General features: G+C 60.0%; 6 protein-coding genes across 17 annotated transcripts; 2 read left to right on the plus strand and 4 right to left on the minus strand.

Annotated features, from left to right (window-relative positions):
- Positions 1-1,173: 1,173 nt before the first annotated feature.
- Positions 1,174-27,340, minus strand: ACOX1 (acyl-CoA oxidase 1). 3 transcript variants are annotated; one of them, XM_055133800.1, is made up of 14 exons: positions 27,150-27,340; positions 26,848-27,007; positions 13,873-14,033; positions 12,083-12,190; positions 10,095-10,214; positions 9,842-9,957; positions 9,322-9,491; positions 8,254-8,416; positions 7,623-7,813; positions 7,281-7,460; positions 7,089-7,194; positions 6,802-6,945; positions 6,475-6,681; positions 1,174-4,139 (listed from the first exon to the last, which is right to left on the minus strand). In XM_055133800.1, the coding sequence occupies exons 1-14, from the start codon at positions 27,256-27,258 to the stop codon at positions 4,089-4,091; spliced, it is 1,986 nt and encodes a 661-aa protein (XP_054989775.1). In that variant the 5' UTR covers positions 27,259-27,340; the 3' UTR covers positions 1,174-4,088. The 3 variants fall into 3 exon arrangements, with proteins under 3 accessions (XP_054989775.1, XP_054989777.1, XP_004615716.1); XM_055133802.1 differs by lacking the exon at positions 13,873-14,033 and adding an exon at positions 19,689-19,849; XM_004615659.2 differs by lacking the exon at positions 27,150-27,340 and adding an exon at positions 19,689-19,849 and having other exon boundaries at positions 26,848-26,981.
- A 30-nt stretch (positions 27,341-27,370) lies between these two features.
- Positions 27,371-44,679, plus strand: LOC101555837 (cyclin-dependent kinase 3). 5 transcript variants are annotated; one of them, XM_055133805.1, is made up of 10 exons: positions 27,378-27,516; positions 34,703-34,837; positions 40,099-40,286; positions 40,946-41,069; positions 41,209-41,286; positions 41,384-41,504; positions 41,742-41,897; positions 41,985-42,086; positions 42,291-42,494; positions 44,081-44,679. In XM_055133805.1, exons 2-10 carry the CDS (start codon positions 34,749-34,751, stop codon positions 44,201-44,203), a joined length of 1,185 nt encoding a protein of 394 aa, XP_054989780.1. In that variant the 5' UTR covers positions 27,378-27,516; positions 34,703-34,748; the 3' UTR covers positions 44,204-44,679. The 5 variants fall into 5 exon arrangements, with proteins under 5 accessions (XP_054989781.1, XP_054989782.1, XP_054989780.1 ...); XM_055133803.1 differs by having other exon boundaries at positions 27,379-27,516; positions 41,727-41,897; XM_055133804.1 differs by having other exon boundaries at positions 27,399-27,543; positions 41,727-41,897.
- Positions 44,680-44,822: 143 nt separating this feature from the next.
- EVPL (envoplakin) lies at positions 44,823-68,129 on the minus strand. Its single transcript, XM_055132294.1, has 27 exons — positions 68,047-68,129; positions 67,708-67,828; positions 63,326-63,409; positions 62,858-62,986; positions 62,425-62,524; positions 62,049-62,289; positions 60,219-60,318; positions 59,589-59,743; positions 59,385-59,511; positions 58,637-58,762; positions 58,404-58,442; positions 58,095-58,256; positions 57,774-57,881; positions 57,564-57,659; positions 55,896-56,021; positions 55,375-55,521; positions 54,742-54,896; positions 54,563-54,660; positions 54,218-54,390; positions 51,928-52,106; positions 51,710-51,848; positions 51,440-51,633; positions 50,591-50,741; positions 49,573-49,656; positions 49,371-49,475; positions 49,190-49,282; positions 44,823-48,340 (listed from the first exon to the last, which is right to left on the minus strand). Exons 1-27 carry the CDS (start codon positions 68,127-68,129, stop codon positions 44,885-44,887), a joined length of 6,771 nt encoding a protein of 2,256 aa, XP_054988269.1. The 3' UTR covers positions 44,823-44,884.
- SRP68 (signal recognition particle 68) lies at positions 67,960-94,939 on the minus strand. Of its 2 annotated transcripts, none has more exons than XM_055129933.1 (16): positions 94,741-94,939; positions 93,098-93,164; positions 90,987-91,100; positions 88,203-88,398; positions 84,847-84,929; positions 84,505-84,614; positions 84,256-84,338; positions 82,435-82,575; positions 74,085-74,183; positions 73,697-73,758; positions 71,891-72,047; positions 71,493-71,587; positions 70,662-70,791; positions 69,263-69,338; positions 68,899-68,951; positions 67,960-68,685 (listed from the first exon to the last, which is right to left on the minus strand). In XM_055129933.1, exons 1-16 carry the CDS (start codon positions 94,922-94,924, stop codon positions 68,458-68,460), a joined length of 1,878 nt encoding a protein of 625 aa, XP_054985908.1. In that variant the 5' UTR covers positions 94,925-94,939; the 3' UTR covers positions 67,960-68,457. The 2 variants fall into 2 exon arrangements, with proteins under 2 accessions (XP_054985908.1, XP_054985907.1); XM_055129932.1 differs by having other exon boundaries at positions 73,697-73,761.
- Positions 94,940-95,226: 287 nt separating this feature from the next.
- Positions 95,227-99,618, plus strand: ZACN (zinc activated ion channel). The gene is made up of 8 exons (XM_055129934.1): positions 95,227-96,846; positions 96,930-96,974; positions 97,083-97,189; positions 97,324-97,493; positions 98,519-98,643; positions 98,723-98,933; positions 99,018-99,165; positions 99,267-99,618. Exons 1-8 carry the CDS (start codon positions 96,550-96,552, stop codon positions 99,481-99,483), a joined length of 1,320 nt encoding a protein of 439 aa, XP_054985909.1. The 5' UTR covers positions 95,227-96,549; the 3' UTR covers positions 99,484-99,618.
- Positions 99,619-99,971: 353 nt separating this feature from the next.
- EXOC7 (exocyst complex component 7) lies at positions 99,972-115,417 on the minus strand. Of its 5 annotated transcripts, none has more exons than XM_055129927.1 (20): positions 115,281-115,417; positions 115,045-115,110; positions 113,350-113,534; positions 112,060-112,165; positions 110,847-111,069; positions 107,738-107,905; positions 105,741-105,833; positions 104,447-104,592; positions 104,208-104,360; positions 103,954-104,052; positions 103,459-103,521; positions 103,259-103,325; positions 102,754-102,792; positions 102,172-102,237; positions 101,891-102,011; positions 101,222-101,317; positions 100,583-100,646; positions 100,451-100,492; positions 100,219-100,352; positions 99,972-100,129 (listed from the first exon to the last, which is right to left on the minus strand). In XM_055129927.1, exons 1-20 carry the CDS (start codon positions 115,338-115,340, stop codon positions 100,027-100,029), a joined length of 2,094 nt encoding a protein of 697 aa, XP_054985902.1. In that variant the 5' UTR covers positions 115,341-115,417; the 3' UTR covers positions 99,972-100,026. The 5 variants fall into 5 exon arrangements, with proteins under 5 accessions (XP_054985902.1, XP_054985906.1, XP_054985904.1 ...); XM_055129931.1 differs by lacking the exon at positions 102,754-102,792 and adding an exon at positions 105,115-105,291; XM_055129929.1 differs by lacking the exon at positions 105,741-105,833.
- Between the last annotated feature and the right edge of the window lie 1,462 nt (positions 115,418-116,879).

Raw genomic sequence — 116,879 nt, forward strand, 5'->3', positions numbered from 1 at the left:
GCTTTTTTCTAGGCGTTGACCAGGACCTTAGCGCCAGGGCGGGGTCCTTATTCCTGCGACCCTCTTCTACAGTGGCCGCCCAGCCGGGGTGCCGTGGGGCTCGGAGACGGCCGATGAAACTGTTGACCGTTAGCTCCGTACCCGGAGTTTAGGATGGTCGTGAACTTCCTGCTCCCGTGCTGTCCGGGGCGGTGGTGAAGAGGGTTACAGCTACCGCAGGCAGCGCTGCGGGGTCGGCTGGACAGTGAAGGGGCCCAACTGACGTGGCAGGAGGGATGCCCTCCGCTCTCTCCAGCCCTGTTCCGCAAAGCAACAGTGCCACCCAATAAAGACGCCTTTTTTTTTTTCGGTGTTAATCATAGATTTTATTAAGGATTTAATTTTACAAGGGTGTCGTGGTTTGGCTTTCCCGCACACATATTGGGTCACTGCTGTCCAACAGAGATGACTGGTCACCTCCTCCCGCCTTCTCAGCACTCCTGACACAAACTGTGCCCAGCCAGGGGTGGGGAATCATATGCTAAAAAGTACATCATAGGAAAGTGACCGAACTCCAGCTACCGCAGTAAAAGGGGACAAGGGAGCAAACCATCCCGAAGATACAAGTGACTTTCTTGAACCCATAGTACTTGGAAACAAACAGGGTTCACGGAGTATCAGTCGGCTGAGCAGGTTACAGAATATCAAGTACTTGTTACCTCATCTATGAAACAGTATTGTACCAAAATAGCTTATTTCGGGTCAGAAGTGAGGCTGGGGAGATAATACTTGTGCACGGAGCAGCTGACTTGTTCTCTCTCCGACATGCCCTATGGTTCCCCAAGCACTGCCAGGAGTGATTCCGGAGGGCAGAGACAGGAGCAGCCCTTGAGCATTGCCAGATGTGGCCCCTAAACAAAAACAAGTTTTCAAATCTTTCCCAATTTCCCAAGATCTTCCTGAGCAAAGGACCTTAGGGAGGGCATTTGCCTTGCATGAGATTTGATCCCCAGCATCCCCTAGAGTCCCCGAGACCCACCAGGAGTGATCCCTGAGCACAGAGCCAGGGTAAGTGCTGAGCACTACCAGCTGTAGCCCCCAAACCAAAACACCAAAAACCCACCAAAAGCCCTTGGGACCTAGGAACCTGTAGGTCTCCGACAGTGTCCGGTGACCAGCCTTCTCCTGTTTGTGTTTCTATCAGGTACCAAAGGGTTGGGTCTGAACAATTCCAGTCAAGGCCAGCAGTTCAGAAGTGGAACCTGATAGCCAGGATTTTAAAACAAAGCCATTTTCTTCGTCATGGTGGGACCCAGTCTGATACTCCAAGACCGGAGTAGTAAAATCCCAAGCTGCGGTGATCTCGACAGTATTTCAGGACAATGTTCAAACCCTGAGCTACACCTTAGCAGTTCCCTGCGAAGATTAGCAGGGTTCAGAGACCTCACTCTCTTCCTAAGAGGATGGACCAAGGAACAAAAACAAGTACTTGGAGTAATACCAAGCTAAGAATTCCCCAGAGCCCTAACTTCAGAAAATCCCAGCTAAGATAGTGATTAACTCCAGGAGGAGCCCTTGCCTTGCATGCAGCTGACCCGAGTTCGATCCCTGAGTGCAGAGCCAGGAGGAAGCCCCGAGCATCATCCAGTGTGTCCCCCACCTCCAAAAAGATAAAAATAAGAAAGAAACTCCAGGAATTAGAGACTGCCTCAGGCACACACATCTGCAAACACGAGCAGTGAGTTCTCAGGCAACGCTGCAGTGGAGCCACTGTTCTGAAGGGAAACGGGTACTTGGCTGTGAGGTGCTCTGAAGACAGGAACACTACCGGCCCGTCTGTGCCCTCAGGTCACCGACGTCCAAATACCCAAATACACTTGGCATAGATCCAGGACGCACCGACAGACCCCCAGACACTTGAGGAAGAAAAACCAACCTTCATCCATCACAAGTAGCAAGAGTATCTCACATTATTTTCAGTTTTAGACACTACTTGCTGGTTTGTAAAAAGAGGTTTCTCCAGCTCATCTAGTAAAAGAAACTCCATGTCTACTCAGTATTTAGCATCATTTTGAAATTTATATTTTAGTGAGGATGGTTCCCCTCAAAAGTGAGGTCTGCCTTCTCAGGGACCGGACACGAATACTGCTGCCATCTCAGGAGCCAGAGACACATTCCCACAGGCCGTGCCCAGTGCCTGCGACCACCTCAGAGGCTGCCAGACTCCCCTCCTGCCGCTGGGGAAGGCTAAGACACCTGCGCCCACAGTCCTTAAGCAGCAGGTGTGACCATGTGGCACTCCTCATTTTAACTGTGGAAATTAGTGAGGTTTTATTCTTGATCACACTGAATTAAGCTCAAGACAAAATGCTTTCCATGTTAATAAAAAATAGTAGCAAATGTCAGGTTTTAGTTTCTAAATAAAACTGCAGGCGCTAGATTTAAGGTGCTCGTCCTGCCTCCACCTGTTGGAAACCGCCAAGGTGAAGGCCGCATCTACGCAACCGAGTCAGGCGGGTCTTGAGCTCCAACACGGGCAGACACTCGTCTAGGAGTAAAGTCTCTGATCATTTTAAGATAAGTTTCTACTAAACAGGTTACTATGAAACACTTCATAGCTATTTCTCAGGTACTAAATTACTGTCAAGATATATATTCCAGAAGGATTAACACAGTACTTCGTACGTCAACTCAACACCATCATTAATCAGTTAAAAGGTTAAGGCTTGTCAGTATTTCTTTTCTTTCTTTCTTCTGTTGTCAGTACTCTGTCAGACCCAAAAGTCTTATAAGTTCCCCTGGGATAGATTTTATGTCAGGTCTCAAGATAAGAATTCTACTTTCACTGATCTGTACAACATTCTCAAGATTGATTCTAGAACTGGTTTTATGAGGCATGTCACAGTAATAGTAAACAGGTTAAAAAAAAAAATCAACTCATGTGTTGTATAACATTGATTTTAAGAAAAAACTTCATTAAGAGGTACAAGTGAAACTTAAGTATACCATGATTGTGCAAATTAGATTTCGACTGAAAGGACAATTTGCAATTCAGATAAAGCTCTTAGAAACATACTGAAAACAAAATCAAATCTGCATTAAGAAATAGATTCTACAGAACTTTCTGCTTTAGCTCTGGTTTGAATGACTGTGTTTTCTGGAGAAACATTCTGTGCCACTCCTGGCTTGTAAGAGGTGGCCCAGACAGAGCTTTAATTTTAAATCAAAGAACCACCAAGCTCCTTAGTGGTTTATGAAAGAGAATGGACTGTTTAAAAGCTAGATTATTCCAGAAAGTTAACAAATTCCAGACAGTTAAGACAGTGACCAAGATCAGAGTGGCCACAGAAGCCCTTACATTCTTCCCCAGCAAAGCAGCCGTGGCTGCTCTGTCCGTCGGCACCTCCTTTCGAGGGACGGCGGGAGGGAGACCAAATAGCCACTGACTGGAGGCCTAGCCTTTGCCAGAAGTCCGATGTAGACATGAACTGGCTGCCTAATTGGCCCCTAAGAAGTGGGGGACAAGGGAGTTTCTGTGTCACCGGAGAGACTCTGGAATGGAAGCCAATGGCCCTGCAGAGAAGCCTTGCAGGGCCCAATACCAAGACTGGGAAGACGAGCACAGAGCAGCAGGAACCGTGCCCAGCACCCGCTCACGCCGAGCTTCTGGACGAGGTTCTTGGCCTCGGGCCCTTCTCTTCAGCCCCGCTTTGCAGCCAGGCCGCCGTGCCGAGGGGCACACAGCAAGAAAGCGTAGGTCCCCCCCACCAAAAAAGTGCCTTTGCTGAAAAACGTGGGGACTCAGTGATTAGCAATCGAGATGGAAAAATAATTAACAACTTAGTAGTTAAATCCTGCTCATGATCAGAGTTCCGGCCAGCCCGCGGTCGGACACTTCCTGAACGCTTACTGGGCCGTCTCTTTCAGGTTAATTGCACTTAAAACACACCTGTTTTTTCATTTAATCTCTGCAAATTGTTCATTTTTTTTCTTCATTTGTTTAAAATAGGAAAGGGGTCCACTTCTCATTGGCTCAAGCGCTCTCCAAATTGGATCGAGATTGCAGACGCAGACCTGCCAGCAGGGGCGGGGAGGGGCGGGAAGGCGCTTCAGAGCTTGGACTGCATCGGCTTCAGGTACTTGTGGAAGGATTCGTGCACCTGGAGTAAGGAAGAGGCGTCACCCATAAAATACGCGTGCAGGACGACATTATTGTTTGTTTGTTTTGGGCACTGTCCTTGTCTCGGGCCCACGCTCAGGCTGTCGGGATGGACCGAGGCCTTGACCAGGGAGGCATGTGCCCCAGCGCTGGGTTTCAGACCAGGCCTGACACAGCGTACTTGTTTTTTGGATGCTGGAGACTGGAACTAGGGTTCACACATGCCAGGCGTGCACTCTACCTTTTTTGGGGGGTGGTTTGGGGGCAGGGGCCACACCCAGCGCCGCTCAGGGTTTACCCCTGACTCTGCCCTCAAGAATCGCTCCTGATGGTGCTCAGGAACCATGAGATGGCAGGTATCGAGCCAGGCCTGCTGCATGCAAGCAAGGTCAGCTCCTTGCCACTGTGCTCTCCCCTCAGGTCTGCCACGCGCAAGGCCAGCACCTACTAGACTCCCCCGCCGCCCCCCACCGGCCTGTCGAGTGAGGCCAACGCCTTACCCACTGTGCTAGCTCCCACAACACATTTTTTTTGTTTGTTTGTTTTGGGGCCATACCCAGCAGTGCCCAGTACAGAACATACTCCTGGCTCCATACTCAGGGATCATTCTTGGCAGCACTTGGGGGCCCACCTGGGATGCTGGGAATAGAACCGAAGGCAAGGGCCCTACCCAACTGGCCCTCTATTTCTGAGTCACATTCCCAACTCATAAAAATATTCTATTTCACAAAACGTGTGTGTTCAGTGGTGCTGGGGGTTATTCCTTGTGCGGTGCTCGAAGGTCACTCCCGCAGTGCTAGGGATCGAACCCACACTACCTCCTGCAGAGCCTGTGCTCCAACACCAAGTCACCTCCCGGCCCCTATACCCGCAGGCCCCCACCCTTTATTTTGGACCACATTCTACCACGCTCAGGGACAGTCCTGGCAGGGCTTGGGGACCATAGGTGGGATTGGCTGAGTGCAAGACAAGCGCCTTAAACCCCTGTATAATCGCTCCGCCTTAAAATAGCATGACCCCGCCCCCGCCCCGGGGCTGCAGCGATACAGCGAATAGGAGGGCGTTTGTCTTGGACGTGGCCTACCCAGGTTTGATTCCGCTGGGAATCCATGCGGAATTGGTCCCCAAGCACCGCCAGCAGTAATTCCTGAGTGCATAAGCCAGGAGTAACCCCTGTGCATTGCTGGGTGTGACCCAAAAAGAAAAAAAAAAGCATACCCCCCTGTTTTTTAGTTTTTGGGGCCACAACTGGAGTGTTCGGGGCTTACAATTGGCACTGGGCTCAGGGATCATTTCTGGTGGGGCGAGTGGACCCTACATGATGCTGGGATTCTAACCCAAGCCAGTCACATGACTGGCAAGCACCTTACCCATTATACTTTTCCTCTGGCCACAGCAGACCTTAAATTGAAAATTTATCTGGATCTCATTTTGGATCTGACTCAAATTGTTTTTTGAAAAAAATGGGGACAGGGACTAATCACAGTGCACAGTCAGCTCAAGGGGCTGACCACACTGTGCTGTGCGTGACAGAGGCCTCATGGCTGGTCTCCCAAGTACAGACCGGGACACGGCTCCTGACCTCTGACCTATGCGCCCCCCCCCCAAACCCCAGCAAAAACAAAACTGATAGCCCGCACATGGCTCCAGTGTTCCAGTGGAGAGCTTATGTGTTACACGAAGCCCCGGATGCTTCCATTCAAGTGCCCCCAGGCGCCACTGGGGCTCTTCCCTCCCCAAGCCCAGCACTGCGGGGAAGAAGAGGGAGAACAGGCAGGAGGCCAGGAGGCCACGCGTCACATCTGATCACCAGCCTTGCTTGAGACTGACTCCGGGCACTGTCGACCTTCGCCTTCCCTCCAGCCCCAGCACAGGGCCGAGTGCCACCAAGAGCGGCCCCTTCTTCTGAGCTAGGGAGCTTGCTCCAGGGGCTAGAGTGGATGCTCTGCACATGTGACCCCGAGTTTAATCCCAGCGTGGCAAAAACAAACCAAGCCACCAACAAACCCAGGCTCTCTGCCGCTCGGCCGCATCCCTGCCCGCCCCACTCTGTCAGGAAACGGGAAACACGGAAACACCCTATTTATCTACTCTCAGGAGCCAGGAGAGGGCTCAAAGGGCTGGGCCCACTGTGCATGTGACAAGCGTGGATTTGACCACATGAGCCACGAGCAACTCCAGGAGCGACTCCCGAGAACAGAGCTGGCTGTGCTCAAGAACCAAGAACCAAATTTCCCGTCATGAGTAAACAAGCACGGGAATGAGAACTCTGTCTCCAACGAATTGGCGTGGTGGCGAGGCGCTGACCTCCCTCGGAGAAGACCCGGGGGCGTTACCTCGGTTTTGTTCAACGGGGAGTTCTTGGCCCACTCGAACATGTTTTCGTACACGTTGCCATCATAGCGGCCAAGCACAGAGCCCAGAGTCTCATCCCTATAATCAAATGCATCCACCAAAGCGACGGCATCGGGACGGATCACGGTCAGCAGCTCCTTGATACGCTGGCGCACCTGGGTGATCTGCGAGCCCGTCAGGATGCCTCCCTGAAGGAGAGAAGGACAAATGCGTACTCGGACAGACGGACTCCCAGACGCACAGCTCTAAAGGGAACCACAGCTGTCGTTCACCGCAAAGAAGCAAGAACAAACACAGAACACCCTGACCTGGAGGAAGTCCCCGGCCTGCTGGCTGATTCCGTAGAGCGAGTAGAGGAGACACAGGTTCCTGAGGACCGCCTGGATGGGCTTCTCCTGGATCTGGGGAAGCTTCTCTGCGAAGAGCTTAACCACCACGAAGTGGCAGTGTGCCTGCACACGGAGGGGATGCCGGGGGTGAGGGAGGCAGAGGACAAGGCGCGGGGGACAGGAGGGCAGGCAGTGCGGGGGGCAAAGGAGGAAGGTAAGGGAGGGCACAGCGAAGGACGGACCAGGGAGGAAGAGCCATCACCAACCTCAGTGGCTCGAACCAGGTCGACGGAAGTCAGGTTCCACGCCACCTCCCTGCTTCTCCTGTGACTCACTTCAGCTTGAAGGTTTTTGGCAGCGATTTCCACTAAGCTGTGAGACAAGAAGAGGGGCGCTCAGGAAGTGCCGCCCCCCCCTCGGCCGCGCTCCTCCCGCCCATCAGAAAGCCCAGCACGCACCTGGCGGCCCGGAGCCTGTAGGCCTCCACGAGGCTGTCGGGGCTGCTGATGTCCACGGCCGTGGGCCTCCCGGCCACCTGCTGCGGCTGGATGCGCTGGCTGGGCAGGTCGTTCAGGTAGGACACCATGCCGCCCACCAGCTTGCCCGCGCGCACCTGCTCGTAGCTCTTCATCAGGTACCTGAAACCACCAGGGCCCAAGGGCTGACCGGCCGCGCCTCATGCCGGAGCCCAGCGAACCACGCCCCAAGTGACCCGAAGCCACGACGGCTGACCCCTCCCCGCCAGCACCGCCCAGTGTCCCCCAGACTGAGCCGACGAGCGACAGGCGGGCGGCGCCCACCTGGCCGTCTGCAGCATCATGACGGTGTTCTCGCCCTCAAAGGTGCAGGACGGGGTGAAGTTGACGTAGAGGTTGGGGAGGCCGCTGCAGTGCGAGTAGCCATGCCCGCCGCAGGCCATCCGGCACGCCTCAATGGCCGCGTTGGCCGTCCAGGTGGCGAAGGCTTTCAGGCCGGCGGTGAGGGCGTGGAGCTGAGGGCAGGGGCAAGAGCGCTCAGACCCTACGCGGCACGAAGGCGCGCCCCCCGGCCTCCCACCCGCCACATTCTCCCTGGGAGGCCCCGGGCTGCGCTCATCAGCCCCGCACGCTCGGCCCCGCTGAGGCTGAGCTCTGCTCCCTCCGCGGGGGGAGGGGGGAGGGGCGGGGGACACACGCACAGCAGCGCTCAGGACTCGCGCCTGGCTCCACTCAAGGGGCAGTGTGGGGGGCCCAGAGGGCTCAGGGGACCATACGGGGTGCCCGGGATCAAAGCCGGGTTGGCGCCCTCCCCGCTGTACTGTCTCTCTATCCCCCGCCCCGCTTCTAATCAGAAAAACTTTGGAGAACATATGGCTTCGCTTCCCGAAACCCCGATGTCTGGCTTTCTCGGGAACCGTATCCGGCGCAGAGGACAGACGCGAAGGGGACATGCCTCGGGCAGCTCGCTCAGGTCCCCCTGGCTGATGTCTTCGTTCACCCGCAGGTAGGTCGTCTTCATGTACGCACCCACAAACTGGAAGGCGTAGGCGGTGGCCAGGAGTGGGAAGAGTTTGTACTGCTGGGTTTGGAAGTCCAGAATCTGTGGCTCTGGCTCCCTGCGGCACCAGAGAGAGAAGCAGGTGAGCGAGCGCGAGAGGCGGCGCCGAGACCCACGGCCGCCGGCCAGCCTCACAGGGACCCCGGAGGCAGCCGACACCCCTTTCACGGAGGAGAGAAATAAAGGGCCCCGAGCCAGAGCACATGGCGACAGAGATCACCTGCTCGGCCACCTGCCGTACAGCCTTAGGTGCAGCCTAAGCCCAGCCGCCAAGTCCCTCACGCGCCTTCCCAGAACAAGGAGGACAGAGGCCAGAACACCCGCAACCCCTGACTCGCAGGCAGAAGGCAGGACAAACACGGTCTCGCGGGTGCCGAGCAGGCCGTGTGCAGGCTGCCCACCTCCCGGAACGCTTCCAGGCGAGTCCCCAAAACAAACAAACACTCAAAAACAAGGTGCCACTCAGTACTAGGGAAAGCAAACGTCCCGACTACACTTCTGGAGAAGAGCAGAGGTGGCGACTCCGTGTCTGAAGCCAAAGACGGTTGCTCCTGACAATTCCCCTCGGGTCCTGTCTTTGGTTTTGTGGTCACCCACGCTGTGCTCGGGGCCAAGTGTTGGCTCGGCGCTCAGGGGAACATACGTGGTACTGCGGACTGAACCAGGCTGGCCGTGGGCAAGGCGAGCGCCCTGCCCTCCGTACCACCTCTCCGAGCACTTGGTGAGGAAGAGCTGGAGAGAGTCACAGCCGGGGCAAGGGAATGGGAGCAAACTGGCCCAGGGCAAAGGGGGCTTCGACTCATGTCACGCTCACCAGATCCGGTTCACGGGGACTACAGGCAGTTAGAAATTCAAAATGCCTTAAGTGCTTTGAGCCTTCATTGACAGAGCTTAGGAACATCATTAACACTTTCCAGAGACTTAAAGAAAAGGAAGTGTCGGGTCCGAGGAGCAGGCCCTTACCCTGGCGTGATCTCCGACTGGTGCCTCACAGCACTGTACCGGATGGCGATGGTGCAGGCCTTGGACAGAGCCTGGGCAGCCGCGCTCACCAGGAAGGACCTGATGAACACCATGGTCCCGTAGGTCAGCTTGTTGCTCACGGGCTTCACGTAGGTGCCGTCGGGCTTCACCTGCAAGAAACCAGGGGCTGACGAGTCCGTTTTCAAACACGCGGTGGCTGGTGCCAGGGGTTCTGAAAGGGTGGCTGTCCGAAGGCAGACTCCCGTCACCTGCATGCCTGTTTGAAGTGAAAAGCTCAGTGCCCACGTGAGCCACAGCCGTTGGCTGCCCGAGGGTCTGGCGCAGGCAAGGTTTGAGGGCAGTTGGGCTGGCAGACCGCAGGTGCTCCTGCGCCTGCCAAATGCCTGATTTCACCGTCCAGGTAGCACGGGGAGTGGGAACGTGTCCTAACTCCCTTGGAAGACAGTCACAGGAACCCCCAATCAGGACAACCCCGTTGCTACTTTCTGTCTAGACATACCTGGGCGTACTTCATCAACATGTTTTCCCGGGGAATGCGATAATTGTCCATCTTCAGGTAGCCATTGTCCATCTCATCATAGCCAAATTTGGGGCCGATGTCTCCAATGGTAATCCCTACCACCGGTGAAAGGAAAGTCACAAGATGTTTATGCCAGTAAAGGTTTCTTCTTTAGTTATATAGTGAAACATTTTTTGCAGAGGAACAGTGATTGATTTAATTTTCACTGCAATCTCAGATGAATAATCCTAACCTGGCAAAGGCTTATGGGTCCCAATTTCACGAATAGGCACAATGAAGGCATGTAACCCATAGCGCTTCCCCTGGGTGATGAGCTGGGCGAGAACTATGGCATGATTTGAAGTCTTTCCAACTGCAGCAAAGGAAACAGAGAGAAGTGAGTAAACATTCTTACATTTCAATGGACAGAAACAAAGGAAAGAAAAGAACAGAAGCCCCTAAAAATGAAGCATGTCCCGGGCTGGAGAGAGCAGGGATGGATCCCTGAGCACTGCCGGGGTCACCGTAGGCAGAGCCAGAAATAGCCCCTGAACACTGCGAGGTGTGGCCCCAAAACCAAAAAAAGTTAACTTTAAAAAAATAAATGATGTCTAGAGAGTCTTAGCTTTTCTGAAATACTAATTAAGCTGATAGTTATTGAATTTATTTCTTCATTACGTGTACTTGAAGTTCGGATATAGAATACAGCCAATTTAAGATATGCAATGTACAGAGCTGAGAGCAATTCTTTCATTTTAAAGACAGGTTTCCTGGGTGAGGGAGATAGCTCAGCGGACGGAGCACGCGCTGTGCATGTAAAAGGCCCAGATCCAATCCACATGGTCCCGAGCACCAAAGGCAGCATTACTGATTTCTCACTAATTTACATAATTAATATTTCTCGCTAATCTACAGAAATAAAATTCATGGTAATCATCTGAATATTGATTCAATTTATTATCTTTGCTATCTCTGCTGCCACCGTATGGGCCAGTAGTGCCGGGAGTGGCAGCCAAATGGTGCCTGGAGTGGACCCTAGGACATGAACTTATTCCTCCCTTCAAGCAGATGCTATCCAGAATAGTAGCCACTATGGGCTGGAGCGAGAGCACAGTGGGGAGGGCGTTTGCCTTGCACGAGGCCGACCCGGGTTCGATTCCCAGCATCCCATAGGGTCCCGTGAGCACTGCCAGGGGTGATTCCTGAGTGCAGAGCCAGGAGTGACCCCTGTGCATCGCCAGGTGTGACCCCCCCCAAAAAAAAATAGTAGCCACTAGTCACAAGTCTGTTCTTATTTAATCATAATTAAAACTGTAAAAAAGACTCCTGGGGCTGGGGCATACACACTTCAGTGGGCAGGGCACTTGCTTTGCCCATGGGTGACCTGGGCTTGACCCCCAGCACCCCATATGATCCCAGAGCCTCAGCAGGGGTGATCCCTGAGCACAGACCACCTGGTCAACCTGCCACATTTAAAATGCCCAATAGTGACATGGCTGGCGTGCTGATAGCAAAGACAGAGACTTTTTACCACTACAAAGGCTTGTGTGGGAGTTAGAGCAATAGTACAGCAGGGAGGCACTGGCCTTGCATTCCACCAACCAAGTATGACCCCCGGCACCCCTTCTGGTCCCCCAAGGACCACCAGGAGCAACTCCTGAGTGTGGAGCCAGGAGTAACTCCTGAGTATAACGAGCTGTGGCCCTCCTCCCAAGGCATAATAAAATTAAATAAAATTATAAAAAATAAAAAGATTAATGTAATTTAAATATGTAACACAAAGAAAAATATCCTCCAACTGCTAATCTGAATATAATCCTGAGACAAAAAAACCCTTCAAGCACTAATCTGAAATATAAATTCTAAGACAATCACTTAAAATGGAAGAAGATCTTAAATAGGTTTCATGCTTAAAGTATTTACAATAAAGATTTTACTTAAAACAACTGATATGCTTGACAATACTAAAAGAAGTGACGAACAGGAAATCTTATTTACTTAAATGACAGCAGAAACTATGCTGATAAATGCAAATGTTTGTTGAAAAACCAAAATGCAGAGTAAGCAAGTCACCCTTTCTGCACTTGGCAAGTAATGTGTACAAGAGATGGTGAAATCAACAGTTTTAAAATTTTTTTCCTGGATTTCAGAATATTCTCAGAGAATAAGGTCTACCTCTTAAACACAACCTTTCAATCAATGTTCCAAATATCTAATGTGTTAAAAAGAAACTTCACATACGCCCCCCGGGCCACCACTTGATGGAGGTCACTGTAGGGCTGTTGATAATGAACTCTTGGGTCTCAGGGTCGTACGTGGCTGTTGTTTCCAAACCTCGAAGATGGGTTCCTGAAGAAATAAATAACATCGGTGTCAGAGGGAATACATGAAAAGAGGGTTTGGTTCAGGATACACAAACACATGCCCATTTCTTCAAGCTTTAAAGAAGAGGGAAAAAAATCTAGGCTTGGAAAGGGAGCTGACCAAAGTCCTGAAGCATGGGCTCAATCTGAAACACCACCAGAAACAGCCCCCAAACAAAACAGAACAGAAAATCAAGAATAAAATGTAGATGAGCTTCAAAGCAGGGCCAGAGCGATAGTATAGCGGCAAGGGCGCTTGCCTTGCACGCAGCCAATTTGCGTTCAATGCTCCGGCATCCCAGCTGGTACCCCCAGCACCACCAGGAGTGACCTCTGAGCACCCCCAGGTGTGACCCAATCCCTCCCCCCCAAAAAAAACTGATAGAGACATACAACGACTAGACAAGGTGATCGAAGAGACTGCAGCTAACACTCCTGTAAGCTGTCTATTCCAGAAACAATTGCTACAATGGAAAACCAGGACTTAGGCATAACCTGTAGGAAGGAAGCCCTGGAGCAGAGCTGCGGTGGCTTTCTGAGAAAGGACAGTCACAGGGTCGGCCTCCCTTGCTCATTTCCATCGAGCCCCAGGCAGGAGGAGTTCTGGTTCACCTGTGCAAGTAGGACAGCCAGCTCCAGCCCAACCTGGAAATGGACTGATACTTGTTTCAAGTCCTACTCATATCAATCAAATACTTAAAAACCGTTAAGGTGACATTCCCACCTGCTAAGCCTCCACTGAAATGCTGTGGACTTTTTACCAAATCGCTTTGATAATGCCAGATCTTCTTAATAAACGTTCAAATTGGGAAACATTTAGGAACTTCCAAGGTGAAAATCAGAATGAGCAGCTTCTCTGATCCACAACCTACCCCGGAGCATGGATCGGGCTGCAGACAACTTTAACAGACCAACTGTTTCTAAACGCCCGGGCAGCACGGACGCTGAGCGCCAGATCACTGGTCAAGTGAAGACACAGTTGTCAGGCTGTAAGCAGCGAGTGGCCAATCTTCACTCGGTCAGTCCTTCGGAAACGGCTCAGTACACAGAGAAGCCAGACACACACAAACAGCAAACATACCAACTCAGAAGTGATGGCAACAGAAACCTCTTGCAGCCCCAGCAGTCTAAAAGGGGCAGGTGGGAACCCGGGAGGGCTAAACGCCAGAGCGGAGAGCCCACCTCTGGGAAGTGTGCTTAATCTGACTTTTTGCTGCTCCTTGGTAAAATCACTTCCAGCACTTGCCTGAACTTACAGAAACGCTGACCTACGGTCAAACTCTCAGGTCTAAGACGCTTCCCGCTGTGGTCACTGAAGACACAATCCCTCAGAAGCACACATGCTCTTCCCGTGAGGGAAACACAGGCCCTGCGCCTGGGTACTACCACACAGTCTACTCAGCTTCCGTGAGCCTGCACCAACAGCAAGGCACGGCTCGCATCTCAACCTTCGCACGAGGAACCAGACCAGTCAATCCGTGTTATCTCTGCGACAACATGACATTTCCTCTCCACTGACCCAAGCAGTGTTTCTGCCAGGGCAGGGCTGTGCGGGAGCCCTGGCCTCAGCGCCAGAGCATGCCCAACGAGCAGCGGGCTGGCACACCACACCCCCAGCAGGCAGTGCCCACCCAACAGCCCCGAGCGTAGACTGAATGCACGCCCTACCATGGCCCATCTCGGTCTGGGCATAAGTGCCAATGATCTCCAAGTTCCAGGCGGGCACGAAGAAGCGCTCCTGCTGCTCCGCGGTTGCCTGGTGAAGCAAGGTGGGCAGGAACATGCCCAAGTGGAGATCCAGGGGCTCAGGCTGCCCTCGGTGCACAAAACTTCAAGGCCAACACCGAGGGCGGGCATTTGAGAGAAGCATCATCGGGTGACAGAGAATCAGCAGTGAGTGAGAGGAGGAGAGAAAAAACCATCTGTAAGTTCCAATTTCATCAGGTGGCTGCGCCACGGGAGAGCACGGCCCCTTTCTGTATCACGTCAGTAAACGTACTAGTGGGTGCCCGTTTTCTGACGCCTTCAAGCCGCCATTTTCTTTGAACCCTCCTCTGCCAAGACCGGGATCTGTGGCACGGGCTACTGATTCCAATTCCTGGGCAGCGCAAAAGGCCCGTGAGCAGAGGCCTGCGGGCCTGCAATGGACTCCAGGGGAACGACAGACTCTGACGGGGCCATTCCGAACGGGGAATTTAGCTGCGCATGAGGTACTCTGGGGAGGTGAGGCTGGGCAAACCACTTCATACAGAAAATGACTGTGCTCTCGTCATTCCAGTAATTTTATAATTAAAAAGACATGATTTCTAGTAAAGACCATAGGAATTGTAATTAATAGATTCATGCATAACAAGTTTTTCATTACAATCAAATTGGTTTATTATAAGTTGATAAACATCTTGGTTAAGATCAAAAATAATCCTTTTATTTATTTATTTTTGCTTTTTTTGGGTCACACCTGGCGATACACAGGGGTTACTCCTGGCTCTGCACTCAGAAATAACTCCTGGTGGTGCTCGGGAGACCCTATGGGATGCTGGGAATCGAACCCAGGTTGGCTGAGTGCAAGGCAAATGCCCTACCTGCTGTGCTATTGCTCCAGCCCCTAAAATAATCCATTTGCTAAAGTCACTCTTTGTTAGTTAAAGTTGGGCGCTTTGGGGCCAGTGAGCTAGTCCAGCGGGGAGGGCACTTGCCTTGCACAGCCGACCTGGTTCTACCTCCGGCAACCCACACCGTCCACGGTCCTGAATCTGCCTAGAGCTTAGAGCCAGAAGTAGCCCTGAGCACCACCAGACAGATGTGGCCCCAAAACAAACTTTAGACTTCTGTGTGAATTATTCTGAAAACAGTTATGTATGCCTCTGAATTTTTCCATGTTGCCGACACTGCATTTAACTCATGTCTAAATATACAACTCTTTTTTTCTTTGGCTTTTTGGACCACACCCAACACCCAGCAATGCCCAGAGGTGACTCCTGGCTCTGCATTCAGACTCCTGGTGGTGTTCTGGGGGCCATAGGGGGTGCTGGGGATTAAATCCCGGTCGGCCACATATCATTCTGGCTCTGACAACTCATATTCTCAATTCTTAGAAATGAGGCAGAACATTCAAGGTTATCCAAAAAGGGGGCTTGAAAGGGAAAGGAGTTTATTGGTGGGGGGGCGTTATTGGAGGTGGTGAAGGAATACCGGCAGGGGTGGTAACATACATTTCGGAGGAGTATGAGACTGTACTTCTAAAGTGTGCAGTCTTGGGTTCGAGAAAGAGTTCAGTGGGGCTTACCACATGTTTTGCGTGCAGGAGGCCCGGGCTCCGTCAGCAGCACCCGAGGTCCCCCTGAGTACCATGGGAGTGAGCCCCAAGCACGGGGCTGGGGACAGCCTCCAAGCATCACTGGGTGTATGGCCAAATGGCCAAAGAATCATTGCTGGACGATTGGATTCGACTTGAGGCCAACACAGAGCAGTGTAAGCAAAGCCCACTGAACTCTCTCTGGTCCCGCACGCCAGACACAGAACCACAGGGAGGCGCTTGCCTTGCACGCAGCCGACCCGGGTTCAGTGGCCAGCACGCTATATGGTCCTGAGCCTGCTCGGAGAGACCCCTGAGTGCAGAGCCAGGGAGAAGCCCGAGTATAGCCAGGTGTGGCTTGACACCCCCCCCAGTACAAAAAAGAAACTCCCTCAGCTATCTGCAATTTTCAGGGAATCTACAGCTCTTGGAAAATAGCTCAGGGAATTCCTGGAAACAAACAAACATCCTATTTGGTGAGCACTCTAATGGGAATTCCTTTCTTGAAAACAATAGGGCTGAGGAACAAAAAGATAATGTGTGCCTGGAAGGAGCAAAGAAACTCGGGGTGGAAAACTGGCCCAGCCTCTGCCAGTTCGGTGAGGCGATCTGGCATCACCAGGCCCGGAGCAGTGCCAGGGAGAGAGGGTCTGAGCGGCCCAGCAGACACCTGCAAGGGCCAGTGGCTGCCGGCTGGGGGCGGGTGTGGGTTTCCCTGTGCAGGGAGGGCAGGGCGGATACACCTCGGTCAGAAATATTGGGAAAGTGCAGAATGTCCTAAGCGCAAACTCTCTTTAGCCTCAGGTAAAGATCACCCAGGAATGGAAGCAGTTTAGAGTGGTACAAAAAAGAAAATATCCTGGAGTTTTCTCTGATGCAACCAGAAGTTGGTTATGCATTATCTTGAAGTAATTTTAAAACTTCCTGGGGGCTGGAGAGATAGTAGGGCCCCTAGGGCACTGGCCTTGCACAAGGCAGATGGGACTCAATCCTGGGCGTCCCATATTGTCCCTGAGCACTGCTTGGAGTGATTCCACTCCTTGAGTGCAGAGCCAGGATTAAGCCTTGAGCACAGCTGAGTGTGACCCCCAAAACCAACCAAACAAAAAGGAAGCACTAAAAAGTACCCCCCCTGTGACCTAGAGAGGGGTCAGCTAGTTACTTCACACCACACCACCAGGATGCCTTCCCTGACTCTCCCCTTCCGCAGGACGCAGGCTGCCACGTCTGGAGCCGAGACTGAGGACAGAGGATTTAATTAATAATATGTGAGGAAGAAAGAAATCAAAATAGCAACTCCATGGGCAGCATAATTATAGCCCTCGGAAATCAATGCAAAATACAATTATGAATAAATTAAGGAAATTATAGGTTACAAAGTGGGAAAAAAATCACTGCATTTTTATTCATGAGAACTATACAAACAGAAACCCATGAGACATTTACAAAATATTTTAAACTTGTTAGTAACTTAGTCCAAAATCATCATTTAGAAAAACTATACTTAACAGGAGGAACAACTATGAAAAGGGAAGAAACGGCTCATTCCTGGTTGAGAAGACTAAATATAGTATTACTCCCCAAAATACAAAGATTTAACATAAGAACGTATTTTAGAACTTGACAAATCAGAGACCTAAATTTGTCTAAGAGATATGCAAACACACCAAATATCTTGAATAGGATCAGGTCGATCTTGTCAGATTTTAAATATATTTTAACGTAGAAAACAACAACAGGGCTCGTCCTCACTCCACGTCACACACAAGTCCAAGTATTCAACATAAAAAAGGGAAGGGGGCAGAGATGGCACAGAGGGTAGCGTGCTTGCCTCGCATGTGGCTGACCCAAGTTTGATCCCAACATCCCACAGGGTCCCCCAAGCCTGCCAGGAGGGATCCGAGGGAAAAACCAGCGGTAAGCCCTGAGCAACACCCCTCATTCCACACCGGAAAACGAGCCAGGAGGGCAAGAGTGACCGCTCACCGCGCTGGCAGGCCTTGCAAGCGGGAGGCTGGTCTGGTCCCCAGCAGTGCGTGATCCCCCAGTACTACCTGGAATAGCCCTGAGCACTGCTGGGCACGACCCAAAAAGACAAATCAAAAAAGAGTCTGGGAGAGCGCACGTTTCAAAGGAAGAAAGAAAGGGGTCTCATTTATAGGAGCAGAAATATTGCTTCATCTAAAGGATGGAAACGACACACAGGAAACAAACTGCCCTAGTAACGATAACAAATATGCACGAAAAACATCTGCTGTGGCCGGACTCTTAAACAGCCAAGTACCTAGGAATACTCAACAACCTGCTTTGTGACCTGAAGGTCAAAGACAATGCTGGGATCAATTTCCCACTGTCCCACAAGGCTACACATCCTCTGCTTCTGAGGCTCCAAGACCCACCGAGGGGGCGCAGAGGTTCATGTTCCCAGAGGGGGGGGAGACACACTCTAGGAGAGCAAACCAGAGGCAGGCTACTTGTGGGGACTGAACTCAGATGGCCTGAGTCTCTTCATGTCTCAGCAACTGTCCAGATGCTAGAATCCCACGCTCAAGAGTTACGGCCATGGGGCTGGAGCAATAGCACAGCGGGGAGGGTGTTTGCCTCGCATGCAGTCGACCCAGGTTCGATTTCCAGCATCCCATATGGTTCCCCCCAAGCACTGCCAGGAGTAATTCCTGAGTGCAGAGCCAGGAGTAACCCAAGCAGTGCCAGGTGTGACCCAAAAAGCCAAAAAAAAAACCCACAGAAAGAGAGAGAGACATACACATCCAGATCCATTTAATCTAGAACAGTTTATACCCTACAACTTCTATGAATACAAAATTATGTCAAACTCAATGAATACTGGAAAAAAAAAGAAAAGCTTGTAGGGCCTGGACAAGTCCCATGGGCGGGGAATGTGCTTTACAGGCAGGAGCCCGGTCTGGCACCCTCCGATCCCTGAACAATCACTAGCTGTAGGCCCAGCTCCAGCTTCGGTAACATAAAGCTGCTGGGGTCTTAGCAGCTAGCCTGAGACCCTGGCCAAATCCCCTGCCCCCAGAGGCCGAAACAGGCTCTCTTCAAACAGGGCCCTACGGCCCTGAGCCAGCACTCCACCGAGAAGGGCTCCCTGGTCGAGGCGATAGTGGAACGAAACTGAAAGTGACCACTTGTCTGGGCTAAGCATACCCGGCCTTGAAAGGAGGGAATATAAATCATTAATTAACATCTGTAAAGGGTCTAGCAAAATATTTACTTCAGAGCTGATAACCAGGTGTCCATCCCGTCCACTCCTCCCTAAAATTTCTTCTTTAAATATTGATATGTGAGCTCAATAAAATCGAGAGTTGCGTTGACCTCCAACTCTCCCCTCTCTGCGTGGTTCTTTCTCGGTGTTGGCGGTGCGGGTGACCGCGGTGCGGGTGACCGCGGTGCGCTGAGGGGCAGGGCAGAGGCTTCTCCCTCTCCCGCTCCCTCTCCTATAGGGAGTAAGTCCGGTGGCTGGGGGATCTTACCCCAGTTTGTCAGGGTTGACTGGCCAGGACCCTGACATAAAGCTAACTGGGTCAAAAACCACTTTTCTTCCCTGCCTTCCTCTCTTACTCTGTATTTCTCCTTAGCGAGCCACCTACCCGCCCTTCCCGCAGACCGTCCATCGGCTCCAAATTCCCGTCCAGAAAGAGCTTCATGCCAAAGCAGTCCTGGATGAGCCACACAATGTTCACGCCCCGTCTGGACCGAAGGATTATGGGAAGGAACATTCACCAATTCTCAAAGAAATCAATAAATCGAACACCAAAGGGACACTTTGAAAATTCACTCCTAAATTCACTAGAGCAGAGACGCTTCTTCCAGAAGTTACCCAGGCTTTACTTACTGCCTGCAAGAATTCCAACAAACTATTTAACAGACACCAATACTAGGGGGTACCTGGTTAGATTCCCAAACCCATCTTTCCAAATGGTTCAAATCCTATTCAAACAGTGTGAAGAGAACAGGGGTAAAACATCTCAAGAAACAACGGCGAAGAATGCTCCAGGGCCAGCTGATGGGGGAAATGACCTATGAGAAAGGGAATTTTGTTAACGATTTACCACCTTCGGAACAAAATCTCAGAAGTCTAAGTAGCAGCAGAGGGGGGGAGGGAATCAAATGCCAAAAGAAGTCCTGAGGCGGGGAACCCACTGACCCTCAGCTGAGGACTAACCGTGGCCCAATTCGGTCTGGGCGTAGGTGCCAATTATCTGGAGTTCCTGGGACGGAAGCAGCCATTTCTCCTGCTGAGCAGGGGTGCCCAGATTCACCAAGGTTGGAATAAACATGGAGAAATTGAGGCCCGCGGGTTCCACAAAACTGCTCAATTGTAGTCTACAGGAGAGAAAAGAAAAGGATCTCAGCCTTACTCTCTAGCACGTCCTACCACCCCATCCGTGCCGCGTGGCCTGGCGCAGGATGAAGGGAGGGAAATGCAAAGCCCCTTCTCACACTGAAATGTGCCATGTCGCTGCCTGAAGGGCAGTGATACACGCAGGCATCTCTTTCTCCTTTAGCCGTTTCAAAATCCACATTTTGAAATTTTCCTTTAAATCTACATCAGTTTTAGGAAGCAAATGCCATCCATTAGTTTTAAGTCCTCAACCCCCTTTTTTTGGTCAATATTATTTGCTGTTGGAGTTATTTAAAAACATTTTTATTTCCAAAAAATTGTTATGATTATAACCTCACATGTGAGAGGTACGTGCTGTCACTGAGCCACATCCAACTCTGGACTGCACGGACTTTACACTGTATGTTTGCTTTACTACCAGGTTTTACTTGATTCCTTTAAAAATCAGAGGGGGGGGCTGGGGTGATAGCATAGCGGGTAGGGCGTTTGCCTTGCACGCGGCCGACCCGGGTTCAAATCCCAGCATCCCATATGGTCCCCTGAGCACCGCCAGGAGTAATTCCTGAGTGCAGAGCCAGGAGTAACCCCTGTGCATTGCCAGGTGTGACCCCAAAACAAAACAAAAAAAAAAAAACAAAAACAAAAATCAGAGGGGGGCTGGAGCAATAGCAAAGCGGGCAGGGCGTTTGCCTTGCACGCGGCTGACCTGGGCTCAATTCCCAGCATCCCATTCTGAGCACTGCCAGGGGTAATTCCTGAGTGCAGAGCCAGGAGTAACCCCTGTGCATCGCTGGGCGTGACCAAAACAGAAAAAAAAAAAATCAAAAGAAGCCCCAGTGCTTATTGGAAGACCCGTTACTAAAAGCTCTCGAAGAATAAACTTTCAGCAGGCTGGCCATTTGCCTTGCGCATCCTTGGCATCCCACCAGCCCCCCGAGCCCCACCAGCAGCGACCCCAAGCACGGAGTAGCAGTGACCCAAGCATTTCCAGGATGCCCCTTCCCTTCCCTGCCTCCCCCGCACCTCCAAAATAAAAATACCAAGAAAATTCTCTTTTGGGCTGGAGAGATAGTACAGCGGGTAGGGCGTTGCTCTGCGTGCAGCCTGCCTGGGTTCGATCCTAGATATCACACATGGTCCCCAGGCTCCTGCCAGGAACGATCCCTAAGCACAGAGCCAAGAGTAAGCGCCGAGCACGGCTGGGTCTAGTCCCAAACAAACAAAAACTCTCTTTCTAAAGTAAAGTGAAGCTATGATGGCATCTGTGCCAGGGTCAAGAATCGCTAAGGATCGGGGCTGGAGCAATAGCACAGCGGGGAGGGCGTTTGCCTTGCACGCGGCCGACCCGGGTTCGATTCCCAGCATTCCATAGGGTCCCCTGAGCACCGCCAGGAGTGACTCCTGAGTGCAAAGCCAGGAGGTAACCCCTGTGCATTGCCGGGTGTGACCCAAAAAGAAAAAAAAAAAAGGATAGCTCTGCAGCACTGTCTTCCCGTTGTTCATCGATTTGCTCAAGCGGGCACCAGTAACGTCTCCACTGTGAGACTTGTGACTGTTTTTGGCATATCGAATATGCCACGGGGAGCTTGCCAGGCTCTGCCGTGCGGGGGATGCTCTCGGTAGCTTGCCGAGAGTATTACAAAACAATACTGAATATTTAACCAACATGGCCTTTGGACATTACTCCAAACTAAGAGAACTCTAACCATAATTTAACTATTAGTCCTTCAACAATTATTTTAGGAAAACGATTATTTTATTAAAAACATAATAGTGGAAATAGCAAGGCATGAACTGTAAGCAAGACGGGGAATGCTTCCACTTTACTGGGGAAGGCCCGCATCACACCACCCTGAAAGAACAGGGGCTGGAGAGACAGCAGTGGGCAAGGCGCTGGCCTTATATGTGGCTGACCCAAGTTCAATCTCCAGAACCCCACATGGTCCCCCAGCCACAGCAGAAGTGATCTCTGAGCACAGAGCCAGGAGTAAGCCCTGAGCATGGGTGGTTTGGGGCTGGTTTGGGGCTGGGTGTGGCCCAAAACCAAAAACAAAAAAAGGGAAAGTAAATACAACACAACATGTTTTATTGTCCTACATCCAGGATAGTACATAAATTAGTTTTCTCATACAAATCATTATCCACTTAGAAACATTAATAACTCGGGGCTGGAGCGATAGTACAGTGGGGAGGGTGTTTGCCTTGCACGCAGACGACCGGGTTCGATTCCCAGCATCCCATAGGGTCCCCTGAGCACCGCCAGGAGTAATTCCTGAGTCCATGAGCCAGGAGTAACCCCTGCACACTGCCAGGTGTGACCCCCCCCCAAAAAAAAAAAAAACCACATTAATAACTCTAGCTGAAAGGAACTGGTTACATAGAGATATCTCTTTTTTCCCCCTCCTTTTACAGGGTCAGGGAATGAGATCCTGCAATGCAAATTGAGTGCTCGCTAAGCGACATTCCTTTTATTTTGTTTTATTTTTCTACCACACCCAACACTTAAGGGCTTGCTCCTGGCTCCAAGCTCCGGGATCATTCCTAATAGGCCAGGGACCTACTGGGTACTAGGGATCCAGCCCAGGTTGGCCACAGGCAGGCAAACACCATACCGGCTGTCCTCTCTGGCCCTGAGCAAACACCCTACCGGCTGTCCTCTCTCTGGCCCTGAGCGGAGCTAGGTTCTTGACCCTGAGGTCATCAGTATATATCTGGTGTCTCTGTCAGGGAGAATAACTATGCTCTAAGTCACACGTGAAAATCAATAGAAGCCACTCATCAGCATCAGTGGAAAAAATCTTTTCTTTGCTGATTCAGGCATAAATTTAGAGGATAAGATTAGAAGCCAACGTGATAGAACAGGGGATGGTAATGCGCTTCCCTTGCATGTGGTTGACCCCCGTTTGATCCCTAGCACCAGGTATGGCCCCCAGCACCACCAGGAGAGACCCCTGAGCCTGGACCAGGAATAAGCACTAAGCACCACCTAGTGTGGCCCCAAAACCAAATCCACCCACCCAAAAAATAGGAAAGGAAGAAATAGAGCACAAGATCACCTTCCAGGGAGGTGGGAGACGAACTCAAATATCCAAGGCATCACTGGACATGAAACAGTCACTGTAGGGAAAGCTCTCTAACCCTGAGAGTCTTGTTTTTTATACCAACATCGAATGTTAAACTAAGGGAAGGGAAGAAAGATGATGAAAGCGGAGGAGTGAGTCAAGTAAGCAGCTTCCTGCTCCTACAAGGTGCAGGCCACACCCTCACATACACACCCTGCCTCACTGAAAGGGAGCAATTCACCAGATAAATACAAGGATCTTTCTCTCAAAAGGGCAAGGCAGCCCCACTTTTTTTTTTTTTTTTGGCCTTTTGGGACACACTCGATTATGCTCAGGGGTTACTTCTGGTTCTGCACTCAGGAATTACTCCTGGCAGTGCTCGGGGGACCATATGGAATGCTGGGGATTGAGCCCAGGTCATCGGCAAGCGAGGCAAACACCTTACCTACCGTACTATTGCTCCGGTCCCCCATCACAATTTATTGGAAGAAAATGATTACACAAGTAATCCTGAGAAGCAGAAGCAACGATGGCACTACATAAGTCAGGAGAGATGAAGGGGCCAAGAACAACTCAGTAAAGTTATTCTGGGCTTATAAAATGATGCTATTGACATAAAATAAATAAAAACCATCAAATGTTTACAGTATTAACAAATTGAGAAATTTTTAGAGACCATTTGGAAGTTAATATGAATAAAATCGGGGGAGGGCGCAGAGTGATAGTACAGCGGGTACAGCATTAGGTTTGCACACAGCCAGCATGAGTTTGATCTCAGACACCCGGAATACAGTTCCCTAAACCCTGAGCACAGAGCCAGGAGTAATCCCTAAGCATCACCAGGTGTGCCCCCCCAAAAAAAGAATAACATCTGGGGGGGGGTCGAGAAATAATTCGGAGAATAAGGAACTTGCTTTGCACGTTGCAAACCCCAGCACTGCGACCGGTTCCCCAGTAGCACAGGAGTGAGCCCCGAGCACCCCAGGAGTAAGCCTTTCTTAAGCACCACCAGGTATGGTCCCGAAGCCGAAACACATTCTGAAAATCTCTCCTGTGAGTAGGGAATCTGCCTTGCATTCAGCCAACCAGGTTTGATCCCGGCACCCCACAGGTTCCCAAGCCTGTCAGGAGTGATGCCTGGGAACAAAGCTCGGAGTAGAAGTGGAGCACTACTGGGTGTGGATCAAAAAGGAAGAGACCTCTTATCCAAGAACCTAAAAACGGGGGCTGGAGCAGTAGCACAGCAGGCAAGGCATTTGCCTTGCATGCGGCCGACCCGGGTTCGATTCCCAGCATCCCATATGGTCCCCTGAGCACTGCCAGGGGTAATTCCTGACTGCAAAGCCAGGAGTAAGCCCTGTGCATCGCCAGGTGTGACCCAAAAAGAAAAAAAAAAAAAAACCCTAAAAATGCTTTTCAAAGAACAATCTTTTATTTATTTTTGCTTTTTAGCCACATCTGGTGGTTCTCAGGGGTTACTCCTGGCAGGCTCAGCGGACCACACGGAATCCCAGGGATCAAATACCGGTCAGCGGCATGCAAGACAAGTGCCTTACCTGCTGTACTACTGTTCTGGCCACAATAAGAAGCTTTTAAAACCGCAGAAGAGAAAGGAAAATCTGGACTGATTCTCATTAGAATTTTAAATTACATTTTTGTTTGTCCGTTAGGCCACACCCAGCAGTGCTGGCCGAACCATGATGTCTCTGGGACCAAACCAAAGTCCTCCTGCAAAGTAACTGTGCTTACTGGTTGAGCTTTCTCAACAACATTTTAGTCAGTTTTCTTCTCATAGAAAATTTTTTAAAATTTCAGAAGAAAGGTGATTAAGCAAACAACTTATGCAAGTACCAAACTATGAACCCTATTTCCCCAAGGACTGAGGAGAAATAGGGTTCTTCTACTTTTTTTCTTTTTGGGGTCACACCTGGCAATGCACTCCCAGCTCTGCACTCAGAAATTACTCCTGGTGGTGCTGGGGGACCGTAAGGGATATGCCAGGAATTGAACACGGGTTGGCTGCGTGCAAGGCTAATGCTCTACCCGCTGTGCTATCGCTCAGCCCTGGGGTTCTTCTACCAAGCAAGCTGAGAAACCTCAGTATTTCACTATGGGGTTGGAGAGACAGTATAGTGGGTAGGGTGCTAGCCTTGCCAGTGGCCGACCTGGGCTCGATCTCTGGCACCCCATATGGTTCCCTGAGCCACAGGAGTGATGCCTGTGCAGAGCCAGGAGTAAGCCTTGAGCACTGCTGGGTATGGCTTCAAAACAATAAATAAATCTTGCTTTCATCAGGGTTTTTTTTTTTTTTTGCTTTTTTTGGGTCACACCTGGTGATGCACAAGGGTTACTCCTGGCAGTACACGGGGGACCATATGGGATGCTGGAAATTGAACCCGAGTCAGCAGGGTGCAAGGCAAATGCCCTACCTGCTGTGCTATCGCTCCAGCGCCGCTTTGATCAACTTTAGCCTTCGATCCTTACACCCACAACCTGGCAAACTTAGCATTTAAGAAATCCAGTGCATTTCACAATGGTGTGTCAAAGAGGGAACTGGCAGGATTTTGTTTGTGACACAAAAAGACTGGCTTAAGCTACAGGGCACAGCAGTCAGAGGCAATGACATTCAATAAACAGCAAGACATTTCCAATCCCCTTTTCTAGTCTGAAGTATCTCTTCCTGTTACGCTGCAGGACAGGAACCTGTGAAGCACGTCAAAGGGAGTGTTCATTTGTACTTTATAGTTAGGTGTTCAAGTGTGTACTTTCTATCTTCCAACAGCAAGGTGTGTATCACGAAAGGTGATACTACAGAAGTGACCGGTGCCGGCTGACCTCTGCGCCACATGGAGGACGCGGCTCTGTTCCACTGAGTTCACTCCAGCTTTGTCCCACATTAGGAAGCTGGTGACATGAGAAAATGAACCAACTCCCAAACACAACGCATCAACCACTGCCTTAGCTTTGGGGGTATCCGTAGGGAACCATGCAGAGGTGACAATCAAACCCTGGGCCTCACACATACAAGGCAAGTGTTTTTGTTTGTTTCTGGTGTTTTGGGCCACACCCGGCAGTGCTCAGGGATCACTCCTGCTGGGATCTGGAGACATAAGGTGTCGGGGATTGAGCCCAGGTTGACGGTGTGCAAGGCAAGAGCCTTACCCACTGTACTATCCCTCTAGCCCCGGTTCTATGTTCCCATATTCAACACTCAGATGGGCTGGAGTGATGGCACAGTGGGGAGGGAGTTTGCCTCGCACCTGGCCAACCCAGGTTTAATCCCCAGCACCCCATACGGTCCCCTGTGCCCGCCAGGAGTGATACCTGAGTGCAGAGCCAGGAGTAAGCCCTGAGCACTGCCAGGTTGCGGCCAATAAATAAATAAAATTCTACACCCAGAGCCAGAAAGATAGCTCGGCTGATAAGGTACTTGCCTTGCACACTGCCTGGCACACAGACAACCCCCCCGTGCATTGCCGGGAGAGCTCCCTGAGCACAGAGCCAGAAGTGAGCCCTGAGCACTGCGGGGTGTGGACCCAAACCAAACTAATAACTTCAACACCTGCACTAAGATAGGAAATTAGGAACGCTAGTTCATATTTCCAAATATTCTACATGCTGGGTCTTGCCACTGGAAAATTCTAAAGAACAATGAGAACAGCGGCAATTTTTTTCCCCTCCTGAACTCGGACTTGATTTTTGGACAAAGAGCAAGGTCAGCCTGCCCTGGAATCACTCATGATTTCAGCGCCGGCGCTGCCAGAACGTGGCGGATTCCTGAGCAAGAATGTGGCCGCGTCCCAGGCCCGGCACGCTGAGGCCGTGGGCTCCGGACACAAAGGTCACCGTTATGTTCCGCGACCCGCGGAGCTCCCGGGCCGCTGGGGCGGGGCGTGGGGGCGCGGCCGCCGACCCACCTCTTGAACCAGAGGATCTCGTCGGGGTCGGAGATGCTGAAGTCGCGCAGCTTCTGGACCATGTAGGCGCTCTTCTTCACGGCCGCGTCGTAGCGCTCGCCGCGGCTCAGGAAGTTCACGTTCGGCTGCTGGAAGCCGGGGTCGCTGAGGATCTGGTTCTCTGCGGGGGGAGGGGGAGGGCGAGCGTGAGGGCGGGCGGCGGGGCGCCCTCCGAGCGGCCCCGGCCCGGGCCCCGGCCCGACCCCCGGCCCGACCCCCGGCCCGACCCCCGGCCCGGCCGGGCCCGGCCCCGCCGCCCTCACCGATCTCCCGGCGCCGCCGGGTGTTGCTGATGCCGCCATCGAGGACGTAGGTGAGCAGCTCCGGGTTGAAGCTGGCGGCGTCCCGCTCGCGGCGGAGGTCCGGGTTCATGGTGACGGCGACAGCGACAGCGACGGCGACGGCGACAGCCGCGGCCCTAAGTGCAGCCCCGGCCCCGCGCGAGGCCCCGCCCCGGCCCGCCCCTTCGGCCCCGCCCCCGGCCCGCCCCTTCGGCCCCGCCGCCGCCGCCGCCGCCCGTGGACGCCGGGCCCCGATGCGGGCGAGTCCGCGGCCCTCGGCCAGGCGGGGGTCCCACGGCGCGCCCCGCCGAGCAGACGCGGGAAGACGTTCGGGAAAACTCTCCCTCAGGTGAAAGGCGGCAGTGGGGAGGGGAAGGTGAGAACGCGGCGACCTCGCGCGGCCGCGCCGCCTCCGGCACGTGACCGACCGCGCCGGGCGGAGGGCGGGAAGTTCCGGCCCGACGACCCCGCAGGGAGGCGGGGCGGGAGGCGGGGCCACGCGCACGACGGCCACTGCGCCTGCGCCTCGCGCCGCCCCGCCCCGCCCCTTCCGGGATCCGCGCGCCAGGGCGTCCCCGGAAGGGAGAGGAAGGGTGGGACTCCGGACTCTGCTCCGTGGTGGGAAAGGCAGCGGGGTTGGAGAGGGACGGGGCTGGCGCCTCACGGGGCGGGGGCTCCAGTTACGTTTTTCTCCGGATATGGACCAGCTGCCGTAGGGCTGTGGAATGGTCGCCCTTTCCTGGGCGTTTCTTTTTCGGAGACCTGCAGGCGGTGGGCTCCTGGAATCCAGGGTCTTTCGTTTCCACGGTTGCTCTCGCCCAAGCCTTAAATGCCCTCGTGGGGGGCTGGAGGGAGTACCAGGCTTCAGGCGCTTCCGTGGCATGCAGCTGCGCTCAGTGCAGGCACCGCGTACTCTGAGACTCTCAGAGCGCCCCAGTGCCCCGGCGCCCCCGAAGTTGGTTGAGCTGGAGAGATGTATCTCTAAGGGGGTTCGGGAGCATGCCTTTCCTGCGGCTGCCCGTGAATTGCAGAGAAGGGCCGCGTCGGGATTGAGGGGGACAATGCTTTGCATGCAGGAGGCCCACATTTCATTCCAGGATCAACTCCTGAGCACCCCTAGGTGCTCCCCCGAAAACCTAAACTGAATGCACTAGAGGGTCTGTAGGAAAGCAAAAGTGGCCAGTGACAGTACAGTGCAAAGTCGTTATGCCTTGCACGAGGCCCGTCAGGTCTGATCCCCCTGGACCACATAGAGTCCCAGGAGTGATTCCTGAGCACCACCATGTGTGGATCCAAAACCAAAAAAGCAAACCAGATGTTTCCCCGTGTTTTGTTTGATAGGTTTATAGTTTGCGTTTGGCCACTGAGCCGCATCCCCTCACCAAGCCTACTTTTTGTGGGGCCACACCCGGCAGTGTTCAGGACTTGCTCTTTGTTCTATGCTCAGGGTCACTGGCAGAGCTCGGTGACCAGATGGGTTGCCAGAGACGGAACCTGGGCTGACCAAATGCCTTACCCGCAGTCTTGTATCTCCAGCCCCTGTGTTTTCATTTGGTTTCTTTGTTTCAGGACGTTACTGGGGTGCTCAAGGAGTCGTGGTATACCAGGGATCGAGCCCGGGCCTGTGCTTGGGGCGTTGAGTTATCTTTTTAGTTCCCCTTTCTACTTTTTGGGGCGCCTGGGGTGATTGAGCTTTGAGGCCACACCTGGAAGTGCTCAGGGGCTATTCCTGGATCTTGCTCAGAGCCACATTTGGGGACCATAGGTGGTGCTGGAAATTGAATCTGGGTCAGTCACGGCGAGGCAGGTGCCTTCCCCACTGTCCTGTGTCTCCAGCTTGACATTTGGAATGAAGACAAGATCATCACAATCAATCATTCCTGAGCTGACCCCACACTCCCATAGCCCAGAGCTGACCCTACAGGGCGGGTATGTTTCATAAGCTACCCTCTCGTCAGGCTGTTGTGTTGGGAGACCAGTGTGACTATGACAGTTGGAAATGATCACTCTGGACAAGAACTGAGTGTTCAAAGTAGGTAAAGGCATATACATGAGAAACTCCAGTACAGAGAGGAAAACGCCCTGCTATAGAGGTGGGGCACACCAGTAATGAGAAGTGTTCACTGGTGAAGGGACAGGTGTTGGGTGGGGGGAGAATCTGTTAAGGATCTCCAGTGGTGAGGCGGGAGGGGTAGTATGGCATTAGTAGGGGGGAGGGCTGTAACTGCAGAGTTACAAGGTGGCCGCCTCTGCTCCCGTCCAGTCCAAGCAAAGACACCAGGGTGGAGCCACCGGGAAGATGGCCTGTCAGCACCTCAGGCAGCCGTCTCATCCACAGTCACGGGAGGGCAGTGTAGGGGGAAAGGACAGAGGAGAAAGGGTGCGGTGCGGGCCAGTGGGCGCCAGGGCCAACAGTGAGCGGGTCTCCAAGGCTGTCCCCTCAGCTCGCTCCTCTTGGCCGCTGGCCTGAACAGGTAAGGGTTAAGCTTTAAGAACAAAAAGAACAAAATGAGAAAGAGGAGAGCCTTTTTTTCCCCGTGCCTCTTCAGAGCGCAAAAGAAGAAGCCAGAATTTATGGAGAATCGGGTGTATTTAAAAAGAAGGGGGAGGGGGGGCTGGAGCAATAGCACAGCGGGGAAGGCGTTTGCCTTGCACGCAGGCGACCCGGGTTCGATTCCCAGCATCCCATATGGTCCCTCGACACCGCCAGGAGTAATTCCTGAGTGCAGAGGCAGGAGTCACCCCTGAGCATTGCCGGGTGTGACCCAAAAAGAAAAAAAAGAGGGGGAGGGGCTGGAGCAATAGCACAGCAGGGAGGGCGTTTGCCTTGCACGCGGCCGACCCGGGTTCGATTCCCAGCATCCCATATGGTCCCCTGAGCACCGCCAGGGGTGATTCCTGAGTGCAGAGCTAGGAGTAACCCCTGTGCATTGCCGGGTGTGACCCAAAAAGAAAAAAAAAAAAAAGAAGAGGGAGATAAAGGCCTGGAGCAATAGTATAGCAGGGAGGGCGCTTATCCTATAGTCAGCTTGGGCTTGGTCCCCTGTACCCCAGACGGCCCCCCTCTGGACCCTCCAGCAGAGACGCCCCAGCACAGAGCCAGGAATAATCCCTGAGCACAGCTGGGTGCGGCCAAGAAACTAAAGGGTGGCAGATAAAAGGACACGCCATCCCAAATGGAATCCCCCTGGGGAGCCCCACCCACTCCTGGCACCTAATCTGACTCCCATTCCTACCTCTCCCAAGACTGTAATCTTAAACCTATCGATCTGGACTTTCCTGATCCACCTCCGGCCACAGCCGGAGAAGAGTTGCCTTCCCGTGACGGAGGTGAGCTTTGATGTAAATAACTTGTTTTCAGAGGTGCTGAGCTCACACCTGGGAGCGCTGAACTTCATGCCTGCTTGCAGAGTCCTGAGTGCTTGCCAGAATTCTTTTTCCGCTCACAGCCCATCTCTGCCCTCTTCTCTGGTCCAGCTGACACTTCCTCGCAGGCCCTTCCCCTCCCGAGGCTGGCCACTACCAGATCCCAGAAGCAGTCCAAAAAGCCAGCTAGAGGGGCTGCAGAGATAGCACAGCGGGTAGGGCGTTTGCCTTGCACGCGGCCGACCCGGGTTCAAATCCCGGCATCCCATATGGTCCCCTGAGCACGGCCAGGGGTAATTCCTGAGTGCAGAGCCAGGAGTAACCCCTGTGCATCGCTGCCAGGTGTGACCCAAAAACCAAAAAAAAAAAAAAAAAAAAAAAAGCCAGCTAGAGCTCTAAGGGGTATGTGGGTTTCAGTTTTTAGCAGAAGTTTGCTTTCAGCAGGGCCTCTGAGGTCAGGAAGATCTTGATGAGGGCCGGGTAATAATTGGATCACCAGGGGCTGGAGCAATATCACAGTCAGTAGGGCATTTGCCTTGTACGCAGCCAACCTGGGTTCGATTCCCAGTATCCCATAGGGTCCCCGAGCACTGCCAGAAGTAATTCCTGAGTGCAGAGCCAGTAGTAACCCCTGCGCATTGCCGGGTGTGACCCAAAAAGAAAAAAAAATCAGATAACCATACACAGAGCATAAACAGCCATTTCAGCGGCCCAAGCAGTTTGAGGTGTTGAAACCCTCCGCCCGGTAGGCCAACAGGAAATAGAAAAATGCCAGAGAAATAGTCCAGTGTGTCGATACTTGCCTTGCACATGGCCAACCCGGTTTGATCCCCGACACCCCATACGGTCCCCAGATCCCCCACCAGGAGTGATTCCTGAGAGCAGAGCCAGGAGTGAGCCCTGAGCACCACTAGATGTGCCCCAAAAACAAAGTAAAGCGACAAATGCCAGTGAGGACTGGCGAGATAGCACAGGGGTGAGGGCTAGCCTCGCCGGCCCCCTAGCATCACCCCCTGGCCTGGCCGGAAGTGGGTGATTCCAGGATTGTAAGCCCTGAGCCTAGCTGAGTATGGCTCTAACACAAACAGATATCCGAGAGGCCGGAGAGTTTGGCTTAACGGGGCTTGGCATGCAGGACTCCCGGATTCAACTCTGGCACCACTTGGTCCCCGGAGCAGCCCGAGCTGGAGTGGCTCCAGAGCACCCGACTCGGGCCCCAAGAGAGATAAGAGGCCTGTGAGGCCGACCACAAGGTGACATTGGTGGGGACTGGGAGGTGGCGGGGCGCTCTGGCTGGCCGCGTGCAGGGAGAGAGGCTCTTGGTTCCGCTCTCTTCTTTTTTTTCTTTTTGGGTCACACCCGGCGATGCACAGGGGTTCCTCCTGGCTCTGCACTCAGGAATCACTCCTGGCGGTGCTCAGGGGACCCTATGGGATGGCGGGATCAAACCCAAGTCGGTCGCGTGCAAGGCAAGCGCCCTCCCCGCTGTGCTATCGCTCCAGCCCTCCGCTCTCTTCTTAAGCTCATTCGTGCCTCCCTGTCATCAGCACGTCTCGGGGACCAGACGCGATGCCAAGCGGGCATGCAAGAACACGGCAGCACCCCCAGCCTACAGAGTCCCTAGTCCAGTGGGAGGTGCAGCATACCCCAAGTAAACGGTCATGCTCTGACATGCATTTAGCAGAGTGCTCGGAGAGCACTAAAGCAGGGGGCGGCGAGGGGCCAAAGGGACATTACAGCAGGGAGGGCATTTGCCTCACCAACCCGAGTTCGACCCCCGGCTTCCCATAGGGTCCCCCAGCATCACCAGGAGTGAGTCCTGAGCATCACCGGGTGTGACCCGAGAAACAAAAACAAAAACAAACAAAAAAAAAAACCAGGGCGCAGGTGGGTGGGCGGGGACTGCCTCTGTGAGTGGGAGACGGGTGGGCCCGAGAGAAGAGCCAACCCGGCCAGGGCGAGCAAGTGGGCCTTCCTGCTGGGAGGCCTGGCCAGAAAGGCGTGGCCAGGGCAGACAGGTCGGGGCCTGACCAGGGGACCCGGCCGGGGAGAGGGTGTGAAGGGCCGAGCCAGGCTGCACGGACACACGCTCCGGGTTCAGTCCCCACTTACTAGGATGTGGCGGTGACCCTGGAGACCACTGGACAGATGTGTGAGCTAGAGCGGTAGTGTGGGGAAAGGGCAGGCCGGCTCCCACCTCCAGCATCCCCTGGGGAGGCCCTGAGCCCTGCTACGTGTGCTCCCCCCACTGCATCTGACCCCCAGCATCTCCCACAGCCCCCCCTCAGCACCCCCGGGCCCGCGCAGGATCCCGGATCGCAGTGAGTTTGTGTGTATGAGCTCGGCCCCAGACCCCCGGCTGAGCGGGCACCCCAGAGGCGAGCGCCCCCGATTCCGGAAGTCGCGGGTGCAAGGTGGAGCCACGGCCAGGCTGGGCTGCCTCTGAGGGTGAGGTGCGCGCGGAGGTGTCTCTGGGTGTGAGAGCGGCCCTATCTCGGCCTCCATCTCCGCTCGCCTCCGCCCTGCCTGCCTGTCAGTCTGTCCAAAGTTCACGCTGCAGCCCGTGGCCCCGGGTGCCGCGGTGAAAACCTCCCGCTCCCCGCGTGCTCCACACGTGTGGCCGGGGCGCCAGGAAAGCTCCGGGAGAGGGAGGACACGATCCAGCCAGTGCCTTCAGGCGCACAACAGACCCGGGTTCGGGTCCCCAGAACCCCGCATGGTCCTCGGAGCTCTGCCAGGAGCAGCCCCCAGAGCAGAGCCAGGAAGAAACCCAGAGCACAGCCGGGGTCCCCCAATAGCAAGCCAAAGCCAGTTATCTGGGGTGTGTCCCTCAGCTCTCCACGAAAGACAGTCGCCGCAGGAGCCCTGGGGACTCTCTCCGGTCTCGTGTCGGGCGCCCCAGGGCGGGAGCACCAGCCAGGTCTCCTCACCTGTGACGTGCCCCTTTTCTCCAGCTCATTAAGAAGTGAGGCTGAGGGGCTGGAGTGATAGCACAGCGGGTAGGGCGTTTGCCTTGCACGCAGCCGACCCGGGTTCAAATCCCAGCATCCCATATGGTCCCCTGAGCACCGCCAGGGGTGATTCCTGAGTGCATGAGCCAGGAGTGACCCCTGTGCATCGCCAGGTGTGACCCAAAAAGCAAAAAAAAAAAAAAAAAAAAAAAGAAGTGAGGCTGGGGGCTGGAGCAATAGCACAGCGGGGAGGGCATTTGCCTTGCACATGGTCAACTCGGGTTCGATCCCCGGCATCCCAGATGGTCTCCCGAGCACCGCCAGGAGTAATTCCTGAGTGAAAAGCCAGGAGTGAGCCCTAAGCATCGCCAGGTGTGACCCAAAAAGACAAAAAAAAAAAAAGAAGAAGAAGAAGTGAGGCAGGGGACTGGAGTGACAGTACAGCGGGGAGGGCATTTGCTTTGCACACAGCCAACCCGGGTTCGATTCCCAGCATCCCATATGGTCCCTCGAGCACCGCCAGGAGTGATTCCTGAGTGCAGAGCCAGGAGTAACCCCTGAGCATCACCGGGTGGGACCCAAAAAGAAAAAAGAAAAAAAAAAAAAAAAAAAAAAAAGGGGCCGGAGCGATAGCACAGCGGGTAGGGCGTTTGCCTTGCACGCGGCCGACCCGGGTTCAATCCCCGGCATCCCATATGGTCCCCCAAGCACTGCCAGGAGTAATTTCTGAGTGCAAAGCCAGGAGTAACCCCTGAGCATCGCTGGGTGTGACCCAAAAAGAAAAAAAAAAAAAAAAAAGTGAGGCTGGGGTGACGGCTCACAGGGCTGAAGCTGAGCTTGGCCAACAGGGGGCCCAGGTCACGTCCAGTCACTGGTACCCCCGTGCCCCCCCCCAACACTGAGCACAGTGGCAGCCCGCCTCAAAATGGAAACAGAAAACAAACCTGCGGGGAGACACGTGTGTGTGTGTGTGTGTCTGTGTGTCTGTGTGTCTGTGTGTGTGTGTGTCTGTGTCTGTGTGTGTCTGTGTGTCTGTGTGTGTCTGTGTGTGTGTGTCTGACTCGGGGTCGATCCCTGGCGCCCCACACAGCCCTGTGATCCCGAGCACAGCCCTGCACTCGGCCGCTGTGCTCCGCCTGTAGCTCTGTGTGACTCTGCACCTGCGGGCGTGGCTCCTCCCGGGCGCCCGCTCACTCCACGCTCCACTTGGCTCCTCAGGAATCTTCAAAGCTTCACCTCAGCAATTTGACGGCTGGAGCCGAAAATGCTGCCCGAAGCTGGCGTCTATTACTTCCCCTGGGAGGTCACTGCGGGTCACGTTCCCGACGGGGGCACCCTGAGAACATTTGGCAGGTGAGACGGGCAGTTCTGTTTCAGAGTGCATGGGCGTGCGGTGGGGGGATAGGACCTTTTCAGTTTCCTTAATTAATGATTTATTTATTTTTACTCTTTGAGTCGTACCTGATGATGCTCAGGGCTTCCTCCTGGCGGTGCTCAGGGGCCCATAGGGGATGCTGGGGATCCATGCCAGGTCGGCCGTGTGCAAGGCTAACGCCCTCCCCGCTGTGCTCTCAATCCAGTCCATTCTCGTATTTTTTGATGGCACCAGAAGACAGCAAGGCTGCAGCCAGACAGAGTAGCTGCCAGAATTGTGCATTTGGGCTAGCAGGGATTTGAACTCAGGACCACATGCTTTAGGGTTGCCAGGCAGGGTACTGCATGGTTACTCAGGGGAAAAGCTTATTTTGAATTGATTTTCCTTTTGGGGGGCCAGAGCTAGGAAGTACAGCGGGTAGGGCATTTGCCTTGCACGTGGCCAACCTGGGTTCGATCCCTGGTATCTGTATGGTCCCTTGAGCAACGCCAGGAGTAATTCCTGAGCGCAGGGCCAGGATTAGTAACCCCTGAACGTTGCCAGGTGTCAGCCAAGAAAAGCCCAATCAATAAATAAATACTTTTCCCCTTTGTTTTTGTTTTTTTGGTGGTGCTGGGGATCCAGCCCAGGCCTCACACTTGCGAGCCAGTGGGCTACTTCTGCGCTCTCTCTCTGGCCCCCCTGTGTGGGGTGTTTAAACGACTTCTCCCCCCAGAGGAAAGTGATCAGTGATAACATCCTTTTTTTCAATCACCCTGCATAAATCTCCTAAGATGCTCAGCAGATGAATGGATGTTGACTCAAGGGGCAGAGGACTTGTCAGGCTCCTGGTCACCCCTGGGTATAGCCCTCGTGCCACACCTCCAGGAGTGCTCCCCCGGCCCCTCCAAAAAACCTAAACTCATTCTCGGTACTGACTGTAAAACTGGGCCGGAGAGAGCGTGCCGCAGGGAAGGTGCTGGCCTGGCATGTGGCCAGGCTTCGGGCAGAACCTCCCGCTGCCCCGAGCACTGTCACGAATGATCCCCCCCACCCCCCCCCGGACAGAGCCAGGCGTCAGCCCTGAGCACCGGAGCGACAGGACAGCCGGGAGGGTGCCGTCTCCCCATACGGTGCTTTCCGAGTTGTGGCTGCTGTTCTCAGTTCCCGGGTCCGAGCGGAGCGGAACAGTTCCCTGGGGTTCCTTGGAGCCTCGCAGCGGCGTGAAAGCGCCGACGCTGTCTCTCCCCACCCCAGGCTGAGCCTCTACGACGCGAGCCGGTCCCAGGCGACCCTGCTGGCCCAGCACGGCCCCGAGCAGCACCAGGTCCTCGTCTCCACCGCGCTGGTGGAGCCGTTCCCGGCCCAGCTGGGCTCCCTCTACATTGTCTTGGGGGAGCTGGAGCACCAGCAGGGTAAGCCGACCCGGACCCTGCGCTCGGGTGCTGGCCTGGGCTCAAGTCCTGAGCCCACGAGAGGGGGGAAGTTTCCTTCCCCAGCTGCCCCCGGGTTTATGGGCGCGTGAGGTTCCGAGTTGGTTTGGCTCAGAATGGGCCTGCAGAGGGAAGCGGGGCAGGGGGGGCGGAGGGCGGGGCGGGGGGCGCCCTTTCCTTTCTAAAGCCCAGTAGATGGCACAGAGGGGACCCTGCTTGCGGGAGCCCTGGGCTTGGTCCCCGGCACCTCCCACCCCCTTAGCACCAGGCCACAGACCACCCCCAGACCAATAGGCTTCCAAAGGCCGCTACTGAGTGTTTTGCTTAAATCATTGCAAACGTGGCTGCAAGTCGGCCGTCTGAGTCTGACCATTGGGTCAAAGCCCTCGGCCTGCAGACGGGGATGGGGCCGACACTGCCTGGCCAGGAAGTCAGGGGAAGTGACCAGAACGCAAGGGAGGAACATGACCAAGCTGGGCCGGAGAGCCAGTGACATGTTGAGCGTCACTGTTGGGTGTCACTCATGCCATCTGGGGGGATTTATATATATGCATGTATTCTTTTTTTTGTTGGGGGGTCCATACCTGCAGTGCTGAGGGATCATCCTGGCAGTGCTTGGGGGACCACGCAGGGTGCCGGGGATCAAATTCAAGTTAGTCACATGCAAGGCAAGAGTCTTTGCTATTGTGGGGCTGGAGCGATAGCACAGCGGGGAGGGTGTTTGCCTTGCATGTGACCGACCCGGGTTCGATTCCCAGCATCCTATATGGTATCCTGAGCACCGCCAGGGGTAATTCCTGAGTGCAGAGCCAGGAGTGACCCCTGTGCATTGCCAGGTGTGACCCAAAAAGGAAAAAAAAAGTCTTTGTTATAGTACTATCACCCTGGGCCCCGGGAATATTTATATTGCTGGGTTTTTTTTTAATGTTTTTGTTGGGGGCCACACCCAGTGTACTCAGGGCTGATTCCTGGTTCTGCACTTCTTAGGGATCACTCCTGGCAGGGCTCAGGGACTTCATGTGGTGCTGGGGATGCACTGCCCGCAGCCCACCCACTGTATTCCCCCTCCAGCCCCTATATTGCTGTCATTTTTTGCTCTTCTAAATATACAGCACTTGGGCAGAGCGATAACACAGCGGGTAGGGCATTTGCCTTGCATGCCTCTTACCCGGGTTTGATCCCCGGTATCCCGTATGGTCCTCCGAGCACCCCTAGGAGTAATCCCTGAGCATCGCCAGATGTGACTCAAAAGACACACACAAAAATAATAAATAAATTTAAAAACTGGACATATAATATTTTTAAACATCTTATTTTACTCAGTGGACTATTATACAGCCGTTAAATTGGTGTTGTAGGGGCTGGAGCGATAGTACAGCGGGTAGGGCGCTTGCCTTGCACACGGCCTACCTGGGTTCAATTCCCAGCATCCTATATGGTCCCCTGAGCACCGCCAGGAGTAATTCCTGAGTGCAGAGCCAGGAGTGACCCCTGGTATGCATTGCCAGGTATGACCAAAAAAAAGCAAAAAAAAAAAAAAATTGGTGTTGTAGGGGCCAGAGCGATGGTAGAGCGGGTAAGGTTCTTGCCTTGCATGCAGCCAACCCAGGCTCAATTCCTGGCACTGCATTAGGGTCCCCTGAGCACTACCAGGAGTGATCCTGAGCACTGAGCCAGGAGTAAGCTCTGAACACCACTGAATATGACCCCCCCAAAGAATAAAAAGTGGTGTCGTTGTCGGGAGATGGCACAGCCATCAGGGCACCAACCCCGGCCCAGATCCTGGCACCCGTGGCCCCCTGAACATCTGCACCTGGGTGCAGCCCTGGACACCCCAAGCGTTGGTTCCTTCCTTGCACTGAAGCTCTGGTAGGTGGTCACCAGTGGGGGCCCACCGGAAATAAGTGGGGGTTTCGGGGCTAGGATGTCTCGAGCGCTAGAGCACAACCCTGCCCGTGCCAGGCGCGGGGACTGAGCCCCCCGAACTCTGGTTCCCTCGGCCCCCGGCAGCTAAGCACTGCCACCGTGGAGAGATTACTGCCAGGCTAGTAGTGCTTATTTCCAGCAGGCTCGGCACTTGCCTTGCTCGCAGATGACCGTTAGGGTCTCCCAAGCCCCGCCAGGAGTGACCCCGAGCACAGTCAGGAGTAAGCCCTGAGCACTGCCAGATGTGGCCCAAAACAACAAAAAAAGAATACAAGCATTTTTTTTTGGAGGGGAGTGAGCACACCCAGCAGTGCTCAGGGCTTACTCCTGGACTCTGTGCCCAGGGGACCGTGTGGGTGCTGGGACTGAGCCTGAGGAAGCTGTGTGCAAGGCAAGCAACTTCCCTGAACTCTCCGTGACCCTTTGGACACTCCTTGATTTTCCCTCTTGATTTGGCCGCTTGCTTTCTACAGCCACCTTGGCTGGTTCGGTTTCATTTGTGGCGTGAGTCTGGCACCCGGGGCTCTCAGGATCCGTTGCCGAGCTCTCTCCTGCTATTTCAGGGTTAACTTTCTGTGGGAAAAACGCGTAATTCAGAGGGTCCTACACTTTCGTACTTGGTTTCATCGCTATGAAGGTTAATCCTTGTCTTGTTCATTTTTATTTTTCCTTTTTTTTTTTTGTTTTTTGTTTTTTGGGTCACACCTGGCTATGCGCAGGGGTTACTCCTGGCTCTGCACTCAGGAATTACCCCTGGCGGTGCTCAGGGGACCATATGGGATGCTGGGAATCGAACCCGGGTTGGCCGAGTGCAAGGCAAACGCCCTACCCGCTGTGCTATTGGCTCCAGTCCCCTCATTTTCATTTCTGAGTCCCCCATGGCGGTGCTCAGGGATCACTCCTGGCAGGGCTCCGGGGACACTGTGTGGTGCTGGGGATTGGACCGTGGGTCACTTGTGTACAGGGCGAGCTCCCTCCCTTGTGCTGTTGCTCCAGCCTTGAAAGTTAATATTTATTCAGGCTTAGACCTTTGCACCCACAGAGTTCATGCCGTTCACATTCCAGGGCTAGCCTAGGGCTTTGGGGGTGATCCGTGAGCTGTGTCTGTCCTGTCGCCTGAGCCCCTGCCCTCCTGGCCCCTCCGTCACATGCTCCCTGCCACCGAACGGTTCTCTGGGCACTGATGGAAGTGATCCCAGAGCACTGAGCTCTGTGTGTGGCCCCCCTTTGTCCCCCCCCAAAAAAAAAGACTGTCACGTCCTTGAACCATCAGTTGTATTCATTCATGGACCCGGAGAGCCGCGTGGAAAAGAAAAATGTTTTGTTGTTTCTTTTTTAAATTTTTAAGGAAAATGTTTATTTAATTCATTTATAGTTTGCCAACAGTGCTCTGTGCTTGGGGTCACTGCCAGCCTTGCGCAGGCCCTGGGCGCTGGCCGGGTCTCCTGTACTCACAGCCCGCGGCCCCACCCCGGCCACCTCTCTGGCCCGAATGCTCTCTAATTTTGCTTCTCTTTTGTTTTCTGAGTCTGGTGGAGGTTTAGCTTGTTTGGTTTGGTTGTTTCTTGGGCCACACTGGGCAGTGCTCAGGAGTCACTCCTGGGAGAGTCACACGCGGTGCCAGGGATCCAACGCAGCTCAGGCACGTCGTGCAAGGCCGCGCCCTGCCCCCTGCCCCCTGCCCCCTGGCTGTCCAGGCCCCTGAAACACTCAGGCCCACCCAGACTCCTCTCCGGGCCGTGCCACTGGCAGAGCTGGCGGCGGGGCCCTGCAGCCACCTGCTGCTCTGTCCAGCGCGGCGGCCAGGCGTGCTGAGCCCGCTTCCCTGGCACCAGCAGAGCCGGGCGGGCGCGCTGGCCCTGGCGCGGGTGGCAGTAGGGACCCACGCCCCTCCCCTGCAGGGGGCCCGGTGCTGCGCGCCCGCGTGCTGAGCTGCGCCGAGGGCCTGGACCTGCCGCAGCTGGAACGCGCCGTCGCGGAGCAGCGCGCCTACCGGCGGGAGCGGTGCGGCCCGCCGCCCGCGGAAGCTTCCGGAACCCCCGCCCCGCCGCGCGCCTGAGCCCCGGCCCCGGAGCGGCGCGGCAGCAGGGTACGACGTTGGGCGGGGCGCCCGGAGACCCCCGGCGCCGCGGGGAACAGAAGCCCCCTGCGGGGAGCCCGTGCGCGCGGCTGCCGAGCCGCCGGCGGCCGGCAGGGGGCGCCCCCGCGGCGGCCGCGCGCGGTCTCCGGTGACTCCCGACGGGGGGGCGGCGGCGGGGGGCGGGTGGGGGGCGCCGGGCCCTCGCGGGTGGGGACTCCTGCCGAGGGGGGCTCTCCTGCCGAGACCCGGCCTCCAGGAGGCCCGCGGCGGCGGCACAGGCCGGGCCTCGCCCCCGGGCCGGGCCGTGCGGCCTAGAGTGGCGCCCGGGCCTTCGGAGACCCCTGACCCCTGACCTCTGCCCCGGGCGGCCCCAGGAAGCCCTCGTGGGCCTCCCGCAGCCCGGCCCGGCCTGGCTGGGCAGCGGCGGGGGTCCTCCTGCGCTCGGGCTGGCCGCGGCCGCGCAGTGCGTCTCCCCGGGCGGCCCGGGGGGGGCCCCGCGGGTGGGCGGGGTGGGGGCGGGGGGCTCGGGCAGGCCAGGCGGGGGCCGCGAGGGGGTCCATGGGCCCAGGGGCAGGTGGCCAGGCAGGTGGGGCAGGGCGTCCCGGGCGCGGGGCCGGGGTGGGGCGGGCAGGCGGGAGCAAACGCCCCGGCCTCTGTTTCCCGGGCAGCTCCGGCCATGGACGTGTTCCAGAAGGTGGAGAAGATCGGGGAGGGCACCTACGGGGTGGTGTACAAGGCCCGCCACAGGGACACGGGCCGGCTGGTGGCCCTGAAGAAGATCCGGCTGGACCTGTGAGTGCTGGCCCGGCCCTGCCCCGCCGGGGAGGGGTCTGCGCCGTGGGCGCCGGGCTGATCCTGCCCGGGGTCGTCACTCCTCTCCCCCACCGGCCCCCTCGCCTCCGCGTCCAGCAACGCGCACTCTTTTCCGCAGGGAGACGGAGGGGGTCCCCAGCACGGCCATCCGGGAGATCTCCCTTCTCAAAGAGCTGAAGCACCCCAACATCGTCAGGTGGGGTGGGGGGGCGGCGGGTGCTGGGCCTGCGTGTGACCCCACCCCCAGGGGCACTGGGGCCTGACTCGGGGGTCTCCCTGCACCCCCTCGCCAGGCTGTTGGACGTGGTGCACAGCGAGAAGAAGCTGTACCTGGTGTTCGAGTTCCTCAGCCAGGACCTGAAGAAGCACATGGACTCCAGCCCCGCCACCCCGCTGCCCCTGCCCCTGGTGAAGGTAGTGACCGCTGGCCCGGGGAGGGGTGGCGGGGACCCCCACACCGGGGGGAGGAAGTGACGACCCCCACACCCGGGGGGGGAAATGGTGGGGACCCCCACACCCGGGGGAGGAAGTGATGGGGACCCCCACACCCGGGGGAGGAAGTGACGGGGACCCCCCACCTGGGGAAGGTAGTGGCAGGGACCCCCTCTCCAGGGAGGTGATGCTGGGGACCCCCAGACCTATCTCTTCCAGCTGCTCCAGGGCGTCAGCTTCTGCCACTCGCACCGCGTCATCCACCGCGACCTGAAGCCCCAGAACCTGCTCATCGACGAGCTGGGCGCCATCAAGCTGGCGGACTTCGGCCTGGCCCGAGCCTTTGGGGTGCCCCTGCGCACCTACACCCACGAGGTCCCCGGGGCACGGAGGGGAGGGCGGGCCGGGCCTGGACCCCGCAGCCCGCCGCCCCGGCTGTGACGCGGCTCCTGTGCCCAGCAGGTGGTGACACTGTGGTACCGCGCCCCCGAGATCCTGCTGGGCAGCAAGTTCTACTCGACGGCCGTGGACGTGTGGAGCGTCGGCTGCATTTTCGCCGAGATGGTAGCGCCAGGCTGGTGCCAGCCCCCGTGCCCATCACCCCACGCCCGCCGGGTTGGCCCCCACCCCAAGAACAACAGCCGGTACTGGGGGGCCGGGTCTGCCTCAGGTCAGGCCTGCCTCGGCGTTCCTGGCGCCAAGGCCTGGTGCTGGGAAGACCCCCTTCCCCCGCCCTGCGGCCCCCACACCTGCCCCGCCCCTCCGCAGGTGACCCGCAGGGCGCTGTTCCCCGGGGACTCAGAGATCGACCAGCTCTTCCGTATCTTCCGGACCCTGGGGACCCCCAGTGAAGCCGTGTGGCCCGGCGTCACGCAGCTGCCCGACTACAAGAGCAGTTTCCCCAAGTGGGCCCGGAAGGGGCTGGACGAGGCGGTGCCCAGCCTGGAGCCGGAGGGCAAGGACCTGCTCTCGGTAGGACGGGGCAGGGCCCGCTCCAGGGTGGCGCCCGCCGTGCTTGGGCTGATTCAGGAGGTTATTCTCTTTTCCTCGGTCTGCTTTTGTTTGGGGCCACACCCAGCGATGCTCAGGGACTGCTCGGGGCTCTGCGCTCAGGAATATCCCCCTGGCAGTGCTCAGGGGACCCTGCAGGGTGCCGGGGATGGGACCCGGGCTGGTTCCATGTAGTGTTGCTTCGGCTGCTTTGTTCTGATCTTGAACTGTGCCCAGAGGTGCTCCGAGCAGACGTTTGCCAGAACCAAACTCGGGCCAGCCGAGTGCAGGGCACGTGCCCCACCCGCTCTGCTGCCCCCAGACCCACGCTGATGGGTGGGCCCGCGGCTGTGCCCCTGGCCTCTCTCGGAGCCCCCAATCCCAGGCCGGGCCTCACTCCGTGTGTTTGGGTCACACCCAGTGTTGCTCAGGGGGTACTCCTGACTCTGTGCTCAGATATCACTCCTGGCAGTGCTCGGGGGACGTGGGGTGCTGGGGATCGAACCCGGGAAGGCTGTGTGCAGGGCAGCCGCCCCCCCCCCCCCACTGTGCTCTCGCTCTGGCCATTTGTTTGAATTTCCTCCTCCCCAGTGTGGTGTTGCCATGGTGATGGGGTGCCTTTCCCTCGGCTGTGGGCTCCCACCCGGCCAAAGCACCCTGCTGGCGTTGGGGGCTGCCCGCTGGAGGCCGCTGCGGTGTCCCCACTCGTGCTCGCCCAAGGCCCCACCCCCTGTTGTGCTGCGGGGGACCCCCTTTGTGTCCTGCTCACCCCCCGCCCCCCGCTGCAGTGCAGCTGAAATCCTGGTGCTGGGATGGCAGAGTTTGGAACACGCAGGGCACCAGGGTTCAGGCTCACGGCTGCTTGCCAGACCCACGCCCTAAGCCTGGACTCCCTCTGGACACACGGGCCGGCCAGAACTGGCTGTTCCTGCCACCTGGGCCCCTGCCACTGACCCCCTCTCTGTCCTGCTGTTGCGCCGCCTCGGCCCCTGGCACAGCCTCGGTGGGCAGGGCCCCTCTCTGGCAGCGCCGTGGCCCTCGCCCACGCGGACCCGGAGCCTCTGCCTTTGATCTGGGCTGGCCGGGAAGGCCGGCAGCAGCCTCCTCCTCCGGCCGCACGCCAGCTTCCCGCCAGGCTGCGCGCTGCTGCCAAGCCTTTGCCCACAGGCGGGCAGGCCTGCGCACGCGGCCTGTCCAGCCCCAGCCCCGGCCCCCTGGAGCTACCCCCGAGCCCTGCCTGCCGGGAGAGACCCCTGAGCTCAGAGCCAGGACTGAGCCCCAAGCATATAGCTGGGTGTGGCCCCAAAGGAGACGGACAGACAGACTGAGGGTCAGCGTCAGCCTCGGGGCAGGAGGCTCCGAATGCGGGGCCTGTCCCTGGCCCAGACTCCCGGGGGGGCCCCGCGCCGCCTGTGGGGTGGTGCTCCCCATCTGTGAGGTGGTGCTCGCCAGCTGTGTGGTGGTGCTCCCCAGCTATGGGGTGATGCTCCCCGCCTGTGGGGTGGTGCTCCCCAGATATGGGGTGGTGCTCCCCGCAGCCCGGCCCATGGCTCTCTCCCTCCTTCCAGCAACTGCTGTGCTATGACCCCAGCCAACGGGTGTCAGCCAAGGCCGCCCTCATGCACCCCTACTTCTCCGCCGAGGCGTCCCCGGGCCCCCGGCCCTGCGCGCTGGAGCACTTCTGCCGCTGAGCCAGGCGAGGCCTCCCCCCCGCTGTCGGTCTCCGGAGGAGCCCCCGCCTGGGAGAGAGCCGGGCCGAGGCGTGGGCGCGGGCCCTGCCACAGGCTGGCCGCTGGCTGTGAAGGTGCCCTTGAAGGTGCTTTTCTGGGCACAGAAGCTCCGTGCCCCGGGGGTGGGCCGAGGCGGCCCCCACCCCAGCACTGGGCCGCAGGGGGCAGGTGCTGGGGAGGGTGGGAGGCCTGCGGGCGTGGTCAACCCGCCCGGTGCCCTGCCCTGCCCAGCCTGCCCCCGGGGCAAGGGCGCCCCCTGCTGGCCTGTTTGGGTTTGAGACGTTTGGTTTCAGTTCAGTGTCCCGCCTCACGGGAAGTGGGGTGCGGGGGAGAGGACGCTTTCCCGCTCCTCGAGGGGCCGGGGCGACCCCTCGGATCTGCTTCTGTTACTTTGCTGCCCTTGAGAATGGGGAATAAAGGGACTATTTCTGACTCGCCCAGTGGGGCTTTGTCGTTTCCTGCTTGTGGGGGACCCCGGGGGACCCCCGCGGGCCGCGGACAGAATCCATCCTTCACTCCCCGAGGGGAGGGACACGCCAGGGGAGCGACCGTTTATTGACAACGCGGAGCGGGCTGGGCGAGAGGCAGAGGCACCGGGCACCCGTGGGGGCGGCCGCGAAGGGGCGGGACGGCCACGGGCCCTCAGCGCAGGCAGCGCCCGGCGGGGGAGGCGGCGCGGAAGCAGCGGTAGCCCTCGAGCGCGGCGGGCAGCAGCAGCAGGCCGCTGAGCGGGTCCCGGCGGCAGCGCTCCATGGCCTCCTTGTAGCTCAGCGGCGCCTTGGTGAGCGGGTCGGTGAGGTCCTTCTCGTAGGCGGCCTCGTCCTGCAGCAGCCGCGCCAGCTCCTCGCTGATCATGCCCGCCTGCAGGGCCTGCGGCACGGGGACGCGGCCGGTGCGGCGGGGGTCGATGAGCCCCCCGGTGAGGTGCTGGACCTGCAGGTGCGGGAGCACGCTGTCGCGCGGCATCCAGCCCTTCTGCACCGCCTCGCCCACCGACAGCCGCTTCTTGCTCACCGGGTCCTCGATGCCCGTGAAGGCCTTCTGGGCGTTGAGCAGCCTCTGTGTGGCCGTGTTCTCGATGAGGCCCCGCTCCAGCGCCCGGTGCACGGAGTAGCGCTCCCGGCTGAGCAGGTCCACGATGCCGCCCGTGGCCGCCTGCGCCTCCAGCAGCTTCTGCCCGGTCAGCGGGTCCAGCATGTTCTTGGCCACGGCCGTCTTGACGGAGCACTTGTTGTCCGTGGTGGTGTCGTAGACGCCGGCGATGGGGAAGCTGTCCTCGGCCAGCCCCAGCGAGAAGCCGGCACAGAAGCCCCCGCCCCCACCGGCGGTGCTCTGCGGGCCGGGCGAGGCGAGCGGGGACTTGGAGATGATGGAGCCGATGGACAGCGACGGGCAGGGCTTGGTCTCGCCGGCCACCAGCAGGGCGAACTCGGAGATGGGCAGGCGGCCGTCCCGGTAGCGGTGGAGCTCCTCCTTGGAGATGCGGCGGCAGCGCAGGGCCGCCTCGATGGAGTACTGCTTCCCGCTCTTGCGGTCCAGGAGCACCGACTCCTCGCCGCAGGGGCCCGAGGTGGTCACCTCCTCCCAGTCGCACTCCAGCTCCTGCAGCTGCAGGTACTGGCAGCGGTCGATGACGCCCCGCTGGTAGGCCTCGTACGGGGACATGTCCCTGCCCGTGTTGGGCTCCAGGATGCAGATCTTGGTGGAGAGGTTGGTCTCCCGCGTCTGGGTCTCCTGGCCCTGCTCCTCCCGGCCCACCCTGGCGTGCAGGTCGCGCAGGGCGCGCTCCTTCTCGTAGATCTGGTCCTTCTCGCGCAGGATGGCGGCCTCGAGCTGCGCCAGCTCCTGGCCGCGCTGGGCCGCCTTCTGCCGCTCGCTCTCGGCGCGGCGGCTCAGCTGCTGCGACTCCTCCTCCAGGCTCTGCACCTCGCGCTGCTTCCGCCGCTCCAGCTCCCGCAGCTCCTGCTGCAGCTGCTGCTGCTCCTGGCGGCCCTGCTCCCAGGCCCGCTGCAGCTCAGCCTCCTCGCGGGCCCAGGTTCTGGCCAGCGCCTCGGCCCGCTCCAGCCGCTCCCGCAGGCGCCGCGCCTCGTCCTCCCGGGCCTGGCGGGCGGCGCGCTCGCGGGCGAGCAGGTCCCAGGCGCGCGCCCGCTCGGCCTCCAGCGCCGGGTCCTTCTCCACGCGGATCACCTCCTTGTACACCGTCTTCTCCTGCGCCTTGGTCTTCTGCAGCACGTCGATCTGCACCTGCAGGCCCTGGCACTGGCGGTGCAGCTCCGCGCCCCGCGCCTGCTCCTGCTCCAGGTCGCGCCGCAGCGCCGCGGCCGACTGCTCCACGTCGGGGTCCTTCTCCAGCTGCACCACCTCCTCCATGATGATCTTCTCCTGCGGCGCCGGCGGCCGCGCCTCCAGCTCGCGAATGCGCAGGCTGAGCTGCCGCCGCTCGCGCTCCACCGCCAGCTTCTTGCCGCGGTCCTCCTGGAAGGTGAGCCGGCCCTCCTGCTCCTCCACGGCCACCTGCAGCTGCCGCACCTCCCGCTCCAGCTGCCGCCGCCGCGCCACCTCCTCGTCCAGGCTCCGGCTCAGCCGGCTGTGGTCCTCGCGCAGCCTGGGGTCCCTCTGCGTCACCACCACCTCCTGCACCACCACCTTCTCCTCGGGCCGCCGCCTCTCCAGCAGCAGGAACTTGTTCTGCAGCTCGTACACCACGTCCTCCGCCGCCCGCCGCTTCTGGGTCGCGTCCCGCAGCTCCTGGCGCAGCCGCTCGGCCTCCTGCTCCAGCACGGGGTCCTTGTGCTGGCGCACCACCTCCTTATTCACCGTCTTCGTCTCCACCTTGGCCCGCTCCCGCTGCCAGGCGTCCCGCTCGCCCTGCAGCCGGATGCGCTGCTCCTGCGCCCGGCCGCTGTGGTTCACCAGCTCGTTGAGCTGCGCCTTCAGGCGGTCGATCTCGCGCAGCACCTCAGGGCTCTGCTCGTGCCTCACTACCTCCTGCGTCACCTCCTTGTACTCCACGGGGGGCTTCTGGGCGCGCAGCACGGCCAGCTCGGCCAGCAGCCCCTCCACCTCCCGCTCCGCGGCGCCCCGCCGCTGGCCGGCCTCCTGCACCTGCGCCCGGAGCCTCTCCATCTCCCGCTCCGTCTCGGGGTCCACCCGGAAGACCTCGAGCACCCGCTCCTGCAGCTCCACGCGGGGCCGCTGCCGCTCGGCCTCGCCGTGTCTGGCCCGCAGCTCCCGCAGCTCGGCGGCCAGCGTGGCGTTCTCCCTGCGGGCCGCCTCCAGGACGCCCCGCAGCCGGGCCGCCTCCTCCTGCAGGCCCGGGGCCTGCTCCACCCGCTTCACCTCCTTGACGATGACCTTGGGCTCCACGGCGCGGATGGCCCGCTCCAGCTCCTCCGCGCGCGCCCGCGCCGCCGCCCCCGCCTCCTCGGCCGCCGCCCGGCGCGCCCGGTCCTCCGCCAGCCGCACGCGCAGCGCCTGGGCCGCCTGCACCATCTCCAGGTTCTTCTCGACCTTCACCACCTCCTTGAGCACCACGCGCTCCGTCACGCTCGCCTCCCTCCGCTCCAGAGCCCGCAGCTCCTTCTGCAGCTCCTGCAGCCGCGCCACGACGGCCGCGTCCTGCGCCCGCAGCTGCTGCAGCTGGCCGCCCAGCTGGGCCGCCTGGCTGGCCAGGCCGGGGTCGCGCTCCACCTGGGTCACCTCCTTGGTGAGCAGCTGCGGCTGCACGGCCTTCCTCTGGCCCTCCAGCTGCACCACCTTCTGCGCCGCCATCTCCAGCTCGGCCTGCAGGAGCGCCCGCCGCGCGCCCTCGTCCGCCACCTGCGCCCGGAGCCGCGCCAGGCTGCGCTCCAGCTCCGGGTCCCGGTAGAGCTCCACCACCTCCTTCTCCTCCAGCCGCTCCAGCGGCCGCTGCGCCCGCAGCCGCAGCAGCTGGCCCTGCTGCTCCTCCAGCTCCCGCCGCACCCGGCCCACCCGCCGCCGCTCCTCCTCCAGCCGGGACCTCAGCGCCTCCGGCTCCTTCCCCGCCGGGGCTGGGCGCTCCGAGCCCGAGCCCTGCGCCGCTCCCGGGGCCAGCTGGGCGTCCTCGCTGAGCTCCTTCTGCAGGGGGGTGACGGGAGGGGAGGGTGAGCTGGGCCCGCCACTCCCGCCCCCCAGGGCCCCTCACTGCCGGTCAAGAGTCAGGAGGCTGCTGCCTTATTACTGTTGTTGTTCGTTACTGTCACTTTTGATGGGGAGGTGCTAGGGCCACACCCAGCAGCACTGGCTCAGTGCAGGGAAGAGTCATCCTCGGAGATGCTCGGGCACCGGGTGGGCTGGCAGGCAAGGCCTTACGCCCTGTCTGTCCTCTGTCTCTCGCTCTCCTCTCCTCTCTTCTGTCTCTCTTGTCTCTGTCTCTCTCTTGTCTCTGTCTCTCTCATCTCTCTGTATCTCTCTTGTCTCTGTCTCTGTGTCTCTATCTCTCTTGTCTCTGTCTCTTGTTCTGTCTCTGTCTCTTGTCTCTCATCTCTGTGTCTCTTTTGTCTGTCTCTCTCTGTCTCTGTCTCTGTGTCTCTCCTCTGTCTCTCTGTCTCTGTCTCTCTTGTCTGTCTCTCTTATCTCTGTCTCTGTCTGTCTCTATCTCTGTCTCTCTCCTGGCTGCCCAGGCGTGGAAAACCAGGGCTGACTCGTCACTGTGCTCAGGGCTCACTCCTGGCTGGACTGAGGGGACCGCACAGGGTACAGGGGATCCACCCCACACAGACCACAGCGTGTCAGCCCCTAGAACCAACCCCTGCTCCCGGGGGGGCTCCTGCTCTCTGCCCCAGTTCCCAAGGCCGAGGACTTCTGTCCCCTGTCCAGTGGTGAGGCACCCGAGGGCCTGCCTCTCAGACCTGCCTCCCGGGGCTGTGAGGGAGCCCGGGGGAGGCCCGCGGCCCTGAGCGGCCAGGAGGAGGGGCCGTCCCGTACCTTCTCCAGCATCTTTCTGGCAAATTCCAGATGGTGCAGCCGCTGCTGGTGTGCAGCCGTGGCCTCAGCGTAGGCCTGGAGCAGGTCCTTCTCCTGGGGAGACGGGGACGGGCGACGGGTCAGTGCTGGCCCCGGGGCGCGGCTCTGGGCAGGGGGCTGCGGGACCCCCGGCCCGACTCACCTGGGTCTGGATGCTTTCCTGCAGGGGCGCCTCCTGGGGGCTCCTGGGGGCCGGCTGGGGGGGCTCCAGGGAGCAGCGGTAGGCGTCTGCCTGCAGCTCGTAGTCCTGAGCAGCCGGGGGGACAGGGGCTGGAGTCAGGGGGGCAGGCACCTTCGGGAGCAGGGCCCCAGGGCGGGGGGTGGGGGGCGGGGGCCATGCTGACCTGGAGGGCGGCCTGCAGCTCCCGGGCGAGGCGGGAGGCCGTGGCCCTGGCCTGCTCGTGCTCCTGGACCTCCTGCAGCAGCCTCTGCGGGGACACGCGGAGTGAGGGACGGTGCTGACCCCCTCCCCGTGCCCGGCACCACCCTGCCTCGCGGTCAGACCTCGCCGAGGTCCTGGCACCGGGTGCAGACTCAGCATCACCCAGAAAGGCGGTCAGCCCCTCAGCCCCGCGTGCCCTGCTGAGTCTGATGTCCAACGGGTGACACCGCCCTGGCCGGGGGGCCCTGCAGCCAGGGGCTCGGGGCCTGAGCAGACGTTTACTCGGGGCATTTATTTTCATTCTTGTTTGGTTTGGAGTGAGGGGCCCGGAGCGACAGCACAGCAGATAGGGCGCTTGGCTTGTGCTCAGTCGACCCGGGTTCGATCCCTGGCATCCCGCAGGCTCCCCTAAGCCCCACTAGGAGTGATCCCTGAGTGCAGAGCCGGGAGTGAGTCCTGAGCACCGCTGGGTGTGACCCAAACAAACACACTGAAAACTTAAACTAAGCACCATTCTGAAGGCTTCTCACGTCTGGGCCTGGGGAGCCGCCTGCTCACCCCACCTCCCCGGCCGCTGGGCTTCCACGGGGGCGGCCTCGCCCGTCCAGCCGCAGCTCGGAACTCAGTCCTTCTACCGCTTGCCCTGCCCCCGCGATGTGGCCGTCGGTGGGCTGCTCTGCACTCTGGCTCCCACCCCTGCAGCCTGGGCGCCCCGAAACCCACCGTGGCACAGCTGCCAGAGGGGGTGCCCTGGGGGCTGGAGCCCGGGGGCCACAGAGCCAGCCCCACCCTGGACCTGGCACAGAGATGCTTGTGATCAACACGGGGGGCACTTCCGGTGCGGGTGCTCGAGACCTCCCGGGTCTGAGCTTTGGGGGTGCGTAGGGCCCCCACACACGCAGCCCTGCCAGGGCCGGGGGGTGGCGCATGGCCCACTCAGGACGGGAGTGAGCCCGTTCACCGGCACGGCGGCCCCTCACCTTCTGTTCCTGCAGCTTGTAGGTCACCTGGCTGGGCCCGTCGCTGGGCTGCACCTGGCTGCAGGGCAGGTGCTCCAGCCAGGAGCTCAGGTTGTCCCTGCAGTTCTTGAACTGCTGGTAGGTGAGACTCACGTCCTGCACCATCTTCTCCCTGCAGGCGGGGAAGCAGAGGTGAGAGCCCGGGGCCAGCTGGGGCTCCCGAGCGGGCAGGTCGGGAGGGCTGAGGGTGAATTGGGCCCGGGCGGTGGTACAGCAGGTAGGGCATAGGCCTTGCACGGGCCGACCTGGGTCTCAAAAAAATTCCATATTGGAATGAAAAACATGGATTCCCGGGGCTGGAGCGATAGCACAGCAGGGAGGGCGTTTGCCTTGCATGCGGTCAACCCGGGTTTGAAACCCAGCATCCCATAGGGTCCCCTGAGCACCGCCAGGGGTAATTCCTGAGTGCAGAACCAGGAGTAACCTCTGAGCATCGCCGGGTGTGACCCAAAAAGAAAAAAAAAAAATGGATTCCCTGGATTCCATATGGTCCCCAAGCACTGCCTGGCCTGATTCCCGCCTGCGGAGCCAGGAGCGACCCTGAGCATCGCCGGTCGTGGCCCCCAAAGCAAAAAGAACTAAAGGCTGAGAGAAATAGTCCAGCGGGGAGGGCGCTTGCCTTGCACGCGGCAGACCCGGGTTCCATGGCCAGCACCCCACACGGTCCCCCAAGCCCCACCAGAAACGATGGCCGCGCCCAGAGTCCTGATGAGACCCTGAGCACCCCCGGGTGTGGCCTGAAATCCGGAGGACGGCCGAGAGGCCGGGGCAGGAGTGGACCCTGGGAGCAGCCCGGAGGGCGTCACTCACCGGGACTCCAGCTGGTCGCCCACGGCGTGGTAGCGGTCGGTGAGGGCGCGCACCCGGCGCTGCTGGCCCGGCAGGTCCTGGCAGAACTCGTGGCAGTTGCTCCGCAGCGCGCCGCACGCGTGCTCGGCCGCCTTCAGCTTCCGGTGCAGCCCCAGCACGCAGGCCTGCTGCTCCAGGAGCGCCCTCCGCAGGCGCTGCGGGCACACGGCACCATGCAGCCCCCGCAGCGCCGCCCGGCCCAGAGCCAGCGCGGGACCCCCCGGCACACACCTGCAGCTCCGCCACCCTGTCCTGCAGCGCCCCGGGGCCGGCGGGCAGCGGCGCCTCCTGGGCCAGGCTGGACTCGAAGCCCGCGATGACCTTGCCGGCATCCAGGATCTGCCGCTCCAGCTCCAGGGCTGCCTGGGCCCTGCGGGGAGGCCGGGAGCGTCAGGCGGCCCGGGGACCCCCCTCGGTCCTGCCCGGGCCCCTCGCCCGGGGTGACTCACTTCTCCCCGTAGAGGTCGCACAGAGCCCGCGTGTCCCTGTACTTGTTCTTGACGCTGTTGAGGGCCACAGGCAGGTGCAGGGCGGCGGCGCCCACCGGCCGTGCAGACAGGAAGTCCTCGCACTCCCGCTGAGCCGCCTCCTTCTCGGACCCCAGGTCCTGCAGCCGCAGCGTCAGGGCCTGGAGGGGCGTGGGGGCGGGGGGCTGGGTCAGCTCTTGTCAGGGCAGCAGGAGGCCCACCCAGCGCCTCCTGGCAGGTCCACTGAGCTCGGGCCAGTCCTGGCTGCGAGTCCCGGACCCCCAGTCCTGGTCCCACTAGTCCCCCTGAGGGTGACGGGGGTGGGTGGGCAGGGTGGGCTGATGTGAGGACGTGGGAGTGTCACAAGGCTGGCTTCGGGTCTCGTCCCATCATGGGTCCAAGGGCAGAGTCCAGCCTGTTCATTTTTGTTGTTGTTGTTATTTGGGTCACATCCTGTGGTGCTCAGAGCCTATTCTTGACTCTGCACTCAGAAATCACGCCCGGTGGGGTTTGGGGTGCTGGGGATTAAACCCGGGTGACCACGTGCCAGCCTCAGCTGTGCTGTCTCTGCTGCCTTGTTCTGAGTTTGTTTTTTTCCTTTTTGAGTCACACCCGGCGATGCCCAGGGGATACTCCTGGCTCTGCACTCAGGAATCACTCCTGGCAGTGCTCAGGGGACCTTAGAGGATGCTGGGAATCGAACCCGGGTCAGCCGTGTGCAAGGCAAACGCCCTCCCCACTGCGCTATCGCTCCGGCCCGCCTTGTTCTGAGTTTGTTACCTGTTCCCTAAGGCCCAGGTCCCCACACTCCCCATTCCATGGGTGTCCACCGCCCCGCCCCCCGCCCCCGCTGTGCTGACGCTGGGAGTTCAGAACCCAGGGCCTGTGAGCGGACCCCAGGCCCCTCCCCAGCTCCACGCTCATACTGGGGGGCCCCGTCTTTCCCTTCTGCCCCTCCCGCTGCCTCCCGTGGCCCACAGGGTTGCTGGGGGGCTCAGACTCTGCACAGTCTCCCGCCCCCTCCAGGGCCCCAGGCCAGCCCAGCGAGGGCTGGAGAGCCCTGGTTGCCCAATCCTGAGAGGGCCGGGATCTGAACTTCTCTAGCCCCAACTCAAACAACGTATTTGAGGAGAAACCGGTTTAGATACAACCCCCGCGCTGCTCCCCAACAAGTGGGGCAGGGGTGGGGGCGCGGGGGGCAGGGGCGCGACTCAGCTCGCAGTACCGAGTTTACAAAGGCTGGGAACCCCCTCCCCCTCCCTGGCCTGACCTGGCTTTGTCCCCGGACGGGAGGAATCCTGGGAAAGTGCCACCAGGAGCCTCCCAGGCGGAGGGCCGAGGCCGGGCCCTTCTTTCTGTTTGTTTTCAAATTTTTTGGTGGCCACTCTGAGGTTCTTCCTCCTGGCTCTGCGCTCAGGGCCCACTCCTGGCGGCACTCAGGGGACCGTATGGGTGCTGGGGATCGAACCTACGTCAGCTCTATGCAAGGCAAATACCCTACCCGCTGCACTATTGCTTTCGCCCTGCCCCAGTTCATTCTAGAAACTTCCCCAGACATTATCCTTGGGACACCTAAATGTTTTTATTGTTTATGTTTGGTTTTTTTTCCGCTTTTTGGGTCACACTCAGCGATGCACACGCACAGGGTTTACTCCTGGCTCTGCACTCAGGAATTAAGGAACTAATTACTCCTGGCAGTGCCCAGGGGACTGTATGAGGTGCTGAGAACGAACCCCGGGTCGGCTGCATGCAAGCAAATGCCCCACCTGCTGTGCTATCACTCCAGCCCCTGTTGTTCTGTTGTTTTGTTTGGGGGCCACACCTGGTGGTGCTCAGAACTCACACCAGGCTGCGTGCTCAGGGCTCACTCCTGGCAGGCTCAGGGGACCAGGAGCTGTGCATGGAACTGAAATCAGGTCAGCTGCATCAAGGCAAGTGCCCTGCCCACTGCATTGTCTCTCCAAGCCTCTGAACTGGGTGTTTTTATGCCCGTTTTCAGGGATGAGGATGCCAAGACCCAGAGAGCTGAAGTGAGTTACTCAGAGGTGCAGAGCTGGTCTGCAGAGGAGCGAGCCGGGATGGGGACAGGATGGGGCCCAGCTTGGCGGAGTCCAGGACGTTTCCTCCTCCACCTCTGTCCCCAGGGCTGCTCCCACAAGCACCTTTAACTGCCTCCTCTCCTCCTCCTCCCCTCCCCCTCCTCCTCTCTCCCGTCTACCTCCTCTCCCTCCACCTCCTCCTCCTCTCCCTCCTCTTCCTCCTCCTCGCCCACCTTGTGGCTTTGGATGCGGGCCTCCAGGTCCTCCAGGGGGGCGCTGCGGCTGAGCGGGCCCCGAACCCACGCCAGCACCTGCTGCTCTGTCTGCGTCAGCTCCCCGTCCAGCCTGGTCATCTGGGTGAGGAGCTTCTGCGCCTGGGGGTCATCTGGGATGGAGCCGCTCGGAGCTGGGGGCACAGGATGCTACTGAAGCCCAGGGCTTAGCTCCATCTAGGGGGTCCCTCCCCAGACTCCCACCGAGGGTGGGCACTGTGCGGGGGCCGGGGAGGGGAGGGCTGCCAACCCAGGAGAGAGGCTCCCCAGCACAGAAGTCCCCACTCCAGGGCCACCCCCAGGTACCCTGCTGGCCAGGCCGCAGGGGGTCCTCTACGTGGGCCTTCAGCTGGCTCTGCACGGTGGTCAGTTTCTGCTTCAGGGCCTGCAGCTCCGAGCTCAGCCTAAACGGAGTCGGAGAACGGCTCTCAGTGGACCCAGAGGCCGGGTGGGGGCGGGGCTGGTCACCCCCGAGCCACACTCACTTCGAGGCTCTGGCCAAGGCTTCGGGGTCCGGAGCCGGGATGCTGAAGCAGGCGGCAGGGGCGCGCTTGGTCTCCCCACCCGGGTGCTGCACGACCCAGGTGTGGGGGTCATTGTTGTCCATCAGCATGTACCTCTCACCGCGCAGGAGCTGCACCTGGAGGCGGGAGGGAGGGACGCACGCAGGCTCGGGGCGGGCCCGGAGAGGGACAGAGCAAGATGGGGTTGGGACAGGTGCGGGGAGGCCAGGGTGGGCCGAGCACCTGGACAGGCCAGGGGACAGAGCAAGGCTCGGGTGGAGCTGGAGGAGGTAGACGTGCGGCTGAACTGTGGGGGTAGAGACAGTGGGGGTGGGAGGGGACAGGCCAGGGCCTGGGGCTGGAGCGGGAAGTCTGGACTGGGCAGGGGTGGGCGGGGTCATGCCGAGTGGGCGGGGCTCGAAGGACAGGCAGAGTCTCCTAAGCCCGTGATCTTGGCAGGGGTGGGCGGGGCCCCGGGAGGGGCGTGGTCATGCTGCTAGTGGGCGTGGCTGGGTCAGTAGGGGTGGGATCACGCGGTGGTGGGCGTGGTCGTAACGGGTGTGGGTGGGGTCAGGAGAGCGGGTGGGGCCGGGGAGGGGGCAGCTGCCTTCCTACTTCTCCCGAGTCCCAGTCACAGATGCTGTCCACGTGCAGGGCCTTCTGGGGCGGGTTCCTGCGCTGCGGCAGGGGTGCCACCTCGCGGCTCCACCGCTGCAGGTCCCCAATGGTCCTCTCGGCCATAGCCAGCTGTTTCTCCTCTGCCTGCGTGGGCCGCGGGGGACTCGAGTCAGGCTTCACCCAGGCCCGTCCTACACCCTCTCCCCAGAAGGGCCAGCGGTGTAGCCCGCACGAGGAGTCTCTAGTTCAGCCCCCCCAGGCCCCTGGCCCTGCTGGTTGGGGTGGGCGCGGGGGCTGTCCAACATCTCTAGGCCTCCAGCCGGGAAGTGACAGGCTTGGGAGCTCTCCCTTACTGGCAGGGGAAACTGAGGCCCGGGAGGAGGAGGCTTGCTGCTCCCCCACCGGCCTCCACCTGCTCCTGCCTCCAAGGTCGGTGCTCCGCAGGGTTGTATCTTTGGGGGAGGCCCAAGCAGTTGGGGCCCAACCCCCGGGAGGGGCCCAGATGGCTGGGGGCTCACCTCCAGCTGCCGCAGCATCTCTGTGGGGGCGCTTGGGGGCCCTCCCGGGGCACAGCTGTACTGGGTGTTCAGGTTGGAGCTGATCTTCGCCAGGGTCTGACTGACAGACTCAGCCTCTTCCTGGAACTGAGGTTGGCAGGTGGTCACGGGCAGAGCCTGGGCACCCGCCGCCTGCCGCCCCTGAAAGTCCGCTGAGCCCAAACCCAGAAAGACCTCTGGGCTTCCGCCCTCATTTCCTGCAGGCCGTGGACACCGTGGCTCTGCGTGAACAGGGGTCCTGGCTGAGCCCGGCACTCCCCAAGCCTCGAGTGCGGGTAGGAGCGTGTGGCTTTAGGTTCTCTTGGAGAGGGCGCACACCTGGAGGTTCTTGGGGACCATGTGATGTCAGGGATGGAATCCAGGCCTCTCACAAGCAAAGCCTGTGCTCCAGCCCTGTGAACTGTCTCCCGGGCCTGGAGATGTGCTTCAAAGGAAAGCCACTCAGGGGAGGGGGGTTGGCTCAGCAGTAAGAGCAGGGGCAGGGAATGTGCCAGGCCCTGGGTGCTACGCTAGCTGCATGCACACAACACACGCGCGTGCACACATGCATACACATATACACACATGCATGCACACACATCCAGACACACATGCACACGTGTATGCATGCATAACACATGAATGCATTTGCATATGCACACACCTGCATATACACATACACATGCACGTGCATGCACGCCTGCATGCACACACATACAGGCACACATGCACACATGAATAAATACAAGCATGCACAAATATGAATGCATACACATATGCACACACATACGCATGCATGCACACCTGCACACATGTATGTGTGCACACGCGCACGCAGGATCAGTGGCTCTGCAGTCTAGCGAGAGGTGGGTGGTGCATGGATGGTGTAGAGGGAAAATGTCTTCAGCAAAATAAGTGAGAAAACAGGGCCAGAGCAACAGGCCGGAGTGGGGAGGGCGTCTGCCTTGCACACAGTTCAGTCCCAGGCACCCCATCAGGTCCCCCCAACCTTTCCAGGAGTGGTCCCTGAGTGCAGAGCTAGGAGTAAACCTGGAATTCCACAGGGTGTGGCCTCAAAAACCATTAATAAAAGGTAGGAGCCGGGGGGGTGGGGTCTGGAGCAATAGCACAGCGGGTAGGGCATTTGCCTTGCACGCGGCCAACCCGGGTTCGAATCCCAGCATCCCATATGGTCCCCTGAGCACCGCCAGGGGTAATTCCTGAGTGCAGAGCCAGGAGTAACCCCTGTGCATCGCCAGGTGTGACCCAAAAAGCAAAAAAAAAAAAAAAAAAGGTAGGAGCTGGAGCAATAGTACAGTGGGGAGGGCGTTTCTCTGTATGCGGGCAGCCCCGGTTCAATCCCCGGTATCCCATGTGGTCCCCCAAGCACCCCCAGGAGCGATTCCTGAGTGCAGAGCCAGGAATAACCCCTGAGCATCGCTGGCCCCTGGCCCATCACCCAAAAAAAGCAATAAATAAATAAATAAATAAAGTAAGGAAAGGCTAACTGCATGGCTGCCGTCTCTCCAGGCGTCTGAACCCTGGGAGCAAAGGCCCCAAGTCCCGCTGTGTGTGGCTCAGGCCCCTCCCTCCAGCCCCTCCCTCTCCTCTAGGCTCCAAGCCCACTGGGCACGCGCCCCTCCCCCTCACCCGGCGGTAGTCCTCCACGCGCTGCAGCTGGCTCTCCTGGCAGATGCAGAGGTTCAGGAAGTTCTGCCACTCCGTCTTCAGAGCCTCCTGGTGGGCCTGGGACAGCGGTTGGAGCCCTCACACCGTGCCCTGCCCGCTCGCCGCAGCCTCCCTGAGGTGCCCCTCGTGCCTCCGCGGAGGGAGTGCCCCGTCGCGTCCCCAAGGCCACACCTGGATGGGCCCCACGGCCGGGTGCCCGAGCTCCACCATGCGCTCGCCGTCGTCCTGCAGCTGGTTGATGCTCTCTTCCTGGCTCAGCAGCTCATGCTGCTTAAAGTGCTGGGGGAGGGAGGGGGGACACTGAGCCCTGGGCCTCCCCGCCCCACGCGCCCCTGCACCCAGGCCTCCCCCCACCCTCTGTGCCCACGGCCTCCCCCCCACCCATCTGCCCACCCCCCCCTGCACCCATGGCCTCCCCCAGCCCCTGCCCCCTGCCCCCTGCCCCCACGGCCCCCCGCCCTACACCCCTGCACCCACGGCCTCCCTGCGAACCTCATACTCCCGCCGCACGCCCACGGGGTCCGCCATGAGGTCGCTCCAGTCCTGCTGCAGGATGCGCCGCTGCTGCTGGGCCAGAGTGTTCAGCTGCCGCGTGCAGCCCTGCAGGTGCGTGTACAAGCTGCCCAGGCTCTGCCCGCGCCAGGAGGCCGCCTTCTGCTCGGCGGGAAAGAGGAGGAGGCGGCTTCAGCGAGGTCCTGGAGACTCCTCCCCACCAGGGGTGCAGGCGGCCAGGCCCCGCCCCAGCCCAAGCCCCTCCTCCCAACCCTGCCCCCCAGCCCACCTCTGCCAGCCCAGACTCACCAGCAGGTCGCGGTACTGGTTCCGGATGTTGTTTGCATCCTGATTGGACCCAGGGGGAGAAATGGGGATGTATGAGGGCGGGCAGTGCGGGGTGGCCCTGCCCCCTCCAGCCTGGGGTCTCACCCACCTACCCGGGGCAGGGGTGTCTCATCCTCCAGCCCAGGGTCTCACCACCTGCCTGGGGTCCATCCACCTGCCCGGGGTCTCACCCACCTGCCCGGGTTCTCACCCACCTGCCCCACGAGGCTCCGCAGCTGCTGCCCGTAGGCCTCGATCTCCTTCTGCAGGATGTTGTGCTCCGCCACCTGCTGCTCCAGCTCGGCCATGCCCGGCCCGTACTGGCCCTCGCACACCTGCCTCTGAGCACAGCGGCCACTCAGCACCGCGGCCGGCAGCGCAGAGGCCCCCACAGACGGGGACAGGCCGGTGCCTCCCCGGGGACACGCCCTGCCGAGGCCTCCACGGCCACTGTGATGACAGTACCCAAACCCCAGCGCTCCCCAGAACTTAGGGTCCCCAGCTCTGCCCGCCTCCTCCCGGGCCCCAGTGTCCGCGTCTCCTGCCCTGTCCCCTGCAGCCTCCAGGACCCTGCACATACTTCCCCTGGCCCCAGGTCGCCTCGTGGTCCCTGTCTGCGTGGTGGCGTCAAAAGCATCCTTCCTCGCCTGGTGTTCAGGAAAGTAACCGTGGCCCGGGAACCCCACTTTCATGCCAGTGAAAAGGAGCCTCTGTCCCCTTCCTGCTTACTTCACCCTGGCTCAGCCCAGCCCTCTCACCTCTCTGAGGCTGTGTCGCACACCACCTCTTCCAGGGAGTCTTCCCTAATTGCACGGTCTCCCCTTGCTTCCTCCTTCCAAGACGCCCGGCCCCCAGCAACCCCAGGTCCAGGGACTCTGGCAGACCCCTGATGACACCCATCTCTGTCCCAGCTGTGGCGTCCCAGCTCTCGGGGTGTCGCTAAGAGGGGGGAGGGCGCCAAACCTGTTTCTGCTCCAGCACCCGTGCCCAGTCCACTCGAGGCCCCACATCGGGCGGAAGCACGATCTTCTCGTACAGGGCGCGGTACTCTGCACACTCCTGGGTCACGCGCTCGTGCAGCTGCTTGATGCTGTCAAGGGGCCGGCCAGCAGGTCAGCGAGAGCCCGTGGCCAGACCCCCGCACCTCAGCCTCACGCCCCCACTCACTCCTTCTCGATCTCCTCCGCCTGCGGGTGCTTGAGCCGCTGGGCCTTGTCCACGTCCAGAAAGAGGTCCTTGAGCAGCACCTCGGCCTCCTTCAGGTTGCGGCCCGCCTCCTGCCGGTGCTGCAGTGCCTGGCCCTGCTGGCTGCGCTGCCGGTCCTGGCCCCAAGGATCAGCGACCTCAGGTGGGAGCCAGCCCCGCCCACTCTCCGGCCCCGCCCACCACACAAATACGTCCGCGAAGCCACGCCCACCGACGGACACACCCATCGCACAGAGCCCAACACCACGCAAACACGCCCCCACGAAAGCTCCGCCCAGTATCAGCCCCGCCCATCACAACACGCCCACAAAGCCCCGCCCACTTCTGACCACGCGGAGCCCCTCAGACACAGTCTGACACAGACGAGGCCACGCCCACCTCCAGCCACGCCCACCTCCAGCCATGACCCCAAGGGTCCCCAGGTGCCTGACAGAATCTAACCCAGGGCATCTGATGGGCGTATGGACACAGGGGAGGCCTGGGTTCCTTAAACCCCCCTGAAACCCTCCTAAGTGGAGTGCCCACCAGGGCGCCTGAACTCTTGCCCCTCCCTCGGCCCCACCCATGCTGAGGTCCCTGCACCCATCCCACCTGCTCCAGCTTCTTCTGCGTCTCCAGGATGTCGCGCTCCACCTGGTCAGCATTGGCTTGCATGCGGGAGATGAGCAGGGCCAGCTCCTGGGTGGCAGTCCTGGAGGCGGGGCACAGGGTAGTGGCTGGAAAATGATCCTCTTAGACACAGGTCCCCACACCTGCCCCATTTCACCCCAGAGCCAGGCTCCCCGCCCTGGAGAGATCTGTCTAAATTTCGTGCTGCTTTTTTTTTTTCTTTTCAAATTTTGGGTCACACACACCTAGCTTACATTTAGGAATTACTGCATTTAGGAACTACTCTTAGCGGGGCTCTGGGTACCATCCAGGAAGCCGGGATCGATCTCAGGTTGGCTGCATGCAAGGCGAGTGCCCTACCTGCTATACTGTCGCTCCAGCCCCCTAAGATCCATCTTCTGTTCCAGGGACCAGAGTGAGGGTCAGTGGGCAGGGCGCCCACTGCCCACTTTCCCAAAGCTGGCCTGGGTTTGATTGCATATGTAGTGCCCTCAGCACGAGTGGAGCCAGGACTAGTAAGCTCTGAGCACCACTGGGGGTGGCCCCCAAAAGCAAACAAAAAGTGGGGGTCCCAGGTGTGTGGACTCAGGGTGTGCACTGCCCCCTCTTGCTACATAGCTCAGACCCCACCCAGACCCGCCGGCTTCCTCCACAGCCGCCCCGTGCAGCCACCCAGCGCCGATTCCCACACAGGAAATTGGGGGAAGAAGGCAAAGCCCTCGGCCTGGCGCTGCCAGTGCCCCAGCTGACCACCAGCCTGGGCAGCGTGAGGGCAACAGGTCAAGAGATTGCCAGGATGCCCCCACATTTTCCAGATTGGGGGTTGAGGGTCTGAATTGGTACCTGCTCCGGGTCGGACAGAGAGGAATGAGCAGGCAGAGTGTCCCAAGGCCCTGCCGGTCACAGTCCTAGGAAAGCTCGAACCAGGGGGTGGCTCGGGAGCCCCTGGCCCTGGCAGAGGGGCGCCAGTGCTGCCAAGAAGCAGCCTGAGGCCCACCCTCCAGCCCATTGCTGTGTGACTTCAGAAGAGTCACTGCACCTCTCTGAGCTTCATGTCCTCACTTGCAGAACTGAACCCTGATGTCTGCGTGGGCCTCTGAGGCGTCCACCCAGACTCCCACAGCGGCCCTCCCGAGGGTCCCTCTGTCCAGCGCAGGGAAGCATCCTGAGGCAGGGCCTGTGGGCTTGGTGGCGCCCCAGGAAGAGGAAACATGGGGGCCGGGTGGCCTGATGCCAGGAGCCCACCTGGGGCTGGGGCGCAGCAGGCCTGGTCCAGGGCTGCCCGGCGGAGGGGCACACCCCACCCTGGGCAGGGCCTGGGTGCCCAGGAGGACAGGTCACCCCAGTCCTCGCCCCAGCCCGATCCCTATCTGGGCCCCGGGCCCCTCCCCTCGGGATCCCAGGTGGGGCCTCCAGCTCCTCCCGGGCGGGGTGGGGGCCTGTTGGTCAGACAGGCTCGGGTGCAGCGGGAGCGCCAGAGACCCCCGCCTCCCCCCACACATGCCCACGGGCAGCCCAACCGCCCCCCTGCAGCCAGGGCTCCCCCAGCCCCCGCCCCCCCTGCCCCAGGGCCAGGCCCCACCACCGTTGTCCAGCCTAGTGGGGTCCCGGCAGGAAACCAGCTGCTGTGCTCCGTGGTTGGGACACACAGCCCCCACCACCACTCCCACTCCGGGGCGGCCACGGCAGCCACGGCCTCAGCAGGGCCTGACCCCGGCAAGGGGCCACCCAGCCCTGGGCGCCCCAAAACCCAGTGGCCTGAGTACCTGGCCGCCGGCACCCAGGCGCAGCCGCCTCCCCTGCCCTGCTCACCGGCTTTGCTTGCTGGGGGAGCCTTTGGGGGAGCCCTTGGCTGGAGACCCCTTGGGGGACCCCTTCCCCTGGGAGCTTTTGCTCAGCCCCTTGAACATGGTGTGGAGGCGGTGGCCGGCTCGGCTGGGCTCCGGCGCGGGCGGGCAGGCGGTGGCGGCGGCGTGCGACCTCGCTGGCGGCTCGGCGGGGCTCTGTGCGCTGGGCGCGGGCCCCGGGAAGGCAGTTTCTGGGAGGCCCCTCCCTGCAGGTGAGGCCGCTATCGGCGGCGCGCGCACCCCAACTCCCGGAGAGACCAGTTTGGGAGGAAGGACACAGCCCACAGGGCGGGGCGCCGACTCCCCGGCTCCCCGGGAAGGTTTGGACTTGTTACACTCACCCGCCCGGGGCGGCGGCATCACACCCAAGGGAGAAATCGCGGGGGCCAGGAAGGAGGCGGCCCTGCACGCCAGGCAGGGCGGGAGGCGGGAGGGCGGAGGCTGGGGGGGTCACAAACATGCCCGAGGCAGCTGCCCTGCCGCTGGGAGGGGCTCTGGGCTCTGCTGTGTTCCCCACCCACCGACACCACCCAAGACAGGCACCGGGGGCACCACTCAGCTGGGGTGGACCTTGTCGGGGTCCCCGGAGAAGATCTGGACCCCGGCAATGGCAGAGCCTCGGAAGCCCACCGAACTTGGGGGCTCCTGCCGCTCCCCACCCCACTCTTGCACCCTGTCCCCCACATGTATCTCTGAGGCTCAGCACAAGTCCACTGCACGGCCCGCGGGGGCGGGGGCTGCCGTCTCTGTGGCCCTGTGTGTGGTGCCCGGCACCGGGTGGGCACTCCCCGTCAGCCGTCTCCAGGGGGTCACGGTCTTCTCGGGGGCTGCCTCCTGCTGGGACTCCAGGCTGGTCCTCTTCTGCTCGCCACGCCTCTCCCGGGCCGTGCTCCAGAGGAAGGGCTGGGGGGGGCAGGGGCGCGGGGGGCAGGGTGTGGGCTGAGTGCCGGGACAGAGTATGCTTGCCGGCCGGTCACTGAAGGTGGGCAGGGAGGAGCACCGACAAACAGCCGCACATGGTGACCCAACATTCCAATCTGGCCCAGGCGGGGCCACCAGTGAGATGGAGCCGAGATGAAGGCGGGGGGCACCCCGAGGCCACTTGGTCAGCCCCCACTCCACCGAGCCTGGGTGACAATCTTCTCCTGACCGCCAGCAGCACCCCTGCAATCAGCTGCCAGAAAGGGACCATTTGCCGAGTGTCCGCAGGGCCGGGGACCAGCCTGCGGCCTCTCATCTCACCCCGAGTCGCCACGCTGCCGCCTTATCTCGGGGATTGGGCAAGGGGTGGCCACCGCCCAGGAGAGCCGGCGGCAGCACCGTGAACTGCAGGGGGTCAGCAAGGGTGGGGGCCGGGCTCCAGGGAAGGCGGGAGGCAGGCGTGTCCCCCCCGTCTCCATGGAGGCCGCGGCACAGGGCAACCAGGCTGCCATCTGGACCGGGAAGCGGCCGTCTGTCTGTCTGCTGCGGCTCCTGGAAATAAATGAGTGACTCGGGGGTGGGGGTGGGGGCCTCGAACGCCCCGAGATTAAGGCAGGTGAATCACTGCAAGAAAAACATGAGCTGGATTCCAGGCCTCACTATCCAAAGCCAGATCACATCAGCCCCCAGCTGGCAGATAAGGGCCGGTGGGCGCGTGGGGGGCAGGCACCAGGGGCCTTCTGGGCGCCCACGGCAGTGTCTGTCTGGGCTGAGGCGCAGGTCGGACCCACGGGGAGGTGAGGTTACCTCACGCTTCCTCCTGGCCCCGCGCCTCTGGACAGTGGCGGGAAGGATGGAACGCTGTTTCACTGGCCACAGACAGTGGCGTTCAGGGCTTTCTCCTGGCAGAGCTCGGGGTACCATATGCGGTGCCGGGGATCAAATCCGGCTGGCCGTGTGGAAGGCAAGCACCCCACCCACTGTGTTCTCACACCAGCCTGGAAATGCATTTTCAAGTGTTTTTTTTTTTTTTTTGCCGGGGAAGGGGGGGCGGGGAACACACCCAGCGATGCTCAGCGGGTTACTCCTGACTGCACTCAGGAATTACCCCTGAAGGGGCTCGGGGGACCATATGAGATGCCAGGGTTTGTTTGAATGCAGCCGATCGAGCCCAGGCTGTCTGTGCATTTCTCTCCAGCCCCTAGAAATGCATTTTCTAAAGGCTGGTTTCACCTATCACTTTTCCCTGGTTTCCGGTGGCCGTGAGAAGCAGGTGTGGCTGACCTTGTGGTTCACAGGATGGTTTGTCTGGACAGCTCAATGGGGCACCCCTGCCTGGCAGCCTTCCCTGGCCTCGCCCCTGCCACGTCTCCGCCTCTGAACCAGGCAGGAGCCCAGGCCCTGGCTTCCGGTGCTGCCCTGAGGCCTCAGCCTGGCTGCCATCGCTTCCTCCTCTGAGGATTCAGGTGCGGGGCTGAGCTGGCTCCGGGTCTCTGCCAGCCCCATGCCAGCTAAGTACCAGCGCATGCACCTGCCCCCTGGAGCTCCGGGCTGACTGGCACATGCCGTGCACAGCACAGGAGACGGCTGAGGGTCCGAGGAGGCAGCCCTGTGTGCTGCAGGCTACACCCAAGCCGCTCCCGGACCTCCAGCTGCCCCGTCCCCCGCTCCAGGGGGAGGCTGCAGATGACTTCCGAGCGTCCCTGGTGCACACACACTTCACTGGCTCAGGAAGTTGCCCTGTTTGCACACACTCCTGCTATGGCCCCGGAGCCAGCTGTCTGTGACTGTCTCCTGCCTCCCCATCCTGGTCTCTGAGGTCAGTGACAGTCCCCACGAGGCACCAAGGGAGGGCTGGGAGTGACAAGTCACCAGCCTTATGTGCAGCGGATCTGCATTCCTGCCACTGCAAACAAAAAGTGAAAAAACCAGAAGGGCAGGGGTGGGGGGAAGGAAAGTAGGGGTGTGAGGCTGAAGGGAGCCACGACAGGCTCCCCTTTAAGACCCAAACTCAGCAGGCCTAAGTCTCAGTTCCCCCATCCGAAAGTCCGACTTCTCAGAAAACAGTATCAGGGCAGATAGACCACCCCGTGGAAACAGCCCATCAGAGCCGGGGCCTGGGCAGTGGCGCCCAGCCAAGCAGAGAGGGCCGAGGGAGTGGAGTCTCGGGACTGGACAGGGACCAAGAACTGGAAACACAGTGTTGGTCCCTGGAGTCACGGGGCAGGACTGAGACCAGAACTGGAAACATACTGCCAGTTCCCAGGAAAATGCTGTTATGTAACCAAACCCTATAGAAGCTGCTCAGAACTCGGAGTGGGGGTCCTTGTCGAGACTCCACTGCATCGGATGAGACTCGGACCCTAGCTCGAGCTAGCAATAAAGGGGCCTTGCATTTGCATTCTCACATCTGGTCAATGTGCGAGCGAAACTCCCTTCCCGGGACGTCGGGGGAGCGTTCTGGGTGCAGGAGCCCGGCAACGGGGGATGTTGGTGTTGGGGAGGCAGCGAGTGAGTCCCCCAGCAAGTCTGGTAAGACCAAAGGTGGAAGAGCGCTAAGGGGGAGTGCAGCTCTGCAGGGAGGCCCCAGGTCCCAGCCGGGCACCACAGGGTCCCCCGAGCACCGCCAAGGAGCAACCGTGAGCAATAGGGCAGGAGTATCCACTGAGCACCGCTACGACCCCCAAACCAAGCAAGCAGGCAAGCGACCAAGCAGCAGACAGGGCCTGCCGGAGTTGGCCTGGACGGCAGGGGAGAGTGGCGCAGCCGGGCCTGGGGGCTTCCCCTGGAAGCTTGAGAAAGCGACCCCAGAGCCAGCTGAGCAGCCTGGGGACCCACAGCCCAGAGGGCACCCAGCTGGAGCACGTGGACCCCAGTGTGGACCCCTCTTGCCACCTTCGGGCAGAGCAGCCATGGGCAGCAGGGCTGAGCCCGCGGGCAGGCTCCCTGTAAGGGCCTGCTGGCAGACACCAGTTCACGCTGACGCGACCTGAGGCCAGCAGTGGTGCAGGGGGTGAACGAAGCATCCGCTGCCGACGGGCAGACAAGCAGGTCCCTCTCACGTGTGACCCCAGCCTCCGGAGACAGGAGGCCCGACAGCTGCCCCAGAGCCCCGGCTGACACCGCCGCCGCCCTGCACAAAGGGGCCTCTGCTGCTGGAAGGGCCGACGGGAGGCTCCCAACAGCCCCTGCGCATACACCCCGGAACCGGGCCTTTGACCTGGCCTGGCCTGAGCTCTGCCCAGTCTGCAGCAGGGGAGACACAGCGGGCCTGTGCCAGCTGCGAGGGCCCCGAGCCAGCCCTGCACCCGGCCTGTCGCCAACATCCAGCTGCATGTGGGTGCTGCAGAGGGCGGGAGGCCTCCAGCCTGCTCCTCCGCCCTTGGAGGGGCCGTTCCCAGGCCAAGTCTAGTTCCCATCTGCGTGTCTCCAAGAACAGACTCGGGCCCGCACCCATGTGGCTCTCCAGCGTCCCCAGCCCCTCCGCAGGGCTGAAAGCTGCAGCCACTGACGTGTGGGTTAGAATCAGTGTGTGCTGACCTGCGGGCACGAAATCCTGCGTGGCCGGAGACCCCAGAGTGCTGGAGTAGGAGGCCTGTGCTGGTGGGGGACGCCCAGTCCCCCCCTTCAGCAGCTGCAGTGATGGTCCAGGGCCACTGTGGGGCACCCCCAGTGACGCTCAGGGACCAATCCTGGCAAGGCTCAGGGAGCCATGCTAAGTGCGGAATCAAACCTGGTCTGTTGTGTGCAAGGCAAGCGCCTTCCTGGCTGCGTCCACTCTCGCACCCGGGAATCCCATTCCTAACAGGGAATGTGCATCCTCTGGGCCTCTGCCAAGACCTGCGACAAGACAGATGGGCAGCGGGCAACTGCAGAGCCGCGGCCGGCCACCTCCCACTCCTGACACCTTTCTGTAACAGCAGCCGTGAAGGAAATAGATGTGGCCAAACTGCCGTTCAACCTGCTACTGCTCTTGGCAGGAGCTGAAAGCCAACGTTTCACTCCCGTCTCTGCAGATGGAACTACCGTCATAGCCACAGACAAAAGGCACTGCCAGGCCCCTCCTGCCCCCACGTGCCCTAGGACCTGGGGAGATGACTGGGTCACACCCAGCAGCTTAGAGGGTGGCTGCCTTGCACGCGGCTGACCTGGGTTAGATCCCGTGCCATGTGGTCCTACAGGCACTGGCAGGAGTAATTCCTGAGGACAGAGCCAGGAATAATTCCTGACCACCACCAGATGGGACCAAAAAATAAAAAACAAAAAACATTTCAGGCCGGAGCCATAGCTCAGCAGGTAGGGCGTTTGCCTTGCATGCGGCCAACCCGGTTCGATCCCCAGCATCTCATATGGTCCCTCCCTCAAGCACTGCCGGGAGAAATTCCTGAGTGCAGAGACAGGAGTAAGCCCTGAGCATCACTGGGTGTGGCCAAAAAAGTGGGAAAAAAACCCAGAAATCTTGCCCTCCGAAGCCACATGTGCTACGTCGGTGAGGAAAGGGCCGGGAGCAGAACAGAGCCTGCTTCCAGAGGCTGACCCTAAGGAATCTGGGGAGAAGCAGCCAGCTTGGAGCAATTGTGAGTCCAGGAAAATCAGTTGTGGCCTGGAAGCCTGTTTGGACCCTGCACCATTGCAGTTTCCCCACGATGAGGCCTGAGAACAGCCCTCAGCGTGCACGTGGGTCCCTTCAGCTGCTTGCTGACCTGGACGCTCGTGCCAGCGGGCTCCAGGGGCTCCTTCCTACAGGGCAGCAGCACGAGCAGCCCAGGCCTGCCTCGGGTTCCAGCTGCCTTTATCCCTTCTTCCTTATAGGGCTTCCGTCCACTACAGAGCCCGTGACAGAGACCAGCGTGTGGCCCCCAGGGAGCTGGAAGGACGGAGATGGCTGAGGTGCTCCCACGCCCTCGAGCAGAGCAGGGCCGGGAGAGGGAGCAGTGGCAGAAACGGGCAGAGTCTCGAGCATCTCGGCCTTTTAATATAAGATTTGTTTGCATCATTTTGAGCATGACATGTTTCTTCTAAAAATAGAGCTCTTTGCTTGCCGTGACGCTCCGGAACTTTCCTGCGGTGGGGAGGGGGGACAGGGCCGGCGCTGCTCTGGGGTGACGCCGCCAGTGTTCCCCATCATGGGCCCATGTTCTGAGGGGCTCAGGAGCTCCCGGCAAGGACGAGTTCATTTCAGGTCCATGGGACTGAAGGAAACAGCCCAGCACGCCCAGGACCCGGTCTGGGCCTGGGGGAGCCCACCCACGGGCCTGACCCTGGGCCACGCGTCACAGGCACCCTTGCCGGGGGCCCGCGGTCACCAGCGGAAGGGCACAGACGCTCAGAGGGAGCCAGGCTGGCGGGCTGTCCTGCCCGGGCCGCTGCGCGCTGGATTCCCCGTCAGAACCTGCGGGGCCTCTTGCACATACAGACTCAGAGCGGCCCCCCCGCCCCCGAGCAGAGCCGGGTCAGCTCCTGAACCCGAAGATGCCCTTGATGTATCCGGTGAGGCCGCTCTTGGCCTTCTGCTCCAGTTTGTCATCGAGGGCAGGGAAGGCCACGTGGTTGAGCGCCAGGTCGAAGAAGAGCGGCTTGCAGGGCACGGGCCTGAAGCCTGGCGGGAAGTGGACCAGGCTGGCCTGCTTGGTCACCAGGGATGGGTCCAGGCAGAAGGTCTCAAACCGTTCGACCAGAGGCTGCAAGCGAGTCAGAGGGAAGCTCTGTGACCCCAATTGGGCCGAGCACCTGGGCAGGATCCCCATAAACCCATCCCCCTGAGAGCTGGGTGTCACCAAGCCCCTGGGGAGGCCAACAGGGCACAGGTGGCCATGCCTGGAGGGGTTCCGTCAGGGGAGTATCCAGATGACCCCCCATGGGTCTTTCCCGGCCAACTTCAGGCCCCGCCTCACCTTGCTGTCCTTGATCTGGGCGCAGCTCTCTGTGGGATGGGGGTCGCTGGCATCTGCAAGTTCCAAAGGGACGAAGTAAGCACAGGCCAAACCCATCCCACAAGGGGCCGAGTCCCAGGGCCTGAGACAGCTGAGGGGTAGGGATGCCCTGGAGTCCCCAAGCACAACTGGGTAGACTCAAACCCCAAACTAATGGCCAGTGAGCCTGCCCCGTGGCCAGGCCAGGCCACCAGGGCAAAGGGACAGGGAAATGGCGTCTCTCGAACCGCAGCTGCACGCCTGGTGTCTCAGGGGCTAACTAAAGGCGACCACCTCACATATGACCCCATGCCGTCCCTACAGGGGGTGGGGCGGGCCTACTCACCCAGGATGGCCGCCGCCTGCAGGGAGCACTTTTCCGACCTCACCTGTGTGATGAGCTCGTGCACATCAGGCAGGTCCTGCAAGAGGGAACCACGGGCCGAGTCACATGACCACCCCCCAGGCCTACCCCCACGTGAGGCGACTGCTCAGTGTGAGCAGTCCCTCCGGCCTACACTGCAGACCCTGAATGGTTCTCTGTGGAAGCCCCCAAGTGCTGTGTGTGGTGAGAGCTGAGAGCCGGGCTGGTGGGCAGGGCCTGCAGGCGCGACACTGCGAGCCTTCACGCGCCCCACCTGCAGAGGAGACCAGCACCTGGGCCATGACACCCACAGAGGTGGCCCTCAGCAGCAGCTGGCCTGGGGCGGGGGAGACAGCAAGGGGCGAGCACAGGCCGTGCACCCTGCAGGCCCACGCCCGACCCCTGGCACTGCCGATGGTCCCTGAGCACCGCCGGGAGCAATTCCCGAGCACAGAGCCAGGAGCAGCCCCTCAGTTCTCCAAAACCTAACCAAATACCAGAGCGGCAGCCCGTGACTGAGCCTCTCCCACTCCCTGCAAGGCCAACACGCTCTCCTCCCCGTCTGTCGCCAAATTTCAGAAGGACGAGTCAAGGTCTGGGTGCCATGAGCCGAGGTGCCTGCTCCCATGGGTCACACTCGGAGGCCTCCTTCCCAGGACAAACATCCACGCAGTGTCCGCTTCCCAGAGGGGCCTGTCCCCGCCCGTCTCTGCCCTTGCTGGCCTCCTGTGTGGCCTGGAGAGAAGTCAGCCAGTACCGTCTACACAGCTGCCTGCCGGGCTGCTGTTCTTTTTTTTTTTTTTTTTTGCCTTTTGGGTCACACCTGGCGATGCACAGGGGTTCCTCCTGGCTCTGCACTCAGGAATGACTCCTGGCGGTGCACAGGGGACCATATGGGATGCTGGGAATCGAACCGGGGTCGGCCGCGTGAAAGGCAAACGCCCTACCCGCTGTGCGATTGCTCCAGCCCCTGGGCTGCTGTTCTTAACGTGTGTGTTGGTGATGGACACACGGACGCCCCAGGCCTGGCAGGATGGACCAATCTACAGGGCCCCCGGCAACCCTTGGCTCCCAACGCCGCGGACAAGAGCACTGAGCCTGAGATCAGAGCAGGAGCACTCGCCTCAGGGATAGCTCGGGGTCAGCTCATGGTAGGATGCAGACCCCAGGCAGTAGGCCTGAGCGGTGGTACCCCCCTGCTTGCACAAGAGGTGGAGTCAGCTCCCAGCAGGGAGTGTGGCTCCGTGGTTGCACCCCAGTTAGACCCCCCACACCACAAAAACAAACAAAAGAGTCTCGGGATGCAGAGGGCCCAGATCTGAGGTGAGAAACTCCAATGTTTCTGGGCCTGGAGCCTCATGGTGGGCAGCTGGCGGCTCACCTTGAGGCTGTTCTTAAAGGCGCCAGCATCAGCGCTGGCCTCGCTGGCGTACTTGAGGACTCTGTCGTAGAGGACCAGGGCTTCGCTCCACTTCTTCACCAGTACGTAGGACTGAGCGATGAAGAAGCACCTGGTAGGAGGGAAAAGGGCACAATGGGCGAGTGCCCCACATCCGCTGGGCACTAGATCAGGAAAAAGCCTCGGAACCAGAGCACAGAGCCCCAGCACCTTCCGGTCAGGCGTGCCAAATAGCCACCACTGCTCCCCGGGACTGGGACCGGCCCAGCAGGGAAGGGCCGGAGGCAGCCCCCCAACTCCAGGAGTCTCTCCTAATGGGGCATCTGCACCAAGACAGGGCAGGAGAGCAAAGGCGGGCACCTGCACAGCCAGCAGAGCTGACCACCCCCAGCTGCCCTCGGACACCGCCCTCTTCCACCCTCAGAGAACACGATTCCCATGAAAACATCTCGGGGGGCCGGAGCAACAGTGCAGGTGGTAGGACATTTGTCTTTCACATGCCAATCTGGGTATCCCACAGGGTCCCCCAAGCCCGCCAGAGTGCAGAGCCAAAGGAAGCCCTGAATACCACTAGTGTGGCCCAGAAACAACAACAAAACAGACGTGGGACCCAAGAGAGGGCTCAACGGGCTGGGCACAGGCTTCAGGGGCAGGAGGACTGGCCCCACCTTCGTCCCCACCAGCACTTCGGGGAGCAAGTCAGAGCTGGGAGTAGCCCCTGAGCACCGTCAGGTGCAGCCCCGAGTAACAGAACAACCCACTCCCAAACAGTCACAAGCAGCGGCGGAGAGCCCGGCTGGTCGGGGTGGTCACCTGTAGGCCTTGTACACCAGCGTCTTGAGGCCGATCTCCTTCTGGAAGGCTCTGTCCTCCTCCAGGCCCGGCAGCTGGAGCAATTCCGCCAGATTCTGCGTGAGGACATTCCCAAGGAGGAACCTCAGACTGAGATTCCAACAGCAGCTCCCAAGAGACGGGGGGGGGGGGGGCAGGGGCCGGCCACCCTCCAGCCCCTTCACTGGCCTCTGGTCACGGTAGCAAGCAGGCTGTCTCTGCTGCACCCGCTGGCTGAGGGCACCCCCTCACTGCACTCACGCAGGTTGGGTGCCCAGTGCTGGGGGGTGGGTGGGCGAGTAGGGGAGAGCTGGGAGAAAGTGAGACGCTGTCTGTGCCCCACCAGCTGCAGGGCCAGCCGCGCGCCGCACTCAGGGCACCTGCAGGATGATGTCATAGAGCCGGATCAGGTCCTGTGGCCGCGGCGAGCGCTTGCTGTCGTCCTCGGGCTGTGGCTGCAGCAGGGCCTTCTGCAGGCCCTTGGCCATGCTCTCGTTGCGCCTGACGGCCGTGGACAACTTGATGTAGGTCAGGTAGCTGAAATGGAGCCGTGGTCACTCAGGCTGGGCTGGGGCTGCCCGGGGGAGGCAGTGACCTCAGGCCTGTTGTGGGGCAGGGGCCCTCAACTTTGGCTGCTGACCAAAGGTGGCCCCGAAACAGGGACTGGGCAGCCACCCTCATACTGGACCTTCATAGAAGCGACGCCCACCTGACCATACGCTCATGGCAGCCAACACTGAGGGTCTGTGCAAGTCCCAGGTGACAAAGCGTCCACCCAGAGACGGGCAGGACGCCTGCTGGCTGAACTGTGCGCCCCCGTCCCCCCAGGTCCCAGCAGTGCTGGGCAGGAAGCTGTGACTATTCGCAGCCGACACCGAGATGGCAGTGAAGCCTCTGGATCCCGCGGTCACCTTCTCGGGAGGGAACCAGGCGGCACAATGAGGGATGTGAGGGGTTCAGGGACCATCGGGCACCTAGTGTGGTGCTTCCGGTCGCCTTCCACCCGACTGCGAGGGCAGGAGTAGCTGCTGTGACCCAGGGCTGTGGGTCAGCCACAAGAAACCCCATTGGGTCCTCGGTGGGAAGGAGGAGCCAGAACACCCAAGGTCAAGCCCGTGGCGGGGGAGCCCCGGACACATGCAGATCCCCCCAGTAGTGGCCCCCACTGCCGAGAGGGAAGGGGGGATGGAACTCAGGCATCTAGGGAGATGTTCACAAGACAAAGCAGCAAGACCAAGAGGGAAAAGGCAACTTGGAAGCAGCAGAGTGCAAGAAGAAACTGAGCAAACATTAACCCTGAAGGCAAGAGGATGCTGCGCCCAAAAAGTGGAATAGGGGGTGCTGGAGCAATAGCACAGCGGGTAGGGCGTTTGCCTTGCATGCGGCCGACCCAGGTTCGATTCCCAGCATCCCATAGGGTCCCCCGAGCACCGCCGGGGTGATTCCTGAGTGCAGAGCCAGGAGGAACCCCTGAGCATCGCCGGGTGTGACACAAAAAGAAAAAAAAAAAAAAAGAAAGTGGAACAAAAAACCGTACTTAAAGAAAAAGAATCTAAACAGGGCCGGAGAGACAGCACAGGGGCAAGGCGCTCACCCGCCTATGGCTGAGCTGGGTTCAATCCCCAGCACCGAATAGAGTCCCTCCATCCCTGCCAGGAGTGGCCCTGGGCACAGCTAGATGTGGCCCAAATACCAAAAATAAACTAATAGTAATAATAAATTTGGTAAGACCAAAGTATTTCAATATATTTTTGGTGACCAGGGGCTGTTCCTGACAGTGCTCAGGAGCTACTCCTGCTTCTGTGCTCCAGGGGCAGGTGGTCAGGGATGGAGCCTAATCTCCTGCAGTCTGTGTTCAGCCTGCTGGGTCACAGCCCCGGCCTTTGACAAGGTGACGGAGGAGACAGCCGGCGCAGCTGAGCCTGTCCATCACCCTGTCCATCTCTCCAGAGCCTCACGGTACCGCCCGAGGTGCGGGCTGGCGACCGCACCAGGTACACGGCATAGAGGAACCGATGCTGTGGAGAGAGGCCAGGCCGCCCCCGGCAAGCGGCCCTGTGGGACAGGAGGAGGGCCAGCACCGAGGAGAGGGGACGCGAGAGGAGCAGCTGCAGACTGTCACCGCACAGCGCCTCTCTCCCCAGCAGCATGCGGGGAATCCCACGCAAACCCCCGGGGACCGTTACCTGTGCAGGTACTGCAGGTTAGACACCTTGCCCGACTCCCCTTCGAGAACCGAGTCTCTCTGCTTCTGCGGAGAGGGGGAAGGTGAGGCGCGCGGGAGGCGTGTGGGCGCACTCAGCTCGGGGCCTCATCGTGAGAGGACGCCGAGGCGCGGCCAGCATGGCAGCTGGGGTCTGTCCTCTCTCTCGGGGCCACCAAGGGCCTGTGGCTGGCTATTGGCTGGGGATGGCCCCAGGCCCCCGCAGCGTCCCTCACCGAGCCCCACTAGGGCCATGAAGGTGGCAAACACGTGGGACAGGACGGGAGGAAAGAGTCTCGCAGCCTGAGGCGCGCAGGGGCCCTCGCTCTCGGGGACGCCCAGATGACACGGAGCCCCAGAGCACGGGCTACCTGGTCTGGCTTCAGCTCCTCACGAACGGCCTGGAGGGCGTCCCGGCACTCGCTGAGCACCGACTCGAACAGTCGCTCCTTGGTCTCCTCGCTTTCGGCCTGGACGGGGGGACAGAGGGGAAGAGCTTCTGTGGAGGAAGCCCCAGCACGCGGGCGGGGTGGGGTGGGCAGGTGAACGATACATGGTGGCTCAGAGGTGACAATTGTGGCTGCTCGATACGCGCATCCCCTGGGGTCAGACCCACTGGGGCAGGGCTGCACCCTCAGCCTGAAGAGGACAACACACGTGTCACATGCCCTCTCCCTGTGCGTCAGCCCATCGCCCTTCCAAACACACTGCAAGTTCTCAATTTATATTTTTGGGGGGCGGGAGGGGGAGAGTGACTCAAGGCCAGCTTGGGGGTGGCAGTGTCTGGGGGACCATGTGGGGTCAGTAGTGGGACCTGAGCTTCAGGATGCAGTGTCCGCACTTGCCCCAGGTTCTGAGTCTCGGGCTCAGGGTCACCAACCAACCCCCAATCAAAGTGGTTTCCCGCAGGCCTGGGGACCGCTCCAGCGGCAGGACGGGAGGCATCTGTCGTTTGTCTTGGGTACTCCTGGCCCTGCACTCAGGAATGGAATCACTCCTGGTGGTGCTCGGGGCACCATATGGGATGCCGGGGATCAAACGCGAGCCGCGTGCAAGGCCAGTGCCCTCCCCGGTGTGTTGTCTCTCTGGCCCCAAGCCTGGGTTTGATCCCTGAGCACCAAGTATGGTACAAAAACCAAAACCAAGATCAAACTGTGCTTCTCCCAAATCAAAGAACCCATGCTCTGATGTTCCTCAGGCTCCACTTGTTTCAGGCAGACCAAGAAGCCAAAGGTGACAGGCTCTGTACGAAGCACAGGGCATCACCCAGCTCACCGGCTGGGACAAGGGAGAAGTGATTCACTGGCCGAATACCTGCCAAACTGCGTTATCACCCTGAAAAATCTCGAGCGGGGGGGGCGGGCAGGAGGACGCGGCTGAGAGGGCCGCGAGGCACGGGCAGCCCACTGACAGTGCTCGGCACTGCGCTTCGGCCGTTGTACTGCACTCCCGCCCTCTCTCCTGACACTCCTGACCCCGGAGGGAACCCTGCAGCACCCACTTGCTGCAGAGGTGCTGAGGAAGGGCTGAAGGGCTCATCCCGCCCTGGCTCCCAGTGTGGGGCAGTGCACGACTGTGCACAAAATCCGAGCACGCTCTTCTCAAAGGCTGCCTGCCTTCCGGGGCTCCCCGGCATAGGGGTGTGGGGTGCCCGCTCCTCTCGGACAGGCTAGGGACTACTGCGGCCTAGACGATCAGATTTGCCATGCACGCCGATGACTGTTGGACTGTCCAGGGCAGCTTGAGAGAAACACGTGTCACAAGAACCACAGTAAGAATCTCGAATCGCGAAGTTACCAAGTTTCTCATGAAAGGCCCCAGCAGGCTCAGGCAGCTGCTCTACCACCTGGGCGCTCTCCCGGGCCCGATTCCTTCTCAGCCCCCTTCTTTTTCTCTCTGGGCACACCCAGTGGTGCTTGCAGGCTGGACATGGGCTTCTGCGTGTGAAATATGTGCTCAGCCCGCTCATCTCCCCAGCCCCATCAAAAAGATTACTTTTTCCTACTTTTCCTTGGGGGAGGAGGCCATACCCAGGGGCTATTTCTGACTGTGCTCAGGAAGTGATACCAAGCAGTACTCATATGCAATGCTGGGGATTCAAGAGGGGGTCTGGGGAGGCAAGACACATCTCTCTGGTCACCCGCAACAAGATTCTTTATAGTAATTTGAACAAACTCACTGCCCATGCTTTTCCAAGTATGAGTCCCGTGGAACAGGGCAGTCAGAATAATGAACATAACTTGAGAGATCATAGAGCCGGAAGGGCACTTGCCTTGCATGTGGCTGACCTAGGTTGAATTCCTGGTGCCCCATGTGGTTCCCTGATGCCTGTGATGAGTGACCCCTGAGCACAGAGTGAAGAGTAAGACCTGAGCACTGTTGGGTGTGGCCCCAAAACAAAAAAATTCCAACCGGCTCTGGAGATGGCTGAAGGGCTGTAGGGAGGCTTTCTGGGAAGTACAGCCAGGATCGAGCCCGGAGCAACAGGTCAGAACAGTCCCCAAGCACCAGAGGGTGTGGCCCAAACTCCACTGTGTCCCCCAAAGAAACAAAACACCGACTCCATTTACAGCCCAGGCCATGGCAGACAGCATGGACTCCTGCTTCAGCTGAGGCCATGCTGTCCAGCAAAGAGCTATGCTACCAACACCTCCTTTAAGATGGGTGGGAGGGGCCCAAGAGACAGTACTGCGGGGAGGGCACTGGCCAGCTTGGGTTCAATCCCGGCATCCCGTATGGTCCCTGAACCCTGTCAGGAGTAACTGTGGAGTGCAGAACCAGGAGGAACCCCCGAACATCGCAGGATGTGGCCCCCAAACAAAAAACCAAAACAAGACAAAAATGATGGGAAGGGAGGCTGGAGTGATGGTATAGTGGGAAGGGTGCTTGCCTTGCACATGGCTGACCTGGGTTTGACCCCCAGGATCCCAGATGGTCCCCCAGGAGTTATCCCTGATCAGAGCCAGGAGTAAGCCCTGGGCACCACCGGATATGACCTCAAAACAAAACAAAGCTGGGTGGGAGCCGTGAGTGCCGAAGCAAGGAGCCTAACTTTGTTTCACCAGCTACACAGGGAGGGTCTGGATCCCATCCAGCACTTCAAATGACGCTGAGATGCTTTCCTGCCACTGACCACACTCCGGTGCCGGGCAAAGTCCACACCCAGGGGTAGCCCCCAAGTGAGCCCAACGGCATCCACAGAACGACACTCCCAGGGGAGCTGCAGTCTCCAGCCCGGAGAGGGAAGCCAGAGCCTGAGACAGCTGCCCCTCACCTCCGCAGAGGTGTCCCAATACCCGCCCCCACCTCAACCGAGGAAGCCCAAACACTCATGCAGGGCTGGGGAGCATCTGGCCCTGGCAAGATGGGACAGACACTGGCCCACAAAGGACGTTCTAGGTATCAATGGCCCTAGGAAGGGAAGGGTCATCGCCCCAACACACCCGAACTGTTATTCGTGTCTCAGGAGCCGGGAAAGGTGGCGGGCACAGTGCAGAGGGGTGTGGAAGGACCGAAGAGCCTCCGGGGCTCAGGGCGGATGACACAGGATGGGGCACGGCTGTGTGCGGGTCCTAAGGCCTAGACCCCTACATGAGAAACAGTCCCCAGACTCTTTCCACCGTGCTACAGAAACTGCTGGAAGGTGGTGATGTGACTGCAAGGCACACACCAGGCAAGTTCGACCACATTCTCTACCACACCCGCAGGAGAACCCGGGGATGAGAACCAAGCCTCACCCAGCCCACAGAAACCTGCGCCAGGCGGAAGCGAACCTTGGGACGTTAACCCATACTAACGCTGACCGGCGCGGGGGCAGGGGGAAAAGCAGCACAGGGGTTACGGTGCCGAGGCCAGGGGGATAGTACTAGGCAGGGTGGGCATCGATTCAAACTCAGTGTCTGGGTTCCATTCCCGGCACCATACAGGGTTCTCTGAGCGCCGTAGGAGCGAACCATGAGCACAGAGCAAGGAGTAAGCCCTGGGCAAAGCTGGAGATGCCCCAAAATCCCCCCCCCCACAAATAAAAGGGGCTGAGGCTCCAGTCTTGCTACACTGCCAACACACACAGCACAAATTCGCCCAGCACTGCCAGGACTCGCTCCTGAGCACAGAGGCAGGACTAGCCACTGAGCACTGCAGCTTACGGCTCAAAAACCCAACCAGGGGGCTGGAGCGATAGCACAGCGGGGAGGGCGTTTGCCTTGCATGCGGCTGACCCGGGTTTGATTCCCAGCATCCCATATGGTCCCCTGAGCACGGCCAGGAGTAATTCCTGAGTGCAGAGCCAGGAGTAACCCCTGTGCATCGCCGGGTGTGACCCAAAAAAGAAAAAAAAAGCCCACCAAAAAACCCCAACCAGGTAACCCACAATGAGCCATGACCTGAGAATAAATAAAGCCTGCAAACATATATATTTTTAAAGGAGGTTTTTTTGTGTGTGGCTTTAATTTGGGGGTCCTCATTGTTTACACAGGGGTCACCAGGGTCATCCCTGCTCTCACTTGACCAGACCTGAGTATTTGGGGGCAGGGAGCCTCCCTCCCCGGGGTGCTCGGCTCAAGGAGCCAGAGCTTCCATTGCAATGGCTGAGGGCGCTACTCGGCCCACGGAGTCAGTCACCCTGGCGGTGCTCTAGGACCTCCAGGGTGTCCCCGTCAGTGCTCCAGCATCACTGTCTGGGTAGGGCGTGTGCAAGGCCAGTCAACGGCTGCACTGCCTCCCAGATCCCTGTGCATGTGGGCAGCTATTTTAGAAATCAACCATCACGATGGGGTCGGACGGACAGAACAACAGGTGGGCGCTTGACCTCCACACAGCTGACCCAGGCTCAATCCCCAGCACCCCACCAGGGTTCCCTGAACCCCTCCAGGACTGACCCCTGAGCACAGGGCCAGGAGTAAGCCCTGAGCACTACTGGGTTCAGGCCCCAGAAATAGATTTTTAAAAACCCCAAAAAACCAACGAAGAAACCAGCATAAAACCCCTCCAGGGCAGCAATGAGCGCGGCTCCCGGCTGCTGCAGCCTCGTTCCTGGACAGAGGTACTACCAACGCCAGCCGGCCGACCCCGAAATCAAGAACACTGCAGCTCTTAAGAAATTCCGGGTGCCCCGAAAGAGAAACAATGCAGGCGTGGAGAACCGGTAAAGCATGGCACGCCCCGGCCAGGACTGCTTTTGGGATTAACCTCAAAGGGCCAAAGGGCACTTTCCAGGGCTAATAACCCATGATTCACTCGATTCAAGAGAGATTTAATCACCTACAGTGCTAAACCTGAAATTAAAGATTTAACAGAGACGCAGTACTGAATTATTTCCCTTTCGTACTGATGTGGTATGTGATATGGAGCACCAGGCACTTAACTGGCTTAAAAACCAGGTAGGGGCTGAAGAGACACAGGGGTGACCTGCTGCCTCATCGCAGCCACTCAGGTTCGATTCCCAGAGCCACATACAGTCCCCCATCCAGACCAGGCAGTGACCCCTGAGTGCAGACCCAGCTGCAAGGCCTGAGAGTCACTGGCTGTGGTGACCCCCCCAAAAATGTAGAGGCTGGACTTCCCTACACTCCGACCTGAGAGCTGTCACCAGCCAGGGCCCCTGCCTGCTGAGGAGGCATCTGCAGAGATGATAATGTCCTGTGGGATGGGGGCTCCCAGAGTACAAGCAGCGACTCCGCCGTGGCATGCGGGCAGCTGAGCGTTCCTGCCAACCTGGGAGGTCTGAGTGGGTGAGGTGGGTGCCTCCCCCAGCTGTACCCGCCTTTCAGGGGAAGAGGGTATCCTGGGCAGAGAAATGCAAGCCTCCGAAAGGGCTTGGCAGACATCTGGCATCTGCTCTACTTCCACATCAATCCACTCTGAAGAGAAAGTGCTGCTTCGTCAGCACTAAAGAAGAGGAACTGCTTGGTAATTCAGATGGAGGACTGTCCACAGAAATTTACACTGCTGAAATAAAGGAATTAATTAGGGAGGGTGGGGCGTGAAGGGGCTTCGGAGAGAGTACAGGGCCAGGGCGCTTGCGGTGCAGGCACTCAACCCTCAGCTGATCTTCGGCACCACGTACGGTCACCTAAGCAGCACCATGAGTGAGTCCTGTGCACAGAGCCAGGAGAAGATCCTGAAGCCCACTGGTGTGGCCCCCAAACTCAAAGCCAAACACAGGGCCACACCCTTCAGTGCAGGGAGTGGACAATGGACGATGGACACACCTAGGAGGAGCCTTCCCTGAGCTCTTGGCGCCGGGCATCAAAGCTAGGGTTTAACACAGACAAGCAGGTTCTACCACTGAGCTACATCCTGGTCTTACTGACTTTTCCTTCTTTTCCTTTTTGGACCACATCTGGCTGTATTCAGAGCGTACTCCTGGCTCAGTGCTCAGAGTCACTCCTGGGATGACAGGGATCAGGATCAGGTCAGCCATGTGCAAGGCAAGCACTTTCCCCACTATCCTATCTCTCTGGCCCTAGCCCTTGATTTTACTTACTCATTTTTAGCTAGATAAAAGGATGTCTAAACTTCTCTCTTTTTTTGGGGGGGAGGTGAAGGACACACCCAGCAGTGCTCAGGCATTATTCTTGGCTTTGTACTCAGGAATTACTCCTGGCAATGCTAAGGGCACTATATGGGATGTAAGGGATCAAACCCGGGTTGGCTGAATGCAAGGCAAGGCAAATGCACCCCTCACCGTACTAGCACTCCTGCCCCCTTACTTGCTTTTAATGTGAAACCCTCCCAGACTCCTGTAATTCACACACATGAGGTCTGATCTATGACTTTCACATCTACCCTGCTGCTTGTAGGTCTGAGACACACTAGGGACGGGCACGAGACACTGCACTGCACATCGGTGATGCCTATCACGAGACAGGCACGACAGTCCCATATGGAGCAGAACCAATCATCTGCACCAGGAGCTCATGGCAGGCCCAGCCTTGCCTGTGGGAAGCCTCAGGTTCAACCCTCCAGCACCGCAAAAACCAAACCAACTTTTCTCCATGAAAACTACAGGTCCAATGGTTTCACTGCCGAATCACAACATGTGTGGGGGAAATACACTGACATTATACAGACTCTTTCAGCAACAGAGGAGGCAGCGTCTCCAAACCTGAGTTAGGAGGTTCATACACCACTCAAACAAACCAAACCCTGAAAATGACAATACAAGACTATTCCTGGGGGCTGGAATGATAGCACAGCGGGGAGGGCGTTTGCCTTGCACGTGGCCGACCCAGGTTTGATTCCCAGCATTCCATATGGTCCCCTGAGCACCACCAGGAGTAATTCCTGAGTGCATGAACTAGGAGTAACCCCTGTGCATCGCCAGGTGTGACCCAAAAAGCAAAAACCTACAGATAAAAAAAAAACACCTAAAAAAAAAAAGGGACTATTACAGGCAAGGATGTTGCTCAGTGATCAAGCACTTGCTCTTGTATGTATGAATTCCTGGTGCCATCCAAAATAGAAAAGAAAATTACACATCCCAAAGGCCCAAGAAAACTGAAGCGAAACGCTTAAATGATTAGGGGCCAGAGAGACAGCGGGCAGGGTGCGATCCTGCCACTCAAGCCCCACCAGGAGTGACTGTGAGCACGGACTGGGAGTGAACCCTGAGCACCACTGCATGTGGCCCCCAACTAACTGAACAAAAAAATCCTTAAGTGGGCCGAGCAATAGTACAGCAGGTAGGACATGTGTCCTGCACGCAGCCAACCTAGGTTCAATCTCTGTCATCTCATATGATCCTTCAAGCACAGCCAGGAGTGACTGCTGAGTGCAGAGCCAGGAGTACCCTGAGCATCACTGGGTGTGACCCGATGGGGTGGGAGGAGAGAAAGCCCCGTGGGTTCCCAGTGAGCTGATTGTGGGAGAGGCTTTCAGGCGAAAGTGCAGGAGCTGGGACAGGAGCCCGGCTGCGCTGACAACCCTGACAGATCTGCGCCAGCAGCTTCCATGATTTGTTTTGCATGGGGGCCACACCCGGCAGTGCTCAGAACCTCTCTCTGGTTCTGAGCTCGGGGGAACCAAAGGGGCCAGCTGTGTGCCGGACAAGCCTCTTCGCCACTGTACTAGCTCGCCGGCCACAAGGGTCTTCTGATATTAATCCTCGGTTGCTCACAACCCCGAAGGCTAACAATCACGTCAGCAAGCAACATCAATTAATTCAGCTTTGCCTGAACATATTTGTACCACACAAGGAACAAGATATTCTGGTTCTGGAAGGGCCGGGAGCAGGAGGGCCAGCGAGAGGCTCCTGCACCACCTGCTGGGCCACGAGCAGGTGGTGCAGCTTCTTGTGCTCCCACTGCCGACGACTGGTGTGACCAAATTCTCTGCCTTCTAAGCACAAGACCCGAAACCTCAGTTCTGTGGCCCAAAGAACAAAACAAACAAGGGCACATCCTGAGACAGTCACCAAAGCCAGCTTCAGAGCAGCTTCTCTTTTGGGAGGGGTGAAGAGCAATAAAACACAATATCATGGAGACAGGGGGTGGCACAGTGGGCAGGGCACACGCAAGGCATGTGGTCGACCCGGGTTCAATCCCTAGCATCCCATAAGGTCCCCTGAGCCCCGCCAGGAGTGATCCCTGAGCTCCGAGCCAAGAGTAGGTCATGAGCACCACCAGGTGTGACCTTGCACCCACTCCAAAAAAACCAACCCAAACTCTATGACATCTGCAAACACAAGGACACACACAGACGGGCCGCCCAGGCCCTCCTTACCTGGGCGATGGCCGCCTCGTTGTCAGCCAGCCCCAGCAGGAAGATCCTGACCTTGTCGATCTTCACTGGCACCGTCCTCCCTCTCCACTCCACTTCGCTCATGGTGGCCGCCTGCTTGGCTCGGGTCTGCGTGATCAAGGCCTGGAAAGAGGGTTTAACAAGTTCAAGCTTAAACTATGGATCAGTCCCAGGTGAAAATAAAAGCCATAATTTGTTTTCGGTAACTTACATACTATGCCTTAGATTAACTTCACCAATTACACAAACACACAGCTTTTGGTTTGGGGGCCATGCCCAGCAGAGCTCAGGATTTACTCCTGACGTGGTGCTCAGAGATCAAGTCTAGAGGTGCATGGGAGACCATGTGCAGCACAAGAACTAGAAACAGCCGGCCACATGAAAGGCAAGCAGCTTCCTCTATACAATCTCTCTGGCTTGCAATTCTGTACTTGAATTCCTCGAGAGGGGGGAAGATACAGCTCAATGAGCTGAGTATGTGCTTTCCATGTTCAATCCCTGAAACCACACAGACCCTGAGCACTGAGCCAGGAGTAACCCCCGAGGAATGCTGGGTATGCCCCCCATCCAAAGAAAAACAAGTTAGTTCCTTCTTGGTACCATAATTCTTAGTTTATGGAATATTAAACGGATATAACGAAAGGTTAGAAGGAGCAGTGTTAAGTTTTGGTATAGGAGAAAAGCCTCTGCTCATCACAAACAGAATGGAAGGCAATACAGACACCTGAAAATCAGTCTGGGGCTAGACAGTTCAGTGGATAGAGCACCTGCCGGGCACACAACCAACCTGCCCTCGGTTCCTGGCACAATGCATGGCCCCCCAAGTCCCACCAGGTGTGATCCCTAAGCACAAAGCTAGGAGTAAGTTCCTATACACAAGACATGACCCGATACAAGATAAAAAAGATTAAGAAAGTTACTGTTGATTTATGACTGGAGAAACGCCACAGTTCACTGTATAATAATCACATTTTATGCCAATGTTTTTTGCAAAGAAGTGGTGTGCAACCATCAAATGAACTTTCTTTTAATTTCTTTTTGAGCCACACTCAAGGATGCACAGGGGCTGATCCTGACTGTGCTCAGGGATTGAACCTGAGTTATTTGCACGTACGGCCAGCACCTTCCTTCCCCACTGTGTTCTTTCTGGCCTGTAAATCTTTTCCCGCCAGTTGTACCAGTATAACTTAAAAATAAGGCGTGACGGGCTGGAGCAATAGCACAGCAGGGAGGGCGTTTGCCTTGCACACAGCCAACCCGAGTTCGATTCTCAGCATCCCATATGATCCCCCCGAGCACTGCCAGGAGTAATTCCTGAGTACGTGAGCCAGGAGTAACCCCGGTACATCGCTGGGTGTGACCCAAAAAGAAAAAAAAGAGAGGGGGGTATGGCAATCATGTAGCAAAAATACGTTAGCTTACCAGTATGAAGTGTAAGTTTTGTGGGAGCCCAGAGTTCAGTCTCTGGCGCTGCAGAGAGCCCCCCACCACCCCAGAACAAAAACCAAAACAAATTTTTTAAAAAAGGTTAGAATCCTGGTTCAACTACGCATATTTACTTTTTATTTTTGGGTTTTGGCTCAAACTTGGCAATGCTTAGGGGTTATTCCTGGCCCTGTACTCAGGGATCACTCCTGGCGACGCTTGAGGGACCAAACGGGGTGCTGGGGACCAAAACCAGTTGGCTGCTGCACTTTCGCTCCAGACCTGTATGTACACTTAGAGCAATAATCCCTGGGTAATGGAATTGTGGAGTACAAATACTTTTCCCTGAGATTTTCCAAACTGCACACCCAAGAGTACCTCCAACTTTTCGGCCAAGAGGCCCTCCGTGCCCCCGGACCGCAGCCGCATCTGCATGAGCTCGTTGATGGCAGACTGATCCCCTGGTGGGAGAAGAGCGGGTCAGGAGTCTCGCGTGTTCTTCCCAGCCCCGCACTGCGGAGAGCTCCTTCCTCCTCAGCACCACCGTGCAAGCCCCAGGCCCGTAGACAGTGGGCGGAGCAGAGCCCCGGAAAGGACCTGGGGACGGCCACTCTCCCGCACGCTCACCGATGTTGTAGGCGCAGTAGCGGATGTTGGGCGAGATCTCCTCCACACGCTGCCTGTACAGCACGGCCTGCTCCTCGGTGAAAGCGCTGGCGAGCTTCTCGTAGATGGTTCTGGAAGGAAAGAGCGGGTGCCAAGCCGTTTATGAGAAAGCAACTCACACGAGAGATGCGGCTCGAGACCCAACACAGCCCAGCAGACCCTCTGCCAATGGGACGGAACCGGCACGTTCTGAGCATCACCAGATACCGAAGGGAAAGACGAAGGGGGCTGACTCCGCTGGCACCAGTGCCACCCTCACCCCCCAAACCAAAGCCTCCCCTGCCGCTGGGCTGCAGGACCTACTTGCACTTGTTAAACGCTTCGATGGCAGCTTTCCACTCCTGGTGTTCGAAGCGCAGCATTCCAGAGAGGTAAGCAGTATACGCCTGCGGGGCAAGGGAACGCGCCACACTCAACTCTCCCCGCCCGCAGGAGCACGGCATCATCTGGGGCTGAGCGACAGGACCGCAGGGGGGGCGTTTGCCTGGCACACAGCCGGCCTGGTCCCCTGAGCCTGCCAGGAGTGATCCTGAGCGCAGAGCCAGGAGTAAGCCCCAAGCACCACTGGGCATGACCCACACCCGCAGCCCCAGCCAAAGATAGTAGAGCTACCTGGCTGAGTCTGAAAGGAGACACCTGGGCAGACAGCACAGCGGGAAGGCGCCTGCTTGCTTTAGGGCCACTACTGCCAGGAGTGATCCTGAGCACAAAACCAGGAGTCAGTCCTGAGCACTACCAGGTCTGGCCCCCAAGCCAAAAAACTAGACCGACAAAAAAACCCGTAATATTTGGGGTCCCAGGGAGATTGCCCAAGTGGTAGAACTTCACACGTGTGAGACCTGGGGTTCAACCCCACACTGCAGTTAGGGCCAGCCAGAGCGCAAAGGGCTGGAGCTCACGCTTCAATGTGGGAGGCAGGGTGACCCCACACTACACAGGGTCCCCAAGCATGGCCAGTAGCAACCACCAAGCTCTCGGCTGAGGTAGTCCCCAGGCACCACTGACTGTGGCCCCAAACCTAAACAGAAACACTACACTATGGTGGGGTAGTCAGCAAAAAAGAAAATAAAACTATTGTCTACATTATAAGTTATGGAAAAGAGAACTGTATTCTTTTATCTTTTGAAGTTCTGGGGGGCAGTTGGGGTCACACTCCGCATGCTCGACTCCCTCCTGGCTCTGCTCTCAAGGATCACCCCTGGCAGGGCTCAGGGGACCATATGGGGTGCTGGGGATCAGACCTGAGTCGGCCACACGCAAAGGAAGTGCCTGCCCCACCGTGCTCTCTAGCCCCCCCACCTTTTTATTTTGCTTTTTGGGTCACACCTGGAGATGCACAGGGGTTACTCCTGGCTCATGCACTCAGGAATCACTCCTGGCGGTGCTCAGGGAACCATTTAGGATGCTGGGAATCGAACCTGAGTTGGCCACGTGCAAGGCAAATGCCCTCCCCACTGTGCTATCACTCCAGCCCCTAAGCTTCTGGTTTTCACTTATTAATTTTAACTTGAAAAAGAAATCCCCTCCCCCAAAAAAATCCTAAATAACTAAGGTTAGCTCGCCCTACCCTGTTCCTCTCCCCTTGGCTGCTGCTGAGGTAACTGACTGGGGGGCTTGCACATCAATTTTCTTTGGCTTTTGGGTCACACTTGGCGATGCTCAGAGCTTGCTCCTGACTCTGCACTCAGGAATCACTCCTGGAGGTGCTCGGGGATTGAACCCAAAATGGCGGCATGCAAGGCAAGCGCCCTCCCCACTGTGCTATTGCTCCAACTCCTCACACCATTTTTGAGCTGCTGTATTCCCCAGGGGTCACGCATAAGTTTGGGGTGCCTGCTGAGGGCCCCTTCTGGCTATGATGCTGTCGGATCACACTTATTTTTTTATGATGCTGCCATCCCCTGGCTGTGGTGAGTCTGAAATCACTTGAGAGACCAGGAATCCCAGAGCAGAGCCGCAAGGACTGTACTTGGTACACGCAGGACACCAGGGAATCCAACCTTGACCGCTCGCGTACAAGGCAGGTGTCCCTGCCCGTCCTCTGTGCCTTCACGTGTCCTTTAATTAATACAGAGAAGGAAAGTTGGCATCGTCTGAGAAATTTGTTCCTTTTTGGTGCCAGCGATCAAACCCAGGACCCCATGTACGTGAGACACGTGTTCTATACTGAGCTGTATTATATCACTGGCCCATTCTCAATTCTTATAAGATGAATCTTTTTTTAAAGACATGATGGCTATCATAGTTTATACTCAACTGTCTTTTTGGTTTTTGGGTTACACGAAGCAGTACTCAGGGGTTACTTGGGAATTACTCCTGGTTGTCTCAGGGACCATATGGGATTCCAGGGATCAAACTGGGTCGGCCACTTGCAAGACAAACACCCTACAGGCTGTACTATTATTCTAGCCTCCCTATATTCAATTTCTGATACTTGTATTACAGCTAAGGACATCGTTAAGTAAAATAAAGATCTCTTTTGGGAAGTAAATGAATCATGATCAGTTATTGATGTATCACAGCTTATTAACGAAATTAGTTTCTCCTCTTTACTTTCATTTGCAGTGCTGGGGATCAAACCTGGGGTCTCAAACATGGAAAGCAAATGCTCAACCGCCGGACAACATTCCTGGCTTAAATTTGTTTTTCTAGGGACTGGAGCCATAGCACAGCGGGGAGGGAGTTTGCCTTGCACATGGCCGACCCACGTTTGATTCCCAACATCCTATATGGTCCCCTGAGCACTGCCAGGGGTAATTCCTGAGTGCAGAGCCAGGAGTAAACCCTGTGCATCGCCAGGTGTGACCCAAAAAGCAAAAAGTAAAATAAAATAAATTTAAAAAAAATTGTTTTTCTAGACTCTCGGTAGTGTTCAGGGCTTACTCCTGGTGGGGCTTAGGGAAGCACATGTAGTGCAGGGCGTGAACTAAGGATGGTCCCAGGCGAGGCGAGTGCCCAGCCCCTGAATTACTTTTCCAGTCCATCCTCCATGCTCTTTGTTTTTTTTTTTTTTTGGCCTTTTTTGGGTCACACCCGGCGATGCACAGGGGTTACTCCTGGCTCATACACTCAGGAATTACTCCTGGTGGTGCTCGGGGGACCATATGGGATTATGGGGTAGCAGGAATCGAACCCGGGTAGGCCGCATACAAGGCAAACGCCCTCCCTGCTGTGCTATCACTCCAGCCCCTGCTTTTGTTTTTATTTCTGGGCCACACCTTACCATGCTCAGGGCTTCCTCATGGCTTTGCTGAGGGATCACTCTGGGAGAGCTCAGGAGACCAATAGGGGGTATCAGGGATCGAACTTGGGGTGGTCACATGCAAGGCAAATGTCCTCTCTGCTGTCTTATCGCTCTAGCCCCAAGACTCATGGACCATATCAAACCTGGTGTAGCTAAGTGCCAGGCCAGCACCTTCCTTGCTGTTCTACATCTCCAGCTCCGCAAATACCTTCCCTTTTTCATATCTAGAATTTCTACTCTTCAGGGCCAGGGATACACTTGCCTTGCACACAGCAGACTTGGTTCGATCCCCAGCACTGCAAAGGGCCCCTGAGCCCACCCGGGGTGACCCTGAGCCCTGCTGAGTGTGGCCCCAAGAACAAACAAACCCGAGGGCCCCACTCCCGCCGCAGCGGCACCCCGACGAGCTGCTGACCTGCGCCTCCAGCTTGGTCCTGGCGTCCACACGTCGGCTCTCACACAGGCGCTCCAGCTCCTCCGCGTGCTGCACGGCCTTGCGGAGGCGCGACAGCAAGTGAAAGCGTTTCCGGGGCTCTGTGTTGGCCTCCTGCTTGAGCTGCATGGCGTAGCTCCAGGCCCGCTCGGCGTCCATGAGCACCAGAAGCAGATACCTACCCAGAGAGAACGTCAGGTGGGCCATACAGGCAGGGCAATACACAGGCCCTGCCTCTCCCCCCCGACCCTCACTCCGACCCGTCTCCCTCCCCGGGAAGCCACCGCACCTCCTGCATGGCCCCGCAGAGACGGATGAGGCCTCATCCCGGAAGCAACCGGCCCACCGCCACCCCGATTAGAAACCAAATCCTTTTCTATTTTGGAGGGGAACAGTTTGGGCCACAGCCCACAGTGCTCAGGGATCACCCTGGCATCAGTACTCAGGAGACTCGGTGGTGCTGTGGGCAGACCTGGGGTCAGCTTACATGCATGGCCAGAGCTTGAACCCCGTGCTAGCTCTGGCCTCAGGAACCAAATCCTGGAAACAGGAAGGCGGCTTTAGGGCCAGAGCAAGAGTACAGCAGGGAGGTACTGACCTTGCATGGAGCCGTCCCGAGTTCAATCCCCGGCACCCCATAAGGTCCCCTGAGCCTGCCAGGAGTGATCCTGAGCGTAGAGCCTGGAGTAGCCCTGAGCACCACTGGGTGTTACCCCAACACCAAAAAACTAAATAAAACTAAAAAGGCAGCCGCAGGACCAGAGAGAGCACAGCAGGCTGAGCAGCGGCTGCACACAGGAGCCCGGGTCCAACCCAATACTGCTGTCCCCGAGTATGGAGCAGGGTCAGGACTCGGTGTGGCCCCAAACCAGAAACACACAAACAGGTGCTCGAGAGTCTAATGGGACTCTTCAGTGTCGCCCGCCGCCCCCCAGCTGTGTGACACTGGCTCAGTGCCTACTTCCCTTTCCTCGCTCGCCCCTCAAGTACCACGGAGAGCATGAGAGAGTGCTCTCTGGGCTGGGAAGGCAGCACCGTGTGGGTGTGGGAAGTGGGGGGCCTGCAGAGCCCTAATAAGGAAAGAGCAAAAAGAGAGAATGTAGAAGGAGGGGGCTGGAGCGATAGCACAGCGGGTAGGGCGATTGCCTTGCACGCGGCCAACCTGGGTTCGGTTCCCAGCATCCTATTTGGTCCCCTGAGCACCGCCAGGGGTGATTCCTGAGTGCAGAGCCAGGAGTGACCCCTGTGCATTGGCAGGTGTGACCCAAAAAGAAAAAAAATAAGTGGAAGGAGGGAGGGCGGGCGGGTGCTCTGGCTGGCCACAATACTGGGGGAAGCCTTGTGACTTGATCTGCTTTACCCCATAGCCACCCAAAGGCCTCACCATCCTGAGAAATTCTTCTGATTCGGGCTCCTTAGCTTTCATCAACACACCCCGCCGTATCCTATACTCTGGCTAACGTGTGTCTCCGTCCCTTAAACTGCGAGATCCTCCACTACCTGAGCCGAGCAGAGGGGTGTTCACACACACCCTGGCACGCTACTCCCTGGACAAAGTGGTCCTCCACTCACAACTCCTTCCAGGTTCAGCCTCCTCCATGCAGGTCTCCTGGGTTGCCTGTCAAGCACCCCTAAGCTAACTTCCCCCGTCCAAGCCTTCGGAATTCTGGAGAGTAGGTGACACGTAATGTGGTGGTCGTGCTATCTTGGACTTTCTCTATTCTGTGCTCACCATCACCTCAACAGGGTCAGTGAGGGTCAAGAACCAGATCTGTGGGTCAAGGTCCTGCCTTGCATGCGACCAACATCCAGTTCTGGCTCCTGGCACCACACAGTCCAAGTATCACTGGGTACAGACCTGGAGTGGGGATGCCCAAGTATTGCCCAGTGCTCACTCCTGGTAGGGCTGGGGGAGGGAATGCATATGGGGTGCCAGAATCAAACCCAGTCAGCTACATGCCAGGGAAGTGCCTTCTCTGTATCCCGGTAACCTGGGTAACCGCGGGCACCCTTGGGGTGCTCACCCAGAACCACCAGCCTGGGTGCCAGAGAATCATCTGGAGCCCCACCCCCTACCCCTGGGCTATTGAGCATCACTTGGGAGACCCAGAAAACAAAAACATGCCTGAGCCAGGGAGGTGGTTCAAGCCGTAGAGCTCGGCCTGGCCTGCACGGCCTCCCAACTACCACTAAGTGCAGCACTTCTAAAACCAAATCTTCCACTTTTAATATGGTGTCAAACTCCCTCCTGACCACACACTCACTCAGAGGGCAGCAAACAACTCTCATAAAGGTCCCCTACCCCCAAGCAATGATTTCCTGTAAAGTTAGACCCCCCTCAGTCACGGGCTCTGGTGAGGGGCCCCTCGCCCCTGCCTCGGGCCGAAGTAACTGTTTCAGGTTTGGGCCACGTGGTCTGTCACAGCATCTCGGCAAGTGCAACACACAATCAGGTACAGACACCCTGCACACAAGCTCCTGGGGGCCTGCGTCCCAACACACCTGCAGACAGTGTTGCTGTCCTTGGGAGCAGGACACTGGCCAGTGGCTGCAGCTGAGAAACAGCCTGAGGCTCTCCGACGGGGCGGGCAGCTCTCCCCTCAGCAGAGGCCACACCTGGCTGACCCAGCCCTCAACAAACTCCCGCAGCAACACCCACGGCCAGCAGCATCTGCTGCCAGCACCAGCCACTCCGGTCCCGGACAGGTCCTGTCCCTCTCCTCCCTCAGGCCCACCAGATGCGCAGGCTGGAAGCAGAGCCTGTACCTGTTATCGGTCAGAAGGTCCTCGGTGACTTTCTTCCCCGTGAATTTGTGTCTGTTCCCCATCTTGAAGTTGAGTGTTTTCCGGAGTCGTCTCTGTCTGCGGGAACAGTAGCCCCTGCAAGAAACCACGAACAGGCTGCTGGGCCGGGAGAGTCCAGCCACAGAGGGCAGAAGCTGGGGGGCTGCACTCCAGGCCGCGGGCACCCGTCTCCCGCCCGGTGGAAACAGGGTAATGGAGAGGAGTATCTGACCCCAGAGAGTCACCCTCTGGTGGGGGGCGGCGGCCCTGCACAGAGGGAACTGAGAGTAGGCGGGCAGGGCACTGAAAGAGGGTATGGGGGGGAGCAGCCTCGGGTACCACTCTGCACCACACAGCTTTCTGCTCTGATCAGACGGTGTATTCTGACACGTCTGGCTGGTAACAGACACTCTTTCAACACACAGATATTTTATTCATTTTATTTTTGGTTTTGGGGCCACAGCTGGTGGGGTAGAAGGTGGGGGTCACTCCCCGAAGTTCTCAGGGATTGAATCCAGGTATTTCACATGCACTAACCCCCTAAGCTATCTCCTGGCCCCTATTTATTCTTTATTTTGGGGCCCAAGCTGGTGGTACTGGGAGTTCCTTCTCAGTGCTCATGAGCTGGAGCTGATGGGGGGCGGGGAGACAGACTGTGTGGCAGTGAGGATCCAAGCCAAGCCTCCTGCATGCAAAGCATGTGCTCAGCCCTTTGAATTACCTCCCCAGCACCAGATGACTGCATTTTAGTTTTTTGTGTGTTTGGGTCACACCCAGCAATGTTCAGGGTTTACTCCTGGCTCTGCATTCCTGGCAGGTCGGGGGGACCACATGGGATGCCAGGGATGAAACCCAAGTAGGCCACATACAGGGAAAGCACCTTACCCACCTTACCCACTGTACTATCACTCTAGGCCCCAGATATTTTTAATTTTTAATATTGGTCTATTGGTCACACCTGGCAATACTCAGGGGTTATTCCTGGTTCTGCACTCAGGAATTACTGCTGGCGGTACTGGGGGACCATACGGGATACTGGGGCTCAAGCCTGGGTCAGCTGTGTGCAAGGTAAATGCCCTACCTGCTGTACTATCATTCTGCCCTCCCCAGACAATTTTATTTTTAAATTAAGCCCAATACCTTAGCACAGAGACTGAGTATATATTCAATATGTGTATTTTGACTAAGTTTACATCATTCTGCATAAAAAATTTACCAACCCCAAATCAAATAATATAGCACATAATGGTACTTTTAAATAATGCTATTTAAATGCTACTTCAGCTTCTCGGCCTTAAGGCTATCAGGGCATAGATTATTACCTTTTTTTTTTTTTTTTGGCAGAGGGAGGGGGCACATTTGGTCATGTTCAGAATTTATTCCTAACTGTGCACTTAAGGATCACTTTGAGTGGGGCTTGGGCAGGGTCCATAAGTTGTTCCAGGGATTGAATGTGGGCTGGAAATGTGCAAGGTGCCCCCCCCTCTGTCTCCGGCACAGATTATTAAAAGCAAAGGGGCCAGAGAAAGGGTTGGAGAACAGGCCTGTTCAAGTTCCCACACAGCACGTCCCCCGTGGAACTCCTGGGAGTAACTGAAAGCACCGCCCAGGGGCCAGAGAGATAGTACAGCAGGTAGGGCACTTGCCTTGCACGCAGCTGACCTGGGTTCTATTCAACACTCCACATGATCCCCTGAGCCCGCCAGGAGTGATCCCTGAATGCAGAGTAAGGAGTAAGCCCTGAGCACCACCAGGTGCACCCCAAACAAACAAACCAAAAGTATGTTCTCATGGGTGCTGGGAGGGGTGCCTGCCTTGCACACGGCCAAGCAGACTTGATTCCAGCAGCGGTAGCCCAACCCCACCAGGAGTGATCCCTGAATGCAGAGCTAAGCACGAATCCCTGGGCACTGCCGGTGTGTGGCCCAAACACTAAAACAAAAGCCAAGCCTCCTGTTAAATACAAGAAAGAAAGAAAAGAAAGTATCCTTGGAGGACAACGGACATTCCCAGGCAGCGTCTTCAGGCATCTGCTCTAACAGTGAGCTTGGGACCCCGCCACGGTCGCCCGCCACCCTGCAGGCACGACTCACCTGTACCTCTGGAAGTCTCCATGCCGCAGGCCGTGCTGCTGCTGAGACTCCTTAATGATCTGGAGAACTGGAGGGGGGTTAAGGAAGCGGCCGCAGCCAGCTGACCCCCCCCCCCCACCGGATCAAATCGCAGCCTGTCTACAGTTCTAAATTATCAGCAGGTTCGGAAATGTCCGGGAATCCTATTTGGAACAGGGCACGGGCTGGGGTAGAGCGGACGGGGAGGGTGGGCACGCCGGGCCAGTGAGGACTGCCGAGTCCCACCCACTGACTGGGACTGGGGTGCTTCCCCCTGGCCCACTCATCCACGCAGATTCAGACTGTCATGAGGTGTGCGGTCTGCTGGTGGCAGGAGGCTCCCCTGCCAGGCTGTTTCGTCACCAGCTGTGAGGCTGCTGGGGCCGCGGTGAGCACACACCTGCCGAGCCGGATCAAGGCTCGATCCGGCTCACACCAAATGGTCACAGTTTTCTTTCAAAAGAAAAAGCCCCACCCAGCAGCCTTCTTTTATTTTTCGGAAGAATCTTAAAAATACTTGAAAACAATAATTCTAGCAGGGGCCTGGGAGACACAGCAGAGGGGGGGGTTGCCTCGCATGCTGCCCAGACACCCCGAACGTTCCCGAGCCCCGCCAGGAGTAATTCCTGCGCAGAGACAGACGTGGTCCCCCCAAAAAAACATACAAAACATTAGGAAGTTCATTGATTTTTTTTTTAATCTACGATCTTATTTTTCCTTTAAAGTTTCCTCAATGGACTCTCTATAGCTGTATTTTTAAAACCACGAAAACAAAAAGAACTATATTCCGACAACTAGGAGCAGCAAGGAAAGCCGGAGGCAAGGGTGAAGGCGCCCGCCTTGGAGAACCCGCGGGACCCCCAGTACCACACAGGGCTCCCCCCGCGGGTCTGCCAGAGCCAGGAAAAATCCTTGATCACCTTCAGGTTAGAAGAAAAAAAACAATCAAAAAGCCTCAAACCCTGCCTCTCCCCCCCAAAGAGGCAGGGAACAAGGGACAGAAGTCAGGGCATCCTGATGTCCACTGGAACTACAAGGCCTGTCCGAAAAATGAACGGGCCAAGGGCTGACCGGTCTTAGCGTGTGATGACAGATGTCCGGAGGCCCCGGGGCCGTCAGCACCCTGGCCCCGGCCGCAGCAGCGGGGCCGGCCGGCGCGGTCCCATAAGGTCCCGCCAGCGGCGCCGGGAGTGACCCCGGGCACCGCCGCCAGCTGCGGCAGAAGCCGGAGCTCCCCGCCCCGGCGCCCGGCCCGAACCGACACCAGCGCCGCGACCCGCACGCCGGACCCCGCGGCCGCCCCCTCCGACGCACGTTCACAGCCCCTTCCCCCCCAAAAAAAAACAACGACACCAAAAAGGCCCCGTCGGGGCAGCCCAGCCCCCGCGGCCGTTCCCTCAGCCCGCGCCGCGCCTCCGGCTCCGGGGCCGACGCCACAGCGGCCGCCACCCGGCCACGCGCCGGGGTCGGGGGGGAGACGGCGCCGAGGGGAAGGGTCGCCCCGCGGACCCCCGCGGCGAGGCGGGAGCGCGGGACGAGCCGTCGGGACCCGCCGCCTCTCCCGCCCCCGGCCCGCCGCAGCGACACGTCGTCATTGCGCGCGAGGCCCGGGCGCCCGAGGATACTCTCCAGGCTCAGGCTGTCCCCGAATTCCTTGTTCGCCTTCGCGCCGGCGGACGGCCGCTCGTTCTCCTTGTTCTCCTCTCCTCCCGCGCCGCGGCCGCCCCCGCCGCCGCCGCCGCCGCCGCCGCCGCCGCCGCCGCCGCCGCCGCCGCCGCCGCCGCCGGGAACCTGCTTCTCGGCCGCCATCTTGCCCCTGCGCCGCAGAGCACGACGGGATGCAGGGGGCGGGGCGCCCGCGGCCGGAGAGAGCGGCCCCCGCCGCGGGGGCTGACGGGATCGCGGCGGACTCGGACGCCGCCGACCCGGCCCGCAGGCCGCCGCCGCTCGTCGGAATGCGCGTGCGCGCGTGCGCCGGCACCTACCCCAGCTCTGGGCGTCTGTGCCCGAACTGGGACTCGCGAGCGCTGGGAGATCTTCGGTGCTTGAAGTCTCCAGCGGGGGAACAGGGGATGCCCAGCCAGACGCCCCCCGCCGGCCCAGACCACCCAAGGGCCAGGGACTCTTGCCCCTTGCATTGTTGCGCGGGGATCCGGCTTCTGTCCCGCGCACACAAGGGGTGGGAACATTTGGGTGAAGGCTTTGGATTTCGGGATGTTTAGGTGCCCCCTCACCCCCTCCCCGAGACTAGGAAGGTGGGAGAGTCCCACACCCCGGAGTGAAGCACCCCGTCTGTGAGCCGACCAGCTCTGTCTGCCCCTTCCGGGGCTGAGGAGACTCAGGGGGTGCGCTGGGAGCCAGAGTCCCTCCGTGTAGGGGTGCTCAGACCTCCTGGGCCCCTCCCCGCATCGTCTGGGGCTGACGGTCTTGGCTCTGCCACGTGGCACAGAGGACGAGACTGCCGGAGATGTTGGCAAAGCCCTTAACTGTGCTTGCACGGTCCCCGCATCTGTGAAGTAGGGGTACCCCTCTAAGATAATAGACGATGCAAACGTTAGGGCCAGACAAACAGTACAGTGGGGAGGGCATTTGCCTTGCACGCAGCCTACCTGGGTTCAATCCCGGACACCCCATATGGTCCCTGAGCCCACCCACAGGGAGTGATCCCTGAGCTTAGAGCCAGGAGTAAATCCTGACCCTTGCCAGGCATGGCCCCTCCCCAAAACTCGACTACATAAACATAAAGGTGAATTCTACTTTTATTTTGGGGGATCCCACCTGGGGATGCTCAGGGAACCCTATGTGGTGCCGGGACTCCAGCCTGGTCCCGTGGGCAAGGCCATCATCTTCCCGCCATGCTCTCTCTCCGGCCCCAAATGTGCATTTTGAAGTCTGCTCACTATTTTTGTGTTTGCTATTTTGGAGGCCCACCCTGCCCTGTGCAGGGCTTTCTCCTGACTGTGGCCAGGGGTTACTCCTAGTGGGGCCTGTGGTGGGGATCAACCCTGGGTCGGCTGAGTGCCAGGCAAGAGCCCTGCCCACCGTACTGCCACCCCAGCCCCCACACCTGGCACTTTTTGTAGTGGGCCTGAGTTACTGGGACTTGGGTCAGATTGGAAGGACCAACTGGAGACCGTGTGTGTGTGTTGGGAGGTGGGGGAGGATTCTCTGTTTGTTGGGTCCTGCGTGGCGCCTTAAACGTGGCAACCCGTCCCAGCTGGTGGAAACGGAGCGGGACCGTGGCAGGTGCAGGTGGGTGTGGCTGGAACCTGGCCTTTGTCTTTGGGCGTTTGCTGAACTGAGGTGGGGGGTTCGTGTGCCAGGCTGCGGGGGGCTTTGCACCGTGCAGCTGTCCCTGCCCAGCCACCCCGTACCCCAGAGACGTGACTCCACTAGAAGCTGCCGCTCAGGCTGTCCTGCCGCATGCAGCCACGATGGCCCCGAGTTTCCTGCTCCCTCTCGCCGTCCTGGGGCTGAGCGCCACGCAGCCGCCCTCGGTCCTGGGCAGGGGCTTCCAGGCACCGGCGCTCGGTAAGTGGAGAATAATGGGTGTGCTTGGGGCGCGGACTCCGGGACTCCTGGGTGACCTCTGCACCCGTCCCTCAGCCTGGCCGCCCTTCCTCGATCACAACTCGCCCCAGGAGGCTCAGGAGACCATCCAGATCCCCGGCAACGGGAGCCAGCCTCTGCTCGTGGATGCGCATGTGTTTGTGACCAACGTCCTTAATGTGGTGAGTGAGGGTGAGCCCCCCCACCCCCGCAGGAGGGGACGGGACACGGCCGTGTCCACTGAGACGCTGCCCCCGTCCCGCAGGACATCCTGCGCTACACCGTGTCGTCCATGCTGCTTCTCCGGCTGGTGAGCGCGGGAGGGGCGGGGCGGGGCACCCTGGCTGCAGCCCCCTGCGAAGGAAGGGCCGGGGGGACGTGGGCAGCGGGAGCCTGAGATGCCCTCACACGCCCCCAGTCCTGGCTGGACGCCCGCCTGGCCTGGGACGCGAGCAGAAACCCACGGCACGTGGTCTCGCTGCCCTGGGACTCGCTCTGGACCCCAGGACTCACCATCCAGGAGGCGTAAGTTTGCCCCCCCCACCCCGACACCCACCTCCCCGCCTCCCCCAGCACCCGAGGGCGCCCGTGCTCCCCTCTGGCTCCGCGCTGGCCCCAGGCGGGGGGTGGACTGGCAGTGGGGCCTTTCCTCCCGGCAGGCTCTGGGTGGACTGGCAGGACCAGAGCCCCCGGGTCCGAGTGGACAGCCACGGCCACGTTGAGCTCTACCTGGCCCTGACCGTGGAGACCAACTGTGACCTGGAGCTGCTGCACTTCCCCCGGGACCATAGCAACTGCACCCTCGGCTTCTTCGCATTCAGCAACTCAGGTGCTGCCAGGGCGGGGCGGGGCCGGGCGGGCTGAAGGGTGGGGGGGCTGAGACCTGGGAGGAAGAGCATGTGGCCTGCACCCCATCTAACTCCCTGTTCCTTCTGGGGTGCTTTTGGGTTTTGTGCCACACCCAGCAATGCTCAGGGCTTACTCCTGGCTCTGTGCTCAGGCGTCACTGTTGGCAGTGCTGGGAAACCATGTGGAATGCTGGGGTTTGACCCAGGTCAGCCGTGTGCCCGGCAAGCCCCTCCCAGAGCCCCGGGGCCCTGTCCCCCACTCAGCCTCGCTAGAGCAACTGCCCGCAGACTCCAAGGGGTCCAGCCGCAGGGCTGATTGGCATTGCTCAGGCCGCTGTGACTTTGTTCCTGGGGACACTTTAAAGGGGTAGGCACCCAGGAATAGCCCCCCAGGAGCCCCCCCAGGCGGCCAGTGGGACAAGGCCCCCTCCCGTTCTCCTGCCATGAACCCTATTTCCGGTGCGAGGTGACCTGCTGGCGGGTGCCAGCCGCTGCTCTCTCTGGCGGCAGCCTGCACTGGGGCGCGGGGGCAGGTGCCAGTGCTCGGGGGACTCTGTGCAGCCATATGCTCTGGTCCCCTGAGCCACCTCCCTGGCCTCCGTGCATTTATTTTGATGGAAAACTCTCACATCTAAGGCCCTTCCTTCAGGAAATGTTGGGGGGTTTCGCAAGACTTTAGGAAACCTTTGCTCGGGCTAAAACTGCCTCTACAGCCACCAGAAACTTCATAGGGGCCAGAGCCATAGTACAGCGGGGAGGGCGCTTGCCTTGCACGGGGCAGACCCGGGTTTGAACCTGAACATCCCACATGGTTCCTTGAGCACATCAGGAGTAATTTCCGCGTGCAGAGCCAGGAGTCAGCCCTGAACATCACCAGGTGTGACCCCACCAAAATCAGGGTGGGGGCACCGGTCCCACTTGTCGCTGTCCCTCCCCCCGAGAGGAGCCACTGAGGGGGCTGCATCTCCCCGGGCTCACGCCCGCCTGCCCGCCTGCCCGCCCGCAGCGGCAGAGCTGGCGTTCCAGGCCCACGCCGTGAACCAGATCGTGAGCGTGAAGCGGGAGTACGTGGTCCAGGACGTGATGGCTCATATCCCCCCCAGGCAGCTGGTGCCCTGCTTCCAGGTGACGGTGAGCCCGCGGGGCCGGGTGGGCGGGGCGCTGGCACGGCCCCGCCCCGCCCCGCCCCCAGCCCGCCTCTCCCTTTCAGCTGCGCCTCCAGAACACGGCGGTCAAGGGCGTCCTGGCGCTGCTGGTCCCCGGGGAGGCGCTGCTGCTGGCCGACGTGTGTGGGGGGCTGCTGCCCCTGGGGGCCGCCGAGCGCATCGCCTACAAGGTCACCCTGCTGCTGGGCTACCTGGTCTTCCACTCGTCCCTGGTGCAGGCGCTGCCCAGCTCCTCCTCCTGCAACCCGCTGCTGCGTAAGCGCGGACCCCTCGCCCCGCCCCTCGCCCCGCCCGGGTGCTGGGGGCCTTGGGCCGGCCCTGACCTGCGCCCCCCCACAGTGTACTACTTCTTGGTGCTGCTGCTCCTGCTCTTCCTCAGCACTGCAGAGACCGTCCTGCTCGCCGGGCTGCTGGCGCGGAGCCGCGGCCCCGGCCCCGGCCCGGCAGAGAAGCCAGCGCCACCGCGGCCGGAAGGTGGGCACGGCCAGGGCGCCCCCGTGTCGGCCCTGGTGCTCAGGGGTCACTCCTGGCGGGTGCCGGGGACCAGATCCGGCCGAGGCTCGGCCTCCCGGGGCCTGGTGATTCCGCTCCGGGGACAGTCCCGGGAAACGTCCCCTCCTCTCTCCCCTCAGGGGCTCCCCGGAGGAGCCGGCTGGAGGCCGTGGACCACATCTTCTTCCTGGTGTACGTGGTGGGCGTCGTGGGCAGCCAGCTGGTCTTCGTGGGCATCTGGGCCTGGACCACGTGCAGGTCTCACCCCGCCCCTGGCCTGGCCGCACCCCACGGTGGGCAGCCCCGGATGTGACCTGGCCGGGCTGGACGGCGCCCGGGAGAGCATGTCCGTCCGCAGGCACGTGAATAAACCCGCTCCGAGCAAGCCCCTGGCTGGCAGGCCCGTCTCCGCGAGCTCAGCTGCCCACTCCCGAGCGAGCAGGGGACCCCCAGCTCCGCCGTCACCCCAGACTCCTCACACACAAGCCCCTGAGCTGAGACACAAGCTCTCCCGCCCCAGGGCGGGCCGGCGGGGGCAGGAGCCAACACAGAAGATGCTGCGTTTTCTCCGGGCCCCCTGCACCCCAAACTCCAGAACAGGGAGGGGGCCCTGCCCGGCTCTGGGCGGGGCCAGGCACAGCGGGTGGGGGCAGTCCTGCCCTCTGCTCCTGGCGGTCCCGGCGGGTGTGGGCACAGCCTCGCCTGCCCACCAGCCTCAGGGGCTGGGAAATGCCAGGTGTGCCCAAACCCCGGGATCTGGGGCCTGGGGCGCGCCCAAAGGACGGGATGCAGCGGGCCCAGTGGCAAGTGAAACGCTTTATGTGTCCCCGTGTCCCGTCTCCGGGCTGAGAGCCATTCAGGCCGACGTGTCGAAGAGACGCTCGATCATGTCGCCCACCTGCTCCACGCGGTACTTGATGTACTTCTCGGGGTTCTTGGTGAAGGGCACGCTGGCATACCTGGCACGGCACAGGGCAGGGGGGTCAGGCCTGCGCCTCACCCCAGTGGGGAGGCCCCCCCCACCCTCCCGCTGGCCAGCCGGGTGCACCTGTGCAGGAAGGCCCCGTAGGTCTCCTTGACGATGTTCTTCTGCGCCTGGCGGATCCGGTCCCTCTGCTCCGTGTCAGGGACGGCCCAGGCCTTCTGGATCTTGCACAGCTCTTCCAGGCCGTCATTGAAGCCCTGGGCAGCAAGTGGGGACAAGGTTGGGGTCTGCACAGGCCTGAGGCAATGAGCAGGGCGGGGGGCAGGGGGAGGAAGCAGGGCCCTCGCCTGCTCACCTTGAATCGCTCCTTGATCATCTGCCGTTCCTTGTCCCGGAGCTGGGGGCCGAGAAAACTGTCCTCAGCACAGACCGGGCCCCTTTCCCACCTCCCCAGAGGGAGCCTGCCCCTCCTCCCCTTGCCACCCACCTTCACGCCGGGCTGGAACACGGGGAGGTTCTTCTCAGTGATGTAGTCCGTCACCTTCAGCCAGCTGTGGGGGCACCACGGGGCAGGGCGTGTGTTTACACGGCTGCGGCTTCCCAAGGCCCGCAGGGTGGGTGAGGGTGGTCGCGGGGGGCGGGGAGGCCTCACGCAGGCAAGGCCAGCCCTCCGCCGAGCCCGTGCATGGCCCGTCTGACATCTCTTTGTCTACTAAGGGTGGTGGAGGGACGGTTCTGATCGGGGCAGTAACGGACTCTCCTTGGGAAGACACAGCTCTGCAAACACCACCCGCCACAAGCCACCCCAGCAGCAGAGGCTGGGGAGGGGGTCTGCATGGAGGAGCCCCGGGGCCGATGGCCAGCACCCCGCGCTGCCCTGCTGGACACGTGAGCAGCCCCAGGTGTGACTGACCACGGGAGCAGCGGCTGGGGCAGCGTGGAGAGAAGCAGGAGGCCGGAGCCGCCTCGGTGAGCTCTGCGGGGCCTGCACTTGGCCCCACGTGCCCGCGGGGCCCCCTGTCCTCCCTGCACGGGCTGCCCTGCACAGAGGCGGCCGCAGAGGCCCCCCTATGGACTCCGACGCAGGCGCAGGCCCGGTCTGCGGGCAGCGGTGCCCCTCACCCACCTGCGCTGGTACGTCTGGATCTGCTGCTCGATGTGCTCCCGGTAGGAGCGCTCGGCCGTCTTCTGCGTCACGGCCACCAGCTGGATCAGCTCGGACCTGGGCAGGGGCGGAGCGGGCAGCGAGGGGCTTGACTCCAGTCAGCGAAGGGATCGGACGGGACAGACACACGGACACACCGGTTCCCTCACCCCTCACTCACTCACACACACACCAGTTACCTCACTCACACACTCCAGTTCCCTCACTCCACACACACACACACATCAACCCTCTCACCCTTCACAGATACACACCAATTCCCTCCCCCCTGCACAGACACAAACACCCCTTGTTCCCTCACCCCCTCACATACACACACCAGTTCCCTCACCCCTCACTCACACACACACACACACACACACACACACACCAGCTCCTTAACTCTTCACTCACACACACCCCAGTTTTCTCCCCACACAGAGCAGTTCCCTCACTACGCGCGTGCGCGCACACACACACACACACACACACACACCAACCCCCTCACCCTTCACAGATACACACCAATTCCCTGCCCCCTGCACAGACACACACCCCCCCAGTTCCCTCACCACACACACACACACACACACACACACACACACACACACACACACGCCCCAGCATCCTCCACGGGTGCGCGCCACCTACTTCTCCAGGGCCTTGAGGATGTAGTTGTAGTTATTGTGCAGGAAGATGGCGCTCAGGGCCGGGTCCTCGTACACCTTGGACTTGCTCAGCAGGTTCAGCTGCAGGTTACCCAAGACTTTACCTGCGGGGGGAGCACACGCTTGCACCCATGGCACTCGGACCCTACGATCCAAGCCGGGGGTGGCCCCCCGACCGCCCAAGCTCCAAGCCCCTCCTGGCTGCGCCCCCCAGGGTGAGCCCTGCCGGAAGGGTGGCCCGGGGCGGGGCGGGCCGCGGCTCACAGATGTAGGTGCTGAGCAGGCGCCGGCTGAACTCGGAGCTGTAGCTGGTGGCCGAGGAGCTGGTCTCTGCAGGGAGAAGGCCTGTGAGCGGTGTCGGCCCAGAACCTTCTCCGGCCCTCCCTCCGCTCAGGAGCAACCCGAGAAAGGGCCGACAGGGCCCGGAGCCTCCCCGGGGTGCGGGGACACTCCCAGGACACTCTGGAGAGCCCACGGCTAGCCCGTGGGGGGCGGCAGCAGGCACCCAGTCGGGCACAGCCCACGGGCAGAGCTGAGTGTCGGAGCCACTTTCCATGCCCCGCACTTCCTGTCACTCTCCCTCTCCTCCCCAGGACCGCCCACACGGGGGGGGGGCAGGCAGTGGGGGCGGGGCAGAGAGGGGGCACGGGGTGCCACGGAGCAGAAAGCCCAGAAAGCCGTACAGACAAGCTCGGAGACAGGAGACGGCCAGGGCGGCGCGGAGAGGAGTGGGAGGCGGGGGTCTGGCAGGCAGGGGGGTCTGTCGGGGGGGTTGGGGGGGCCCTGTCCCGGAACCTCGCCCGCAGGGCCTGGGGGAGGACGGAGCTGCAGAGCCCTGATGCTTACCTCGGGGGTCTAAAGGGATATTGTATGTGTCCCCAAGGACTACGGAGTGAAGGCACGCGGGGAGGGGAGAGACAGGGAGAAAGATGCAGAGGCAACATCAGGTTAGAAACGCGCCACGCGCCCCAGGAAGGCCCAGACGGCACCCCGCGGCTCAGCAAACCCCGGGACCCCGGCACCGTCCCTCGGCTTCTGGCGCCGAGGGGGGCGGAGCAGAGTAAGGTTCAGGGGCCTGGGTCAGCAGCATGGGGACAGCAGAGTGGGGGACACGCAGGAGGAAGGGGGGTGGGCAACTCCGGTCCAGGGCTCCACTGAGGGGGTCTCTTAAATGGGGCGGCAGGGCGGGGTGCTGAAGGGAGAGAAGAGAGGGTGGTCGCAAACCGGGACCAGCCACGGGCCCTCGCCGGGCAGATGGACATCCTCAGCCAGAGGTGGCGGGGAGGGGTGCGAGGGGGACCTGGCCCCCTTGTCCGAGCCAGAGCGAGGGTGGGCGGCGGAGGGGCGGTACCTTGGGAGGCCAGCATGGCACCCGCCGTCTCCTGGAAGTCCAGGAGCTGCTGCAGGAACAGGATGGCCTGGGGGGGGGCAGGGGGGCTCAGGGCAGGGCGATGGGCGGCCACCCCCTCCCCGCCACCCCTGAGCACGGCAGTCTGGCGGGTGGCCGCCCCGTCCCGCCCCCGCCCGCGGGGAGCCGCCCGCAGCACCTACATTGCTCGTGAGCTCGTGCACGGTGCCGTCCTTGGGCATGTTGTACTCCTTGTCGGGGTCGTTCTGAGAGGCGGAGGCGAGACGGGATCCCAGGTGGCACCGAGGAGCCCGGGACCCCAGCTCCAGCCCCACCTGAGCCCCGCCCCGCCCCGCTTCACCCTATCACAGTCCTGCCCGTGCCGGCCCCGCCCCGCAGCCCCGCCCCCAGCCCGGCTCCACCCTTATCCCAACCCCACCCGGCGCAGCCCCCAGCCCTAGCCCCACCCCCACCTCAACCCACCGACCCCGCCCCCAGCCCTAGCCCCGCCCCCATCCCAATCCCACCCAGTCCCGACCCCAGCCCTAGCCCCGCCCCTATCCCAATCCCACCCAGTCCCGCCCCATCACGGCCCCGCCCCCAGCCCTAGCCCCGCCCCTATCCCACCCAGTTCCGCCCCATCACAGCCCCGCCCCCAGCTCCACCCCTTCCCAGGCGGTGCCCCCCTCCACTCCCACCTTGATGTTGTCAGCAAAATCCTCCAGTGCTTTGGCCCCGACAGTTTCCATGGACGTGATGAGGCTGGGCAGTTTGTTCTTGGTGCCCGCCGCCGTGCCCTGGGGAAACACGAGGCTGCCCTGCCGGCCAAGGGGCACCTCACCTGCCCCTCACCCCGGGACCCACGGGTGTCACTGGGTTTCTCCGCAGGTCCAGCCTGCCACCCTCTCTCCCTTGGAGCAGAGGCGGGAGGGCGGCAAGGGGGGCCCCATACCTGGAGCACCTGGTCGAAGTCGGGCTTGGTGTGTTTGAGGTGCCGCAGGATGGGGAAGACGCCCAGCACGGCCGAGAAGTCGTGGCGGATGATGGCCTTGCGGGCGGCCGACACGATGTTCTCCCCCTCCAGCATGAGCCCGTCCAGGGCATCCTGTGGGCGGAGAAAAGGGCGGGTTCCCAGGGGGCCTTGAGACGGGGCAGGGCTGTCAGTGGGGGGCACCCAGGGGGAGGCAGGACCTGGATCAAGGAGTCGAAGGTCTTTTTCTGGTGGTGCTCGGGGATGATGTCCACCAGCAGCTGGTACTCGCTCTGGGCCAGCCTGACGAAGGCGCTGATGCAGTGGATGTAGGCGTCCGTCTCCACGTCCAGCATGTCATCTCTCCCTGGGGGACAGCGGTGTCCCTGAGTCGCTGCGGTGGGGCTGTGGCGGAGGCAGCACGGGGGCAGAGGAAGGCTGGTCTGGCTGAGGGGGTCTCCGGGCCGCAGGAGTGCAGCTTCCTTCCAGCGTGGCCCCGGAGGGCAGACTCGGGGGCTGGCGCCCCGGGACCAGTGGCGCGGAAGGGAAGACCCCAAGGCCCACTGCCTGGACGAGGCCTTGTGGGTGGCGGCGCGCAGGGCCCCTGTGGGCAGCAGGCCCATCGGGCATCGAGTCAGACTGGCCGGGAGCCTGCGAGCCCTCAGGGCAGGCAGGAGGAGCTGGGCCGGGCAGCTGCGCCCGCAGCCCCTGAGCCCGACTCCGCGGGGCCAGGGCTTTGCAGCTGGCGGTGAAGGTGCCGCGCCTGCCTGCCTGCCTGCCTTCCAGGGGCCTGTCCCCGGGCACGCACTCTGGGCCACAGAGCTGCGCCCCCCGGGAGAGCGGGCGGCCTGTCGTGGTCAGCTCCCGCAGGCCGGACGGCGGTACTCACCGGCCAGCGGCCCGAGCTTGTCGTTCAGGGCCTCGGATAGATGCTTAATTCGGAAATCATGTTCGTGACCTAGCGAGATGTCGGCCGCAAACAGGCGTTTGTCCGGGGGCCAGGGGAGAAAGCCGGGCTCGCCGGGAGGGGGAGAGTGGGGGGGGCAGGGAGCGGTGTGGGAGACGGCTCTGAGCCCCTCCTCTGCCGGGGACCCCTCGGGAACAGCCGTTTCAAGCCTGACTCGCAGCACTGGGCAGGTCCCCTGGCCCAGAGGGACCCAGGGGAGGCCCTGGCAGGACCAGGGCAGGTGGGGTAGAACCTTCTGGGCTTTGGGGGCGGCTCTCAGGAGAGAGTCCACGAGCGGGCGGGTGCCTGCCCCCGTCCAGGGGCTGGTCCTTAAAAGGAGCAGCCCGGCGCCCTTCCCTGAAGCCTGGCGGGGGTGCGCCCGGCCCCTGGCCCTGTCCCCGCTGGTCTGAGCGTGAAAAGGCTGTCTGGGAGAGAGAACTGGCGTCGAGTGGAGACAGGGAAGGACAGCCGGGCGGGGGCGGGCCCCGGGGAGGCCTGGGGCGCCCCCGGGCTCTGCCCTGCCAGGTGAGCGGACACAGAGGAGGAGGAGAGGAGCACGGGGTGATTACCTTCCAGAGGAATGAGGTTAGAGCCCCCCTTTTTCCCATCTAGACCATGCTGGGAATATTGTTTCAGAAGGTTCTGGGCTTTACGGATGGTCCCTGTCACCAGAGCCACACAGAGGACAGGTAAGACCTAGGAAACGAGCGAGAGAAAACAGCAGAGCCCACCACCAGCCCGACAGCGGCCTGCAGACCCCGGCCCCGCGCCCAGCCCGGCTGTGGCGAGCAGGCGGGAGAAGCTGGCACCGCGCTCGCCGCCAAGGGCCGCGGCCAAACTCGCCCGCCACCCCCACCCCACCCATGACACAGTCACCCGGGGACACCAGCACCGCGGGCAGCGCAGCTGGTCAGCAGAGGGCCGCAGAGCCGAGGGCGAGGCCGGGGACCGGGGCACTGGCCTGGCCCCCACACCGAGGAGTCAGAGGACCACCAGAGCAGGAACCCAGGGCGGACAGCGGGGAGAGGACCGGCACCCGGGGCGGGGGGCGGGGGCTGGCGCTCGCGCGGGCGGGGGGAACAAGAGAGAGTTAGTCTCACAGCGCAGGCCGCGGCCTGGGGCAGACAGCAAACACGCCCGCTTCAAACCACGGGACCCCACCCTCCCGCCCAGCGCCCCCAGAAGTGGGGCTGAGGGCTCCTTCCTGCTTGAGGGCCGAAGACGAGACCCCCTGGCATCACCCCAACCCACCAGGAGCTGGCCGGGACGTGGCAGGGAGTCACGGGAGCGACTACCACAGACCCGTCATTCTCCCGGCCGGGGCCAGCCGAGGCTGCCGGGCCACCTCCGGGGGCTCAGACACGGGCGGCGCCCGCAGATCCCTCCCACCCGCACACCCGCAGAAGCCACGGCAGCCCCCATGGCCTCTCGGGCCCACAGGTGAGGGGCGGGGGGCAAGGTCAGCTCTGGGCTGGGCACTGGCGCCCTCCTGGGAGGTGCCTGAGAGGCAGTGACCAGGCCAGGGAGTCAGGGTCAGAGGGGACATCCTACCTCGGCTCAGAGGATGCTCCCTGCGGCCCATCCTGCCCACTTGCCCGGGGTGCTCCCTGCCTACCCTCTGGGGTGCTCCCTGCAGGCTGGTCCCACCCAGACTCTCCCGGGGTGCTCCGTGCCTACCCTCTCGGGGTGCTCCCTGCAGGCTGGTCCTGCCCAGACCCTCCGGGGTGCTCCCTATGGCCCTGTCCCATCCAGACCCTCCCGGGGTGCTCCCTATGGCCCTGTCCCACCCAGACTCTCCTGGGGTGCTCCCTGCCTACCCTCCTGGGGTGCTCCCTGCAGGCTGGTCCTGCCCAGACCCTCCCGGGGTGCTCCCTATGGCCCTGTCCCACCCAGACTCTCCTGGGGTGCTCCCTGCCTACCCTCTCGGGGTGCTCCCTGCAGGCTGGTCCCGCCCAGACTCTCCCGGGGTGCTCCCTGCCTACCCTCCCGGGGTGCTCCCTGCAAGCTGGTCCTGCCCAGACCCTCCCGGGGTGCTCCCTATGGCCCTATCCCACCCAGACTCTCCCGGGGTGCTCCCTGCCTACCCTCCCAGGGTGCTCCCTGCAGGCTGGTCCTGCCCAGACTCTCCCGGGGTGCTCCCTCGGGCCCACCTGCTGGGCCGCAGTGCCAGTGGCCAGGCTGTGGCAGACCCACTGGGTTACCATCTACCCTCATTAGGAGGGCCGGGAGGTAGCGTCCCCCGAGCCCAGTCTCCTGGCCAGGCCTCTCGGGGGGCACCGAAGCAGGAGCAGCCCAGCGTTCTGGACGTTTGTGCCCCGGGCGGTGGGGGGAGGGGCGGCAGCATTTCCTCTCAGCCCACCCTTCACCACTTTCTAGAAAGTGAAGCCGCTCGCCCCGCAGGGTCAGGAGGGCAGGGACGGACACGGACTCAGGCAGGGGTTCAGCCTGTGCCTGTCACCCCCCCCTTGCACACCAGTGACACCCCAAATCCCGCTCGGGAGAAAGGCGTGCACCCGGACGGGCCCTCGTACCCTCTGGCTGCGCCCGGGCCCCGGAGGGCGCTCACCTGGCCGCCGGACCGGCTTCTTGGTGGGCGTGTCCTTCCGCTTGTTGGACGTTGCGGGGGAGTAGGGCACCCCCGCGGAGGAGCTGCTCTTCCGGAAGTGCTCCTTGAGGCCACGGAGGGAGCGGTCCAGCTGGCTGGAACGGATCTGGTAGTAGACGTTCATGAAGTCTGGGGAGACAGGGGGACTTGAGGGGTGGCCCAGGAGCCCCCATGCCCCGGTGAGCAGCCCCTCGAGCTGGGGTGCCTCCGTCACCCACACACCTGCCCCAGTCGGGGCTGTCGGGGTAGGGCTCTGCAGGTAAGAAGTAACATGTAGGGCTGGAGCAGTAGCACAGTGGGGCGGGTGTTTGCCTTGCATGCGGTCGACCCGGGTTCAATTCCCAGCATCCCAGATGGTCCCCCGAGCACCGCCAGGAGTAATTCCTGAGTGCAGAGCCAGGAGTAACCCCTGAGCATCGCCGGGTGTAACCCGAAAAAGCAAAAAAAAAAAGAAATAAGACGTGGGGACTCGGGTTCCATCCCCAAGCACGGCTGGGAGAGTGGGGCAGAGAGATGGCCGCGCCTTTCCGACACCGCGACCTCACCGACACCCAGCCAGGGCAGGGGCTCAGCGGTGGAGGGCACGGGGGCCCCAGACCCCAAGGCAGCAGCCTGCAGCCCATCAGCAGGCCTGGCCAGCCGGGACCGAGCACGTGGGCGGGAAGCTGGGAACCCGACACCCAACAGGCACCAAATCAGGGAGGTTCAGGGTGGAGGATATCCCCGAAACACCCACCCCCAAACACAGGGAGCCCTCGGGTGTGGGGCCCCCACGGTGCAGGAGCCTGTCATGCCAGCTTGAGGTGCCGGGACCCGTCAGCAGCCAGGGGGGACCATGACACGCAGGAAGGGGACGACATGGTGCCTGAACAGTTAAGCAGAGGCTGGGGCTGTCTGTTGGCTTGGGGGTCACAGCCGGCGGTGCTTGGAGGGTCCACGCAGCACCAGTCAGTCCCGCCCGTGCCCAGAGCTCATGCACTAGCCCCCAGCCCACCTCTTCTAGCCTGCTTCCACTTAAGGGGAGTCCTGGTTTTGGGGCACAGCCGGCTGTGCTCACGGATTACTCCTGGCTCTGCGCTCAGGGATCACTCCTAGCAGTGCTCGGGGGACCGTACTGGATGCCGGGGACTGAACCCACGTAGGCCGCGTGCAAGGCAAGTGCCCTCCCCGCTGGACTATCATTCTGGTCCTCGGGGATCACTCCTGACAGGGCTCGGGGAACACTACAGGGTGGTGGGGATCAAACTTGGGCGGGTGTGGGGCTGGAGCCATAGCACAGCGGGGAGGGCGTTTGCCTTGCACGCGGCTGACCTGGGTCCGATTCCCAGCATCCCATATGGTCCCCTGAGCACCGCCAGGAGTAATTCCTGAGTGCAGAGCCAGGAGGAACCTCTGTGCATCGCCGGGTGTGACCCAAAAAGCAAACAAAACGAAACAAAACAAAAACGAATTTGGGCGGGCTACAGTAACTGCTGTCCTGTATTTTCTGTGTGTGTGGCAGGGACGGAGCCCCAGGGCTCACGTGTGCATGTCACAGTCTCTTCCACTGGGCTCCGTCCTCACCCGAGATGTTTTGCTTTTTTTTTTTTTTTAATTTTTATTTATTTATGTTTTGGCGTGTCACACCCGGCGATGCATAGGGGTTAACTCCTGGCTCTGCACTCAGGAATCACTCCTGGCGGTGATCAGGGGACCATATGGGATGCTGGGAATCAAACCCGGGTCGGCCGCGTGCAAGGCAAACGCCCTCCCCGCTGTGCTATCGCTCCAGCCCCTGTTTTGCTTTTTAAAGCTTGAATTGACTAAAGAAATTGGGGGGTGCAGTGTAGGTCAGTGGTAAAGCAAATGACTCAATGTGTGAGGCCAGAGATTTGATCCCCAGCACTAGAAAGGGAGAGGGAGAGAGAGAGAGTAGAGAGAGAGATAGTGCCACCAAAATCTCAGAACATTATGCAGCTGTTAAAAAGAAAACAGTAGCTGGACCACAGAGAGAGTGCAGCGGGGAAGGCACCTCCCTTGCCTGTAGCTGACCCACATTCAATCCCTGAGGCATTGCAGAGTCCCCAGAACACCGCCAGAAATGATCCCTGAGCACAGAGCCAGGAGTAAGGACTGATCACAGACAAAGGTAGCCCCCAAATTAACTGACAAAAAAAGTTTGGCTCTGGGCTGGAGAGATAGCACAGCGGGTAGGGTGTTTGTCTTGCATGCAGCTGACCTGGGTTCGATTCCCAGCATCCCATATGGTCCCCTGAGCACCGCCAGGAATAATTCCTGAGTGTAGAGCCAGGAGTAACCCCTGTGCATCGCCGGGTGTGACCCAAAAAAAAAAAAAAAAGTTTGGCTCTGTCTGGACTCACAGCCTGATGCATATTCATGGTGCCCCGATTAGCAACTATCACCTGCCATTGAAACTTTCATTAGAAAACAAGCAGCGGGGCTGGAGCAATAGCACAGCGGGGAGGGCGTTTGCCTTGCACGAGGCCGACCTGGGTTCGATTCCCAGCATCCCATATGGTCCCCTGAGCACCGCCAGGAGTAATTCCTGAGTGCAAAGCCAGGAGTAACCTCTGTGCATTGCCAGGTGTGATGCAAAAAGCAAAAAAAAAAAAAAGAAAAGAAAAGAAAACAAGCAGCAGAAAAGAAAACAAGCAGCAGGAGCGATAGTACGGTGGGTACGACATGTGCCTGGAACGTGGCCGACCCGGTTCAATCCCCGGCCCCCCAGAGGGTGCCCTGAGCATCGCCAGGAGGGGTTCCTGCGTGCAGAGCCAGGCGGGACCTCTGAGCATCACTAGGTGTGACCCAAAGATCCAAAAGCGGGAAAAAAAAAAAGCAAACAAGTACCAGGGCCAGAAAGATAGAGCAGCGGTGAGGCACGGCCTTGCACATAAGCCCCCCGAGTCCATCCCAGCACCACCAGGAGTGGCTCCTGAGCACTGAGGTGGCCCCAACATCAAAAGAATCACTAACAAAATTAACAAGCCACACACACCCCACAGGTGGACTGAAGAAGGAGAAACACTCCTCGCTCCTGCCCCTTGGGCGCCACCACCACCAGGCTGCTCACCTTGGTTGCGGCCGTACTCCACCAGCCAGCGCGCGATGCGGATGACGTCCTGCAGCACGGCCTCGGGCAGGTGCTCCAAGGGCACGTCCTCCTGGGCCTCCAGCTCGTCCTCGCCGCCGATCAGGTCCAGGATGAGCACCGGGGAGACCACTTTGCTGTGGCGGGCCATGAGGCTGCGGAACTCGGCCTCCAGCGACTCCTTCCCCCGCTCGAACAGCAGCTTCTGCGGCGGCCGCAGGTGGGCAGCGGGTCAGCAGCTGGCCGCCTGACCCCCTCGATTCCCGCCTCGGCTCCTCAGCCTTCCCTGCCTCCCACCCACACAAGCAACCTGGACCCTGGACCGTCCCCTCAAGACGCGCGTTCAGAAGGCGGAGCACCGAGGGGAGGGCGTCTGCCGGGCATGCAGCTATCTGGGTCAACCCCCGGCATCCCTGGGCACCTCCAGGAGTGACCCCTGAGCACTGCCGACCCAAGACAAATAAAACCGGGTGCTACACGGAGGAGGTGCTTCTTGGTTGGGTTTTTTTTTTTCTTTTTGGGTCACACCCAGCGATGCTCAGGTCACTCCTGGCTCTGCACTCAGGAATTACCCCTGTTGGTGCTCAGGGGACCCTATGGGATGCTGGGATTCGAACCCGGGTCGGCCACGTGCAAGGCAAACGCCCTCCCCGCTGTGCTATCGCTCCAGCCCCTTGGTTGGGGGTTATTTTGGGGGTTGGGGCGGAACCACACCCAGTGGTGCTCAGGGATCATTCCTGGCAGGCTTAGGGCTCCGAATGGGATGCCAGGGGTAGAACCTGGGTTGAACGTGTGCAGAGCAAGCGCCTGCCCCTGATCCCCGGGACGGGGTAAGGTATCTGGAACCCTCAGAGCTGCGGGCCGCAGAAGAGCTGACGGGTGGCCCACTGGGGAACAGACGGACAGTGCGGCGTACACATGCCTACAGACAGCACGCGACTGGCACCCGTGGTAGACGACACAGGCGCGCCCATGCATTCGTGCACTATTTAATTTACAGCGTGCACATAATTAGCTATTCATGACTTCATCCGATCAGCAAAATGAAAGAACCCGGGCAGTCCTGTCCAGGGCCGAGACCCTCCCCCGCACCCGTGCGTGCTGCGTGGCCGCGTCCCTCCCTCTCGCTGCTCCCGGAGACCGGGGCAGGGTCCGCAGCCGCCCCGCCTCCCCCGCGTCCCCTCGGGCCCCTCACCACTTTGTTGAGCTCGGGGCTGTCGGGGCTGTTGTCCTGGAAGTACTCCACGGCCTTCTGAATCCTGGCCATGCTGCCCAGGTACTCGCCCAGCCTGCCTGTGGGGCTGGGAAGGACGGCCTCGTCAGCCTGCGAGGTGGCCAACGCCCAGCTGGACACAGGCCAGCCTGGGGGCAGGCGATGCCCATCCTGTACGCAGGGCAGCCTGGGGGACAGCCGATGCCCAGAATGGATGGAGGGCCAGATTGGGGGCGGCCGATACTCAGCATGGACACAGGGCCAGCCTGGGGGGTGACCAGTGCCCAGCCCGGATGCAGGGCCACCTAGGGGCGGTCGATGCCCAGCACAGACACAGGGCCAGTCTGAGGGATGGCCGATACCCAGCCTGAATCCAGGGCCAGCCTGGGGGTGCCCGATGCCCAGCATGGACGCAGGGCCAGCCTGGGGGTGCCCGATGCCCAGCCTGGATGCAGGGCCAGTCTGAGGGACGGCCGATACCCAGCCTGAATCCAGGGCCAGCCTGGGGGTGCCCGATGCCCAGCATGGACGCAGGGCCAGCCTGGGGGTGCCCGATGCCCAGCCTGAACCCAGGGCCAGGCTGGGGGTGCCCGATGCCCAGAATGGACGCAGGGCCAGCCTGGGGGGTGCCTGATGCCCAGCCTGGATGCAGGGCCAGCCTGGGGGTGCCTGATGCCCAGCCTGAACCCAGGGCCGGCCTGGGGGTGCCCGATGCCCAGCCTGAACCCAGGGCCAGCCTGGGGGTGCCCGATGCCCAGCCTGAACCCAGGGCCAGCCTGGGGGTGCCCGATGCCCAGCATGGACGCAGGGCCAGCCTGGGGGTGCCCGATGCCCAGCCTGGATGCAGGGCCAGTCTGAGGGACGGCCGATACCCAGCCTGAATCCAGGGCCAGCCTGGGGGTGCCCGATGCCCAGCCTGGATGCAGGGCCAGCCTGGGGGTGCCTGATGCCCAGCCTGAACCCAGGGCCAGCCTGGGGGTGCCCGATGCCCAGCCTGAACCCAGGGCCAGCCTGGGGGTGCCCGATGCCCAGCCTGAACCCAGGGCCAGCCTGGGGGTGCCCGATGCCCAGCATGGACGCAGGGCCAGCCTGAGGGTGCCCGATGCCCAGCATGGATGCAGGGCCGGCCTGGGGGTGCCCGATGCCCAGCCTGGATGCAGGGCCGGCCTGGCGGTGGCCGACGCCCGGTGCGGAGCTCCGCGCAGGGTGGAGATCAGGAGCACCAGAGCCACGGGGGCTCCGCAGACTCCCCGTCCCCCGGGGCCCGCTCACCCCTCCCGGATGGTCTTCTCTGTGTCGCTGGCCACGTGGTAGTAGCTGATGACGTGGTCCAGGCACGAGAGCGTCTTCTCCACGTTCTCCTGCAGCCGCTGCAGGTTCTCTGTCTGCTTGTGCACGGGGATGATGGAATTCTCCAGCTTCATCAGGCGGCTCTCGAAGGAGGACAGGATGGACACCTACCAGGACCAAGGGGCCGCGGGGTCAGGCCTGACCTCACCCGCCCGCCGCCCGCCCACCGGCTCCCGGGACTCTGGCATTGGCTGCTTTTTCGAGAGCTCCCCTGGCAATAGGCTTTATGAGGCCAGCACCCAGGCACACCGGCTTCCTGCCACATGCCATCCCGCGCCAAGTACACAGCCGGCCCCTTTGGAGGGGTCCGGCTAAATGGGACCCAGAGGAATCGGAGCGATAGTACAGCGGGGAGGGCGTTTGCCCTACACGCAGCCGACGCAGGTTCGATCCCCAGCATCCCATAGGGTCCCCTGAGCACCTCCAGGAGTGACCCCTGAGTGCAGAGCCAGGAGTAACCCCTGATCACCGCTGGCTGTGGCCTAAGAACCAAATAAATAACAAATAAAGATCAATGGGACTCGTAGTCTGGCTTGAGGGCAAGCCGGGTCTGGCCGTCGTCGTTCTTCCAGAGAGGTCTGTGGGGGCAGCCTCCCTTCCTCCTGCTGCCAACCCCCCTCTCTGACCTCTAATTTCTGTTCCTAGAAATAAGTAAGGCTCGACTCACAGCCGGCACCTTTAGCCCCTCTCAGTGAACCGCGTCTAATTAAAGGCTGAGGGCTTCACCGTCAGCTCGGACACGGCCCAGCTCCCGTCCACCTAGTCGGGACAGAAAACTCTCCCCTAGGGCCTGGGGCAATAGCACAGCAGGAGGGCACTTGTCTTACATGCAGCTGACCTGGGTTCGATCCCTGACACCGCAAACAGTCCCCTGAGCCCTGCCAGGATTTATTCCTGATTGCAGAGCCAGGAGTGAGCCCTGAGCACTGCTGGGTGGGTCCCAAAAACACAAAACAGAAAAGTCTCCTCTGAAACATCAGGGAGGGGGCCAGAGAGACTGAACAGTGGGAAAAGTGCTGGCCATGCCCGCAGCCCACCCAGGTTCAATCCCTGGCACCGCAAAGGGCCCCCCAACCCCCGCCAGGAGCGATCCTGGAGGAGCACAGAGTCAAGAGTAAACCCTGAGCATGACTGGGTGTAGCTTCCCCAAAAACAAAAGTTACAAATCCGGGAGGACACCTGCGCGGTGTCCGCGGGCACTTGGCAGGCGGGGGCTGGCACACAGGCTTGGGAGGGGGAGGCGGGTCTGTCTGAGCCAGGAGCTACCCAGGCTCGCCAGGGGCAGGACCCAAATGCAAGGCTGCAGCTTTGGAACTTATTCTCTGAAGAACCCTGGGGCTGCTTCTCTGCCATGCAGTGGGGCCAAACCCGCAGGGGAGCAGGGAGGGAGGGCGAGGTGGGGATAGGGGCAAAAGCAGAGGGCGTGGTGGGGGGCTCAGACAGGCAGGAAATGCTGCCCAGGGCTGGGGGCAGCGGCCTCGGGAAGGGAGGCCAGGAAGGACGTGCAGGCTCCTGTTGGCCAGACCCCCACATCACTGCCCGGGCTGGGTCCCAGTCCCAGGACCCTCCGCGGCCCGGCCCCCGCCGGCGCCCCGCTCCCGGCTGCGCGGTACTCACCATGTTCTTGGTGAGCTGGTCGCTCTTCTCCAGGCTGTCTCGAATGAAGGACAGTGTCTCCTCTTCCTGCGGGGAGCGGAGGAGGCGACATGAGCAGCAGCCGGAGCACAGGCGACGCGGGCTCCGCGCTGCACCTGCCCCTTGGCGCCCCGACCCGCTGCTCCCGCGGGCGCCTGCCCCGGCCTGGAGCTCGGCCCCCTCCGCCCCCGCCGCCCGCCTCCGAGCGGCAGCCCCACCTGCTTCAGTTTGTCTTCGATCTCCCGCCGCCGGGCCGACGCCTCCTGCGGGGGGATCATCGCGGCGACCCCGAGGTCCTCACTCCCCCAGGTTCGCGTCTCAGCGCGCCCTTTCGGCTTCCGTTCCTACCACACCCACTTCCGCCCAGGGTCCCGCCCCAGGGGCGCGCAGGCGGCACCGTATTGGGCGGGTCTGGCGGAAGTGTGTCTGCGCGGAGCTGGGCACGCGGCTGGGTCCGGCGGCCATGTTGAGTGTGACCAGCCGGGCTTCACCCTGGGGCGGGGGGCGGGGGGTGGGAGATGGGGCGTAGAGGAGTTGGGGGTGCGCCTCATCTGAGAAGATTACCGAGTAGTTTCAGATCATTTGCCATCTTCGTTCGAACACTGGTACTTTTGCAAAGATTGCTGACGAAGGCGACAAATTCGTGTCCCCTCTTTCTCGATCCTGGCACCCCCGTCCTACAGCGAATTTGTGCCTATTTGGTGCGCAGCGAGGGGCCCAGAGGCTGGGCACAGAACTCCAGGTTGGAGTCCCAGTCCTCCTCCCCGACTGTTCCCTCTAACCACAGTCAGCCCCGCCCCCTCCGCGGGCTCCTTCAGACCCCAGGGGCCAGCGGCGGCAGAAGCGTCCTTCCTCCAGCCCTGCTCTCCCACGCTGCTCAGGCTGGACCCCACCTCCAGGCCCACGGGAGCTAGACAATGAGGTGTCTGCTGGTGGGGGAGAAGACTTGGGGGCACCAAGCAATAGGGTTCCCCACGGTCCCCTTCATGCCCTAGGGCACAGCTACCCCAGAAAGAGGAGAGCCACTGAGAGGCTGTCCCCTGGGCTGGATTGTCACTGTAGACTGCAGAGACGTGTGTGTGTAGTGGGGGGGAGGGTAACTCGGAAATGAAGTTCTTGGGGGTTCTGGAAAGAGTATATAGAGGAGGGCACTTGCCTTGCATCCCTCCCCCCCACAGTCTTTCAATCTCCCAGCACCCCGTAAATTCCCCCTGAACACCACCAGGAGTGATCCCTGAGCACAGAGTCAGGAGTAAATCCTGAGCAATTCTGGGTATGGCCCCAAAACAAAACAAAACAAAACAAAACAAGGGAGGGGGCTGGAGAGAGAATAAGGTAGTTAATTGCCTTGCATGCAACCCACCCATCTGATCCCTGACACCACATGACTCCCTGAGCAGCCCCAGGTGGCCTGGGTACTCCTGCCACCTCAGACTCAGGGTCTCACAATGAACCACAAGCCCATTGGCCAAAAATTGCTAGAAGGGGGCTGGAGCGATAGCACAGCGGGTAGGGCGTTTGCCTTGCACGCAGCCGACCCGGGTTCGATCCCCAGCATCCCATATGGTCCCCTGAGCACCGCCAGGAGTAATTCCTGAGTGCAGAGCCAGGAGTAACCCCTGTGCATCGCCAGGTGTGACCCAAAAAAGCAAAATAAAAAATTGCTAGAAGGGGCCCCCAGAGCAAAGCTTGGGTGGCTTCTCTCCCACCAGTGAGAAACAAGGCAGAGAAGAGGGCGAGGAGACAGACGCGAGAGGGCACAGTACAGGGTGAAGGGGTTAGAGGGTGCAACCAGGAGAACCCTGAGTGCCAGGCTA

This window comes from Sorex araneus, chromosome 3 (genome assembly GCF_027595985.1).
Source record: "Sorex araneus isolate mSorAra2 chromosome 3, mSorAra2.pri, whole genome shotgun sequence".
In the NCBI taxonomy this organism is placed as follows: domain Eukaryota; kingdom Metazoa; phylum Chordata; class Mammalia; order Eulipotyphla; family Soricidae; genus Sorex; species Sorex araneus.

What these genes read in the sequence shown, in the direction of transcription:
- ACOX1 (XM_055133800.1), bottom strand. Translation starts at nt 27,258, where the DNA reads ATGAACCCGGACCTCCGCCGCGAGCGGGACGCCGCCAGCTTCAACCCG. An exon ending in ACCTGAGCGAGCTGCCCGAG is followed by an intron (nt 7,814 to 8,253) that starts GCATGTCCCCTT and finishes CCCTGCCCTCAG; the next exon opens with CTCCACGCCCTCACCGCCGG. An exon ending in TACAGGCTCCGGGCCGCCAG is followed by an intron (nt 7,195 to 7,280) that starts GTGCGTGCTGGG and finishes CTTGTCTCACAG; the next exon opens with CTTAGTGGAAATCGCTGCCA.
- LOC101555837 (XM_055133803.1), top strand. Translation starts at nt 34,749, where the DNA reads ATGCTGCCCGAAGCTGGCGTCTATTACTTCCCCTGGGAGGTCACTGCG. An exon ending in ACCCTGAGAACATTTGGCAG is followed by an intron (nt 34,838 to 40,098) that starts GTGAGACGGGCA and finishes CCTCCCCTGCAG; the next exon opens with GGGGCCCGGTGCTGCGCGCC. An exon ending in TGCCCCTGCCCCTGGTGAAG is followed by an intron (nt 41,505 to 41,726) that starts GTAGTGACCGCT and finishes GGGGACCCCCAG; the next exon opens with ACCTATCTCTTCCAGCTGCT.
- EVPL (XM_055132294.1), bottom strand. Translation starts at nt 68,129, where the DNA reads ATGGGGAACACTGGCGGCGTCACCCCAGAGCAGCGCCGGCCCTGTCCC. An exon ending in TCCCCCAGCAAGCAAAGCCG is followed by an intron (nt 60,319 to 62,048) that starts GTGAGCAGGGCA and finishes CCCCGCCTCCAG; the next exon opens with GACTGCCACCCAGGAGCTGG. An exon ending in TGCGGAGCCTCGTGGGGCAG is followed by an intron (nt 58,443 to 58,636) that starts GTGGGTGAGAAC and finishes GGGTCCAATCAG; the next exon opens with GATGCAAACAACATCCGGAA.
- SRP68 (XM_055129932.1), bottom strand. Translation starts at nt 94,924, where the DNA reads ATGGCGGCCGAGAAGCAGGTTCCCGGCGGCGGCGGCGGCGGCGGCGGC. An exon ending in GGAGACTTCCAGAGGTACAG is followed by an intron (nt 91,101 to 93,097) that starts GTGAGTCGTGCC and finishes GGTTTCTTGCAG; the next exon opens with GGGCTACTGTTCCCGCAGAC. An exon ending in GACCTTCTGACCGATAACAG is followed by an intron (nt 88,399 to 90,986) that starts GTACAGGCTCTG and finishes CTCTCTGGGTAG; the next exon opens with GTATCTGCTTCTGGTGCTCA.
- ZACN (XM_055129934.1), top strand. Translation starts at nt 96,550, where the DNA reads ATGGCCCCGAGTTTCCTGCTCCCTCTCGCCGTCCTGGGGCTGAGCGCC. An exon ending in CCATGCTGCTTCTCCGGCTG is followed by an intron (nt 96,975 to 97,082) that starts GTGAGCGCGGGA and finishes ACACGCCCCCAG; the next exon opens with TCCTGGCTGGACGCCCGCCT. An exon ending in TGCCCTGCTTCCAGGTGACG is followed by an intron (nt 98,644 to 98,722) that starts GTGAGCCCGCGG and finishes TCTCCCTTTCAG; the next exon opens with CTGCGCCTCCAGAACACGGC.
- EXOC7 (XM_055129931.1), bottom strand. Translation starts at nt 115,340, where the DNA reads ATGATCCCCCCGCAGGAGGCGTCGGCCCGGCGGCGGGAGATCGAAGAC. An exon ending in TCGAAGACAAACTGAAGCAG is followed by an intron (nt 115,111 to 115,280) that starts GTGGGGCTGCCG and finishes CGCTCCCCGCAG; the next exon opens with GAAGAGGAGACACTGTCCTT. An exon ending in TGTTCCAGCCCGGCGTGAAG is followed by an intron (nt 100,493 to 100,582) that starts GTGGGTGGCAAG and finishes CTCGGCCCCCAG; the next exon opens with CTCCGGGACAAGGAACGGCA.